General features: G+C 38.8%; 5 protein-coding genes and 2 long non-coding RNA genes across 15 annotated transcripts in view; 3 read left to right on the top strand and 4 right to left on the bottom strand.

Moving 5' to 3' along the window:
* HS2ST1 (heparan sulfate 2-O-sulfotransferase 1) overlaps nt 1–40,703 on the bottom strand; it is an 82,595-nt gene extending 41,892 nt beyond the window's left edge. Inside the window, exon 1 of one of the 2 annotated variants that reach the window (XM_062613104.1) lies at nt 40,326–40,703. In XM_062613104.1, coding sequence (XP_062469088.1) covers nt 40,326–40,449 — 124 coding nt within the window. In that variant the 5' untranslated portion in view covers nt 40,450–40,703. Of the gene's footprint in view, nt 1–40,013; nt 40,265–40,325 lie in introns of those variants that run through there. The other variant, XM_062613103.1, reaches the window with a different exon arrangement.
* Nucleotides 40,704–40,999: 296 nt separating this feature from the next.
* On the top strand, nt 41,000–63,772 carry SELENOF (selenoprotein F). Its single transcript, XM_062613100.1, has 5 exons — nt 41,000–41,157; nt 43,240–43,407; nt 55,484–55,547; nt 61,106–61,155; nt 63,550–63,772. The coding sequence occupies exons 1-5, from the start codon at nt 41,089–41,091 to the stop codon at nt 63,679–63,681; spliced, it is 483 nt and encodes a 160-aa protein (XP_062469084.1). The 5' UTR covers nt 41,000–41,088; the 3' UTR covers nt 63,682–63,772.
* A 13,113-nt stretch (nt 63,773–76,885) lies between these two features.
* On the bottom strand, nt 76,886–99,518 carry SH3GLB1 (SH3 domain containing GRB2 like, endophilin B1). Of its 4 annotated transcripts, none has more exons than XM_062613096.1 (11): nt 99,318–99,518; nt 94,778–94,919; nt 92,655–92,783; nt 90,814–90,947; nt 90,343–90,435; nt 88,214–88,300; nt 86,778–86,801; nt 84,133–84,222; nt 83,500–83,600; nt 78,035–78,266; nt 76,886–77,361 (listed from the first exon to the last, which is right to left on the bottom strand). In XM_062613096.1, exons 1-11 carry the CDS (start codon nt 99,387–99,389, stop codon nt 77,254–77,256), a joined length of 1,212 nt encoding a protein of 403 aa, XP_062469080.1. In that variant the 5' UTR covers nt 99,390–99,518; the 3' UTR covers nt 76,886–77,253. The 4 variants fall into 4 exon arrangements, with proteins under 4 accessions (XP_062469080.1, XP_062469081.1, XP_062469082.1 ...); XM_062613097.1 differs by having other exon boundaries at nt 88,262–88,300; nt 99,318–99,516; XM_062613098.1 differs by lacking the exons at nt 86,778–86,801; nt 88,214–88,300 and having other exon boundaries at nt 99,318–99,512.
* Nucleotides 99,519–101,369: 1,851 nt separating this feature from the next.
* Nucleotides 101,370–129,534, top strand: LOC134160780 (uncharacterized). 5 transcript variants are annotated; one of them, XR_009963678.1, is made up of 3 exons: nt 101,370–102,742; nt 104,023–104,156; nt 109,903–110,068. It is a non-coding gene; the product is annotated as an uncharacterized LOC134160780 (long non-coding RNA). The 5 variants fall into 5 exon arrangements; XR_009963679.1 differs by lacking the exon at nt 109,903–110,068 and adding an exon at nt 109,477–109,657; XR_009963680.1 differs by lacking the exon at nt 109,903–110,068 and adding an exon at nt 104,541–104,685.
* CLCA4 (chloride channel accessory 4) lies at nt 106,434–125,019 on the bottom strand. Its single transcript, XM_062613094.1, has 14 exons — nt 124,676–125,019; nt 122,741–122,881; nt 122,365–122,515; nt 121,807–121,915; nt 120,925–121,096; nt 118,975–119,202; nt 117,683–117,907; nt 116,141–116,318; nt 114,346–114,452; nt 113,010–113,234; nt 112,605–112,872; nt 110,884–111,048; nt 109,580–109,804; nt 106,434–107,203 (listed from the first exon to the last, which is right to left on the bottom strand). The coding sequence occupies exons 1-14, from the start codon at nt 124,832–124,834 to the stop codon at nt 106,779–106,781; spliced, it is 2,778 nt and encodes a 925-aa protein (XP_062469078.1). The 5' UTR covers nt 124,835–125,019; the 3' UTR covers nt 106,434–106,778.
* LOC134160781 (uncharacterized) lies at nt 127,658–132,371 on the bottom strand. The gene is made up of 4 exons (XR_009963681.1): nt 132,292–132,371; nt 129,271–129,379; nt 128,013–128,182; nt 127,658–127,739 (listed from the first exon to the last, which is right to left on the bottom strand). It is a non-coding gene; the product is annotated as an uncharacterized LOC134160781 (long non-coding RNA).
* Nucleotides 132,372–132,830: 459 nt separating this feature from the next.
* On the top strand, nt 132,831–143,826 carry ODF2L (outer dense fiber of sperm tails 2 like). Its single transcript, XM_062613101.1, has 11 exons — nt 132,831–132,941; nt 133,856–134,014; nt 134,236–134,298; nt 134,545–134,616; nt 134,731–134,847; nt 137,801–137,986; nt 139,292–139,401; nt 139,710–139,845; nt 140,406–140,516; nt 142,328–142,432; nt 143,572–143,826. The coding sequence occupies exons 1-11, from the start codon at nt 132,837–132,839 to the stop codon at nt 143,809–143,811; spliced, it is 1,404 nt and encodes a 467-aa protein (XP_062469085.1). The 5' UTR covers nt 132,831–132,836; the 3' UTR covers nt 143,812–143,826.
* The last annotated feature ends 353 nt before the right edge of the window (nt 143,827–144,179 follow it).

Here is a 144,179-nt window from a genome sequence, read left to right as displayed (position 1 = left end):
TTTCCTAAAATTCCAGGTGTCAGTGCAATACACGTCAGCTCCTTTGGACTCTGAATTGTGGTACACAAGAGCTCAGATAGATACAACAAAGGCCTGGAAGTACCATTCCATACCAGGTATGAGGAGGAGCCACGTGTCGGCTCCTCCTCAGCCCTACCTCTCATCTTACCTGTTACTACACACCTCTCTCTCCACCGATGCCTTAAGCCAGTATGTTAAGCCATAAACAAGAGACATAACTTTCAGTGAAAACACAACAAAGAGCTGAAGCAAACTGAGGACAGATGTACTTTTTCAACAGCTGCATTGAAACACAGTGTAATTCATCTACCAGGACCAAAGAACAATTTCCAGTTCAACCCTCTTCTGATTTTTGCCTCATCTGGGAAGCCACGCTCAGGGTGAAGAGGAAGTTCTGAGAGAAAAGCTATTTTGTCAGAACTGCCTGGCACTACGGAAAGGTCACAGCCATTTGGACTAAAACCAAAAGGTTTGGGATTGCAAAAGCCAAATCACTATATGCTTTGCATAAAGGTGATCAAGAGAAAATTTGAAGTTTTCTCAGCAAATCCAGGGACTCTAACCAAACAATTCACAAGAGTAAAGTCCCCATATATAGATTGATATTAGCAAGAGAAAGTAAATAACCATTATTTTGCTATTACCAGTATTAGTTCCACTTTTTCTTGCTGTTGTCCTACAGCTGTACACACAGGCATGCTATTTTCCAAGTTATGTGTGCTTACTGCAGAGTAAAAGGTGCAGCCCAAAGCTCTATGATAACAGATGATTTATCTCAGTGAGATGCTGACAGAAAACAGCGGTTTCTACCTGTGAGAATCAAGATCAGGAACAGAATTGCTCCATACACTCTGCATTAAATTTTTATGACAACTAAACACTGGGACACAGCTGGACTACTACATTCACTGATACCTGGTTCTAGTCATATTGGAACTCCAGTGAAATTTCAAAATCGGACCAGAAGAAACATTATGGCCACAATTAGTGCTAACAGATGAAAGATGCTGTCACAGAAGCACTGACAACCTAAGTTTGTGCTTCAAATGACGTTCTAAACACCATTCAGGAATCCAGCAGATTCTTTTTGTACTATTGATCATTTCCCTTATAATCCCATTCTTACAATAAGCCTAAAAGTACCCATGTTCCTATGGTCTTGCTCTGTTTGCCACTGAAAAATGATAAAAAGCCCATTTTAACTGTTTCTGAAAGAGGAGAAGTATATATATAGAGGTGAATAGTATGCTTTGCTCTTTTTCAAATAAACAACAGTACTGAAGAAAGCAAAGTAGCAAAGTGGGGGTTTTGGCTGGTTTTCTAATTGGGGGTTTGGGCTTTTTTGTTTGGTTGGTTTGGTTTTGGATTTTTTCATTTCTTTTTCCCTATATTCTCATCCTTTGTGTTTTCCATCTTTCCTTTTTTACTTCCCTGTGCACTGCCACATCATCTTCTGGCCAAAGGATTTCCTTCTCGCAATAGGAGCCGACACACATTTCACTTACTTGAAAATCTCCCTCCAGCAGAAGCTTCTTTTCCCCTGATATGGTTTAGTGGTGGCCTTGACAGTCCTGGGGTAATGGTTGGACTTGATGATCTGAAAGGTCTTTTCCAAGTTAGTTGATTCTGTGATTCTATGATTCTGATTACATGCTAAAAGCTAACTTTTTGGTTGTCAATGTAAGGAAACAATGACATACATGACACTCTACGAATAAGAAGATAAAAGAAAAACCCCACAAACACAAACACACACATACCCTAAAGAAACCCCAGAACCTCACAGTCAATCCACATTGCCTGGAACTGCCACTTTCCTTTTTAATTAAAGTATCACAAATTATTTTCTTATCCTTCATCGTTGTTAAATAAAACCCACTATTACCAGGAACAGAAGAAGCAAACAAATGAGAACAGGCGATGCTTTGTCTAAAAGTAACTACTTCTGTTTCTCTTAACTTTAAGCTGATTAGATTTCTACTTTAATATTGGAGAAAGGAAAAAAAAAGATGAAAAAGACTGCTTCCTTTGGGCTCTGAAACAATATCTTTGAAGATGTTTATAAGCACTTGTTACTTCTCTGGTTCCAAAGATGAAGTGGTACCAAACTACCAGAAAAGAATTATCACTCCATGAACAGCTAAAAATGGAAAGTGATCATCTAAATTAAAAAGGTTGAGAAAGATGAGGGAAAGTTCAGATAGGATTTATATCTTGAGAGCAAGCAATAGGAATGAGTTATAAAATATAGATCTATAAAACATCTTAAAAGAACATTTAATATAGAACTTGTAGAAGGGAGAGTTCAGATCAGTTTTCACTGTGACAGCAATTTGTAGTTTAAACTATTTGTTAAATTTGTTAGAGACATGCATACACTAAAAATTAAATTTAAGTCTTGCCCTTTTCCAAATGCTAAGAAAAAGTGCTTGATTAACATTATGTAAATGTATTCCTCTTTCCATCATGACCAAGCAGAAAATGTTCATTAAGATGCAAACACAATATGCTGAGAAAGTGTCAGCCCACTTCTTTTGAAAGTTATTCATTAGGATAGGCAGTCACTACATTAACACAGATTTCTATGACAATAAATACACATAGATCTGAAGCTTAGTCTGGGCTGGAACAATGGGAACACTCGCATTTCCAGATCAACTTTTAATATACTGCTACATAGTTTCACGACTGGTGATGGTCTGATTTCCATCTTGTGACACAGCATCTGAGACAGAATTTGTTGGCTCTTCCCCAGGACTGCTGTTACTTTAATCAAAAAATTGTATGTATTTTGAGAAAAACTGCTGCATAGTTACCATTTTTATACAATAAACACTAAAACTACTACTGCTACAGTTTGTTTTAGTCTGATGGTACTCCAGCTACAGTTCGTTTTAGCCTGATGCTTACAATGCATTGGAAAGTAGAAATTAAAAACAGTGATTAAGCTCATAAAGATGAAATAGACAATGTGCTTTTTCACAGATTTAAATGAACATGAGAAGAAGATACTAAATGCCAGTCATGGAACTGGCAAAGCAACAGCAAAATTAATACAGCTCCTGACTTGAAATTTTCTCTTGTAAAAATCTTCACAAGTGTGATCAGAGAAGCCATTTACCATGTCAAAGCATTCTACACATATGTTTTTAAAAGCAGCTCCACAAGGATGGCACTATGTTTTCGTACTTGGCCAAGCTTCATGTCGACTCAATGTACAGAAGTGATTCTTTCCATGCTCCTTTCTCCGGCTATCCACCCAGATTTCACAGCCAGGAGAGTAGTTAGAAGGAACGTACCTGGCAAGAACTTCACTCCTTGCAAACTAATTCCCATCTGAGTTTCTGATAGCTCACAGTGCTTGATTGCACAACCCTGTTCTTAAAAACATCTCTCCAAATCTACAGTGGTTGTTTTTCCCTCCCCACTTCAGAGTGCCACAAATGGCCGGAATGTTGCAGCAGGGCTGCTCTTTCCTCCCTGGAATCTGCTCTTGTTTCTTCTCTTTCACTTCTGCTGAGAGGGAAAAAACTCACCACAGTGTAATTACCAAATTTAGAAATGAGTGCGACTATTTACTAAATGAATATTGGCCTCAAAGCTTAAATTCTTAGCAAGGAGAGTGTTTCTAATGTTGAATAGGGACTGTTTCATAGAAGTAGTGAGAAAGAATAACACAGCTGATGCCAAGAAAATTTAATTGCATTTATCTACAGCTGTTTGATTCCAAGCTGATATACTCCTAAAATGAAAGATCTTTGGTATAAAAGATTTTTAAAAGTAGAGAGAAAATAATAAAGGAAATATTTCTTAGAAGAACCTAACTAGTATAATACAATGGTCCTTATCTTGATCACTGTGGCTAGAGCATTTTAGTGCAGGGTGGTGGTTTCTTTTATCTTAAGAGTTTCTGGAAGGACCACAGTGGACACATCTGCCATGAAAAATGCATGCCCCCAGAATTTATGGATTTAATTTCTCACAACTCCTTTGAGATTGGAAGATGTACCTTTCCATTTTATAAACGAGGAGGGATAGCACAAAGAAGCCATTTGTGCATGCATACGCACACCCCTTGGAATGGAAAGCTTGACTGCAATAGCCCTGGGCTCAGACCTTAACCATGGTATCAGTTTGACTTGTCACAATTCCCTGTATCCCTGACCGTCCAATATTAGCACCTGATATTTCAAGAAGGGTGTCCTGAAATCTTATTCATGTCTCTGAAGAAAAACTTCTGCTGCACACCAGAATGCACACTGTTATTTTCTACTTCTTCACCTGAATGTTTCGTCAAATAGCTTTATTAGATTTATTAGATTTATTACCTGCAGCATCACCTAACGGCCTATTTTGCTGCTAATGCAGCTCTCTAATATGCATAAAATAACCTGTTTGGACACTTGACACTGAAGTAGCTGGATTAAAATGGCATATTATGCTAGGTTTGAATCTTGCATACTGCAGAGTCAAGACAGCAGAGGCTGACACTCAGTGCAGATAATTCAGTTACATTATTGCATGAAGTGCAGTATCTTATCAGAATCAGTTAAGTCACTGGTGTCCTTTGAGGATGCCAACAGACATGACACAACTATCAGAAACAAAAGCTTACTTTTCCCTACTCATTTCTCTGGTGCCCTTCAAATTACACAGAATTATATACTTGAGAAAAAAACCCAACAAGTGAGCAAGTGTTCAGTCCCTGAAGTGTCAGGTCTGACAAGCAGTGACACCTTCTAAATTAATTACAGTTTTAGAGAATTATGCTTAGTTAAACTTTACTAATGAGGCCCCTTGAGAGAAAAAGGATATCTGGCTTTCTATAAAGTTTATTAGCATGGGACCAAGTTGCTAGTACCTGTATAAAGAGACAGAATGATTGCTGTGTACTTGCTAGTGAAGGGTTGGGGGGAGGGGGGGGGGGGAACCACAAAAGTGATGAAATCAGTGTCTCTATCAAGTACATGGTTCATTCAACGAAATTTATCATTTTAGTTATCAGACTTATCTTACCTAAACATCTTGAAGTTTTCCCTGAGAATAAGGCCCAAGAGATCAGTGATACAGTAGTACATTGATTGCAATTAGGTGTTTATCCATCGATTATTTGAGTATTTGTCCTTGCATTTTAGTTCCACCAACAGTTTCCATGTGGACAGAGTAACAGACTAAATAAAATATACTGTTGAGACTGTGTGGCAGATTCATTCAAGATATGTGTTCCCCTTTCCCCCAGACATAAATAGTAATTGTGTAATGATTTTTTGAACAGATTAATAGTTAGGGAGTATATGACCATTAGAAATGAGTATTTAGGAAAATGTCGTATTTCTCTGTGATGGTAAATTTGAACACAACATTTATTTAGCTTGTTAGAAAAAGGGAGCTTCATTTCCCTAAAATAAGTCCTTGTGAAGTAAAAGTCACGCCAAAATTGAGGAGAATGTCAGCAGCACTAGCCTCAAAAATAGATGCAGTGGTACATAAGATCCCGGCTATATTCCCCAGCTTGTTTTGTGGATGAAAGCTAGTTTTGCAGAGGTAGGTTTGCTGGCCTTTGTAAGCACCCCACTTGTTAGACTGAGCTCATTACTTTTTTGGTTTTCCACTTTGATACTCAAATGTTCAAAATGATCTTAAAACTACCTCAATCATTTCTTCATGCTTTTGGGGATGAAAACAATTCTTTGCATCTTGCAGTTTTCACAACTGGTATCTGTCCTTTCTAGCACATATATATTTTGATTCTTTTTCTTGGAGGTAAACTCATATTCTAACCATTAAGCATTGCATTCATTAAAAACAAGCAAACTTACATTCACCATTCACAGAATTAATAACTGAATTAAGAGCTTTAATAAAAGTTTTAGAACATCCCTAATACTGAGCAGAGTTTATCATCAATCAGTAGGTTTCACTTGCTGGCTAGAACAAGAAACCATCAATCCATAATCAATTCAACAAATTATACAACATGAAGTAATCAGAGTTTTAGTATATGAAATCATAGAAGCTTAAGGTTCTGGAAATACATGCTCTCTCTCAAACTATATATTTTATCATTCAAGATATTCTAGTGATAGAACTCCCACTTCGCCTGATCCCAGCTTCCACATGTGCTTCAATGCCTGAAGAGCTGTATAAATCATATAGCATCCTTGAACAATTCCTGCTTTAACAACTTGATAATCTAAATCACTGTTTTGAAACTACATGCCCCCAAAGTGGATTTTTTTTCTCCTAATATGCTAATATTTAGAGGAATGTAGAAACTTATGACAGGTTTCCCTATTTTCAGGTTTTTCTACAATCCTGATAAGAAACATTTACAAGTAGGGATCAACAGTGCCACATAGACCTAATCAATGTGATCAAGAACTATAATTTACCTACCTGAGAACTGCCGTCTCTACCTGGCAGTCTGCACATAATTATCCATTTGCTGTTTAGAACAAACACAGCCTTACTGTAATGGATGCCATCAATCAGCACACAGCCTCTCTCTATGGAAAACAGCCCCAGTTGGATTCTAAATATTATAGAGACATTATTTACATTAATATTTTTATTAAGGACTTAATGGTATTTATAATGCACTATACAACAAACCAGTACAACTAATATAGTTGGAATTACCACTATAAACTGTACTGAATTTTTCTGGCAGCAAAAAGAAGTTGAGCTGGTAAAGTCAGTATAAAGACCAGGCCTCAATTCATCACATGAGAAAATATTGTTATGACTAGTTTGCTGTACATTTTAAAGTAACAGAAGATACCCTAAAGGAAACAGGAAGCATTTTACTGCAACCCTATTGATGCACTGAAAGGCCTGTCAATGTAGTTCAGAATGTCATTAAAATCTATAGCAAAACAAAAGGTCTCTCCTCTCCGTTTGTGCAAGAAAAATAGCCACCTAATTTAACTTTATAATTCAAAACTCTCATAAGGATTGAAGTATTACTCCATACCAAATATGATCTGAGTGTTCTTATTCATCTCTTCTTCCCTCACGTGAATGGAAACAAGGGTAAATATTTGCATTTATATTCTACAATGCATTTTAAGAAGAACTTTAATTTGTTGCGCTTGTCTTGAGCAAATCAGTTGTGAATGTGTCAGTAGGAAAAGCTGACTTTCTAACTCTTCAATTGAAAGGAAATGTAGAATTTACATAAATCACAGAAAACCATGAGAGAAAGCTGCAATAGAAGTCAGGGGTAATAGGCTACTCATCTATCTGAAAGAAATATCCAGAGTATCTGTTTCATAAATATGTTCAAACCCAAGCACTTCGTCACTGACCAAGCAGCTCCCTACATGGGATTTCCTGTTCACCACTGCAATAAAACAGGAGTTACAGCCAGAAATTGGAGTTGTTTCTCTCTTCCTTATTTTCAATTATGTTATTTGTTTGTTTGTCTGGCTTTTTTTAAGAGATAATTTCAGTGATTTCTTTAAAGAGTTGTTTTGTTTCCATTGTATCCTATTGGTTTTTACCAAGAGATGTATCAGAGGTGTTCTCGCATGTCCTGGTTTTGGCTGGAATAGAGTTAATTTTCTTCTTAGTAGTGCTGTACTTCGGATTTAGTACGAGAGAAATACTGGTAACACACTGATGTTCTAGTTATTGCTTACACTAAGTCACGGACTTTTCAGTCTCTCATGCTCTGCCAGTAAGGAGGGGCACAAGAAGCTGGGAGGGAGTACAGGCAGGAGAGGTGACCCAACCTAGCCAAAGGAATATCCCATACTATAGACCATCATGCCCAGTACAGAAACTGGGAGCTGCTGACTGCTGCTTGGGTCAGGTTGGTACAGTACATTTCTTGGTTGTTGTGGGGTTTTGTCTGGTTGGTTGGTTGGGGTCTTTTGGAGGGAAAAGGGAAAGTTTGCTTATTTTTGGTTTATTCCTCTCTCTATATTTCATATTGTTATTATTATTTTACTTTATTTCCATTATAAAACTGTTATTTCCCCAACCCACAGGTTTTATCTATTTCCCTGTTGTCCTCCCCATCCCACCAGGGGTGCAAGGTGACTGAGTGATGGACTGTGTGATAATTCAGTTGCCAGTTGGGCTTAAACGCCAACACTGCGTTGCAAGATGGGATGGGGGACTGGTTAGAAAACACCTTCCCTGGAGAGCAAGGGAATGGGTTTGTATGTATGATATTAAGAACAATAGTAATGTGATACCTAAAAGAAATGCAGACAAATAAGTAAAAAAATCTAGCAAGGGAGGTAAAGTGCCCTGAGGTTAGGGACATTTTAATTACTTTTATATTAAAGATTAAGATTAAAACAAAAACATTGGTCCACAAATGTAGACATTAGTTGCATTAGTCTATGTCAAGAATTTTTTCCTTCTTGTAACCAAATGTTGAGGCCATTCTTTGCTGTCATTGCACTAAATCAGATGAAAAGAGTAACATCTGATTGCAAGCACAGAGGAAAACCTGAGTTAAGTAAAGTATGTATTAGAACATCGTTGGGATCACTAGCACCAGTAATGAATAACAAAATACATTTACTATCCAGATAAGCATACAGCACTCAGCAGCATCCTTTTACAGGTCAATGGGTTTTCTATAAAGCTAGTGCTGAGAAATATTTCTCAAGTACCTTCTCAAATACGCTTGTCTAAGTCTGTATGTCCAACTGCACGAGTAAGCTCTCAGGCCATAAATAAAGCAGCCTATTTGGCATGCTATTTATTTATTTCCTCCGACACTGCTTATACTGTTGCATTTCCTTTTAAAGTGCTATATTTGTAAAGGTGTTTCAGGTTATGTATGTTAGGAAGTATTATAGAAAAAATCAACAGTTAACCTGGCTGTTTTCTTCTTTCATGGCAGCCACAGTATTCTTAGGCCTTATGAAGTTTCAAAGCCTGAAAAAAAACTGATGTTTGGTTTGAGGGGTGCAATATAAAGACTGCATAAAGAATCCACAAGTATCAGAAGCTGCAAATTCCAGATACAATCCCTATACTCTTCCATTTTTACTGCTGTAACCAGAAATCTTATTTATTAGCAAGTGCAGAATGTCAAATATTTTCAGAAGCTCAAAAATAGTCCTATTCTAATCATAAGTAACTGCAAGAGACACTACCAGTTGCATGATGCAAAACACAAGAACTGAGGAAAATCTGTTCAAGCTAGGAAAATGTCAAATGGAAAGAGCAAGCAAGGAGGCTAAAAAAATTACTAATCCACATAGACAGCTCAGATCAATGTAGAAGCAGTAAGGCTCTCATGAAAACCAGAACGGTCTTAATTGAGCAGAATGTCCATATATATATATGATATATATGATCCATATATCAATATATGCCCCATAAAGTCATTTTTTGGGTATATGAAATGTCAGATAATCAAATACTAACCAGTTCCAAGAGTAAACTTGTAAATAATGCAAAATACAGAGCATACTAGGTTAGCAAGCCCAACTGCAAGCAGTTTCACTTGGAAATGCTGATTAGAGTAGAATGTCAGGCATAAAGAAAATGTGTGCTGTAGTAATCAAGCATAAAGATGACAAAGATGGATGCCTGCAGTTTTGTTCAAATCCTCAAAGAAAAGCTGCAATCACTTGGCCAGCTGGAGACAAATATATTTTCCTGGCTACCCAGGCTATCCAAAGAACAAGCAGTAAATCTCTTGCAACTCAGACTGCAGTTCACCTTCACAACTGAAGGCCTTATGCCTTCAAATCAAATTGCATTTACAAATCCAGCTAATTTCTAAATCCACTGCACCTTCTGCTCAAAAGCAATCATTGTCTTAAGGAAAACTAAACTGCATGTCAGCTAGCTTTCTGGCTCCCTCTCTTGTTTTGATACTGGAAAAACAAAGACTGCTCAACAAATAGGTGGAGAAGAAAGTATTATCAGAACATCTCTACTGACTTCCCAAGGAACAGTTATCATGGAAGATGCAGATGTCTGTGATAATGCAGAGAAAATGTATGAAACCATTCCATAAATGATGAAACAGAGACTATGGAATAACGTACATCTAATGCTGAAGTGAAAACAAGTAGAACAATTGAGACTCTCTGCTGAGTCTTGAGCTGCAATCTTCCACCTTTTATGATGTCTTCATCCCAGTGGCTTCCAACCTGCCAACTTAAGACAAAGGAAAACTAGAAATAAGTATCAATTCTTGTTACTTCTCTGTCCCCATTACCTACCATTCTTCACTCTTCATCAAAGCTCCTATACAATGGGATAAAACATACTTTCAACCATGCTTTCATTAACAGCTTAATTGTACACAGTGGCAAGAAGGAATCTAATCTTACAGAGCACAAATACTTAAACTAAGTTATTTCAGAGTATAGTTTTTCATCTTCTTCTTGCTACCCCTACCGTGATACCAACTTTGTAACTTCCTGTTCCAATGTCTGGCAGCAATACCTCAGAAGCTAGCTTCTCTCTATGTCAAAGTGCCTATTTCCAGAGAAATAAGAAAGACACACAGAAAAAGAACCCCCACCAATATTCAGATATTTAAGCAATATCCACATTCTCCACTGCCCTTTCTGTCTTTATGCCTCCCAGCTCCACTTTTGCTATATGACAAACCAAGTCTCTGATTTAGTTTACCACTGTAGCCCACAATGATTATACAGAATTTGGAACAAGCAGCAAGAGGAGGAGGAGTGGGGTATGTCTAAGTCAGCATTGCTGCCAGAAATAATGCATGTCAAAGTACATCCCTAAGACATCTAGAACATTGAGGAATGAATAAATAATGTCTGGATTCTAGCCTGCCTTTCAGAAAAGCAACATTCTACTGAAAGTCTCTTTGCCCTTAGTGTAGTATCGAATACAGCTTATGGGATCCCTGAAAACATAATATAAGGACAGTTCAGATATCTTAAAAGAGCTAAGATAAACAATAAACCACAACAAGCCAAAACGCCACAATATTTCCAGCAAAATCCTCTACATTTCAGTGTAATGTGACTCAGCTTTCAGGAACAAGCCTTACCAAAAACTAACAACTGTTTCATGACATAGGTGGCAAACATTTTGATGGAAAAGTAAGCGAATTTAAGTTGTGTATTGCAAGATATTTGTGGCATTAGCTCCTAAAATTAGAAATTCTAAACCAGTAGTGTATAGTTAAAGCAATTTTTGCAAGCTACACTTACTTATCCTAATAGGAAAAAAAGCTCTGCTCAATGTTCCAGAAAGGGAGGAGAGCACAGTTAGACAGCACATTCACCAACAATATGCCCCAGGAGTTTAATTCTTGGCCCTCTGCTTGTAAGTGAGATTAAATATCTAATCCTGTACTGGTTGAAGATACTGCTAATAGCTCAGTTTTCCAGTTCAACAAGACAATCAAGCACGAGTGAGTATTTCCACTCACTCTGATAGGACTAGTCACATTTAAAATTGTTATCAGAAATCTTAGGCTTCCGGGGCTTTCTTCCTCATTTATTTAGGGGGCACTTTTTTTTCCTCATTCTTGTATGATGGAGATATTCACATACCCTGTGCATCAAAGAAGGTTCACAGTAACACCAAAAATGTTTTAAGACATCTCTGTGAATAGACTGTATGATAAACAATCTGCTTGTAAAATCAGTATCATTTTGTCCATCACTACCAAAGCAGAGACTGATGTTTGATGCGTTTGTTCAAAACCAACAAACCCATCAATTTGCTGTCATAAATACTGCTTATGTAAAGAGCAAGGGCAAACTTCAGAAGCCTAAAGCTCAGAAGTGCTATGCCTTTGCCTATTAAACATGTAGGTCAGCAACTACTGACTCACTTAAATCAAAACTGTTCTAGACTTGAGAAATCATGTAACTTAACTCCTACCTACTGAAGGAAATCAAGTTATATCTGCACAAATCTAGTACCCAAGCACTTATTTCCTGAGGAATTTCTTGGAGCTGTTTTCCTCAGATCATAGACTGATGTTGACCTAAAACCCCTGTACCTTCCAATTCTTGACTGCTGGCCTCTACCACTTCCTTTCCTCTGGAAAAATCCTGTTTAAGAATAATGTTAGCCTTTACCATCTGTTTAAACTACCAGCCTAAAGCAGACAAGAAAGTATGCATATAATCCTTTTTTTTCCTCAGCAAAACATTGAGGGCAGCAATCTCAGGCTGGGAAGCAGCAGTCTCATCTGGAAGCACAGCTGGATCCAGAGAAAGACCTTTGCCCAGGCTTGAGGCATCTTCTCCATTAGCTACAAAAGCATCCAAGACTGGTTTTATAGCACAAAAAGTCCTGGCTGGGAGTATCAAAGTTTGTCAAAGTGCATGAAGAGAAGCAATGCATGTCCTTGCTTAAAGACTGCATCTTTTCACTACTCATCCATTCCTCCTGAGCACCACTATTGATCATGAGTGTTTAGCCACTACCTTTCCCAGGGAAGAGCTCACATTCATTCCCCTTTTTCTAAATCAGAGATATAAAGCTACAACTGCTTTGCGATTTACTACATATTCCAGAAGCCTTTTTATTTTACTTTCAGTGGTAGAGCTTCTCAGTGATACCTACAGACATATACAAAGCCCTGGACTCTTACCCTGTGTGAAAACCCTGAAAATTTAAAAGAGCAGTACAATTTAAAGTAAGTAGCATCTGGTTAATTTATATGCATAAAGCCCTAGGAGGACCACACACCTATATACACCTCCTATCGCTTCCTCTCCTCCACCTCCACATCATTACACACCACTGAAATAGAAAAAAACACTTTTAACAGCAGGGTTTTAGCTCTTCTGACTTGTTGCCCACTTCATAACATCTACCCATTTCAGTAACTGCAACAAGAATATATGGTCTATCTTATGCAAACGCACCATGAACTCCTAAATATATATATATATGTGTGTATGAAACATTACAGTCATGCTGCTTACCACTGAGTCATGACATAAAGTTAAGAAAATTACAAGCTTTAAACTAGACTTACAAAACCTACCTGACAATACTCCCAATATTTAAGCTGTTTTCTTGTATTTACTCTGTATTAAATAGGAAATTGTTTCTTCTTTCACACTCTAAAAGTAATTTCCAGAGCTCAAGCTCCCTTTCTTTAGTCACCTTTTTAGCTTACAAAGACTAGCTACATCCCTAGCTACTGCAAGGGAATGTTTGCTACAAATGTTGAATAATGAAACTAATACTAATGGAAAAAAGTTCTAAACTAAGAAATTGTTTTCCATATTATTCTGGTTTAACTATGAACTATACAGAATCTAGACACTTAAACCATGAGAAATATATCTGACCTCCATGAAAACACCTGCGCAATCCAAAATGGTCATTAAGGAAATACCTCCTGAACTCGATTAAGTTAAAAAGATATTTCTTACTATTTGTAAAGTAAAAAAGCCACCCAAAACTAACTGAACAAGCCACAGTAAGCAAAAAACTCTTTCATATTCACCTGAGCTCCTATTTACTAAATTGCATCGAGGGAGAAAATATAATCACAGTGAATTGATTATGCAATTATGATATGATTATGTTGCATTTTCCCTCTCAGTACAATTTGGTAAATGTATGTTTATGCAAATGTTAAGCAATATTCCACAGGTGATGCAGGTTTTTAATATCTTTAGTGGAAGTATCACCAAAGAAATAGGAGTCATGAGTGAAGACAGGCTGAGCAAGTTGGAGCTGTTCAGCCTGGAGAAGCTGCATGGAGACCTCAGAGCAGCTTCCAGTGCCTGAAGGGGGCTACAAAATGCTGGGGAGGAACTCTTCATCAGGGCCTGTAGCGACAGGACAAGGGGTGATGGGTTCACACTGAAACAGGGGAAGTTCAGGTTAGATCTAAGGCAGAAGCTCTTCCCTGTGAGGGTGCTGAGGCGCTGGCACAGGGTGCCCAGAGAAGCTGTGGCTGCCCCATCCCTGGCAGTGTTGAAGGCCAGGTTGGACACAGGGACTTGGAACAACCTGCTCTAGTGAAAGGTGTCCCTGCCCATGGCAGGGGTTGGAACTGGATGAACTTCAAGGTCCTTTCCAACCCAAACTACTCTAGGATCCTATCATTACATCTAAGTCATGTTTGTTTTAACTTATGTGTTCAGTATATATTTTAAAAAGACGAAATTCACAAGTCTGCTGAAAACTTGTGTGTGCGTTTGTGGTTTTCTTTTTGTTTTTTTTCTTGTTTTGATTTACTTTTTTACTAATAATACACAAAATTGGTCTATCAAGTCTGCAGTCAGACTTAAATGCCTATTGTCCTCATCTCTTTCCTTCTAAAAGCACGTATTTGTAACATCCTAAAACAGAAATCAGAGAGATCTATGACACAAAATCACTCACCATGGAACTGTATGAAACATATTCCTTTCAAAGATCTGAAAAGCACACTTCACATTATCAACCTCTATTCTTAAAAGAAAGGGGAAAATAACCTGGCAGTGATTTTTCAGGGTAACTGGTTTGCGCTATCTCCCTTTCTGAATACCATTAGTAAATATTTGCTCTTTGCTCACAAATCTTTCTTTACTGTACTAATTAAAACCGCTTTCTGGACCAGTTGGGGAACACTTAAACACTGTTCAGCTGAACTGTGACCATTTTCACACCCTTCTCCGGTTTCACCCTTGGACAATCCTTATTTGAACTGACACAACATAATAGGAGAGCTATGAAGCATTAACTTCTTTATAAAGATCAAGTCACAGCACAGTGTGTTCTTAAGTGATCCTAAGGTAACACATAGAGCAATTAGTTACAATGGTTTAACTAGGAGTCTCAGGCTTTGCCCAGAAAGTTGGAAGTTTCATTCAATGTCCTCCAGTAGGATATAAGCTCACATGGGCTAAGGGTACACAGCCAAGTTAGTGCATTATTTACATGGTGATCACCATTAAAAAATAACCCACAAAGCATAAAGTTGACCTTGATCGACGCAGACCATTATTAGAAACCTCACAACTTGTCACTGCACTAAATATTTCATTATTCAAGTTTAGCTAGAGGAAGCCCCGTGCTAATCTTGCCAAGATCAAATTTCTATTAAAAACCAGCATTAGCCCATAAAGGTATTACAAGATATTTCAAAGCATCTGTTCCACACAGACTTCCAGATTCCACAATACAACTGGCAAATTTATACCAGTTATACCAGACAACAATGAAGCAGTTCACATGTCTGTACTAAGAATTCCATTTAGCAAAAAACAAAGATTACATCCATATATTTTTTCCACCAGCTTGCCTCAACACACTGCATTCACTTGTTTAAGTCTGTGTTTTAGTAGTTTATTTTTCAATGATTCATCTAACCTTGATTTGCTTTCCAAGTGATGAATCACACTATCGCCAGATTTCTGCTCAGGACTGAAGCTTGATGGACTTCATTGGAAGAACTCTTGTAAATATAAAGTCCTACACCACAAAAAAAAAAAAAGTTTCTGTTCCTAGTAGTAAACTACCAAACATTGTGATCCCACTGTACAATGTGCTCGTCAGCAGAACTATGACAATACCAGCAACGTGCTGTGTAAATATCAGTTCTAAATAAAGTTTTAAGTTGCTACTACTCAGCTAACCAACAAATCTGCGTGTATTATAGTTCAAAACTACAGAAGGGGAAGTTTTTGTACTCATCTTTCAGTTTATAATGCGTAAGGCAAGTTTGGAATGCAGACATCATGCACTTTTAAACCACTAATGAGTAAAAATACAGCTTGATTTTAAATATTTTGGCCAGACTTCACTAATGCTGATTAGAAAGATACAGATTCTGAATTGTAAAATGATTCCTCCTGTGTTTAGTAACACCCTAAATGAGGATGTGAGAGGTTTAAGAGCCATTCTCATTTACATTCTTCTGCAGGCAAAACTCGCTCTTTAGGAAATGCCTGAAAGCAAATGTAATTGAATACTGGGCTTGTTAAACAGTTGTATTTCCATAATTAAAAACCAAAACAAAATAACAGGAACCTATAGAAGCCTTAACGGTACAAACAGCAGGGGATACATGAAGAAAACCTGATACGCCAAAGAAGCAGTTTGTTAAGAAAGACCTCAGTAAAGGGAAAATGCTGCATGTACAGAAATTCGGGGATAGAAGGTTCAACCCAATACAGGGACTGAAGCCCATCTACACTTTGAGTACCCAAATATAATGTAACAGTCTGTCAATGGCAATTACTTCTCCCTCATCAACGCTTCTCACTTGTGAATTAGGCTGGGTAAGACAGGATTTGTCTCTTGCTAATCAATGTTTAACCACTTTAACAGAGACACTTGAATTCTGTGTTTAAAGATTACTTTCAAGGGAAGTTTATCAATTATATATACCTGCTAAAACAAAAGATCAGAAGCTATTCCCAAAAGACTTCTGATCTACAAAATGAAGCTTGGGAAATCAGTCACGAATGGCCCATTTTGAAATGTGGCAAAATGAGTTTTTGACATTAAATGAAAACAAAGAACAGAAAGAAGTTACACTCTTCTGTATGAGTATCTGCAGAATTGTGACAGATGAAGGAGCCTGCTGTGTTGCTCAGGAAATCTGCAACTTCGCTGTGATGTTGTCTCACACACTTCATAGAAAAAGTGGAATATCACCTGGACTTGGAAGTAAAGAAAAACAGAAAGGAAAGGTCATATATGCCAGTGTACTGGTTCTGAAAAGAGCACTGAGGAGTTTTGGTTCAGTGACATCCCTGTTCAGTCTGTGTGATACATCTGTAACACTCAAGGAACTAGAAGAAAAACATCTCATTTGGGTGGCACTTTTTCCACAAATGCCATCTACAAACTCAACTTCCAAACCTGATGCATGAGCCAAGACTTCAAGGGCAGAAGTTAAAGCGTGCTGAGGTTTTTCAAGTAGTAACACAAAAATTAACAGTAAAACCATTGGTCAATAAACACAGCTCCGTTTCTAGGTATGTCCCCCAAAATCCATGTCACTTAACAAGCGAACTTAAAACTTTGATTGCAATCTGTATTTGCAATATGTTCAATCAAGAAGGGGCCCTTTGTAACACAAAGGAGAATGGGAGGACCCAGCATCATCCGTAAACCCTTTCCAAATGCAGAAAGCAGGAGAATCTGTTGCTGGACATTTGCCAATACTTAAATGATTTTTCCGTTACTTATTAACAGACCTTTATTCATGGATTCATATTGTATTTGGAAACTTCTGACCAGTGACTCTAGTCAGACATTTCACATGCCCATACCCTGACTGTGAAGCTTTTCTCTACCCTCACCCCAATCCCGTCAAATAAGCAGTTATTGGTAAAATCTGAGCTGAGCAGCCAATCCAAAGCACAATGAGCACGTACTGTGCTGTTTCTTCAGCCAAGAGACTCTGCTTCTGGTCTAGCTCAGAGGTCACGTCAAGCCTTGAGGACTATCAATGTAAAAGGGACCATGAGCTGGCACAAAGCCCCTTCTACCATTTCTGCCAAGGAGCACTACTTCTGGCAGATGGGAAGGTCAGGCCCATGAGGCAGACTCACTTAAACCAAGACAGCAAAACCCATCTGGGAATATGAATCAGAGCTCTTTTATGAAGGAGGGGCACCGGATTTCTAAACACTTAGCTTCCATTTACTGTGCTAACACTGACTGCCAACCATCACCAGCTCACTTCTCACAGGGATTTATAATATCACATTTAGAAAGGCTAACTCCTATCACCAGGGGATTACATTTTCTTGAATTAGTATTCCAGAAATACGATGATTAACTCGATTATTGCCACTGAGATACGTTAATATAGAGGAGCCAGAGCAGAAAAAATGGAACGATTTATTATTATACAGGCTGTCCCAGTAGAAAAGGTTTGAATTCTTCAAATCAATGTCAACCAGTTACAGTAAGGGGGTTATTGAAAGGTCAACTGCATTTTTAAGAGTTCTCATGAATTAAAGTGGTTTGCTTTTAACTGGGAAAGAAACTGTTATTATTTATTATTTCACCACTTTTTAAGTAATAGTGCATTTGTTCACTAGAATTTAAACATCTACATTACCCATTTTATCATTTTAAACTAAAGATGTTTAGATGAAATTGAAGACTAGGCAAAAAAATTACTTGAAATACTTGCTTCAGTTAAGTAAAACAAAGCTTCTCTGCTGGGTAGCCTGGATGAAGGAAAATGACTTGCAAACAGATTTGGTTAATCCACCCTTGATTTATCTCTATGTCTGGATACCCAAAAAAGGGTAAATAGTAACTAATCTCATAAAATTTCTGTTCCAGTATCAATCTAAGGTCCGAATTAAATTCAAGTTAAGCACAATAAATACAGCAATGCAATCCTACAGTTACACAAGACTGGCAATACTTCGGGTATTGATTCATTCACTTCACTATCTTGACTAACTGTGGGTGGCCAAGATTCAATTTTCCTATTTTGTGAAGACATGAACAATTAGCATCAGATGGAAGAGAAACTAAATTTCCACCTGACATGACTGAAATACAGCGGGACTGTGGCAGAAAAGTCTAATAGCCTGATTTTTCCTCTAATCTAGATCAGAAAGTCTCCGCACAGAAAGAATCTAGTTACAGGTATTCATATAAACAATTCAGATTAGCAAAAAATGCAGACCAGAGCCTTCATCATCATTCCCCACCCTGAAAATTAAAGATAGAATTGCTCCTATCATCTATTTCAAACTCCTCTTGGCCAAGGTGGTATTACTTCTTAGTTTGCTATTGCCATCTGCAACATGTCAGACATATCAATAAGATATCATAAAAACACTCTACTCCCACCAGTGTGCTTTGTAGGCAGTAGCTGGGAACAAGTGACACTCTAAGTTACAAGTGGATACAAACATAAATAGCACCTCCCTGGAGATCTATATGTGGACCCTAAAGCATCCTAGGAATCAGGTTCCCAGACTCTGAACTTTAGCTGTGCATGGCTGCTGTCTTTATGAAAGGAACTCTTTGGCTCAGATACAGTTGTCATGGAAACAGCAACTTTGATTTTTAGATCTTTAGTATACGTGATATTTCAGCCATATGTTGCATGCATTTAAGTTCTCTACATGTTTGTCCTCTTTAAAATGAAGGGAAGTAAGAGAAACTGAATGATTCCAGCAGTAAGGTAAATGCACACAAGGTACTTCTCAACATGGAGAACACGCTTGCAATCCAGAATAATCACAAATTTAAGCTACTATGAGCATACTTGATCAGTGTTTTTTTCCTCTGTCCCAAACAGGTCCATTTGTGACAAGATTGCACTTGAAAAATGAAGTCTCTATTTTTCCAATAAAGCTATGAGATGGGCTTAATCCTGCACCTTAACACAGCAAACTGCTTGTTGCACAGTACTCCTGCAGTAACAGTGTCCGAGAGAGGTTCCAATACCAGTCACACAAGAGGTGCTGCTGGGGAGAAAAGCTCTCCAATATCCTGATTGGTCTGCCTGTATCCCCAAAGTGGGACCAGAACAGTGCTTTACAGCACCTTAGGAGGCACAGTAATAAGTCTGATGGCATGCGGCTGCTACAGTAAACATCATACACACATATGCTCCTCTACAAAAATACCCCCAATATCCAGTACATCAAAGATTGAGGTATAGTCTTGATTTCAAAAACACAAAACCCAAAGATAGCAAAATATTGCTTAGCTTTTAAAAACAGTTAAATAAAGCAATGCAACTGTTCACACACTTGTCATTACAACCATGATTGCCTGTGTTTTCATATTTTCAGCTTTAAAAAAATGAACAGAACTATTATAGCTGCTCTATTCTTTCATTATCCAAAAAATCTGGTTAAGCAACCAGAGAGACAAAGATTGCTCACTCTTCTATCACTCAGGGTGCTCAACGCAGAGTCCCAATCTCAGCCTGAGCAAAGAGCACAAGTGCAGCTAACTCGTAACTTGCTACATGAAACACAAATCCCACTCTCTCAATATGTATATCTGAACTTTAAAGGGATGCCCTTGTTTTATTTTCCACATTTTCATTAATGAGGCTCAGATCTAATTAAAACTATATAAATAAACCAGACCCAAAGGACTCTGGTCTTTTGAACTCAAATGCTATTAGGAAGCATTCAGCATATTCCGAAACGAAGGCTTTTTCACTCTGGATTCTTCCTCCCCACTCCTGGGGATAAGCAAGCAAATGGATCAATCGATGGCGAAGGAAAAGACAAGACAGCAGTTACTTTGCCATGGGAACTACTCTTAAAACTAAAAATAAATCACTTTCTGCTATTTAAATACAAATGCAGTGTAAAGCAGCTGCTACAATGAAGGACTTGTTCTCAATGTAGAACTACTACCACAAGGGTTTCCAACCTTTGATGTGTGACAATATCGGCTACGGAACAGAAATACAAGCTACAATATCAGCTACAGAACAGAAATACAAGCTATAATACCAGCTATGGAACAGAAATACAAGCTACCTCCAGCTCAAGCGCATCACAAACAGAAATGAGAACACTGAGGCAGGAAAGTTAACTGTTGCCCTCCTCTCAAGGAGAAGAAATTACATTTCCAATATTTAAGGTAGTCAAACAGCAGAAGTACCACTTGTCAATTATGAAATCCAAAAAGCCTAACTACTTTCTCAAGGAAAAACTGGGGAAACCGTTTTTCTTAAGGAAATACAATCAAAAAACCACCTGAGAGATAAAAGGGTGAGCTTCTTTCTCTTTCACTGTGCTATTACAAGTAATAAAGAAATGTTATCTTAAGATCTGTTATTTATTCCACCAACACACTACTCACCGTTATCCATCACTCACCCTTAAACGTGCCCTATCATGTTTCATCCTGCTGTAACACTGAAAATTACGCAGTGTTTCAAACAAACACTCAACTCGCACACATTTAAACACTGTCCAAATGCTACTCAGACCTTTAAAATTAAGATCTGGTTGTCTGGTTTGCTTTCTTCTATAAAGAAATCCTATTGCATCCTTAAGTGTCATGTGGCCAAAACTGAAACCAGCTCAGAAATAAAAGATGCACACTGGCACAAATACGCATACAAGCTCAACTATCATGGTATTGGACTGGAACTAGAAACCCCACATTAAAAATATTCACAGTATTTGATAGATGGTGATGATAGGTTTTTCCTGCCATTCAAATAAATCAGTAAATACTGCAAGGATCAACTCTTTAAAGCTGTTGGGGAAGTTCTAGCTACACTTTCACCTCCATCCTATAAAAGCTCTCTATTTTGATTTACAAAGTAAGTCACTAGTATCTAGCAAATAAATGGAAACTGACTTTATTGGTGGTTTTAGTTTGGAGATAATACAATAAATTCTCTGCTTTCCATTTCACAGAATGCTACTGTTATCTGAAATCTATCTACTATTTCAATTCAGTAAAAATTGAGGGATGTCAGAGCATGGTCTCTGGTTAACACAACCAGCCACTTCTACCATAATCTGCAGCTTTGGAATGCTGCCATTCAACCACACGCACAAACAGCATCCTCAGATAGGCCAGGAGGACAGAAGAGAGGAAAAACAAGAGTGCATGGCAGGGAGGAGGCTGTGACCGAAACACTGCAGAGTATTTCTGTCCACATTTTAAAGTGCTTGGTGGAAAGCTAGAGAGGGTGCAGAAGTGCCATAAAAATGACTCAAGGATCAGAAAGCTACCTTAGAATAACAGGCTTAGGGAATTCAGTGTGGTTAGTTTTTAAGAGATTGAAAAGTGAGATGACTACAGGATGCAAGTACCTTCACAGGGAAAAGTACTGCAGGGTGGTGGGGAGCGAATATAGAGAACATTATAGCAAGATCCAGTAGCTGTAACCTGATACCAACAATGTCCAAATTTTAAGAAATTAAGGCCTTATTTCAAAGTAGTGAAAGGTTCCAAAGGTTATTCATAAATGAGCAAAGAAAATGCTCCATTTCTTGATGATAGTTTCAAAGCAAGATTAGATCCCCTCCCGGAAGAAATTTTGCCATGTACCACTTGACATTTAAGTGACTAGTGACAAACAAAGGAAAGGAGTCTTCAATTGCCTTCTGGAGAGGCAACAGCTACAAATCTACACAATACTGAAGAACTGTCAGGCAAGCCCTTGCAGGAAAAGGATAAAATAGGAGGCATTAAGGGACACATGACATTTAAGGAAAGTGGCCTGGTGCATACATTACCTAACAGGCTTGACTGTTTTAAGACCAAAGCTCCAATGTCCTGTTTCTGATAAAGGCCAGTGGATGTCTGGAGAAGACGTAAAACCAGGTCAAGCACACGATCGTATCTACCTGATATATTTACCATTGTTCACCTACTTCCAAGTTAGCAGAATAACGAATTTTCAGATCAGTGATTTTTCCACCCCTAGTTTCTCTGAGCATTTCAATAATCACAATATGCTGTGCCATTGTGTTCTACAGTTTAACAGCTTGTTTCAGTATTTTTGAAGCTATCAACCAATAGTTTACTTTTGATCATTTCCTACACTTCCACAATAAGCATTCCTTGCTCACTATTTCTATGCTACTCATGATTTTACAGACTTCTACCTTTCATTTCCTAACATGTTTTCCCAAGTCAGATGAGCCTTAGTCTACTTATTCTTTCCCTATATGGGAGATGCTTTGTTTCTTTCATTATCGTCACCGTTCATATATCTTTTCCAACTCTGCTATAATCTTTTCCAAGATGAAGGGCAAGAAAAGGCAACACAGCAGAACTGCTGTATTCAATGGAAAAAAGAATCCTCATGTGGTTCTTGACTTGTTCTTAACAGCTTTCAGCACCATCCATCTATTTCTGACCACTGTTGAGAACTGATCTGAACTTTTCATAGAGTTAACATCTGTAACTCCAAGAACTCATCTGCATTAAGGGCAGATGATTCAGAATCTGTAAACGTGGGATTGTTCTTCTCCAAATACATTTAGATACAACAAAGCTGAGTTTCACCTGCCATCACCCAGTCAGCTGGTATGGAGAGATTTTTCCCCTGAAAAGCCCACTGTTATCAAACTGTGCACCACAGCCCCTAAAACACAAAAGCACGTACCACAAGCTCAAACCATTAATTAATGTGCAGTAAAAAATACAAGTAACAATTCTCATCATAATCCTCAAAAGACTGAGATTTTTTTTCAGCTAATTGAGAGCACAGAAAGGCTTTAGAAAACATTGCAAACCTCTTTCAGCTACTATTCAGCCCTCTAAAGCATTAGACAGAGCAAGAATCAGATGGAAAGGAGGAGATACCTGCAGAGGTCACACCATGTGGTTGTTTTTTAAAAGCCCACACAGGCCCCATCACTCCAGGACTTAAACTGCGCTATTCCAAAACACATTAAAGCAGTTTCCAAGCAATAAAGCTTTTATTTATTTATTTTAAAAACAGACTTGTTCAGCATTTAAGTTTATATGTACATATGCATACACACTTAAATAAAATGCAAGAGAACCCCCTAGGTGCTACTGCATCCATGCGACCATATTAGAAGCTTAAGAAATCTAATTGCAGGAGGACACCACAGATTAATCAATTTTACTATTGATACCAGCCTTACCATGTGGCTTTATTAAAGACTGGCAAGGCAATCAGTTTTTTTTACTGTTGAAACTTTAGCTTCAAAACCTTTTACTATTTAATATGCAACGCAAGATCATACAGTTCCAGACAGTGTCAAGGTAACACTCTCCTCCTTCAGTTAAAATGCTGTGAAACCATACAATAACAGTTTCTCGTGTGATGAACATGAGAACAGCCCAACGGCAATAGGGAAGGGGAGGAATATCAAATTCACTGTCTAGCTCCTATTTCATTTCAGTAACTCTGTGTGCCTAACATGCCTTTATAATTTCTGTGCAACAATACATCTGCTTAGTGTTTTATGTTCTCTTGGTAACACCACTTTCTGCAAGAGTTTATATTACACAAGAGTGCATCATCCTGAATTCATTTTGTTCCCAACCAGTAGTGACATTATTAACCGTTTTCCTGTGCACTGAAGAAGAACAAACACTTTGGATATTTAAAGTTTTCAAAACTTCAGACTGTATGTTTTATAATGGGCTTGTTTGTTTCAGTTGAGGCCCATTTTCCTGGCATAAATTTCACTACAGTAGGACTTAAAAACATGGTTCATGCAGACATGTCTACAGTTAAAATTATCTGTTGATTTAATGTTAAATTTATATTGCATGGTTTCCAAAATAGAAAAATCTGTTCAGAGACTGTAAATTGAACAGGCTCGGTTTCAGTTACTTCGACCTGCTGGGTTTACTTCCCCAAATCCAAGATTGCATATTGACATCATTCAGTTGTCTATCCTCACCCTGCAGATTGTTATGTCTAAAAATACAGTAACGCTGTTATTGCTTATACACTGCCATAAGCTTAAGATATTATTTGTTACTCTCAAACTTACGTAATTCCTCTTTCTTTCCACTGAGAGATTACAAACATATTCCCATGTTCTAAAGCAACAGGCTTATGACAGTGGAGGTAAGAGACCATGTGAGGCTGGAAAGCACCAAAATTCTACACTGCTCTTCTGACCTTCTGTACTTCCTTTGTTTCAAGAACCAGACATCAAAAAACACCACCACAAGCCTTCATGTATGTTTGCTTATGAATTTTCACCTCTTTTTTTTTTTTTTTTCCAGACAGAAGAAAAACCTCTCTCATTAATGGTAAGTCCTATACTTCTTTAAACTTAGCACATTATTAGAGTAACAGCAAGGCCTTGCATCAACAGCTAACATAGCAGTCAAGGGGAATAATTCATATGCAGCAGCCTTTAAATTCTTCATCTGGCAAAGGGGGTCAGAGAGAAGGAATTGTCTTGTCCTTTGTTCCCACGGAGAATGTAAGTTTTCTCGTATTTATCACTGAAAACCTAAATTTACACATTAGCTGGCCTGCAATAAACGGAGCACCAGGCCAAAAAGAGCAAACAGAAATTGGTATTCATGCAGGGGTTACTCAACACCTCTTTTCTCCCACGGCTTTATTCTGGAGCAAGCTGGTGGTATGCTTCCATCAAGCATGACTAAGAAATCACATCTGCAGAGGTCTGCTATCCATTCATACAGATGTCAGTGAACTATTCCATTTGCAGTACCTCATAAGGGAGTTTTAGAGAAGTCCCTCTCTGGCTGTTCCACAAATTCCAGTAACAGAAATACTGCAGCAAGTGTTCCACTGAAACAGTAGGGCCATATATTGTCATTAGAGGAGAACTGCTAAAATATGATCAAGTTCAGTTCTGTGGTTTCAGATCAATATAGCAAGTCTTCAAGGAAGGAATAAGATTCCTTGAAAGACTACATTTCATCTTTGCAGACAAGAGGAAAAAAATAGGGAAAAAAAAAAGAAATCAATACCTAAGACGTTGTTTTCCAGAATGTTATGAAACATTATACTCTTACAAGCAATTTTACATGTCTTTTTTGTTACCAGCATCATTTACAGTATGCTGTTCTCCTTAGCTGATTTTAACTTACTGCTGAGTAAGTGGTATTCAAGCTGCTCACAGGAAGAAACCATGGAAATGTCAAAGCATGTTAAATTCTTGAAATAGCCAGTGAGTTCCCAAGACTGACAGACTCCTGCTTGTTTAAGGAACAGAATCATAAGCATAATACATTTGTTCATATATATATAAAACACAGGAAAGTCTTCAAGAGCATGATTTTATTGTGAGGTACTGCACAGAAATTATACTACCCCTGAAACCATCATCAATCTTCTAAACATACACTCTCTCCTCTGAAACATTAATTTAATGAGCTTAATTCCAATTAATCTAAAAAGTCACTAACCTTATAAAACTTTTATTTCAATGCCTACTGAACATAGTTCATGAACAGACTGATGCTTAAATCTCATCATAAATGCAGCACTTCAGAAACACGTAAGTAAGGTGTGGGGCAGAAGAAATATGCTTAGAGAAGCCAACCTCGTATCTTCAAAAGAGACCAACGTAGCCTGAGTAAATGCACTGGCTCATTCAAACCTAATTCACGCAGCTTTAAACAGGATAAGAGAGACTAAGCAGTTCCTATTGATATCCTTGTGTCACCTGACAGAGATTTTCTACCCATAGCAGTATTTCTCCAATTGTATGGAGAAATACCCAGTTTAAACATGAATATAAAAACAAGCAGTGGCTTTTTGTATATATACAAGTTTGTAATGTCACATACCTGCAATATACCTTTGAAGGACATGGATCAAACAGACAGGCTGTATAATTCCTGTACTAGGTGCTCCCTATGGATTTTTTTTAAATTACTTTCCATTTGACACATGCAGACTTTGTCATTTATTTCCCCCCTCATATAAACCTATCAGCTATATCTTTGGGACTCCACAGACAGAGGGAGCAGAGGCAGAAGTGTTATGAATGTTTCCATGCTTGATGGCCTATAATGGCCCACACCATTAGTACTAAGCTTCTCTCATCCCACTATCTCTTGTATTGATATGAATCATCACAAGACTCTACAGCCCAAACCTTCCCACTGTTTCAACTACAGACTCTTTAGCAGAAAAATTACTTTGCCCAGCAGACTCTGTTTTATTTGATTGTTACTCCATGTTACAAGGCTGCACTTTATAGTCTGTAAAAGTTGTTCTGTTCAGTCAGTGGTTCACAAATTAACCCATAAAATGGCAAACTTGCCATAAGAAACAGTCTTCATTCTAACATCGTAGCCAAGGCTCACAGAGCATAAAAGGGAGAATTTCCATAAACCTTGCGAACAAGGAAAGCCACATGCATTTTGTTGACCCAGTGGTTCTTAGAGCACTCAAGGCAAAAGTTCTGAAATTTTCATTAGAAAATACCCCTCCAGAAGCTGGCATTAATAAATGTTCTTCTTGGATGTTCACTTCAAAAAAAAACCCAACAAAACAGCACCACTGCCACCCCCACCCCCCACCCCCCCTCCCAAAACACCACCAATCCCAATAGGCACTTCTACACCAAAACAAAGATTAGCTCTTTAACAACCAGCTGTGAAAGACAGTGTAACTGCATAGTTTTATTCCAACTATTCTAAAACAAAAAATCCCAGTCACAAGACTGCCACCAGAACCGTTAATGCGTGTGTGCATCCACCAAAACAAATTCTCAAGTACAAGTTGCACTGAAATTTTCTGGTCAAAACAATCCCTGTATTAAAGAAAATAAATCTAAAGTACTCTAAATTCACCTGAAATAAGCCTGCAGTTAAAACAAACACACAAACAACCTCAAAATCAAACCTAGAATGCTAAGCATTTACTTAAGGCTACACATAATTGTGTCTGATCCTTAGTTTAGAAACACAACTACTTGGTGATGCCTATGGAAGTTACAACCACAGAGTTATTACTAAGTACTAAAGTGCAGTTGAGGAAGTTTGCTTTAGATCACACTATCTCTTAGGTAAATAAAGGAATCAAAGCCTAAGTAATTTTTACATTTATAAGATCAGTACTGCTGTCAAGGCAGCAGAGTACAATGAAACAATAGCAATAACGTGTGATTATTGCAGTAAGCTCAGTCATAGTTTGGAAAGGTGCCAACTGTTCCTTGTTTTCTAAAGAACTTGCTGGAGAAAAACAGCCACCATTATCCAAGAATACTTTCGACAACTAATCCCTATGTTGTTTGACATAAGCTAACAGTTCTTGAATGAGACATCTCCTAAAAACTCTGCAATTGGAAATAACGAAAGTTCCATAATTTCCATGGAATGCTGGGATATTTTTAGCTAATTTTGACTTTGCACTTAGATCAAACAGGAAGCAGCGATAAAGTGAGGGAAATAATTATCCTTCAATCCTTAAGTTCTTTCCGTCTACAAACTGCTTCCAAGGATTCTTGCTCTGAAACCAAACCAAATACTCCAAACCTGTAAGAGGGTCTTCCTGGGACAAAACCAAGACACATATACAAACCACTCATATACATATTATGTCCCCATTCTCCATCTTGCACAGCATGCAGTAGCTTAAAGTCTTGTCACCATAAAATGTCATATATTAAATACCAGAGGAAAATTATGAAGGGTGCCACTAAATTACACAAGACAACATTTCAGTCAGGTTCAAAATCAGTGCATTTCCAATCCTTAAATATCACAGGGGTTTTAGATCCTCAAATTCTTTGTAACAAAGGTTCTGAACAACTGAAAAAGAACAGTCTCTCTGTACCATTTTATGAGTGTGCTTGGTTAAGGCTTATCAGTTGGTGAAGCTCTAAACTACCTGCTAGTTCTGCCTGATACATATGTTGTGAGGACTAGACATTTTTCTATAGAGAAGTCAAATATTGCCATTTTATGTCACTATTTAATTGTGGAACCTGATACAGCAAATGTTGAAGGATTAATAGAATTTGCAGAAAGTTTATAGATACGCGATTCCATCAAGGGTAGAAAACTCATCCAAATAAATTCCTGGATTTTCTTATAGGCTTCTCCTGCACACTAGTTATCTCTAGAGTGCCATCTCATGTTTACATTTACATTCACATACTTAATATATATTAAGTAAAAGAGATACAAGAACAGTCATTGCATTTCACATTCCTGCTGCTATATGAACACTGGACAGATTTTGTTGCTTGTGTCATGTTGTCAGACATTTAGGGTTTTTTTTCAGACTTAAAAAGCCCATTATGTAAGCGCTATTTTTATTTACATATTGGTTTAAGATGACATAAGAATGAGAAGAAGCAAATCCAAAAAAGTACCCTGTTTTCCAATATGAATTCTTGAAAACTGGTGTTTCAATCTCAGTTTAACATTTAAAACCTTTTCTGCTCATCTCCAACAAAAATATGGAAATTTTATAGCACCAGTTTAAGAAATTTAAGTTTATTACACCCCATTGCTTATCACAAAACAATACGTGCTTTTAACTGCATCCTTGACACAAGTTTTCACCAGTCAGAGTGTATGCATTTAAAACTCCCAAATCATCACCATTAATGCTCCTGGAAAATATAAAAATGGTTATGCAGTTTCTAAGGACTTTTTTCTATGGCTTAGAACAATTAAAAAAATAAAGAAAATACTTCTTTCAGTATCTTCATTCCTCCTTCACATGTTTTTTTTTTTCTTTAAACTTGGTATGTGAATAATTTAGCATCTATTTCTCTTTCCTAATTCTCGTATTAAGACTGCCTTGTCATCTGCACTGTAAGTAGGCACAATCACACATAAGTAGGCACATAAAGATCACCAGAAACAATGCTCTGGGTTGCTCAGTGGCCACAGACGTTTAGAAAACTGCTCCCACAAACACGTTAGCAAGACCATGTTTTACAGAGTATGGTTTGGAAAGCAGAGACAGGAAAACCAAAAGAGGATACATTTAAATGTTTTGCTCTTTGATTTACCCTTTCTTTCTGCTAAACCATCACCTCAGCTTTACGTCAGTCTTTCACATCAGAAAGGAGAGGATGGTATAACTGCATTACAGAGGACAAAAATAAAGCAAGAGGAACAGAAGCAAGTACCTTTTCAGACTCTTAGACAAGAGTGAAGCAAGCCTTGAAAATAAGAGTATTCCCCAATACTCTCTGCCTTTCTGCTGGGATCAGAGACTGTGGATAGCTCACATGTGAAAGTCATACTGATCTTCACATACACATCCTTTCTACTCCTCATTTCCCCTCTTCAAAAGTTCATCTTTAATAGTCTCCTCTAAGCTTGACCACGCGTTTACAAGATAAATTTGCCTTTAGGCCAAATGCATTTAATATGTCTCATGAATAACTAAGAAGCCAGACAAATATCCTTGACCAATTTTTTCTGGGTTAGTTGAAGGGGTGGCTGCCCTTTTCTGTCCAGAAACAAACATATGCCACCTCTACAGCTCAAAGCCCAAAACATTAAACTAAACTGAAATTAAGAGTGCTTTAACTTTATGCTCCATGCTCTGATCTCTGCTGGCAGAGGAGCATTTTATGCTCCCACTGGTAACCTTGACAGCTCATCCATTGGGTCTTGTGTCTTCTCTAGCCCTCTTATGCACCTCCATGACTGACAGCAATTTTACTTCATTAACCTCTCCAAAATCTCTCCTCAAATTTCAAAACTTTGGAATAAGCACTGCTCCAACTGAATTCCGTGGAAAATTTTTTACATAACCCTAACTGCTTTGGCCATTGAATACTTTCAAAGATAAAATTCAAGTCTGTACCAGACATGACAGGTTATGAACACTGCTGTGTTTAAATGTAAGGTTAGACAGGTATTTCTGGTCACTCAGTCTTTGCTTTTGGCTCATAAACCATGCTTGTGAGGCACTTCAACGACTAAAGTACTACTAGCCTATTAGAAAGTAAGGCATTCTGGTACTCCTCATAGCAGAAAATGCCTAGACACTACATACACATTGAACAGACTATAAACCTTAACCTACAAGCATAAATGAAGGAGTATGATAGAATTTTTCTTGTGGGTTCTTTGGTTGGTTGGTTTTGGGGTTTTTTACAGCTTGATCAAGCAAGAACACGAAGTACACTCCAGATGAAGATAACTTTAAACCTTAAACAGGTCATGCTAGAACACAGAAGCTACTACAGATTTTGTCTTCACTCAAACCAACAGCAGCTGCACAAGAAGCCTGTTAAGATTAACAACTTAGAGAGCAAAGGGAAGGAAGTCCAGAACTACTTAAAAAACATAAAATTCCTTTTAATAGAAGTAGGAAGACAGTACAAATATAGAACATGCCGATTCTTACTGAATTATCATACTCCTAGAGGTCATTTTGTAGACAAAAACGTTCTCCAAAAAGCAAATACATATCTACTCTTGAAATGCTACCTTTGTAAGTAAAATGCATTCCAGAAACATACTCAGTCCAATCCCACTTTATGTACTTTGAAATCATCAAATTGGACAGCAAGATCTAATTGCTTCATCATGAGACAGCAAGCTATTTATTAGGTACTTATCTTCAAAAGCATGCCTTATTGGCAGCATCACCAAAGTTAATACAAAGGAGTTAATTTGCCTAAAAACCTATTAAAATACACTAAATTATTCTCAGATAAGCAGGAGGGCTTTGTAAGCTTCTTTTGTTTGGCTGATTTTTATTTTTTCAATAAATAAAAAGGGGCAAATTATAAGGCATCATAAAGACATTCAGTATTCCCAAAGGCAGTAACTTGTTTAAGGGAAAGCATTTAAGTGCTATGGTCATCTCAGCACATCGGATAATGTATCAATAATAGTATACAAGTATAGGTATTTTGCCAGGAAAACATCTTTTCTCACTTGTAAGAGCACACACTGCTGAAGGCTTAATGACAAATGAGACAATGAAAAATGTTGGCGCCAAAGCTGTCAGCAGGAGTGCAGCTGAAATAAGACTCTACCAATGAACCACTTCATTCTGCACCACCATACAAAAAAACCTGACATTATGACTTTGTTTCAAAAGCCATGGATGCTCTTACAGGCTGTGTTGCATACCATGTACAAAGCCACATCTTCAGAAAGTGATCATAAATTTGTGACTGAGTTTTTGTCAAGAGACAAGGTGGACTGCTTTTGTCCTTCAGCATGGGAATAAAACCTTGTAAGATCCTAGTGTTCCCACAGACAATGGAAGGATATCAGCTTTTGCAAAAATCATTCCCCATTTTCTGAAGGAATCAAAAAGTTCAAATTAGATCCTCCAAGAAGTTATTTTCTCCGCAGTATACATCTGTCATTCAAATGCTAAGGAAGTCAAAATCTTAAGACTGCTTTGTTTTGTTCTGGAGACACTTTTTGGTCTCTTTTATGTGTCAGAATAAGATTCTATCACTTTCACATCCTACTTTTTGATTTCATTCCCTTTTACTCTAAATATGTAAATCCTTCTCAGAATTACAGAAAACCTTTGCTCAGAATGAATGATCAAAATCAACTCCAAGATAACACAATCAAGTGCTGATTAATGTTTTGTATATTAAAACCCATGGCAAATGCCATATTTTGCAAAAAGAGACTTCTACTACTGCAAAACTGTCTTCAAAACCCCTCAATGTAAAGATTCAATGTAAAGAAATGCAAGTATTCCAAATACAGCTATGCAATTTATGCAACTGCTCTGAATATGCTCAACAACAATATATCCAGAACGGAAGGTATTGGAAATACTGAAAATGGAAAGATATGCAGCGGAAAAAATCAGGAGAGAAGAAAATGAAGGTGGATTTCCCTCTCCACTTTGCAGTAAGTGAGAGGAACAAGCATGATCTCTCTTCAGTTGCTCTCATATCTCCAAGTTCCTTCATGTTCACAACAGCCTTTTTGCACCTTTTTCCAAGTGAAGTGAAATGCAATGCTACTGCCTTTCGATCTGTCGTCCAAGAAAGATCAGTCCTATACTACAACATTGGAACACACAGCAAATTAGTGTAATAAATACATATATAAGGTTTATATTTATTACAATATACATTATAAATTTATATACTGCTCACTCTCCCTATGTATTTTTAGATATATGTATATATATTAAAAAAAAAAAAAAGGAAGACTAAAATAAGATCTTTGGAGAGAAGAAGTAAATGGGGAAGAGATGCATTTTAATTTATGGAACCTAGATCCCATCCCCACACTCTTTACAGTTTTACAGCAATTATGCACAAGGTTTGCATAAACACTTCAAAATCATCAAAAGCTGTTTTATCAAAACAGCACTTAAGTTTTACATATGTTTCAACACAAATTAGTATTCAGAATTAAACAGCAAGTTGATTAAAAAAGTATAAGGATGTCAGCTGTCATTTTAAACTAACTGGATAGAGAAAGACAGCGGACGTAAAGGAAGGCAGAAAAAGACTGGGCCAAAGTGATAGCTTCTTTTCAAATACTTTTTGTAATTTAATTATCTTATTAAGCCTTTCACTGCCTTAGACTCTCCTTGCTGCTCATGATGAATTTTATCACTAACAGAAAGCTTGAATTATAATTATTATAGCAGTAATGCTATTGGAAACATGATGTCACGAAGATACTGCAAAGTAAATACAATAATAGTACACTGAATACTAGAGACAATAAAAAGACATGCAGATGTAGCTGGACTTCCTATAGACATACTTGCAAACAATATGTTTAAAGTAAAAACGGGCTGTTAATTTATAGCCATAAAAGCTAAACTACAGCAATGAATTAATTACTTGGGAACATACAGACACTCAATATGAATCCCGATCCTGACGCTCAAGGGCACATCCTGCAGTTAACACTGATGTCCAGAAAGTCAGCATATTCGTGACACAAAACCTTACATATATGTGCAACATGAATGCATCCACAAGTACTGAGAATTTCTACCTTTAGTGAAGGGCCTGGGCATAGCAACTGTAACCAGCACTAGCAGTAATTTTAATACAGGCAATTACTGATAGGAATGCCAAATGGAGGGACTTTAGCTCTCCAAAACTTAAAAGATCAAGTAGAGAGCAGTTGGGGGATGAATAGAAAACCACTGTCCCAATTCCAGTAAGTAAAGAGGTTGGCTTTTCTCTTCTAAGCAAATAAAGACTTCTCTGAATACTGCCTTTTTACAGATGCTACTGAGCTTTGAACACAACTTCATGGGACCACAAGTTTTTAGGGGAGTGGGCAGATCCAACAGAACTGATGGGTTTGAGCATCACACAAAGCTAAGGTTTGACTAAGATACTGGCTGCCCCCTGTCTATATAGCAAGTAGTACAGATTTCAGTTAAGAGTCTGTACATACTTATGAAAGACTGCAGCCAGCTGGCCAAATTTCAGATGCCTCTCTCAACACTGGACTTCTTTCACTTAGTCTTTCATAGGACCATAGAATTGTTAGGGTTGGAAAGGACCTTAAGATCATCTAGCCCCAACCCCCCTGCCATCTTTCATTTATGGTTGAAAAAACAATGCAAATACACATAATAGTTCAGCAATTTTTCTATAGCATGGCACTTTCACCATGCTTGCTAGGCTACTATTTCAGATATATAAACAGATAAACAGCACCACATTTCAAGCAAAGCACTTACCACTATCTTAATACTGCTTTGACAACGTTTAAATACACTTGAGGCAAGTGACAAAAACTACAGATTGCACACAGTTACATAAAAAGGCTGTCTTTTGACCCAATTAAGTGATAATACATAGAGGACTCCATATGTAGAAGCCATCTATTTCCTAAAGAGGAGCAAGAATTTGAGGGAAGGCATTTGTTATTAGAAGACAAGTCTGGCCAGAATAAGGCTAACAGTGACTCATGGTTGGCAGTCAGTAGATACGGAAATCACTTCATGAACCGTTCAAATGTCCCTAACTTTAATAGCCTGGGGCAACACAAAGCTGTGCAAAAAAAACCCAGAACCCAGCTGCAAACCTGTCAGTTTTCTGAAATGAGGAAGGTAAAAAATCCTATGATATATTTCACTTCAGATGTACATGATAAACTGGAAAGCAATGGTTTAACCTGTCATACTAACTCAAAAGTTTAAGTAGTTTAGGAAGGGCTGTTTGGGGTTTGGTTTAGTGTTTTTTTAATATACATATATTTTATATGTATTTATATACATACATGTACATGTATAAAATGCACAACCAGTCAATTTTAATTTAGTGGAGTATTTGGGGTCTCTAGTTTTGTTAGGTTTTACTTTCACCATGCCTAGAAGTAGAAAAGAGACAAGAAAAACAAAGGGAACATTGGCATGGCATTGTGCCATCATGTCACTGGTTTAGTTGCTTTATCACAGTAAATAAAGGCATTAAAAGTAGCTTTTTCTGATTCCCAGAAGTGCTACCACTTTTTGTTTTACAGTGCCAAGCACATTACGTTATTTCAATAATGAAATGCCCGGCAGATTTCAGTAATCTCCATTCCTTTATAGAAAAACAATGACATGGAAGAACAGGACCTAGAACACCTTTAAACACTTTCTCCTGAGGTTCTCAGACTTGAATTAATTCCCTGCCTCACAACCACCATTACCAAATTTGAAATGTTGCATTAATTCACAAAGAAGAACAAGGCATTGCATTTCTTTGGCTGTCCAACAAGCCTTTTCTATCCTAAACAGCTGATTGTAACTGTGGCTTTTTTCCAGGATATCCTTGAAGGATGGTATCTTAAGTCTTTGTTACAGCCTAAATCTCTGCGTTAAAAACAAACACATATATATATGTACTGGCCCAAGCCTGACCTTTTGCTATGGAGAATCTAGACAGATGCAGTGCCTTACCTGGCAATTACCTCATCCACTGCTGCCCATGGCTGCAGGCACTGGAGACCTACACTTTATCTGATTTCTCAACTCTATTTCATCTCTCAGAAGTGCCTCGAAACATTTCTAACAAAAACCAGACCCTTGCCAGGTAACTGTTAAGAACAGCATCTGTGACTAGAAACAAAGGCACAGCTCTCACCACATCACTCATTCCCAACCCTATTTCACTAAAAGCATGAGACCCGCAAACTAGGTACAACACCACTAATATTACTTCTGTGTAGCCTTCCAGAAGAGAAAAGAAAGTCTAACAAGTTGTGCCTTTTAATTCCACTGTTAGAAACCAATGTTGGAGTGCCAGCGGAAAGGAGTGAGATCGAGCCTCAGAGCCCATTAGCAAGTCTGAACTGCTTGGTATGTTCTTGGGAACATACAGTTTTGTATTAGTCAAAATTCCAACATTAGCAATTTCATGGAAAATGCAACAGCAGCAGCCGCAACACTTATTCCAAAAACAGTTATAAATACAAAAATCAACATAATAAATACACAAGATAAAACTCATGCACTTCCTCTATGTCACACTTTTCAATGGGAAGTACAAGTGTAGTATGGAAGTCATTTCAAATATATTCTGAAAGTGTCTGGCATGACTGGGGCATGGTGAAGGGGAATGGGAAGGGGGAACTAAATGAAAAAGTATGATAGAACCAACATGGCAAAGTGGAAGAACATTTAACTGGCTGGAGATATACTGAGGAAGCAGCATTAAAGCTCATTTCAGGAAAGTCAGTACACAAGAAAACAGCTTCTGAAAGAATGCCTCAGGCTACTTAGTGGAAAATAATAACTACTGGGCAACAGAGCTAATTTTAAAAGAAATGCTAGTATATTATTTGCATAGCTGTGTGCAGAGGGAACTGCAACGATCACACACTAATCTTTATACATGAAGTTCCAGTATAAACAATATACGCAGGAACCATGCATGTCATATTACAGGGACAATTTAAGAAGTTTTCTGAGGGGTTTGCCAAACACATGCAACTGGCAGGAGATTTTTATTCCTTTTCTAAATGAAAGAAACATAAGATGCCTATTATTTCAACATTTCAAAACAGTACAAACTCTTGTATTTCTAGAAAGCATAAGATTTAATCACTGGAAAATTGAATCATTTAACTTTAAAGGAACAGTGGTTTGTTAGGTACCTGCACAGTGCTTACGAGAATACTACCCCAGCAAGGGCCACACGTGCTAGGAAACCACCTAAAAAAAAAAATGCAGGATTCAAGGTGCCGAATTAACACCATGAGCTGTAAGTTTATCACTTAGCAGAAGAAATGCTCCCATAGTACAGCTAACCAGTGTTTCTGAAGCAATCATCTGAAACAGTAATAAAGTTGTTCAATCCTTGCTCTCCCAGTTATAGTATATTACATTATTCAGACATGGACTATTTTCAAAATCCAATATGTAAGTATCACTAAAAAGCTAGAAAGTAGCAGTATTGCTTCACTTCCACCCCACCAAAGAGCAATCCTTCCCCATCTACTAACCTCACCTTCTCTGATCAGTCCTGCAGACTCTTCCTTGAATGAGTCAGGCTTCCCCCATCTCTCCATTCAAATTTTAAGTCTCTAGCACTTGCTGTTGTAGAATCAAATCAATTTAACATCAAAGCTAGAACACATGCAAACTTCCCTCTTCTCTTCCTTCTCCCCACCAACAAAATTGTGGGGAGGGAAGAGAAGGATGGATTACTTCCAGCTGGATCAGCGTTTTCAGCCAGCGCACCACTAATGGCAATGCAGGAGATGGCATGGTACAAGTTTAATGCTAGACCCGTTCAAACCAGAGGCAGAGATGGTCAGTTTAAAACAGAAGCAGAGCTGCACCTACTAGGCTTCCAAAAACCAAAGGGGATGGTCAAACATTATATTCCAGGAATATAATGTGTTCTAGGAATGACAGTGCAAACCTCAACATTGGCCTCTCACATGCAATATTCTCTATTAGGGTTGTGCATTCCTAGAGGTAACAAGCAAGTACAGTAGGCTTAAATAAAAACATCAAAGTTTTCACTGGAAGCTAGGGACAGCTTAGCCTAGACAGAATGCCAACTTAGCTGCCCTTAAATGCAAACTTGAAAATAATATGAAAGATTAATAGCTGTATGTACAAATATCACAAAAAAGTGCTTGGAACTGGGTTCCAATTAGGCTCTGCTTGTGATCTCACCACTCAAACTATCTGTAAAGAGCTTAAGAAGTCCAAAAGTAGAGAAGAAGTTACAATGAATTTATATTTTTTTTAATTAGGAAGTTATCTTTCATATGATGGAGACACTCAAAGGTTTACAAATACCTGTTAAAATTATATTAGGATCATAATAATCTCATCACCAAGAAAAAAAGCAGCATCACTATTTGTGATGGTCATTTGCTTCTGTCTCTTGTACCTCTCCACTTAAAAAAAAAGATAAAAGGTTTGCCAGGATGACTGAGTTTTACTTAGAAAAAGTCTCTGAGGAACAAAGAGGTTACCATTCTTTCTTTCACTCAGAAACATGATCCGATTTCATGTTAAGGCAACAAATTTCAAGATGCTGAAACTAAAATTAACCCCATCCAATAGTATCAGAAGTTGTTCATATGTTCAATAAGAGATTGAATAAACCCCTTTCTATCAGAAAGTAGGGTTGAATATTATGAGAACTGCTGATAAGACTGCAGAATTATTTATTATCAAATCTGAAGACATTCAGCATTCCTAGTCAGTGCCTAATTCTTACAATTACTTTCCAAGATGACAGTTTATCATGGGATATATATCAGTGCAAACACATAGTATAGTTCAAAACCCAGTACCCAAACAATATGCAATGTGTCTAACTGAAACACAACTGAATGACCAAAAGAACTACTGTGTTGTTATCAAATCACAGTATCACTGCCTCTTCACACACACAGTCATCCCCCTTCCCCATTCTTCTGGGAGGCAAGGAGAAAGATTGGAATTCAACTGCATCAGGCCAACTAATTACTTTGATTCAGACAATAACATTCCCCAAATTACGCCTCAGCAGAAATGTCACCAACCATTGATAGTAAAAAAATTTCCCATGATGATTTTTCTGTCATAAAATATAGACCAAACACATAAAAAGGGAGGCATTCAGACAGCAAGAAGCTTTTTAACAATGCATACTTTCACATTTCAAAAACAGAACCCGAGTTCAAATCTTGCAGAAAGCCCTTTTTCCTCTCCTTACATGGGTTTTAGAGAATCACTGGTAAGTTGCCCACTAAGCAAATCTTTTAATAAACTTTACAGTAGTTTTCCCTTGTCCTTAACAAATAAAATCAGCAGAACACAGTAATTAGATTCTCGTCCCAAAGCAGTATGAGCTGTGTATTTTAATCCTCTAAATATGTAAGGTAATCATGCCCAGTGCATATATATTAAGGAGGAAGAGGAAGTTTTACCAGCAAAATCCTTTATTTTCACAGGCATTACGTTAATCTTTTCATGCCAGGAGGCAGATTTCCCTAAGGTAACGCTGTCAGCAACAGAGGCACTGAAGCCACAGGTACCAACCAGTTTAAAACAGATGGGTACAAAATTCCACTGAACCCTGAGCGCTATGTTAACATCTGCTTGAATTATCTTCCAATTTCACTCATTTTCTTCTTCAAATTTTTGTTTATAGTTATTGAGACCCAAAAATTATGACTTGATTATAAGCAATACAAACTTTCAGTTGAAGAATACACAGAGTGAGAGCATTCCATAACTCACGCAGTCAACCACTGCTATTTGCAGGGTCCTAATCTCTAATATCCGGTTCAGAGACAGCAAACTGGAAAAGAAATGCTGAGAAGTAAAATCATACAGCTCAACTTAAGTTAGGCTGACATGGCTGTTAGAAGCTCACAGTTAAAACTTCCCATGTCACTCAAAGACAGCTTCCAGTTTTAACACCAGTAGAAACACAATATGTGCACTCTCCTTCCCACAAACTTGAAGTGTTCATAGTCTAAATATCTTAGTAAAGTCAAATAATATGAGAAAACTGATCAAGAACACTTGTAAACCAGCTTCTGCACTTGCATACATCAGAAGTCTCAGTGCTCTGTTTTTACAACCCTAGGCACCACAGGTTAGGTTCAGAATGGCATTTTTTCACACCCCTGAGACCCTTTATTAAGTAAAATCAAATCTATACAAGTTGTGGCCTTATGTATACCAGACAAAGTAGTAAGGTGTAGTAACATCTTACCAGGCAGATGTTACTCTAAAAAAGGCCTTCTTACGGCAGGAAAAGCCACAGAAATCTAACACAAGAGTTTTCAAGTCCATCGTTATTCTGTTTAACTACAGCTCAGTGACTTTCAGCTCTGTTCCCGAGCTGAAAGTCAAAACACTGCACTACACCAGCTACCAAGAAGGAGAAAAATGACTGCTACTGCTGAACCCAGGACACAGTTAAGAGATCACTAACTACACTCAGTACACAGCATCTCACATTCAAACTGAGTAAAACAAATTACCCATTTGCCATTAAGAACTGCCTTTTTTTTTTCCACTTTACCCGGTGCGTTCTTGTCGAATGCCGGGTGTTAGTGAAACGTTTGGAGCAGAAATTAAATGTGAAGAAGATGCTAATTCGCTGCAGCAAAGCTAGACTCACTATGGGCACCACTACTGCTGCTCTTCCCTCTTCCCAGACGCCTGTCAGAGGGCACTCGCAGGCCAGCCGCTGCTCCTGATCGCTTTGAGCACCCCAGGTCTTTCAGGAAAACCCGTTTAGACACACTACAGAAATATTTACCTTCCCTGCACCGACCTCTCCCAGATCCCATGATCTCGCAAAACATACACACAAACGAACTGAAAGGCCAAGGCTGCCGCGGGCAGCCCCTTCTGCAGAATCCCCAGAGCGTATCGATCAGTTCTTTTATCATTCCGGGCGTGCAGGCAGCACAAGGAGGCACACGGGAGAAGTGGCCAGGACCGGTGGCCGGCGGCACACCGCAGGGGGTGAGAGCCATGAGAGGATGAAGAGGGGTATGAGCAGGATGAGCCGCCCTCCGCGCTCCCCCGCGCCCTGCCCCGGCCCCCAGCCCGCCGCTCGCTCACCCACCCAGCTTGCCGCGGGACTCCTCCAGCTTCTGGATCTGGTTCTCCAGGAACAGCACGGCCACCCCGAACACCAGCACCGCCAGAAGCTGCAACTTGGGCGGCAGCATAATCCTGAGCAGCCCCATGAGCAGCAGCAGCAGCCGCCGCCGCCGCCGCAGCGCCGCCCGACCGGGATCACTACATAACGCGGGGCCCGGCCGCGGAGGCCGGCGGGAGCCGCTACCACAGGGACGGCGCGAGAGAGGGGAGGCGAAGGGAGCGCGGCTGAGGGGAGGAAGGGGGCCAGCCACCGCCTTCACATCGCCCCGCAGGCAGGCAGACAGACACAGACAAACGACTGAAGGACCGACCGACCGCCTGCCTGCCCGGTCCCCGCGCCCGTCGCCACTAGCGACCCTCCCCCGCCTGCGTGCGCTGCTCGGCAACCGAAAGCCCCACCACACACTCGCCACCGCCGCTTCCCGCCGCCGGGACCCAAAGGCACAACACTATTGGGAAAGGGTTTGATTTAGGGGTGTTTCTGCAATGTCTGACTAAGGCTGGGGCACGGCATCGCCTCTAGGCTCGCTGTGAAGTGCTGTTCTGACCAGACTAAATCAGTTCTGCTCTAAGCTTTCCACCGGTGTTCTGGTTTAGCTGCTTCTGCATGTGGTGCCAGGCGCAGGCTGCGCTCTCCCGTATCAGGCAGCGTGTCGGGCATCCCCAAGGGGTGAGGTCCTTCTGCGGCCTCCCGGCGACGCTGGCAGGAGCGATTTGGCACCAAGATGGCGGCGGCCGGGGAGAAAACGGCCTTGGGGTGGTGCTGGTTCTGGCTGCTGGTGGGGCTGCAGGCGGTGAGAGGCCGTTCCGCTCTATTCGTGCGTTCGGGGCCTGAGTGCGCCTGTGGCTTCCAGACAGAGACAGGGTGTAACAAGGGGGTGGCGCAGGAGTGAGACATGTAGCGGAAGGCGGAGGCAGCGGGCCTTGCCCTGCCTTGCCCATCCCATCCTTGAGGCATCGTTTTGTGTTTCGTCTGCCTTCTGCCTCTGTGGCCGCTCCTTGTGTTCTGTTTAGCAGCGGTTGTGCTCCGCTGCTGCTTCTTCCCTTCTGCTCTCGCTGCTTAGCACTCCTCCAGACCGCGAAAGCCCCATTTTGAAGCCTGAACCCTCGCTTCGGCCCCGGTTTACTCTGTTAGCTTGGGAAACGGCGAGAGGTGTGGGTGCTGCAGCTACTCGCAGCATAAATCTACAGGCTCCCTTGCCCGTTTTTGCTGGGATTTGTGTGTTGGTATAAATACCAGGAACTGGTTTTCCTTAGCAATAAAGATAATGTTTGGAAAGTGAAAGTAGGTGGGGTTTGGTTTCTACCTGAAGATTGTTCTGTGCAGGCTGTCCCTTGATGTTTCCCTGACAGATCAGCTCTCTTTTAGGGCACCCGATGCCCTTAAAGTTCTGAATCACCTCAGCTCCAGAGATATGAGGTTATACAAGACACCGGTGAACAAGAATTAAGGTGCAGCTTTGGCAGTGTTTGGCATCCTCATTAGATTTTTCTGTACTACTGTGGTGGTGTTAAATTCCTTATGGCCAGTATCCCTCAGAAAGGCTAAATAACAGATTATTTCAGTAAGATAGGGTCCCATTTTTGTTTATAGAAACAAAGAATTCTATACTTACAGAATTATAGAAATTACTTTAGCAGTGTCCTGTAGGAAGAAGAAAAAGAGCATTTTCTGTATATTCTCTGCTCGTGCTTTAACTGAGGCTCCTGATATTTTTTTATGTTAATTCCTAATCTATTATTTTTCCTATGTCACATCAGATGTTTTTCCTTTGGCAGTGTGTTGGCTGCTTCAGGGGAGGAAATGGGGCTTGTCTCTATCTTACTCGAGTACGCTGTAAAGATTAAATGATAGGTGAATGTGAAGAGAAGTCTGATTTGCTGAAGGACAAACTTAGTTTTTCTTCTGTGTTTTTTTCTGTTTGCTCCAGCACAGCTCTTCTGTTGGTCTGGTAACATCCCATCCTGTTTGCTTGTATTGTCTTACTCTTTTCTGAGCACAGATTTGCCTGCTGATTGTTTTGTTACCAGTTTAGATGTGGGTTTTGTTCAAGGTTTTTCAACCAGACTGAGAAGCATCTCAGGGTAAACTGTCTCCTTTCCCCCCTTTCTTAATTTCCACTCTCGCATCTCCCAACTCCACCCAAGCATACATATGGAAGGAAAGGGTTTAAGCTAAATCGTTTTGTAGGGGAATGGGAAAACAAAACCCAAATAGCACTTAAGTGCTGGGATAATTGGTAAAACTGTTTTTGCTGCTCAGAAAAGGAACCAGTGTTTTACATGTAATTGAGTTACCTATTTTAATGTATTACTGGTAAATCAGAATTGGAGGGTTTTATCTACACTTCCATTTTTAGTACACAATTTTCCTGTAACATTAATGCAGACATGAAATTAAAATCTTACTTGGATGCCTTGTTGAGCAGTTTGTTCCATTTCAAGACTCCCTATTTGTGCTTTTTCTACTTATTTTCCAAGTGTGTTTTTGGTGATATGAAATTTGCTCTAATTGCTTTGGAAGAGCAGACTTTAGAGATCTGTAGCCATGTGCATTTCAGCTGTTTCATTATATTTGGGTTTTTCTTAATTTGGAGCTAGCAGTAGGAAAACAATACAGTTGTCAGAAGTGTATGTAAATGAATTCTGGCAGGTTTGATACCTTGAAATATACGTATAATGGGTTTCTAGATTTCACTATTAGGTAAAGGCCATTCTTCAAAGTAAGTTGTTTTGCACTTATGAGCAGGCCATTAGGTGGTGTTGTAGAAGAGTCACAGAAGAACTTTGTTCTTCCTAGTTATTGAAGCATTTTAAACCTTCCTTTTCTAAACAACTAATTTAATACTAAGGTATAACATTGTATTGATTTTCAGATAAGCGCCTATGGAGCACAGTTGTCATCAGAAGCTTGCAGAGAGCTGGGCTTCTCCAGTAACTTGCTCTGCAGTTCTTGCAGCCTTCTTGGACAGTTCAGTCTGAATCGGTTGGATCCATTCTGCAGGCAGTGCTGCCAAGAAGAAGCTCAGTTGGAAACTAGAAAGGTAGGTTTTGGAACAAATCCTTTGTGGAATAATTTAACACATTTTGTTATGTCTATGAAGCTTTTCATTTTAAAAATATATGACAATCTGGATTATAATCTCAAGAGGAGTCTAGATTTGCAAACTTGCCATACTGCTCTGAAATAATGTCACTGTATGAGTAGGAAAGTCTTTGGTTCTGTGACAGCCCCTCTCTAGTGTGAAGTGGCTCATGGGAGCTATGTCCAGCTTCTTTAGATTGGAAGATATATGGGATTTGAAGAGGGAAAAAAAAAAAAAAAAAGACCATAGACTGGTGTTCTTGATCACGGCTATTGCTTGGTCATTGGCCCTAGTGTAATGGCCAGGATAATTCAGTGCCAAGGAACAAAGCTGTATGTCATCTTCTGAAGTGACACAAGAATGACAGAAGCAGGAGTGCTCAACTCCATTCTGCAGTGGTGAGAACAGCTAGAAATACTGGGAATGATCTTGCTCCAAGCCCATGCTGTGTTTCAGTCAGTCGGGCTAATGCAAAACCTTTCCCTTATCTGTAGTAAATAAATATATATCCGGATTAAGGTAGATCAAGAAGTTTTACAGAACTCTTGAAAAGAATACATGCTTTCAAATGTGTTGTAATTTAAGATTATTCCAAAATACATTGAAGACCAGTCAATTATCAGGAAAGTAGAGATTTCAGGAAGAAGAGATGCTGAAATTTGTAATGGCTAAGAGGTAGTTAAATAATTGACAACATGAAATGAATGAGGAAATCTAACAGGTTTCTCCCATCAATTAATTCAACATAATATTTAATAAAGTCTGCTTATAATTTTGAACATAATCACTGATTAGTGTTAGATGAAATAAATATCAAGAAGCAAGTGTTTGAGGCTTGCAGAGAATAAATAATCAGTGCATTAATATTAAGAGACTGTTAAGGTAAGAGGCAAGACTGTAAACTGCGCTGTTTCATATATTGACAAAAGAATGCTTGCAGTAATATTTCAGTACAGTCTTTATGGGATTTGGTATCTATGACTTTTCCTTTGCTAGATATATGAATCTTGGAAAGGAAAGTTGGTCTCTGGAAAATGATCCAGTATATATGTATGTATGTACATATGTATACATATGCATGCATGCAAAAGCTGAAAAGTTTCAGAATAAAATCTGATGAAATGTAATAAAAGGGAATTAAAAACCAGGGAAGGGTCTCCAGCTGTGCTGTGGCTGTGCACCACAACTTATGACAGTTCTGGTGGCAGCAGCAAGGCTTCTTGTCCTCTTGTGAGGAGTGGATGCTTTTATTTGTTCGGGTGATATTCTTACAGTTTTACGTCAGTGTGCATAAGATGTAGCACAAGACTTTGTGGAGCAGGATAATTTCTGTTGTCATTTGTTGGGAAAATAAACTAGAGGAGTTGTATTGCATTTCTGTCACGTAACCTGAGGGGAAAATCTTTTTCAATTTATCAGTAATTCACTCAAGGGTATAACTCAGTTTGTGTTGTAAACATTACATTCATGAAAGTTGGATCAAACAACAAAATCTAAATCAAAAGATACTGACACTGATGATCCTCAATCAGAACAAGGTTTCATTGTGTGAGTAATCACACTTTTTGTGTAAGACTATTCAAATGCCATTTTGTAGCATATTTTTAGTCTCAGAACTTTTCTGTTTTAGTCATGCTGAATGCAGTAGAACAAATAGTATAGGGCTGGATGGGGTCTCAAGATTGTTTGATAAATCCCTTCATAATGAACCAGAATTTGTTGTATATTCATAGGAACCACGAGATTATATAAGTTTTGGGGGTTTTAGTCTCTTTGTGTTGGCCTACCCAGTTTCATTATCTGCTTGTGCTTTTCAGTAAATATAAGTAATCTGCTGCTATAGCACAGTTCCATGTGCATCTTGATCATTACTTATCTGCTCTTATTTCTGTGACATTTTTGAAGACATTTAATACAAATGATACTTGAGATTAGAAGCCAGCATGTTAAGTATCAGCTTGAGTGCTAGGAGTGATTGTGGTACTGTTTTCATGCATTTTCACATCTTGGTTTGAATGTCAGCTTTCCATACTGTGTGTGTGAGTAGAAATAGTGGACTGTTCTAACGTGATGGTTATACGGTTGAGTACTAAATTATAGCATCATTTCTAGTTTTCTTTTGAATGCTGCTTCAGAAGGGATTTGCTGATTGGGGTTGGTTTTGGTTATTTGAACTTGTACTGAGTAAGTGCCCTTGAAGACTATGGAGTAGAAAACTGGTGTTGGGAGAAATGACCACAAATATTATCTTACCAGACTGTATTCAGAATCCTCACATTTGGGATTGACTTGTGTTTTAACATTGTGCTGGTTGCAGGCTATCTGCAGTTGAGTTTAAGATTTTACTCTTGCATAAAAATTACCAATATAATTTATAGTAGCTTCTTGCTAAAGTAGTATTCTCATGCTATACATGCAGAATAGAAAAACTGAATGCCGTTTTTTGCTATTTTTTTCCCTTTCCTTAGGTTTGTTTTTTTTTTTCAGGTTGCCATTGAAATCTTATTGCTAATGAAAATGTGATAGTTGAGAATGAATGGATGTTAAACATCTTTAAAGTTGGTTGTTAGGGGTTAGGCTTTTCCTCAAGCCTTCTTGCTTGAGGAATTTTTTTAGTCTTCCTTTTAAAACCTGTATTTAGTTGTAAGATGTCTGACTTGCAGATCATAAACCTTAGATGTTGCTGAGATCCAGAGCAGTGGTGCTATGGGTTTTGCTAATGCTGTAACTACATGCTGGAACATCCTCAAAGTACAGGGATCTTTTTTCTGTCTTTCTGAACCATGATTCCAGTGGACCTAGCTTGTTTCTTATGTGCATAGGTATTTGTTCCCATCACGTGACACAGCATGTTGGTAGTCTGTGCTACAGGCAGACTTGCTAACTATTAGAATTCCAGGACAGTCTTCAGGATTGTAAATTAATTCTCATTGTATGTGGAAAGTGTTAGAAATAGAAAAAGCCAGAGTTAGTTTATAGCATGACTTGCTATAAGCTATGAGTTTGAAATGAGAATTTAAAATATCATTTCTACTTTTCACAGATGAACTGTGAAATACGCCCAGCCCTAAAAATACCTTGTGCCATAGCATCAGTGCAACCTCAAATGAGATGTTTACAGATTTCAACTGTTTCACACCCTTGACAGATGTCTGTTAATCCTCATCTTGTTATCGGTCCAGTGTTCTGTGAATTGATATTGTGGAAAATAGCTGTGAGGTGCTCTTGTTACCCAGGATTTGTCTTGCTCTGAACTTCTGCTGACGCCAGGCCAGTGAACATTTCAATTGCTTCAGAATTGTAGTGTGGGCAAAATGGAAGAATAAGTTTGGTTACTTGCTCCTCCTCTAGAGATTTTTGTATTCACTTTCAGACTCATTCGGAAGCTGGCTTAAACAGTATTGCTTCAGACAGCTGCAAGTTTTAAGCCTCAGTCTGTCAGATGCAGAGTACTGCTGGTGTGTAAAATGTAGAAGGATGAAATGGAGGTGAAGCTAACTGTGCATGAAATTGTAGTAGCAGGAGAGATTGTCCATATTTTGCAGTATCTGAAAATAGCTGCACTCCATCTGCAGCTTCACTTATGCTGCGTGATCATTTCAGACACTGCTATAAGCATATTCCATTAATTGTATATTGTAATCTTAGATGTATCGCAACAATATATGTGTGTCAAAATGCAAACTGATTTTAAGAATGAACTCTGTGGTGAAATTTGCGAAACATTAAATGGCACAGTTGCAGTGTGCAGGATTGCTACAACCCTTAAAGGTCATCAGTATTTCTAAACGGAGCTTTGAAATACCTTTTGCTCACTAAGATGTGTTAAACCTCAGCATTTTAAATTTCTGTTGTCAACTATTTGTCATGCTCTAATGTTGGGGTCTTTGGTGAACTAGATAGTGGGACATTAGATGTAAGCAAGAGATGGCCAGGGAATTTGAGCCATAAAAATGGATGATTTAGATGACACATTGTCACGGGTAACATCATATGTGTCTGTCGTACACTATTTCTAAATGGCTTTGTTTTATAGTAGAGTCATAAACTAACATGATGATACAGAAGTCTCTATGCATACTTTTAAAGTTCCATAGAGGTGGGCAGTAACTGCTGCACTGGACAAATTTAAGCAAGAACATTTAAGGTCCTGAAATTTTTAGCTACTTTCCTGTGCACACACTCAGGGTTGTCAAAAACTGGAAGCTGTCAAAGCATGGTTTAATAATGTATTGGAATACCTGGGCTCTGCACTGCTCAGATAATGAGAACTTCAGGATTATCTTTCAGCAAACTTGTACTAGATGTGATAATATAAATAACTGGAATAGTTCAGAAACCTGAAATGGATTCTTGTACTGCAAGAGGAGAGGCTTCCAACTTAATGTTCTTCCTGCAGCAGTAAATATAAAAGCTTCCTTTCATTTCAGTATGAAAGTATTGTGAAATACTCACTTGAAATAAATGTGGGCAGCTTCAACTTTGGTTATCACTGCTTTACATTCAGATCCCAATTCTACATCTTACCCAAACCTATAATGATTGTCAGTATTTGGTTGCTGTTTGAAAGTTAATGCAAGTCTATGGACATAACCCCATTAGCAGAATGGATGAGATATAGAAAACAGTGGTATTTAGTGACCTTTAAGTATTATGCTTTCTCAACATTGAAAAATGCTGAAAACTGAGAACAAACTGGCAAGAAAATCCTAAGAATGCATCCTAAAATGCTTTGGAAAATGGGGGAAAAAGTCAAAGCACAGCAGAAGAGCTTCTCCTACAGTTTTACTATGGATTTCCACTGTTGGGTAAGCATGCCTTCATTAATAGACATGTGGCAGCTGGGCATTGGTTGCAGACTTATTCCCTAGTTGTTACATTGGAACTGGTGCTGTACTTAACCAGGTACTTTGCCTTATCTGCAGGAAGATCAGACCCTGTTTTCACTGCATCAGCCTAAGATCCTTTTCCTTGCAAGTCGTCAATATTTGAAATTGTGGGAACTCACTTCAGGACATGAACGATGCAGCCTGTTTCTACACTGCAAAACCATAGACCTTCTAGTCTGTTGAAAATGAAGCCTGAGCTCTGACCCTTTCTTCCACACCAGCTACCTGTTTCTGCATAGTATCACACAACTTACCTGAGGGTTTTGTGGATGAAAAATACAGAGGTGACGGACAACACACAAAAGAGAATTATACCTACCTAGCCCATGTAAAAGTAGCTGCTAATGTTCAGCTTGGCCTGTTCTGAAGATGACTCAAATTCACTGAAAGGTAAAAAATATACCTATACAAATGCAGTTTTCTGTAGAGTACCTTATTTGTTACTCACAGCAAAACAGTCACTCAGGCATAAAACATTACAGGGTTGGAGATGAGCATGTATGCAGAAACTGTTCTTCAGAACAAGCTTTAATCCTAATGGATAATACTTACCTTCTCTATGATGTAGTTTTACCATAACTTTAAAGCAGTAATTTGTGTGGAATTAGTGTTAGACCCCTCCTGGAAATGAACTGAATATTTAGTTTAGTATTACTAATAAACGTGTCACTGCAATTATGCCTGTGTGCTACTTTTAATAATGAAATATGGCAAGCTCTCTTAAAACCCTACACAACTTTTCAGTGTACTCTTAGGAACTGCAAGGAGGAATAAGGTGACATTCTTGTTCAGGCTTTTTAAAACTCTAAATAGTTTACAAAACTCACAACAGTTCCTGCAACCAGAATAACTTGAAATGCTTTTTATGCTTTAGGCTGCTCTTGTGTGACCCAATTTAGTTTCATTTTTCAGTTGTGGGTTTTTTTTTTATCTTTCCATTTCACTAATTAAAGTGCTACACTCAGAAATTCCTGTTGGCTGCTTGCTTGTTCTGCCAGAGGCTCTTCATATGAATAGAGCCAATGAAGCAGTCTCATATCTTGTTTTTTAATTCGAAGGATAAAAATAGCTGACTGTTTAGAATTCATTGACATCTCAGTAGTGTAACGTCAGTGTAAGTCATACCAAGACTTGAATAAATTAATTAGAATTATTGTAGCTATTTCTCAAAAAAAACCCAAACCATCTTTTTCTGCCTTTTGATGTGTTCTATAAAATCCTTTGTCTGCTCTGTAAAAATCAAATTGTGCTTTTGCCCAGCTGTACTCCCTATTTCTGACGTGCTACATAAAGTGGTTCATGCTCGTTGTTTTTACCAAGTGTGACTTTTAAAAATAGCATAATTCAAAGCATATTTTAAGAATCAGAACTCTCTAAGACTAATATGTCAAATGATCACATTTCAAGTTTGCTTTTAACTAAAAAGTGTCTGATAATATTCACAGTAGAATAATGTTATGGGGACTACTGAGTATAAATATATAAATATTAATATAAAAATGTGCTAAAGTGCATTTCCTTCTCAAGAACTTTATCAGGTACGCTCTTTCCCTTCCTTCTTACATGCTGTTATCAGCAATTAAACAATGTTGACAAACAGTAGTCTTGGATAAGGAAGGTGCAGCTTGCTAGTCACTGCTTAAGACAGAGATTTACCATCTTTTGTTTGGATCAGATTCACCAGTGGTTCATCTCTGTCAGATAAACTTCAGATAAAATACATTATCTGCCCTATAGTAGGGCAAGCCTTACTTATGGAAGACCTCTTTCTAGTCTTATCTGTGAAAAAGAAAAGGCTAGGGAAATCATAAATATGAATTTGCTAAATGTGAGTTAAAGGTGTTGATGTGCATCTGTGCTGGGGAGTGGAATAGGTTTAGCTGTTTAAGTCTGACCTCCTTCATTTGGATAAAACACTGGCATTTGACTCTACACTTGTTGAAACAACTTCCAAAAGTATAAAGTCTCCACATTACTTAAATATCCAAGGTCAAACAAATAGTTGATGACTTCTGTTCTTACCATTTTCTTCTTTAATTAAAGAACATACTCTTGAGAATAAGAGGATACTCAGGGCTTCTACATGTAGAGGTAAGTAGATGGCTAGGTAGCAATTAACTTGGACAGTATATTCCAAAATGGGAACTTACATTGCCTGTACTTTTTAGCTTACATAATTCTGTTTCACTAAGTCCAAGTGAGAGCCCTTTTTCTGCCACCCTTCTCTCTTCTGCTCTGTCCTCCACTTCCACTCAAACTGGGCATTCACAGCACCTAATCCCTGCTGCAACTGCAAAGATTTGAAGTTGGTTGCTCAGCTTCTGCATTTTCTCTCTTGCCCTTGTGCCAGGTCTCTTGCTCACATGAGCCTACACCAAATGATTTCGGACAGCAAAGTTAACAAAAAACAGTTTGCCAGGAGGGGAAGTTGCTGGATTTAAAGAGCAAAGATGTTTATATAATACTGCAAGGAGGAAATAATGTTTGAGATAAAAAATAAAACACTTAGATGGGTGACACATTTTCTGTATGCTGAAGATTGTACATAACCTAGTTGTGCACTACTATGACATACAGAATAAAGAAGTTGAATCTCCTCCTCAAACATCTGAGGATCTCAAAGGATACAGATTCCACAGCCTTTCTTAGTAAATTATTTCAGTTTTTAGACACCCTTATTGTAACCCCCCCCCCCCCCCCCCCCATATTCAGTTGGAATTTTCTTCCCTGCAAACAAATGAGAGCTCTGATTCTGCTTCAGCTTTGTTCACAGGAATTTGCCTGTAATACATAGCACTAACCACAGGAATAGCAGTAATTCACATAACTGTTTTTTGACTGTTTGACTCTCTGTTTCCAAACTCAAATAGAGTTCCGCATCTCCCCTCACAGGATAATGAGCTGTGAATGGGAGTAGGTTCTTTGTTGCTGAATTTACTGATGACATCAGTTGTGAATGGTATGTATGTGTGCAGCAATGATTTACTGGCTTTCCACATGACAGAGCAGTAATTCATAATGTTCCTGGCAGTGAGGCTTTCTGACTGTTCTGTGTTAACCCACAGATTCTTGCTCATTTTCTGTTTCCAGGGAAGGGGAAGACCAGAGTGATTCTGAAGACTTGTAACTAACTGTCCATACAAACACCCTGCATTCTCTCCTTGCATTTTTCTCTGTGTGTATTCCTTTATTGTAACTAATCCAGCTTTCTATTAAAGTAACAAACAAACTGATAGTCATAGGAGCTTAGAAAAGAGCAGAAGAGATTTGCACCAAAATCCCTTTACCTTGTGACTTCATTTCTCAGAAGAACAAATACCAGTTATTAACTTGTTTTGCTTCGTGGTTGGGTAGAACACATTAAAAATGAGATTGCATGACTTTCAAGCAAGGGATCAGGCACCCTATTTGAAAACAATACCAGTTTGCACATACCAAGGTACTTTGGCTGAGAAGAATAATATCATCTGTATTTTTCCTGACTTTCCTTTGAAGTAAAATAACAGCATGAGTTGATAGGGGATGAGGAGACCTCTTTGGGAGATCTGCTTATATAGGAGTATGAAATCAAAATTGTGATGAATTTCATAAAACCAAATATCGTTTGCATTGGGAAGAGATTAGTTGTTGGTAAATATTTAGTGGAGGATTGTCCTGTACCTGAGGCAACAGTCAATTCCAGTTTTATCAACAGTCATAAATTGCTTTGTACGGCACGATCTCAGAGCCTAACTTTAGTTTTTAAATGGTTTGATAGTAGGAGAGGAAAATATGCAGTATCGGAGAGAATCCAGATACTACAAGATAGCTATTTACCATTGCATGGCTTTACCTTAACAGCCTCTTCCATTGCATGTTTTAAGACATGATGGTGCTAGAATTTCACTCAGCTAATTGCAAACAGGGGTACAAATCCAGTTTGAATGACACTTTGTAACCTGTGCAGGGTCTGGCTTAGTATTTAAAAGAAAACGGTATGCAAAGTATAGGTGCTGTAGATGTAAAATGAGGCAGAATTCATTGTATTTTACAAAACCTTTTTGGTCATCTCGACCTAACATCATTTTATTATGATCAAGGAACAATCTCTGCTCAGGACCATTTTTTTTCAGTTGAGTTTGATCTGAATTCCTGTTTGGTTGTAGAAACTACCAGTTACATAGCAGGAACATAATCTTCCTTCTGGAGTTTTCACCATGAGTAACTGTGATAACAATACTGTGTCTGTTTAGAAATGAACTTTGTCTTGCATAAATTACTTCCATTCCTTTCCTAATAACAGGTTAAATACTTTTGTTCACCTAAGTTCAGGTTCATTGTTTTCAATTGCTGGAACAATTATTTTTACACTACACATCTTTATCTAACACTGCTCTTAGGTAAATGGTGGTTTATTCTGTTATCATTACCACTTCATCACTAAAGCAGCCATGACTGATAGTACGGTTTTCCTCCTCTCAGTTGTGAAGAGCCATCTTCATTACATCAGTGTGAACTCCTACAGAGATGTTCAGGTGCTTACAATAAGCTTTGGATTGAATTCGTTAACTTGAGTTGATGCTTTGTAAAAGAGGAGGGATTTTGTCACCACAGCCTTAGAAAACATACCATTAGAATGTTATAAACAAAGCTAAGTTATTTTTATAGATGTAGACATGAATCAGCCTGCCCATCATAATAGCGCTTGTTTGGCATGTTAGAGTGGACCCTAGTAATAGTTTAGAGTCTTTATTTCATTGCTTGTAGTACTAAACTGTCTTCCATCAGCACTACAACAAGTGAAGCATTATCTTAAAATGAACTTCAGAGTTAAGCATTCTGTAATGAACTGACCAGACATGTCTGTGTGCCTCCACACTGAGTGATACATGTCACCCTTAGGAACACTTGAAACACAGTAAATGCCTTCATAAGGAACTTCAGAGGACATCTGCTCTGGACATGATGAGATGGTAGTAGCACTACATATTAACAAGTCTGCTTTTGTTGTGGCCTAACTGATGCAAATAAACCTGTGTTTCTTGCAAAAGACACCTTTGTTTAGAGTTATAAATGAAGCCAATTGATTTTTCAGGGGTTTTGGGGTTGTTTTTTTTCTTGTCTGGCCGAGAGCAGCTGTTTGTGCCAGCATGAATCTGAACTTCTTTGTACCAACGCAGTTGGGCTTCAATTATGGCAGAGTCATAAGCTCAAAATACAGACATCAAGAAATGAGCTGTTTTCTTTGATAAACTTCACTTCTATTCAGATACTGGCTGGGAGTTACAAACTGGACATAGTTTGTAATTACAAGATGTCTTACCATGTTTTAGATTACCAGAGTGATCTTGTTCCATAGAAATCCTTGTTTGAAAGGAAGAAATAAACTATAAAGAATTATTTGCAGTAATGAGAATTGAAACAAATGCTTGTTTTACCCCATCCTAGATTGGGGTGTACTTAGTTCTTTAGTTGTTGAATTCCTTATACTAACTGGATGGAAAAATGCAGGTAACTGTCAGTATCAGAGAACCAGTATAAATGTTCAGTGTGTGAGCTATTATCTAAATCTATCCCAGATTGCTGATATAATCGTTGATGAATGTTTGTTAAAGAATAATGAATAGAGACAAGGTAATTGAAATTTGTACTATCCCTATTCCACATTTCCCCTATCTCTGTCATTTTTCTCATGTTTTAATTCCAGAGGCATTTTAATTATGCAAGCAAGTATCTGAGCTGCTTATTAGTGCCTTTTTTAATTAAAATCTTGCTTTGGGTGGTGTAAAAAAGCTTTAAAAGAAATGCTGTATTCTTGATCTTTTGCATATTGTTTTATCATAGCAGTCCTGGGGTTGAACAGTGCAATCCTATTTTTAACTTAAATCTGCTATTTAGCTGAAAATGTAAATGCAATGAAGCAAATTGCTGAGATGCTGTTCTGGACAGGCAATGCAGCGCAGTTCAATGGTTTTTGTCCTGTTTCCTGTGGAAGCAATGATTTCTGATGAGTTCATGTCAGGAAATAAGTTATTTCTCAAATAACTGCAAATTACTGGTGGTTTTTTATGTTCCAATTCATAGTATTTAAGCAAATAATGAGTTGTACTGGTATTCAGAAGATTTGTATTCTGAAGTGAAGGGGTATTCCTGGCTGCCCATAATGCCCACATAGAGTTAATTTGTCTTTGAGATTGCTGTGGTATTGTCTGTGGTTTGCTTTCATGACTCACCTCTCCTGTTTCATGAGAGTTAGTATGCATTAAATTTCACAGCAAGAGCTTTTTCATTACATATATTCACAGTTCATATTTTAAGTGAAACGTGAATTTACTTCATTGCAGTCAGGTTGTATTTTTTCTATGTCCCAGCTTGTACGTTTTTTACGCAAACACTGACAATGAAAGCAGAGGTCTTCAGTACTTATAGAAGGTAATGAATTGAATTAGAAATTTTTACCTGAAGCTTCTTCTGTCAGCTACACTACAAACGGTGTGTTTTCAGGGTTAGAAGGACATGACTTGGTACACAGTATTGACAACTAGGTGTAAGATTCCGATGCCTAACTTCACAGTATCTTGCACAGCTGACAGAAGTGACTGACGTTTATGTGCAAGCATCAAAGTTAGCCCAGCTAAGGCCTAGTAATGTGATCTCTTTCTGCAATCACAGTTAACTACAATAAAATACTAATAGTTAGCCCAAATGAGAAGCCTAAAGTCACTGCCTTATCTTTACTATAAACAGTATTTCACTGTCCAAGGTAGGTTTAAAACGGAGACTGAAGTTTCACTTATTGAGATTTTCTTAGCATCTTTGGGGAGGAAAAAATAGTTTTCCTATTACTAGTCCATAATTCCCATTGTAACATCTCTGATTGCATTATTTTTTAATGAAGGTTTGTTTCCAGCAACTGCATATCTCAAATGATATTCTTTTTCCTGGTTTTACGTATTTAACACAACAAAACAAAATTACCACATATCTTGAATGAACAGTCGCTTGTTGCATAAGTCAGAGACAATTCAATTTAGGATCCTGCTTGTTACCATCAACACAATAGTGTATTGTCTCCTCAAAGAAAAACAATTCAACAGATAAAACATATCAGAAGTAATTTAGATTATTTTTTTCTGTCCTTAACAGCTGCTTGTTTTTTATTACAGCTTTATGCAGGAGCTGTCCTAGAGGTATGTGGATGAAAACTGGGAAGGTTCCCTCAAGTCCAGGGTAAGTAAAGCCACTAATGTTCTTTCAAATGTGAAATACTGTCACAGCTGAATGACAAAATGTGCTTTTAAGTACTACTACAAGTAGTCATAAATTTCATATATCCTATCAGGAAAGTTGCATTACCTGAGACTCATGGAACTGGTCTCAAGTAATTGATAGATGAAATCATATTGTGCACTATGGAATTACTTTCTTTTCACAGCTCCTGCAGTATAATTGTTTTGTCAGTGGATAATGACAGTCAATTAAAGTGAATGGAAGACAGTAGTGAAAGGAAAATCAGAACCATCAGTGTGTGGTGGGAGGAAGCTGCAGGGAAAAAAACATCTGTGAGAAGTTTAAAATGCAATTTTCTTATAAATGGAGGAAGAGCTTAGATGATAGCAGTGCTTTGGCTTCTTTAATGAAGATCCTAATGCTGTACTTTGGCCATAGAGAAGAAAGACTAACCTAGCTTAAGACATAAAATCGCACAAACAGCATTATCTCCATCTACCACAGCCAGTATTAATACCTCCTTGCTTGAAGGCCAGCTGACAAACAAGTAAAAGAAGGACTTTAAGGCAGATTACAACTTAGGGAAGTTCACAGATCATAGAATGGTTTGGGTTGGAAAGGACCTTAAGATCATCTAGTTCCAACGCCCCTGCCACTAGGCCCTCTCCTGCCACCTCTACCCACACACAGTTTAGTTAATTGACTGGAAGGCCAGGGCAAAGCTTTTTTTTCTTCCCCAGTTCAAGGGCGTGAGGAGATTAACTTTGCTAGCACAGGAGTCCACATGATAGTCAGTAATGCCTCAATAACACTGTTGTTTTATTTGAGTTCATTTTGGGTGCAAAATGGTCTAGTTTGTCGTATCATTTTTTATGTACAAATTGTGACATTCTGCACAGATTTATTTTTCTAGTAATTTTTCTTTTTTTTTACTTTCCAGCTGTTTGTGTCTAATAATTCAGGGCCAAATTAAACAAATTACTCTTTTATTTCCTTGAGTTAGGCAAAGTAATACTGTTTGCTTTCTGCTCACTGAAAGTAACTCAGAACAACTATGTATAGATAATCTTAGATGTACTTTACTTTTCCTTTTCTGTATTGCTATTGGATCACTGCAGTTACTTTATATACATGTAGTCTTGCTTATTTGTGAGTTCTAAAAATCAGTTGTTTATGCTGCATTGAGTTGCACAAAGTACCGTGCTACTATTTGATCAGTTGTCTTTTGAAAGCTTGTAATAACTCACGTGCTTTCTATTGCTAATTCCATGTGTGAAACACTTCAGTGCATCACAAGAAGACTCTCAGTATAGATCTCTCAATATAGATCATCCTTTACGCCAGTTTTGAAACATTCCTCCTTACTCCTGACTTACTCCTTTCTGCTGTTGCTCTTGAAACACTAACAATTCTTTGCCCTGATCACATAATGGGTGATTTTAGTGTAATGCTGAGGGACAGTCACCTTCATCAGACAAGTACCACACTGCTTTTCACTGCATAATCAGCATTTTAAATGAGACTCACCTATAATATGAAGCTGTGTATCATTCACAGCATCAAGAGGTTAGAAGAAGCTAAAGGGTTCTGTTTACTCAAAAAATAGCATAAACTGGAGAAGGGTATGTCCAGTGTAAAAAGGATGAATCCCTATGGGCATACACAGACCTTGTGTTACAGCAATGGAATAAATCTAAACTAAAAGCGCAGATTTTTAAACACCAGAAAGATCAGAAGTTTGATTAAGTGGACTTTTCCATTACTAGCAGATGCTTAATCACATTAGATTCTTATTCGAAGACATGCTGTAGCTTACCAGGAGGAAAAATTGGGCAGTAAATATTTATTGTGGACCTTGTGCTGAAGATGTGACTAGTTCAGACTTGTGCTTTTCTGCTGTTAAAATCTGAAACTGATAAAATAGAGACAGGGTTTTGTTAATCTCCTCCAGGCCTTTCTGATTTGAGGCCATTATAATCCTTCTGATGCATGTAGAGATGGACAAGCTTAAGAATACTTATCTGCGCATAGTCATATGAAAACTAATGTGAGATTTTACTGCCATTGTATATTGGCTCTCGGGTATTAAGAGATTAATTTTTTCTTAACATAGCTTTGTATATTTTCAGTTACAGATCAAGCAGGAGATCTTTGCTTCTGAAACAGTAATCTAAATAATGTGAATAGTCCTGAGTGTAGGTATCCCTGGTGGTCTGGATCATGCCCTTAATCTATAACAGTAGGTAGTCAGCTCTGTTTACAAAGAAGTTAGTCCTAGCATATAGGTCTGCATCTCTGCATGGAGAGATGTGGTATTGTGTCCATTTGGGGTCAGGAAGTTTTCTTCCTGGTGTATCCTACTGTGCCTCAGAGAGAACAGTGCAGTGTGTGCACGTGCACAGGCTTGCCCTGTGTTTGGGCCCAAGTGATGCTTACATTCCTTAGTCATTTGCACTAAGGACTCCAGGCTTTAATTACAACAAACTTGCTTTCACAGACTTTCCCAAAACAGAGATGTCATATATATATATCAAATCAAAGGGACATTATAAGAATAGCAGTGAGTTTCTCCATTCTGCTCTGTTCAAGGGCAGAGGATGCTCTTGGGTCTTCAAAAGCACTGTTTGGTACTACCTTTCTTTGCAAAACAGTTTCGGTGCTGGTCAGGCTTTATAATACTCACGTACACCTGATCCTTTTCTCTGACCTTTTAGTTGCATTTGATTGCATGGCAATCAAGTGTACTCTATACGCTCACCTCAGGATGGCCTTCAAACAGAAGGCATATGCTTTGGTATTGCACACGCTATGTAAGAGCACAGGGGGAAGTGATTTCTTTAACATCATGTGAAAGGACAGTTGCAGAGCTGGCAGTAGAACAGCTCTGACTTCTAGTCTGTTTAATTCACTGGAACACAGTGGCACGGCACCAAGCTCAGACTTCATCTTACAGAAGTCAAAGTGGAAAATGCCTTCCCCGCTTGCCCATGAGCTAGATAAATGCTATGAGTAACCCAGGAGTTAGAGAAATGCTTGTTTCTCTGCTGTGTGTAATTCCTACAGCTTCTACAGGGAGAGGAAAATGAGGAGATAGCTCAGATTTTAGCATTCAACGTCAAACTATTCAATAATGGGTACAGAAGGGAAACCGTTGGGGCAGTGCTGAAGGTGAAGCATGTGCACCCCATCCCGTGATAAGCAACCAGCCACATGTCCCAAAATGCACACTGTAGCTACATCTGACTTCCTAACCCCATTGGTTTCATTCAACTTAGGACGTGATTTTTCTGCAAAGGAGAAAAAAACCCATAGTGTTTAATGGGCTAATCTGTACTTTTAAAGCATGTCAGCATGTTAGTTTCTCACTTCAGTTGCCAAAGGTCAGGATATACAAATGAAGTTATTTGTACAGTGAGAGTTTCTCTTTGTTGCATTGCAAATTCAGGTGACTAATGCAGAAAGTGGCTATGATCATCATTAGAAATAAATATGCCATTAACAGAGATGGATTTTATTCCAGCTGTCTAAAACTGCAGGGAAAATGTTGTGTAATGCTTCAGCTTTCGGAAAATTTGGATGTCTGACATTGATGTAAGTGTGTAATAGCTACTTTTAAAGTGACAAAATACAATACTGCTGCCTTCCACCTCATTCTGTCGCCATTTCATGTGAGCTTGTTCAAGTCCAACGCTGAAGCCAGAGAACAGCCACGCACATCCACATGAGCCTTCATCTGTCACTCAAGTAACAAATCCTCACATCACTTACAAGCTTTAACTAGAGGTAATCCCCAAAGGCTTTAATACAGTTAAAGTCCACAGTTCAGATTTGCCTCTGAAACTTTATCCATTTCACTATGCTCTCTTGCCATTTAAGTTCTGCAATTCCAGTTAGCCACTGTACTGACTACTTCTTAGAACCTCCTTTTCATACAGAGCCCTAGAGGCTGAGTGCAGCTTTAGATTGAAATTGAAAAGGAGAATGTGGAAAAATTCCCCATGAAACAGTTCAATGTGCTGTGGACTTTAAAAAAAAATAAGGAATATCTGCCATTTTTGTGCACTTTTCCACTGTTGGTGACAGCTGAGACAGCTAACAGGTCACAAGGACATGGGAAACACGGAAAATTATGTCTCTGAGTCTGAACTGAATTGCATCATGTGAGCAAGAACTGGTTATTTAGTGCTGTTTGAAATTGTTAGCCAAATACAGCTTACAGGATGACATTAATATATAGATCTGTAGAAGGAATGGAAACAGGCCCTATTTTCTTCAGGGGTCAGGTATATCTGGTAGCTCATGGGCCACTGGTATTTTTTGACTGGTTTATACTGTGTAGTGGTTGGTGCAGCCAGCAGAGGATATGATTTTAATCTGTCTTGGGACCACAGTGGGAGAGAGGAGAAAATAAATGCCACTCGGTATACATATAATGAGAAAGTGTTAGGTAACTCTACAATGATATAAAGATAGGTATAAAAGTGCCAGGGGACAGCCTGACCATTACTGAGGAAAGCACTACACGTTGTGAGACAGTATGAAACATTAGTCCTGAGTTATTCTCATCTCCATGCACACCAGCTGGATACACTGCAGTTTGTGAAAGTCATTGTTGTCTAACCTTGAATAAGCAGTTTTAACATGCAGGTGGCACCTCTGGAAGAGTCCGTCTGTACTGACAAGGATCCCCAGTCTGCTTAATGTCAGTACAGATACTAAAGGTAGCCTTTAGTATAACCTGAATGTAAAAAAGGAGGAATGAAGGCTATAATTTTCTACACAAATTATAAATACTTGTGGAATTCAGACATTCATCAGGCTAAAATGTCTGGAAGTAGGGGATTATGCTTACACTTTGTCCTGGAATAATTCATATCATCTAAGTTAACACTAAAACAAGGCCTGGGTTGTGCTGTGAAGGATTATTCAGCAGCAGCCCACCTCAGACCTTAACTCTCCATGTAGCTACATGACAGAGTCCATCTTAAAGCTGATTGCCTTTAGGGGAGAGGCAAGAGGAGATAGCAGCTTCTTGTTTTCTTGCTGTTTTCAACATGTAACCTCAGAGATCTCTGCAGGATAAGACTGTCTTGTTCCCAAGAATGACACCTCTACCCCCAGTTCCCTCTGTGCTCCTTTCACCTGCAGTGCTGCAGCTTGTGTGAGCATACTGATGGGATGCATGTCATATTCAGCATCCCTCACAAAGCTTCTCTTCAGCCTGATTTTGGTCACTCTAACAAACACTTTTCATCACATTTGCATATCACAGTAGCATACAGGTCAGTCTGCTGGAGCCTGGCAGTGGTACCTGCAGGTAAACTGTTTTACACAGTTGCATTAGCAAATTGTTTGGAATATTAGCAAAACCAGGGCATGCCTTAGGTGTGATAGGCTGAATATTATTTTGTGAGGATTTTAAGAATTTTAACATTAAAGTATCTTCTAAAACATCGTTCCAAAAGAAATGATTCAGGGAATACTGCCTTGAATGTAATTCTACTTTATGCAAGTGGAGAAGAGCTTGATCATCTTTCTTTCTTTTCTTCCAACCATAGCTTTTGTCAGGAGTGACAAGCCAAAACTCTTCAGGGGACTGCAAATCAAGGTGAGTAGTAACCCAGCTTTTTCATTTAGGTTGTTAGGAAGAATTAAGCTTGATGGAGACAGTCCTGCTGTGGATTGTTCCTTATTTAATGATCAAGCAATCCCTTAGCAGAGGACATACATGGGCATTGCCAGTATAAATCTTTACAAGTTCCTGCTGCTGATACTAACCGGTTTATTGTTTAGTAACTGCTTGGTACCAATCTGTGGTGATGTTGTTTGTTTCTTTTTAATCCAAGGGAAAAAAATTGGTACCTATTGGCAAAAGAATGTGAGGAGCACCTGCATTCTGTCCTTACTCTCTGGATATTTTGGATTTATTCAAGCTTATTCTGCCATAGTTTCCTTTCTTCCTGTTCTGTTTTCCCCTCATTTTCTGGTGGAGCTGGAGCTGCCGTTTCCATACATTGAGTGATTCTTAGATTCCTCTCCTCCCTCTCAGAATTTCGTTGCTGTGTTCGTATGATGCTGTTTTTCTTTATAGTCTTCAAACATCCAGCTTTATAGAAATGCATATGCTGAATGGTGTTTATTATAACCTGCATATATGCAAAGCTGCATAAGTTGCACTGCCTTAAGCTGAAACAAGCCTTTGGTTTCAAGATCTGGTGTAAAACTTCACATTCCTCTTAAAATCCTGTATGAACTTCCTGCATACTTCACACATACACAGCTTGATTCTCACCTCTTGAGCTCCCATCTCCATTCACCAGATGGCACCATCTGGAATCACTTCATAGCTGTGCATGGCTGCAATAAGAGATTTGTCTTCTGAGCAGCAGATTCCATCTCAAACAGATTTCCTCTGTCTCATGCATTCATGTCTCTGTGTCCTCCAGTTTCTTTCTCTCCTTCTGCATGTCTGACTGTTTCACTTTTATTTTAAGCTTTGTAGCTGTATTGAACACCAAAGCAGTCTCGAGTGCAGTTGGTATAGAGCACTGCCAGAAAAAAAATGAGTGCAAATGGATCTGTGTTTATTGTACAAGACTTTTGGAAAATGGATTAGAGATGCCACCAGCTTGGTCAAGTAAGATCAACTAGGTTCTAGGTTAGCTCAGCAGGGAAAGGTACAATACTCCGGGGGAACATTTTCCATAAACTTAAATGGTTAGAGCCTTCTGATACTGTGAAGTTTTTATTTGCATCACAGAATTTGTGACTTAGTGAGTCTTCAGAAGCATTAAAGTAGTATGTTCCCAGCAAAACCTTGTAAGCACAGATACAACGCAGCAGGAAAGAATGGGATTACATTAGAAACTGATAGAAGTAACTTAGAGCTGTGAAAGTGACCAGAAATTTCTAAAAAGCTAAAAAGGCCACTGATTATATGAGAAAAATAATTCAGGTGCTTGATTCAGAAATCCAGCTTCAGTAACTTAAACCAGCCGAAGTAGAAAACCATCTTTCAAAGCTAGGTTTATGGCATTGGCCCCCTGCATGTGCATTAGGTTGTGCAGTGGGCCAAGGACAAGAAGTAGATGTTGCTCAAACATACACACGCACACAACCTTGACATCTTCTCACCCCTTCGTTTGACTTATTCCTCCACTTTCCTCTCTCTGACATTAAACGCAAGTGAAAAGTCTAAACTGAAGCTGTTTTCTGCCTGTTTTACATAAGGCAAATAACTGTTCTGGATCTCAGACACTTACTGCCCTTTGTGTGTTTTAATTGCTTGTGAAGTGAGGCCTCTTTGTCTCTTACGGTTCCTTCTTTTCTCCCACCCTCTTTTCTTGGGACTAGGCAAGAAAGCCATAGCTGCAAACACTGGCCAACTGCTGCTAGTGGAGTGTACAGACTTCAGCATCTTTCCATCTTTAAAGCCTCTGTCTGGTGTCTCCCCTTCTACTGGTTTTTCCTTTGCATATACACATGCACACCAGCTCTAGCTTTGACCATCTACCTTCTCCTTTGAATCTGCACAGTAGGTGAAAAAATACTGGAGGAGAGAAGGAGAAAACAAGCTAAAAGGCTCATCTCCTAAGCTTAATTTCTTAATTTGATCCTTGCAGATCTGTTTTGCTCCAGAAAAGTAGAATCCATTGTTGTTAAACCCTAGAAAGGAAATGCATAAAATCAGAACAAAAGAGGGGGCACTGGAATACTTGTATTTTTTGTCAGGAGCAACCAAGCTTGTCTGTTTGGGTTTATTGAAGAAGTCTAAGCTTTAAAAAGCCAAAGCTGAGGTTGATTTCTTAGCACAAAGTGTATTGCCAACGTTTACCCAGAATACTCTGATGTAATTTAGTGCTCTGTTCTTAAGTGTTCATGATGTCACTCTTTGGACTTGTTACTATTCTTGCTTTGAGCTATTTTTACTTAATTTAAATCAGTCTGGGGGAGGAGCGTTAATCCAGCCCAAGGTAACTGACTCTCATTTCTTCCCTTGGAGTATGTGCGTGGTTCTGACCCTGTACTGAAGCTGCTCGATGACAGTGGGAACATTGCAGAAGAACTGAGCATCCTCAAGTGGAATACAGATAGCGTGGAAGAATTTCTAAGTGAAAAATTAGAGCGTCTATAAATCACTGCTTTTAGTCCCCTTCCCTTTTCCTGCCTTGTCATGGTAATCATCTCAGATGAAATGTGCTACCACTGGAAACACATTCCAGCTTTATATTGAGCTGTGCTAAACATCTTGTAATTAAGAGAGGAGGCTTCAGCACCCATCTGACAAGTTGACAAACATAATAGCTTGTCTTCATGTATTTCAGCTCTTAATGCATTTATCATGAGCAAAATGCTTTGTTTCAAAGTTAATTATGCAATAACCAGTTTGTTATAATTGGACCTATTCTTCCAAATGCTTTTAAAACTGAAGAGCCTCAAATAACTGAAATGATTACCATGCTTTTTGTCAGCTGCTGTTTGTAAGAAAGTCAGAACCAAATGCCATGTACTATCTTCCAAAGAAACTTGACTGCTAATCCCCTTTTCTTCTTTGAACTGTCCTCTCTCTAGAAGCACTGTTTACAGTGAGTATCTAGTTCAGAGGGTTTGTAGCTTATGGAGGAACTCATGCTCTCGTACTGTGAAACACTTAGTAAGTACACTTTAGTGAAGACTACATAGAAAACCTCCGAGGTGTATGGAAGTCTGATGTCAGGTGTGCTTTACATGAAGTGTTTTGCTTCAGAAAACATGAGGTGTAAGTCTTAAATACCTTTACTTCTAACTTCTACTAATCTATTGGAAGTCTGTTTATCAAATGAATTTATAAACTGTCCTTTTAAAATGTGTATTTTTCTTTCTCAGTTGAAATTTAGGTGAACATGGAATATAAACAGTTCTATACAGCAGTGAGTCAAATCCATTATGACTTGTCTGGTTTTTATCTGTATAGGGTGAATAAATATGATAAGCAAGAATGTGGGGTTTGTTTTGTGAAATCGAATTATCAGATGAGTCTTCCCTTTAACTACTTCATGCATCCCAGTTTTGGGCTGGATGTGTGTTACACTATGACCTCTGAATTTGTGCTCAGTTTTTCTCTTCATGTATAATTTTACACCTCAGAAATGTTCTCTACAATTTGCAGATTTTATTCCCAACTTTTGAGAAGAAATCATCAGCTTCACTGCAGAACAGTAAAGTTGGGAATGGGACCACACTCAGTTATCAGAAGTAATACACTAAGGTGATTCTTTAGGCATAGCCTTTAGAGCTGTTACTCCTGAAATACTCTTATAAACTCTTAGAAGGTGCATACAGCTCACAGGATGTTGTCCTCCTCATTACTCTGTGCCTTTCACTCTAACACATGCTGCACCTCTCCCTCATGACTCAGTGTGGGACAGCTACCACAGTGGTCACCACTGTCTGAAGAGAAATACGAACAGTACGCAAGATGCACAAATCTTCACAGCCTGTGCTAAGTTATCAGACAAACATGGATTTGTTCTCAGGACATGTGAAATATTGGTCAGTAGATGAGCTACAACCAAAACAAGTGACACAAAATACAACCCAGTATTTTGGTTGTAAAAATACGCTGCCATCCACTGGTCTTTTAATATACTGACTCTGTCCCATACTTTTCATTGCTGTGTTTGCCCACAGGGGATTTCAGTCTCTGTGTTGATGATTTATCATGCTGCTTTAGCAGAATATTTTAACCTCATCCTTCTCTCCAGCCTCAGGTCTTCATTACCACCCAATGGAGATTGTTTGCTTCATTTGATATTTACCAGGTGTTTTTCTCTCCTTCTCTCCATTTCCTTCCCCCTCCTCATTAACGTGATGGTCAGTGGGTTTCTGACCTTTAACCTCCCTTTTCTTTCTGTGTCTTCCCACTTCCCTACGCAAACCTGCTCTTCCAACACCAGGTTGTTCACTCCTCTCTTGCTTGTCTTCCTGTGAAGCATGGACTTGCTCTTGTACCAGGAGCTAACCATCCCATAGTAAAGGAGGATGACAAGCCAAATAACTTTTCCTCCAGCACAACTGGGGTTAATGACTGCAGTCCCAATACTGTTTCCACAGCCTCCTACCTTTCCCAGTACTGGTTCTCACTTTCCACAAGGAGAGTGGGAATGCCAGGCTCCTGATTTGCCAATTCCTATTCCACATACTCATCTTGGCTTGTAAGACAAATAGTTATTCCCTTATTTTAAAAGGTACATCCCTGTATTTCCATATTATATATGTCAGTTGACTGATCTTCCACAACTCTGTGTCTGAGCTGCTAAGCCCAGAACCTACTTGGTCTGTGAGCCTGTATGAAAAGCTAAGTTCACACTGCCCTTGCATTGTTCTTTCTTATTCTATCCCTTAGATAACACTGGGGTTCTTGGCTCTGTAGACATGTGCTAGGAACATTTAACATCCTGGCAAACATGAGCTGGGCTTTGTGCTAAAAGAGGCAGTTGGGAAATAATTTCTTTTAGAAATTCCCAAGTCTCTATTTATCAGCCTGTTTTTTTCCCTCCCGTCTGCAGCTGTGAAAATTCATGGAGCTCAAAAGGTTATTTTGGCTTGTGGCAATTAACGACACAAAATACAAGGTTTAAAGCTCCCATTTCAAAAGGAAGTGATTCATTTTTACTTATAGCCACGATAAGCACCCAGTACTTGACGAAAGGCATTCACTCAGATTTATGTAAGAATTATTTAGTCTTATATAATGCTCTTGTTGTGCCAAATCTTGTGAGAGTTAATGGAAGGAAGAATAAAAGCAGCAAGCATGCATGGCTGATTTGAAACATCAAGTGTCCATCTATCCTCCTGTCATTTTAGAAGGGAAAAAAGGCCACTCAGCTGGTAGGAGAGAAGATCAATGCTTTAAAAAAAAGAACAAACAGTGTTGTACATTCCATTTTGTACATAGATATGTAGATGAATTTGAAACACAGTATACAGCCCACTTGGAAGGGTTTCCAGGGTACCTGCTTAGTCACAGATTCCGCCAGTGCGAACCAGAGCAAAACTACTGTAGCAGGCAAAAAGCTGTCTCAGAGCTAAGGGAAACCTTCAGGTAGACATTAAAATCATGGAAAGAAAGTATTCAACTCTGTCTTTGTTTTATTGTCTCATCACATAGAAGAAGAACAGACTGCCAGCTTAATGAAGAATGCACACACAAAAAGCATGGGTTCAGAAACCTGGGCTCCTACTGAGAAATGTAACTTTTCTCTTTGACCCTGAGCTTTCAGCCAGGGAGATGAGACCCTGTGCCTCCACCCCAAAATAATTGAAATCAAAACCACTGGCCTAGCATGGAAGCTGGATTCTTAGAGCTGCATTAGACCTTCTCTTACATCCCACCCAGGCAAATGGGCTCAAATCTGACAAGTTTCAAGAGTGCATTGCAAGGAACAGAATTCCCTGGTTCTTGCAGCATGTAAGGAATGTTAGAAAAAGCACAAAATTGTCTTTGCAAAGGGTGCTTTGGCCACACAAAGTAAATGGACTCAGAAATTTGTGAAGTGTGCTAAAGAAGGGTCCATCAAACTAAAAAACATCGTGTATCTGAAGCATCTTCTGGATTTGTGTGGGTTTCCTTAAGTTGGTCATTGTTAAGGCCCAGTGCAGTTAGCGTGAAACAAATCTGCTGTCATGTCTAAGTAGAGCCCAAGGGGCAAGATAGCAAAGGAGACAACACACAGCCCCCTGCTACCTTGTGTTACTGGAGCCTGGGGCTCAGAACAGTAGCTTCCCTCCCAGCTACACCCCTAAAGAAAGTCTGAGCAGAGGGGAGATGGAGAACATTCAGTTCTTTTTCCTTATCACTTGTCATAAAGGATGGAGAAGAGGAAACACATCCTGAAATTGCCTACCTAGTGAGCTCAGACAGGAGACAAACCACAGCAGCAGAGTATTCCTGCTTTTAATGATTTAAGTAGGAACCATGGCACCAGGTGAACACAGACTGTCCCAGAGTGCTTGACTGTTGTTTAAAGCACACTCCCATTGTGAACCAAAACCTAATGCAGACAATCTTACTGTCCCTTCCCATCTCCACAGTCTAAGTCTCCCTTCCTCCCAGCACAGCACCTGATCCCTACTGATACACATGTAAGGATGGACATCATTGTCACCATTGTTCACAGTCCTACTCTGTGGTTTTACAAAGTGTATTTAGCACATTTGTCACACTGATACTTGCAGAATTGACAGGATGACAAACTGCAGTAATTGCCACCTAGACGGAACCAGCATTTGGCAGCATTGTCACAGAGTGGGCTACGGTGACACACTCATCTCCACTTTTCGTCCCAAATGGTTATCGCTTCAAAGCATTTAATTCCATCCAGAAAAGACCTTACAAATACATATAATCAATGTACAAACCATCCCACTCAAACAGGCACATTTACAAGGTTTGCTGGACTCAAGACTCCTAAGTATGCTATACTTTGCAAGTACACAGAACACATACATCACCATTTCTTGAAACCAGAGCAAATAAAGGTTGGATTCAAAACACATAAGACTGCATTAGCTGAGGGCAGTTCAGTGGAGCACAGAAACTAATGCCGCTGGCTCTGGTACTCTAGAGTCAGAGAAGCAGTGGCTTACAGAGGGTGCTGGGGCAGAAAGCATCTGGAAATGTCCAGTCTAGGAAGAGCTACCATCCCTGCAAGCCTCACATACACAGTGATCCAAGTCTCAAGGAGAATTAAACTACCCCAGTATTCATCTGGAACCAAAAATGTAAATAGCTCTCCAGTCAAACTCTGTAGTGCTTTAGAGACATTAAGCTACCAGTCTACTTCATCACACCCATCTGTGAACTGCCATTCACCCAGACTCCCCTCATCTCTAATCTTAACCAGTTTCCTTATTTACTCCATCAGCCATTCCATTGCTAATTTAGCTGAACACTATTTAGCTTTAGGCATAGCTTTACATTAAAAATGTTACAACAAATTCTGCAGATCACAGTTTAACACAATTATCAAAAAAGCTTTATGTTCCTCCCTTGTTACCACAGATTTCTCCGAACTTCTCAGTTTATACACCAAATACTACATGTATTAGATAATGACCCCAGCTGGGATTGCAACTGGAACCACAGGGTTTTCCACTGCACACTGAGAACCCCAGGTCTGGGTTTTCTAATCATAGCTTTACCCATCTCTTACCTTCTTACCCACCAATGGCAGAGTTTGAGCCTGTCTGTGAAGCTGGAGGGAGGAATAATCTGCACTTCCAAGAAGCCATCTCCTGTGACACAAACGCTGCAGAGGGACTTCAGACTCTAGTGGTACAGCAACAGAGCAGGTCTGGGGGAGGCAGGACTCACCTTTTGATTCATAGCTAGTGAAACCAGCTGTGTGAGCCCAGTCAGGTGCAGCTTGGCAACACTTCAGGGTACTCATGGTGACTTGCAGTTCTTCACCTGATGCACTAGAGCATTATTTATGCTTTTAAACAACAAGCTGTTCAAGAGCCAAAGCCACAGAACAAAATGAAGGTTTGGGAAAATCAGAAAGTAATGTCAGGGTCTCCTTTCAGGACAAGTGACAAGGAATTCCATCTGAAGTGGTTTTCCCTTTTGCTTTAACACAAAATCTGAGCTTAGCCCTGGAGAGATCATCTCTGAGCCAGCCTTTACAGGAGGATACAACTATGGCGTAAGCCCTGAGGAAGTAGTAGGCTCAATCACCATACCACTAATGCAACATGGATGAATCATTCCTCATTCCTGTGCTGCAAGTTTCTCCCAGGTAAGCAGAGACAAAGACACTCACCTTTGTAAGGAAGTTTGTGATCAGCAATATAGAGGCATTACACTGAAAATGATGAATAGTTTCTCTGCAAGGGGAACAGGATTAGAAACCTAGAAACTCTCCTAGATGCTTCATATTCTCAATGGAGAAACACCAATGCTATTTCCACTGGATGGCATGTAAAGGTTGCTGTGAAAAACACAAAATTAAGCCTCAGTGCATTGGCCTTTCCCTTTTCCAAAGATGCATAGAACATAACTCCCCAAAATCTTCAAAAAGGGGATTTCAGCTCTTCAAATACTTCTAACATACCAAAAAAAACCCTATGTGTAAGACTCCTTCTGTGTATCAACATCACTGTTGAGTACCTAGAACTAAAAGCAATTTAACTCAGAGAAGTAAAAATGGAAGATTATTTCTGGTTTCAAATGTTTCTCCTTTCGAAGAATCAATTTCCTCACTCATTATTCCAATCCCAGCACTTCTGCTGCTGCCTAAAACTGCATAAAGGCATTTTAAAGCTTTTAATTCATTTTGCAATTCTAAATAGCTTCCCTTAATCACTCATGTCAAACACCTATTCCACATTCCTGGAGAATTTATAAAACAATTCTGTGCTGTCAGGAGGAAAAAAATCCTTAGCATTCAGATCATTAACTGCATGCAAACCCCCCCATGCTAATGTGCTTCCTATCACTCACTGCTGGCAGGAAGCTTTTTATAAGAAGGTGTAACATTCATACATGGTGCATTTTCTTGCCATTCCCTCAGCTAAGGTACAGAATTCCATTAAACTACCTGATTTGTTTGGAAGGGTTTCTCACTGCCAGATGCTACGCTGAATGCTCCCTGTCACTGAACAATGGTAAGGGCAGTAGCACAGAAGACAACTGAGGTTGTGTCTGTCAGCCTGACTGATGCCTTTGCGTTTTCACCCAAGTTTGCATGGCTAAGTGAAACTAACAAGTTTGCGATGTACGGCCTTGTACTTCCATTAACAGCTGTGTGATTAATTGGTTACGGCCCATTATATTAGAACATACACGGGCAGGAATTCTACTTAAAAAGGAAATGAATCAGGATTGGGCTGCAGGCAAAGTTTATAAAGGATTTTCAGCAACTGATAAATTCATAGAGTGAATGAAATGAAGCAAACGACTAAAACAGTTTTTCAAGTAGGTCCAAGACATGGGGATTCAGCTCCGGTCTCACACAACTCAGTAGACATTGACACTAAATAAATATATACATTGGGCAGTCCATTGAAAATGAGCCAGCCTAGTTCTGCAGTCCTTGTCTAGACAGCACTTGTAACCACAGAGCCAGAAAGGCAGCAACTTAACTTCCCATCGCCTCATACAGATACAAACACCATCTGCTAACTCTCACAAGGAGGTTTTGTTAAATGAGACTCCAGGACTAGTTTATTGATAACCATATCCCCATCCCTGAAGTATTTACTTCAGACGAGACCTGACCATCCAAAAGACCAGCTTTGAATAAGGGAAACCACAAACGTATGTATTATCTATCATCAACTACTGATTAGAAGTTTAAACATTAAATCCTTTTGCTCGAAGTTTAATGTGCAGTTGCATGGCTAGGTGGAGACATGCCACAATCCATGAGAGATGGATTAACAATGTCACAGAGCTTCACTACCTTCCACTGACAATTTCAGTCTCCATTTTGGGGAAAACTGAAAGTCTGTTTCCCTTTATGCTCAAGTATTTTGTGCTGAATACAAATGGGAACACTTTTGCCTGTTCTAGGTGGAAGCATAAAAATTACTAATGGGAATCCTGATAAGTTTGAGTCATAGAAGTAATAATGATGTCTTTTCAATGGAGTACATTTGTTTCATAAGCCTTTCATGTTTGTGGGTTGCCATGAGTGCCTTTCTGTGTACAACATTGAAATGGCAAATTCTTGGGGGTTCTGAAATGAAAACCAAAGGAAGATGCAGTCTTGTTGCTGTTTCCATACAACTCCACATCACTGCAGCACCTTTCTTAAACCCCAGAGGAATGATCTATTTCACAAGATCAGGTTTCTAAGCCCTCCCAGCTTTCAAGGTAGGATGAAGCACAGTTTAGCTATTCCAATCAATTCTGATGGTATTATGTGACACCAGTACCAAAATTCTTTACAGTGAGCAATACCTCTGATTCTGAAACTCCAGACAAGGTGTTTGTACAGTAGACATAGCCAGCATAAGTGCTAGCAAGTTCTATTTGTTCTCATGCTTTCTGAATTGCAATATATTCTTGGTATGTTCTACCATTCAGAAAGCCTATGCAAGCTCCTTGTAAAATCTGCAGTACCCACATCTTTACTCTACAAAATACAGTTGGGGCCAATCCTGCCCAATTTGCTTTCCTAAGTCATCATATATAAAACCCTGGCTATAATGCTACATGCGTGAGTCTTCTCATGCAGTCTTACTATCAATAAGCTACCAGGCCAGTTCAGCCCTCACCAAGCAGACAGCAGTTTAAGTCCTAACTATAGTTTTCCTCTAAACCTATAGATTTCTATGAATAGAGGAGACTACATCCTGCCCTAGAGGAACTTCTCTGTACTATATGCTGTGAATTTATCATTCACATATCTTGCTGACTGGTGCATGTGTCCCCTTGTTCCTCATTGCTCTGTAGAAAACCCACAACAGGCTGTACACAGGCTTTCTTCCAATTACTGCAGTCTTTAGGAATTAGCAATTCCTGCCTTCAGAAGGAAGCTGCTTATTTACTTCTAAATACTTGAGTTTGTTCTGGGGGGGAGAACAGTTTTCGGAAAGCCTTGGTGGCCAGTTTCATAGCAACAGTCACACCTGGGAGTAAGCTAAGAAAGGAAGACAAAGTTAAATATAAATTCAAAGCACCTCTGTATTCAGCACCTCCAGTTATAAACAAAAAACAGGAGAATTATTCCAAGACAGATGAGAGAGCATGGCCAGGGAGATTCCTAGAAACTGAGACCTTGGGCACCACTAATCTGATTCTGTTCAATATATCATCTCTTAAGTCTACCATCTAGGGATTACTGGCATTATGCTGCAAAGATTTTGCACAAAGGAGACTTCTTGTCATATTAAACCTTCAATTCTAGCATAGACATCTTATTATTTAAAGGTATAATGTCTTCTGAAGAAAGAGCAAAACTATTATGAAGCAGCCCATATCCCCAGCGGATTCTGCCCGTGTTTGAAAGGAAACATTATAATGTCTGTGTTGTTGCCAAGCCTAAAAGCCAGATGGACAGACTGCTGACCACAGAAACTCCTTGCTGGAGCCAAGCAATCATGACCATAATGAGTACTGCATACATTGTACTTATGATGCTTATTTTGTGGCATGACAGTGAGACCATCGCAAAAAGCATTGTCATGGGATATTAAAATGACAATTGATGCTGAAAGTGCCTCTATGGATTCACCAGTGTAACTATTAAGGATGAGCAGAAAGCATTTGTCAAGCTCGCAGATAAACTTTAATGAAGCTGCTTGGTAAAAAGCATTCTTTTAAGAGGAGACTGGAAAGGCCAGATGTAATATATGAAAAGCCACATTCTATACAAATGCACTGAAACTGCATACATTATATCAAGATTTTAGTATTGCTAATTTTTTGAACCACTGGAGAGGCAAATTAACTAATATTCCATGTATTATCACACCTAGGCTCCAGGAACACACCTCAGGTCACTCTTGCACAATCTTCCATAAAGAACTGAGTTGAGATCTACAAGGCCATTATTGAGTGCTGACAATCAAACATTCAAGAATTAACTGATTTCTATTTAATTTCTTTTAACCTATTTATGCCTTTTAATTAATTCTCAGAGTAATCTCTAAATGTATTACTGATAACAGAACCAAAACAGTTTTAATGCTGCCTCTTCCTTGGGCCAGATTTGAAAGTAGAACTATCATGCATTTTTCTTCTACTAAGAACCACCACAGCTAATTGCAATTAGGAAGCTGCATCCTGTGGCCAAGTTAGGGTCCTACATCCAAAAAACTCAAGCCGCAACTACCATATGTTAAGTATTTAATCTGAATTACTCTTATGTATTCTACCAATGGTTTGGTCCAGAATGCACCTATGCTTTCTCAGTGGTTACTTACTGTAAGCCATATGCTAAGCATATACATCAACTCCAATTACTTGCATGGTTTTGTCAAAATACCTTTAGGTTTCACGTTTGAGCATTTTCATTTTTGCTTCTCTTCCCCCAAAACATCACAACCATCTTTTGGAAATATCTGTTGCACATGGAATTGCTGGTCATTGCATAAGCAGTTTGTAAGTAATTCTCTCAAGTTCTGTTGTAGCAGAGCACTTAAAGTCATTAAACTTAGTGCTTTAGTCTACTGCTACAGTAGTCCTAAGACGTGAAAAATACTATCTGCATTGTGACAAGAAAGATGCTCTCCTTACAGTGTTCCTTAAAGGTACAGGATATCCTCACAACCAGAATATATGGGTTTAGCTCTACCCTTTCTCCCAACTTCCATAATGTTCAATAAATTGCACATTATAGAGGCACCTCTGACACTAAGAATTAATGTGGCACCATACTAATTCACATACTGTGCATGAGATCCAGAGATGCTAGCTCCAATCCCAGAGGCAGTAAAGCTGCAATAACATTGTTGTTTGTGGGCTAATTATGCTTGCCTTTCAGAAGGCTAATTAGTTTCAGCAGAGCCCTATGCTAAATTTGGTAATTTTGCATAGTCTTGTACTTCATGGATATATTTCTTTCCTTCCTCCACCTTCCCACACACATTTGCCTGCATTAAGACACTATACACTGATGGTTTTACCTGTAGCCAAAATTTCCATATGGTAGAGAATTCTGCTCCAAGATACAACACTACTCTAGAAAGAAACAGAATTAATAACACAATTATAAAAGTCTCATGGATTACAAAAGGTCCAAACAAGGAGTTATTTTTCAAGCTTAGTCTGACTAAGAAATCATTAAAAACAGCAATTATGGTAGGAAATATTTCAAGCTAGTATTTAGTTTTCCAAAAGCATTAATTTACACTAATGATGCCATATATTACCATATCTTGCCACAAAACCTGCTAATCATTGATTAGTTACATAGTATATATGGGAGGGTTATTCTGGTTTAAAATCTCAAAAAATCTTAGTATTAATTAGAAAAATTAAGTAAAATGCCAGTAAATATAGAGAAAAAAAGGTACAGATTTAACAGCAATGGAAATATTTATCCTCTCATGCAAACATTTTCAGGTATCAATTGAGAATTCACTTATCTTGTGAAATCAGTTATTAAATATAAGGTAATGCATATTCTATGCTTTTTCCCATGTTTGAGATCTGATTTCTCAAATGTCTGGAACTTTCATATGGGGTTCTTCTGGCCTGCTTTATGTTTTTTTCCTTTATTTCAACTAATAAAGCTTACGCTAAGAAAAGAGGGAATTAACCAAAGAAATGAGAGCCCCCAAGCCAACTTCAATTACTTTCATTGAGAAACCAAAACCAAAGAAGTCCAGTCAATTTTTGTTTGAAAATTCCCCACAAAATGACACTTACTGAGGTTGAGTGTTGGGACTACCTGCAATAAACTTCTGTTTGATTTAACACTAGAATTAAATGAGCACTTTTCTCCCAGCTTCTTTTCTCAATGATACAGAGAACCTCAGGATAGATAGATGAGTTTAAGAAAACAGTAAGAACTTTATTTACTTCAGATGAAAACTACTTTTTGTTTGAAATTAAACAGAAACAGGGAGGACTGAGAATATGGATTTTCAGTTTTGTTAGACTTAAAGATCAAGCGCAATTTCTCTTGCACATAGCTTAAGCTGCTGCCAGATATTGCCGTCACATAACTGTACCACTTATACTGCACTGAACTCCCAACATCTTTTCAAATACTGCCATACAATATCTTCTATAGGAAGTAAATAGTCCAATATAGCAAGGAATCAACTAAATTTTGAGTTGTTTTATATATGTATTCTTGAATACTCCACAAATTCAGTCAAATGAATAATACTGATCTGAATTCAAACGCAGTTGATGGCAGTTCATATTAGAGAGGACTGGAGAAAACCACCACTGCAGTTAAAGTTCTTTTTTCCTTCTGAACTGTAGGGCTTTATCTTCCTATTAATTTTATTCAATGTATCATGAATTATTAATGGTTATTTCTAATTCATCAGTAATTATTAGGATTGTTTCCTCTAATCTTTGCATTTAACAGACCAAATAAAACTAGGATTTTCTCTGTAGTTACCCCAAGAAGGTTCCAATTGATGAACCAACTCAATGTATTTGTTTTCATGTAACCTCTGCACTCTAAAAAAAGGTATTTCTGGAAGTGCAATTCAAAAATCAAAACCATCACTTTCTAGTTAAAGCACCACATCGCCAAAATGAATGCAATTTTATCCATCCCACTGAAATGGGCTGGATATCTAGTATTGCCAAGTTTCATAGAGGCATAGAATGGTTTGGGTTGGAAGGGACCTGAAAGATCATCTAGTTCCAACTAGATGGCAGGGACACCTCACACTAGACCACTCCCACATCACTTCATGTTTGCAATGACAGAGCTAAAAATTCTTTAAAGACTTATCATAGCAAGGCTGATGATCAGAAGGAGTTAGCTAAGCACCTGGTACCAGTGTTCCCCAAGAGCTAAGTGGACCACTGTCACTGTTGGGTCTTCTGCAAGGAAAATAATTTCCTTCCCAATTGAAAGGATTTCCCTCTGCAAGTCAAATCAACTAATTAAATATAGTGGAACTTAAAATGATTCCCCTTAATCCATCCTTTTAATCTTTTTACCGCCTCGAAAATCTGCTGCTTCTGAAACATTGAAGCATGCAACGTTTAGGGAAAAGTTATGTTATTTGCAAATGATACTAGCTCTGTCAGAGCCATTTTTAGGTTTAAAACAGTTTTTTCCTCCCCATGCATTTAAAGGAGGTCCTCTTGCAAAACCAAAAGAGTGTAAGGCAACTTCAATCCAATGAGAACATGACAATAAACTGTTGCGTAAAAATTGTGCATGCAGATTTTCATTAAAATAGATAAACTGAACAAATGTATGCTCATCTATAGAACTACTTGGACATAGAGAAACAGTGCATATTTGGGTAGCAAAATGCAGTGCTTAATTTAACTTAAAGGCTGATTTGCAATTGAAAGAGTATTTATAATTACTAATCAAAATTAATTACCCTCCTTTCTGGAAAGCAACTGAAAAGAAAAAAATACAAGGCAAGATGAAAAACAAGTCAGAACATATGTCATTAGCTTGTGTCAATCGACCTAGGTGCAGTTTCAAGTCTTGACATACTAGCAATTTCTCTTAAATGTTCATAGAGAAAACAACCTTTTTATTCTTCAAAGGTGATTAAATGCAGAAGTTACTCAGCAGATAACCATATATGCCTCAGCACACTGTAACTCCACAAGTATTGGGAACAGAACCATATGGACTTATTTTAAGGTTTGTGTTTCACGTTTAGTTTTGGTTATTCAAATAATGTGCATTACACCTGCATCAGTTCACAATAAGTTTATTTTATGTGAAGAAAAGCTTTGCCATTAATGAAAAATTTCAGTAGAAAACAGTACCTCCTGCTTTCAATCTAGATTACTCAAAAGTATGAGCTTGTATTAGTGAAAACTTCAGTAGAAACAAATCTGTAGGAAACATGTTCTTGGCACATGAAGTAAAAGCTTTAAACACATTAAGTTTCAATAGAGTATTTACCATGCAACCATGCTGGCAGAAAAGCCAGTTTCTAATGGCTGGTATTTGTCCCTCAAGACAATAATATGGAAGACACTTAAAACCTGCTTACATAATGTTAATTGTATATAAATATGGTGTTGCCATAATTGACAGTCTTTATTCAGGCCAACCATTTAGTTTAGCAGTTCTAAATAAGTAATAGGCACTTTGCCTTTCTGATTTCCCCTTTCACCCATCAGCCAGTCTGAATCCATGCCAGGGATACTGTACACTGTTATCACCTAAAAAACAGAAACACATGATTATAACCTTTCCTTGCCTGGAAGAAGAATTACAGTCTGCCCTCATGCGATGTCCAAGGTCTTAGAATTGAGATTAACCAAGTCAAATAGAGCATTTAAAATGAATATCCATGAAACATAACCTAGTATTTATAAAAGCTATTTCACTGGTCAATGGAAAAATAACATGTTCTAAAGTCCCTTTTTTTCCCCTCAATGAAATTCTATTCATTACTCATTCTTTTCTATTATTTTTTTATCTATAAAACTTGTCTATCACCATCAATTTTAACAGGCAATCTAAAAGAAGGTTTGTTGGATCTTCAAGTGCATGACAGCAAGACAGATGCTGTTCACATGTTTATCTTAACAGAAAATCTTAGGACACAGCTTCTAAGTAACTGCCTAAATGAGAAAAAAAAGTCAAATAGAAATATTTTAATAATGCACATTTAAAACCCAAAGAAGTCTGAAAACTTTTTTTGTGGTTGTCTAGTAAATGTTCTTGCACGCTAAGCTGGTGTAACATGATAACTCCAAGTATAAAGTATTAGAATATACAGGTACAGGACAATGCTATAAGAGTACTATTGAAGTTTAATTAAAAATCAGTTACACAGATTTCTTGATGTAGTACATCTTAACTGGCTGAAGGTACATAGAAAATTCTTACCTCATCTGCAAGTAGTGATAATTCACTGCTGTTTGCAGCATCATAATCGTAGAGAACTCTAGCTTTCCTGCTGCCACTTGATGACTTCAGTTCACTGATGCCTGAAGTAACTATTGAATTGCTTACTGAAGGCAATGAAGCAGAGGCTGAGGCCAAGACTGAGGGAGCAGAAACACTCTGCACAGGAGTTGAGGAAGACTGATTATTATTAGAGAGGAAAGTAGATGGAAAGCTGTGGGAGAAAATGAAACAAAGACTTCTGAGTAAATCAGTTCTACATGGGGAGTTGTACCTGCCTCCTTGCCTGAATCAGCATTCTTGCATTTATCAACTACAGAATAAACACCAGTAGACAGCAGTAATAGAAAAGCACTGATAACCTATATAAGTAAGGTATAACCCAAATAAAGATTCTTTTCCCTAACCTGTAGTACAAATCAAACCAACATACTTAAAAAGAAATACTGCTACCTTAAAAAAAAAAAAAAAAAGACTTGGTAAGTGCTTCAAATAAAACAAAAGCAAAGCCAAGAAAGCACTGTTGGTCAGACCCAATTCAGGCTGTAGTTTAATAAACATTTCTTTTGACAGCTCTGCCAGTAAAAGCAGCCTCCACCTCCTCCTGCTCATTCCTCAATTATGTAGCTACACAAAAGAGTGCTGGTGAACCAGGACAGGGAAATATACTGCAGATTAAAAACACAGCCTCCCTCTGAAAGAATTAACACACACACACACCCCCAACTATTTCTGTAACCTAGATCAGTTTGTTGATTCAGCTAACTGCATGCTGTAAAACAAAACTATTTGTTATGCTAAGGATCAACTTATATCAACTTCAGCCCCTCCTTTCTAGTTCACACTACTGCTTGTTTAGCAACAGCTTTAGTGCTTGCCAGACCCTTCTGTGAGGCCAATTCAACTCATTAACCTGCCTGGAGAAAGAAAAAGATAAAAAGGAAAGTGTATAATCTTCTACAAAGTTAATGAGCTGAATAAAAGACCCAACACCGATGAAAGCCAGAGCCAATACAAGGGAAAGGACAGAATAACAGGGCTGAGATGTGGAAGGAGTAGAAAGGAGAGCAAAGCAGCAAGTGGAGAAATAAACCCATGTACTAGTACAGGTTAGGGGTTGACCTGCTGGAATGTAGCTCTGCAGAGCAGGATCTGGGGGTCCTGGTGGACAACAGATTGTCAGTGAGCCAGACATGTGCCCTTGTGGCCAAGAGCAGCAATGGTATCCTGGGGTGCATTGCCAGCAGGCAGAGGAAGGTTGTCCTCTCTCCCCAGGCCTGGTGAGGCCTCACCTGCAATACTGTGTCCAGTTCTAGGCTCCCCAGTACAAGAGATACATGGAACTACTGGAATAAGTCCAGCAAAGGGCTACCAGAATGATTAAGGGTCCGAAACACCTCTCATGCAAGGAAAGGCTGAGGGAGCTGGTCTGTTCCACCCAGAGAAGCAAAGGCTCTGGCAATCTGATCAATGTGTATAAGTATCTGGAGAGATGGTGTCAAGAGAATGGGGCCAGACTCATCTCAGTAGTACCAGGCAGTAGGACAAGAGGCTATAGGCATAAACTAAAACACAGGAAGTTCCTGTTTTCCGGATATTCAAGACCTGTCTGGACACAACCCTGAGTAATGTGCCTTGGGTAACCCTGCTTAAGGAGGAGGTTGGACTAGATGCCCCCCAGTGGTGCCTTTCAGGGTCAACCATTCTGTGATTCTGTGGGACAGGGGGAATGGAACAGCATGGGGGGCAATGATGAGCTGTGATACTGTCTCACATCACTGCCCTCTGTTCTTGAATGCAGTTCTGTGGCAGACTAAGCTTCCTTATCTAGCAGCTGATGTAGTCATTCCTCAGCCCTTTGCAACCTTTGTCCCAAACCTCATCTGATTCTACCTTAAAAGCAGGTCAATGAAGGTATTGAAAAGTGGTAGAGCTGATGCAGTGTAAGAGGCTCAGTAACCAGGAGTTGCACAGAGTCAGGAAGAGGTGGAACTGCAGCTGCATTTCCTTCCATTCTTCTGACCAGTCTATGCATCAACTAGTCACTCAATTCCCCCATAACTTTCCTCATCAGTCCTCCTACATAGATACATTTTCATTAACATCTGAGATGCAAACACATCATTGCTTGACCCCCCCCCCCCAGTGGCAGTGTAAATTTAACACATGAAGTATAGGTTTTAAAATATACTTCTCCTTTGTGCAAATGTTCATTCTCTGTCATTTGAGTCAGATCCAGCAATCTATTGCTTTTGAGTTGATTCAACAACCTGATCTAACAAAGTCATTAAGAAGATTACTAACTTTCCCTCAGAACAGCTTGTTTAACACATTCACCATTGTATCCGATTCGGGGAAAACAGCAGGAACATACTGCAAAGGACAGGATTACCCTTTTACAGTTAGACTGAATTGCATATAAAAACAAGTAGACTTTCAGAAGACTGTTGTGAGTGAACACGATTCAATACTGCCCAAAGGAGGGAGTCCCCACTTCCCCTCTGGTTTACCTTGACCACATTTGATCATCAAGAACTGGTTCAACTCATGGAGAAGAGACTGCAACCCCACTGATTTTTTTGTTTTCATTTGCCACATTAGATTGTCAAACCAATTCACCATGTTCCCAGAGCAAATCAAATGATCACAACAAAGGGAAGAAAAGCTAGACCCCCCAGTTTTGTAGGAATAACTGAGCTGTGCCTCATGATGTATTTATTACTTGGTTAGCTGGCATTCAAATAGAGGGATTTGAAATGACAATCAGTTATTCCTCAATGTTGTTAAGTTACTGCTTAATACACTGCTAAACCTGTTCTCTGTTAACACAGTGATTACATGTAAATCATTCTCAGTTCAAAGGGTCACTGATTTGTACAGCTAGGAAAAAAGAAAGCCAGAGCTTTATAACCACTGTCAATCAGCGAAGCATTAAGTCTCACTTTTACGAAACCAGATGCAGGCATGTTACTGGAAAGCTTCAGCTATACAAAGGTTGTCTGGGAGAACACTTTAGTAACAGAAGTTTCACAGTGTAGAGTAGGGGACTAGTGATGGGTAATTTGAAAGACACAATGATGCCAAGGCTTAGGCTTGGCTGTTAGGAAAGCTGAGAAAATTCAGAGCAAAAGCAGGTATCAGCAGGGAAACAGCTGGAGTACCAGAATATTTTAAATAGATTTGTTTAGTTCATTCTGAGGAACTAAAAAAAAAGAAGAGAGATTGCTTTTAACCAGGGAGTTTCGATTCCTTAAGCAGTCCCACAGGAGGGGAATGCAGAAGGGGGATAAGCAGTTGGCACTGCCTTGAAGAGAAACATCCATAAACCCATGTCTATTTATGTAAAGAGGACTGAGCACAAGTTTTGCCTCCACCTTCTCTACAGCTAACTCTTGAGAGAGTACATCAGGAAAGTCAGTACTCAGCTTTGGAACTTGAATACTTTCAGTGTGAACCAGGTTATGGTTTATGCCATAGATTCTGATCCAGGTAAAACACAACATACGCATCTACTCTTGAGACCCAGGTTTCTGTTTCAAGTAACAAACTGGATCACTTGAAGGCTGAACACCTTTGGTCCGCCAGCAGCTTCAAAACAAAAAGAAGTCACTCACAGCTCTTGGCTTTCACATGAGAATATGGCACAACGTCATTCTTAGATGTGCAAAAAGAACACGTGTAACTCAGCACTATAGATGCCTTACTAACCAACACAGCATTGGCAAATACAACCAAAATCTAGCTGAGCTGGCAAAGACTATTTGGCACTGCATCTGCTTACACGTAGCATAGGAAAACACTACGCATATCCTGCTCATCTGTTTATTTAATGCAAGTGCTATGCACCCGATGGCTATAAACTGAGGAGTCTTCCAAAGCAAGGAGCACAACTTGAGACCTTGTCCCAGTGCTCTCTGTTATAGTTCAGTGGGACTTCCTTGCACAAGGAAGGAAAGACACACCCAAGATTTAATACCATGACTGTTTTAATAGGCAGAGAAAATTCATGTGGGTGTTGGAAGCACTGAAGATTCTGCAAAGTTTCCATACTTTTGGTTGTCTAGCAGTCCTAGCAGTCTTATCAAAAATACTCATCAGATCACAGCCACGTAAAGAAACATCCTTCTGTTCTCCTGAAGGCAGTACTTTCTTCAAATACACTCTTTTACACCTGGTAGCAGTTTACACAAATTTTAAACAAGAACAGCTATTCTGGACATGCTGTACAACCTAAAGCAAGAGATTTTAAAGAGAAATACATTCTTCCTTAGGCTAAGGGTATTATGCTTAAAGCTTTCAGCTTAGTAAACAGATATGGATAAGAGTACAGACTTTAGAAACATCCTCTCAAAATAGCTGTGTAAATATACCTCACTTAACTTCTAAGAGGTGCTTGCCCTTAATCCAGTAAAGTTCTTTTCAAGCTTTCAGTAAATGCATTTATGAGTTACCAAATTTTATGATTGAATACTGTTTTTAATGGAATATAACTTTAAAGATGTAGAGCTTTTTTTAAGCAAACCAGTTTTAAAGACTTTAAAGTACCCATTCAAACAAACTGAGGGAAGGAAATCAAATGCCACAGGAAGCTGCAAGTCAGGAAAAGGACAAGACTCAAGAACACTTTTGTTTTTGCTTCCTTATCATGAAAAACATAAATAGAGATACTTTATAGAAACAGTTATTCAGAACAGGCACTTCCAAGTACAGACAGTCCTTCAATGCACATGCTCACCCTACATAATATGGTCTGGTATAACCCTAAGAAAGGCTGATTTGTGAAAAACAATTAGAAATGTGAAACTTCACGAGAAGTATTTATGCAGATATCTTTACATCACCAGGAGCACAAACTAACATCAAATAGCTTTTTCTCTTACTTTAAAATGCTAAACCCTTGAAACAGTAGAACTAGACAAACTTGCTCATTCCATTGTAAGCACTTTGGATTACCGATTATAGATATTGTGGGCTACACTCCTACCTAGATACAATATCTATACTGGCAATTCTCGTAACAGTGGAGAACGCAGTTCCACTGAAAATCAGGTAGTGCCCTGCAGCGAATTAAGAGGTAAAAGGAATTTACAGAGAGTACAAAAACTTACCCACGCTGCACAGCATAAAGCAGAAGACAAATGAATGATTATACGGATAATTCCAGGAATTTCTTTTTATGCTGTTAAGTGAGGTTACCATGGGCTCACCTTCCTCAATCAGGAAATGCACAAAATCTCAGCAAATTAACCCTCAAAAGGCATGAGTGCTGTGTGTAGGCTTAGGGATGCAGTTTGCACTGGGGTAATTACATATTAAATACCCGAGAATATATTTCCTTTCAGTCCAGCATGCCTCTGCGTTCACCACCCTTATATCAGTTTCCTACTATTCATAAGCACTTAGGAAAAAGATGTGGTTTTTCTCTGAAGTCTTTACAGTATTACTACCTTCCAAGTTGTTTCTGGAGATCCAACATATATTGGTAACATTGTGCATAATAGGTCATCTGAGCTTCAACAAAATCATTCAGACAGCGAAGATGATGTGCCTGTAATACAGCAATAAAAAAAATCAAGTTTTTAGTCTGTAGAAGTACTATGCTGCATTAGAATGACTGGTCTCCTAGTCACGTGCTAACACCAACATTATCACATAGGGATTTATGCCCCATAGGCAGAGTGCCTGAATTTACCAGGTAACTGGGATAAAATGACACAAAAATTAATATCTGAGCACAAAAAAATAGGTGCTGTACAAGCATCATGCCAGTTACCCATTTTGTTTCCACAACAGAGTAAATATTTTAGGATGCTTTGGCAGTTTCAACATTCAGTTAATTTGATGAACAGGAAGTTGAGTTTAAGGAACAAAAATGAAAGCTCCTGTCTTTTCAAGGTTAACAAAAGACTGATTCAGTAGCTATTAGACTAGAACTCAAAAACCAAAACAAACAAAATTTTGATGCTTTACCACAATGAAGTGAAACTTCATAGCCCAAAGTTCCCAAATAGCTTAATGGAGCTATTTTTAGGAAGTGCCCCGATTTTGACTTTGCTCTTCTATCTCTTCTGTGTACTCACATGTGTGCTGCTAATTCCTTCCAGCAGAAGCCTGGTAATCTCCGCTTGACGATCAAATTCACTCTGAGTAATCCGCACTTCCTGTTCAGACTAAAAGCAAGGATGAACATTAGGTATTTGTACAATGCACTCTTTTATATCTTCTGACTAAAACAGTTCCATTTTATTCAGAGCTACTTATACAAATGCATTCATCGCAAGTTAGGTGTTCAAAACGTGCTTTTTGTTGCAGATTTAGGTAAAAAGAATAACTGCATTTTGGGCTCAGAAATGTTGAGGCCCTGTATACCAAGGAAACAGCTTTATCATCAGCACCTACCTTATGAAGTCAGTGTATGCAAAAGGCAGGAGTTTTTCTGCCTGCAGTATTACCCCACCTCTCCCAGTTACAAACCAAGTGTTTATTGGCATAACAGTGTCTGCAACAGGGCTCTGACCAAGCAATTTAGGGTAAACCTCACATTGCCTTTGTCTTGTAACCAAGCAGCAATCAGCTGTAACATAATTCTTTGAGGGCAAGTTTTAACAGGATAGTTCGTAAATTACTGTCTTATACAGGCCACCAAGCTGCTACAACTATTTCTGGAGATTGTAGTTGAGGCATCTTTAAATAAATCCAAACTATAGCAAATGTTCTAACTTTAATTAGAGTAAACTTTCTATTAAAAAATTACTTGCTTTAAGTTTCGTATTTAAATAACTCAAATTTATTCCTTGTTGCATTTCATTCTCGGCAATTTTTAACTACCTTAACACTGTTATAGCAGTTTTAAAGGACTTGAATCTCACACAAGCAGAAATTACTTTGGGGTATTTGGGGTAGGGAGAGAAAGGAAAAGGACACTACTCAAACCCCACAAATACATAAAAAATGTGTTGTAAGATTTAAGATTTACTGTTCCAAGACAGAATACCCTCAGCCTGGAATCTGTATTCCCTTGCCTCAGTGCTTGCATGCACTTAGTACCTTGTTTCTAAAAACCAACCCAAAGGCAAGAATTTACATTAAGTTCAAGATGCAGCAATTACTGTTCTCAGCAAAACAGAGTAAGGAAATCTATTTTCAGGAAAACTCATGAGGTGATACCAACAGAACATTGGTTTCAAAAGGTTTTTGTGTGTTTGCAAACATTCTGTTCTTGCATTCCACTAATGCTGATCCATATGAAGAGTCACACAGAAAGATGTTAACCACAGCAGTGAGCACAGGACAATGCAGTTACCCAAGAAATGCTTTTCATCTGAGGTCACAGCAGCTGGGAAGGCTTTCACAATTAAACAGTGAGGAAGCAGCTGTGTATTTCTTAAAACTGATAGCAGTGCATGTATCACCTTACAAACCAATTAGGTTTTCAAAGTCTGTTGTCTCTGAAAAACAAATAGTTTTATTCATTGTCTGATAGCATCAAGATTAGTTTGTTACAGCAGTACTGCTCCCCTGCTGTCTTTTTCCACAACAGTACCAAGTACTCCAGCAGACACATTCACTTAAATAGTAAAATAGTTCTCAAACTTTAGGATCAAAGGTGACCTAACTCTCCTCTTACAGTTCCAGTCTCTAAACTCACACACCCTACACTTACACCCCATGTTTGCACCGTAACTCACAGAAAATTGGAGTAGAAAAAGCCTTCACTTAGTTTATCCCACAACCCCCAAGGTGTCAGCCAAAGCTCCACATTCCAGCTTCAGAGAGCAAGTCCCTAATGCCTCCCACAGCTGCCTACCTAGGTACCCTCTTTAAAAACCGTACTTCAAAGGCCCTGCCCTACAACTACCATTACTTTGTATTGCTACCCTTTGTTTTTATTTCCCATCCTCTACAGAAATTCCCTAAGAAATCTTTTCTTAACTGTTAGCACAGCTTCCCAAAGCATGTTCCCAGCATTGCTTTGTCAGAGCCAGCGCACCCGAGAACAGCCCTTCTTGTAGCACTGGAGAAGCTATCGCCAATGCTCCGTTAGCTCCACTGAGTGTGTCCCTGTGCAAAGCATGGCATGACAAGAGAGAAGGCTTCAGATCCTATCCCCAGTCTAATGCTGTATTTATGAACCAGTCTTCAGCCCAGGGGCAATTTTCACTTGCTTAAGCACAGCATTCTCTAGTGACACTGGGGAGAAAGGTAGAGAACAAAAAAAAACACAAAAAAACCACAAAAAAACAAAAACGAACTCAAAACCACCAAACTCCAAAACAGAGTTTTCCAAGCTTCATGCATGCACTGCAACACTTTAATTACTACTTCATGTTGTGGGAAGTTGAACATCTGTGGTTTTGATGACAATTTAGATTAGACCCTAGCCTTTCTGAAAACGTTCAAATAAGCTCATTCTGAAGAGGTCATTTTTAACAGGATGGCATACCAGTGCATTTGGAAGGAAGTCTTGTAGCTCTTTTTCTTTTGTATCTTAGTACCATATGATTCTCATGCAACAAGAGAGAGTTGACCAGAAACAGCTTACTATGAAACAAGCCTGGATGTTTGAAACACCACTGGAGTTTGAAAGGACCTAGAGGAAACCAGTGTATTCTGATGTAATGCATAAGGCTGCCAACATTAGACTGAATCAACAATATCCTCTATTACATTAGACCCGCACAAGTTATGGTTTCAGAATTCTGCAACTTCTAAATTGTTTACTTACTTTCGTCACTTCCTCAGCCCATATCTAGTCAGCATTAGGGGGGGAAGGAGGAGAATAAAAACACAAACTTAGACATTGGTGGTGCTTCAATACAGGATGCAACTATATTTTGGGTCTTAACCACTTTCATGCCCTTAGAACTTCACAGCAATTTAAGGAGGCATAAGCCAGTTGCCCAAAGCACTTCATATACAATGAAACTACAAAGAGTATGGATAACACTACATCTGTGAAGTATGTTAGATACTGAAGAGTGTACGTATGACTTGTAGAACTTATATATTAAAGGGATCTATTTAAAACAAGACATTACAACACAAGACATTACTTAGAAAATGAGGTGGATCATACAAACTGCATTACATTATGGAGGAATTTAAGTTACCTTAATGTATTAAAACATTGCAACACTGCGGAAAGCTATTCTCATTTAAACATCATGTTAAGTAAAGAATGAAAGAGATGAATGATTTCTCTTGCTAATTTCATTACTGGCTTCCTATTGCACAAAGATTTTTATTAAAACCTAAATTCAATTAAAAATGCTACAGAAGTATCTCGAACTGAGTATTACAGTAATGGCGAGTAGTACAGCAAAAATCACAGAATGGCAGAAAATTTACTCTAGAAGTTAATTACTTCAACTTGCTGTTCCAATTCCCTCTTGCAATGCAGCTCTCCTTTAACCTTCATTTTCTGCAGTTGTAAGAAGATGACACAATTGGGACTTTAGTAGGAAGAAATGTGTATAAAGATTGCAAAATCAAGTTATAACAAACAAGTTTATTTGCTCTTTTATCTACTTACAACTGAGAAACCTGGAACACTAATTAGATGAAACCCACTATACTGTGCACATCCAAGACCCAAACCAAGTCAGGTTGAACAGCACAGTCTATGTTGTACATGATTAATTAACACCTTTCCCAATTCCACAATTATGGCGTTAAACCAGCTAAGCTAATGAGTCCCTGCAACACATTTAGGATATACTGTACTTTAAGTTAAGCCATTAATTTATGTGACATTTTCAGATTGCAATTTGTAAAACATTACTTGAAGGGAATAATTTCTACTTATTTCTGGCACCTTCACATAATTCACTCTTACTCATATTAAGACAAAACCAGGAAAGTGAAGTAATTCCTGTCCCTTCAATGGGTGAAATTAATTTAAGTGATTAAAAAAATGAATTCCTTTGCATCCTAAGTTTACATTCATAAACTCATGAAAATTAGAATATACTACTGTATACTTCAAATTACCAGAAATATTCTGATAAAACCAACATCTAATGCTGTACTGACATAAGTGCACTTAGTACACTATACCAATTCAGTTTGGAACAGAAAACATCTGAAACAAGACCAAAATGAGTTGGGTAGCAAGAGGAAACATTTGATAGGAAAATGAATGAACACAGGAGGCCAACAAACCTTTAGCCATTTTACATGCAGCAAGTTGAGCACGTAAGAGACATTTACCATAATGTTATTCTCTTCAGGCTGAGAGGTGTTTAGTTGCTTAAGTGCATAGATAAAAGACAAAAGCAAGTTAAAACACTGAATATAGCAGGAGAACAGATTACTGACACAAAGCACTGCAAGTTTAAGCTAAGCAAGATTGTGAACTGAATATAGATAAAACTGTTCAGATTTCTATTTTAAATACTGATCTAAGCTACTTCAGCTGTACAGTAAGCACGTGAGATTGTAATTTCATCAAATATTAAGTAACCTTATAACAGGGAGAAAAATAATCATATGTAGATGAAATTTATCACTTTATCCTGTAAAAGAAAGTTTTAAGACATAAAAGTTTGCATCATAACTCAATACGCTTTGCTACCCTATCAGTTCAGCACAGACTGTCAGATATCTTCCTTCATAAGTGAGCGAGCCAGCAGAAGATGAAACATTTGCATCACCACTATGTCCAAGTTAGTTCTCATCTCTATATTGCAGAGAGTGATGAGATGCAATTTTTTCACTTCTCTGGAAATTCTACAATCCAGTACTTCTTAAACATGCACACTTCTGTTAAAATGTAAATAAAATTGAAGTACATGTAAGAAGCCTGGAATTTCATGCTCTACCAGCACTAATTCATTTGTGCATAAACATATGAATTATTTGCTACGTGAATACTTAAGACTGCTCAAGCAGTAGCAGCAACTGGCAACAGTTCTGTCCAAGCACCAAGCTCTGGATGATTACTCTTGTTATGGAATAAAAAAACTCAAGTATAGAGCCTTTCTTTTAATACCAAGCCCAAGGGGAACTATTTCCCTGTGGTCTTTCTATTGCTTTAGATAGTAAGGCATATACCTGCTACCAGATGACAAAAGGAAGTTAATAATGAAAATACCTTTTTCTTTTTTAAACTTCATTGTGAACAAAGCCAAGCAAAGGAGTAAGTTCACTGTCCACTCTTTCCCTATACATTGCTTCCAAATCCCACTGCTAGCAGACCAGAACCCTGCCCTGCTCTCCATTGCTAATCTTACAAATTAAGAAAGCTTAACAAGTAGAGAACTTTTTTTTGCATAAAATTTACATAACCTAAGGGGAAACGCACGCATGGACCTAACCACAGACAATTTAAACACAAAAGGACAGTGTATCTGACAAGGAAGATTACAACACGGGTAGAGATCATGTTTTCCTCTTTAGAAGGATCACTATTCCAAGGTAGGAGGTGCTTTATCTACAAAGCTGAGGTGAGTCTTGCAAGATCTTTCAGGACAGTGGTCCACTTGGAGAAGCCAACAAGATCTGACACCCCTGCTTCTGTCTCTTATACACTGTCCCTGTGTATGTAAATTATCCATACTTCTTCAGCATCTGTGTGCATTAACCCTTATGGGAAAAAATGCTTCACCATCAATCATTAACTGCTATACTTTTAGGAACACAGTCAAAAGATAGCTCTGAAAATACTGTAAGCTGAAGTTGCATACATTCAGTTATCTATTCCCTCATTTGGAGGCATTTTAAGAGTTTAAAAAGCAAGAGCTTTTAAGTCTATAGTAATTTTAATGTCCTTGAACAAGCATTTTGTGAGGTAATAAGAATAGTTACGAGATACGAGGCCGAGTCTTGCACTGTGTGGTGGTGTGAAATAGTAAACAATATAGAAGGAGTAAATTACAAATACTTTTGATATAGAGAAGTATAGATAGGTTCATCAGTTGGAACCAATTATACATATGCTTGAACACTTCTGGAGATTCAAATGCCAAAACCTGAACTCTGTATGATTTGTATTTACAACCATCTTGGCTGACTGTAGCAAGTGGCAGTAGAGGCTCATGTAGTATAGAGCAAGGCAAGAATATTTACTTGTAACAAGTTCAACTTGGTGAAATATCCACAAATAGAAGACTAACACCTTAATCAGTAATTCACTTTCATTTCCTTGTGTTCTACTGAGGCATTTCTTACCAAGCACCCAGAAAAATAGCAGGGGTAAGAAGACAGGGCTGGAAACATAACCAAGCAGTCAACTTTATAAATATATATCAATAACTTAAAAAAAAAAAACCAAACACACAAACTCTACTTACTGCAGCTCGAGCTTCTGCAACTTTTGCCTTCTTCAATCTGGTTTTTGCTGCATCCAAATCTAGTCTTTTATTTTGTAATAGTTTTCGTTCTTTCTGAAATAAGTGAAGTTATTTTGTGAAAACTGGTACACATACTCAGAAGCAAAAGCCTTTCTACTTGGAAGTCTTTTTAATGATCACATACAAAACCTTTTTCAGCTGAAGCAGCAGAATCGGATCCTAGTTATTCTCACATTTTATACTGAAGATACATACATTTAATAGAACAATAGTTACAAAAAGCAAGTTTTCAAAATTATTTGGATTTTACATGATCAAAAGGGAGGCAAACACACCAAGGGCATTCATTCTACCTGAGTTTTTCTACATTAGTTCAAGGAAAGCAATAATGCCCTATTGTCGTCTACTTCATTTTGAAGATCTACAGTTAAAATTGGTGTGAAATGCTGAAGAATGGACAATTTAACTTACAGTAATAGTTTTGTAATCTCCTTCAATAAAGTTTCTTAGGGGAGTGAGAAAATTTATAGCAGAAGTTTGAATGAGTTCTCTGTCTGCTGTCCCAATTCGCTTTTGTGTTTCTCCACATTTAATGAGTGCATTTCCTGCAGATTAAAAACGAAAGCTAAGTTTCAGAGTGAGTCAGGCAGGTGGTGAACAAAAACAAAACAGGTTTCTACAGGCAGGAAGGTTTAGGAAAGCAGTTTAAAAGATAATCCAATGCCATCACAAAGGCTCTCAAAAGAAATCTGAATAAGCTACAAGAAAAAATGAAACTAACCAAACCCAAACAAAAATCCCACATGCACCAAAATAAACAGCCCCCCCAACCAAACAAACCCATGCACTAAACCAAATCATTTTTATTAGTAACAATCACAGGTCAAACCAAAATTTCAGTGAGAACAGATGCAGCTCTGTAGAAGTGCCACTAACTATGGCAAACTCCATTGTGAGCACTTATTTAAGAAGTAGGTATCACACCTAACTATTTTAAGACAACTTCCTCCCCTTACACTGCATTTTTGTTTTAACTCAAGAGTAGTTGGTAGAAAAGAAAAGCTCACTTAGCTACTGGAAAAAAAAAAAAGTGCCTTTTGCTATACCCATCTACTCCATTCCCATCTACTTGAACTTCTAAGCATGCATTTGTGGTCAACCGAACAATACTTAAAGACACTTGGTTGCGAGCTAGGTATTGAATCTGAAGTTAGTGTATCAAGAATACAGTTACTATGTTTCAACAGGCAAATACAACTTAGTTAGAAAAGAGGCTAACTTCTCAGAGAACTAACATGTTTTGCGACACCACATGAAAGCTCACAGTGTATCTTTATGCTGATAGTTTGTTATTTGCCTGAATCCTAAAAATTCTGCAAGTTAAGGGGCAGTGTGCCTGAAAGTACAGTTCTATTTGATGTTAAAAAAGCAAGACTTGTGGCTGGGGATCAGAAGGAAGGCCACAGATAGCAGCATAAACCATTGGGAAGTAAGAGAAACACACCCTGCTATTATTGATTTTGTATCCATTACATCTTCTATAAACTATTTTAATATTTTTAAGTGCCCTTTCCTTGTTTTGAAAAGGAACACCATTGTTTCCAGATATAAAGAAGTCGCTCTTCCCAGAATCAAAGTTTTCCCTCCTATCAGACCTTAACTGCAGACTGTACTATAGACACCTATGCATTTCAGATGGTTAAATTATCTGCAAAATCTCTTAGCAGCAACTTTAAGAGTTGTAGAGAACACTAGAATTAAGAATTCTAATTAATGCCAGTGAAAAAATATTAGCTATAACACCCCCAACCCTCCTGTCATGGGTATATAAATTTGCTGGAGAAGAAAGAAAAGTTAGATTATGTTCTACACTCTCACCTTTAGCAAAATATTGTATATTATGAAAAGCAGGAATGCTGTAAAGTTCAAAGACTTCTTACTGAAGTTAATTTCACATAACATTTTGACTCTACACCACAAGTAAAACGCATAAATGTTGTCAGATGTGTTCCTCCAATGAGGAAAATAAATTTCAGAATGATTTGATCTGGTAATAAAATTATCCATCCACAAAGATGGTTATCATTCCAACAGCAGACTCTGCTTCTAGATTTGGATAGAAGCCTCACCATGGATCCCCTAATTCTCAAAGATATACAGCAAGTCACCTCAAACTGACACAAAAAATCATTGAACTGTTACCTAGAGGAAGACAAGAAATAGCATTTTATATCATAAAGAGAAACTAGATCTGTGGATTTTTCCTCCCTTCATTTCTGCAACACAAGACATACTAGTTTGCTTCTACCTACCATAGGCTGTTCCTGGACCAAATTCATTCCCAGCATCAATCATATACTGGCCTAGTAATTCTGGATTGTTCATGCGACTTGGTGCTTTGCGGTCCAGCTTCTCATACACAAATTCTTCTATTCTGGCATCTAAAAAAGTTTATTTGAAACAATTACTGTCATTCAAAACACAAGTTTGAAACTGCATCTTTATGAAGGTTTTCAAATTATGTCCAGAAGTCTTCACTGTAAAAGCATGATAGAACAACTCTCCTTAACAGAACCAGTCTTTTACAGATATATATATATAATCATTAATCTCCATCTATCACAATATTAAGACACAACACGTTGCTTTGATGAAAAAGTCTTACAGACAAGAACAGGGACACTTAATTAGAATAGCTAACTCCTCAGATAAAACACCCCTTTTCTCTGACCAATTGTTTTGACTTCATAACTCACTCAATTTATTTATGCAGTCAGTATGAACTAATTTCAGCCTGCAATAGTATAGACAACCACAAAGACAATGAACAAACCTGCCAATTTGATGCAAGCGAAAATAATACTATTAATTAGACAACTTTCATCAGCATTGGATTAAACAACTAGTCTGTCATGAAGGTCACAAAAATTAACCTGACACAGACAAACACAGGTACCACTGCATCCCCTGGCACTGAAGGTAAAAGAAAAATGATCCAGATTCAGTGGGTTTTCTTTATCCATAATATTTATTTTTTTCACTAAATGAAAAAAGAACTGAGAAGTACTATAAAATTATTGGACTATTACATGGGTCTGACCTAAAGGGTCAATTAAAAATGTGACCAAAAGTAATTTTTCCTCCCCCTGACAGGATCACTCCGTTAACAACAACCAAAAGAAGCTCTCTACAGCATGTGATAGTCCTCTCAAACAGGCTGCCAAACAGCTGAAGTTACATTTACAGACGAAGACCGGTGCTTAACACTGAGTATTTTTAGCTATCAGAAAACTGACTGGTCAGCATAACTGAGACACTATCATATATTAGCCTTCTACTGAATCTGCCTCACACAGTCCTAGCAGCCCTCAGTGACTCAGTATTTCTCAATTACAAGTTTCTGAAAAAGATATTACAAATACTGAATTAATAAGACAACCATTTTCTTTGGCCTAGACAGAAATAAAAATTTGAGATGCGATATTCTGTAAGTTCTATTGCATCCTTCACATAGGATTAGTTCTTTTGGGGTTTACATTTGTTTTTTAAATACTGCTTTTACAGAACTAAAGGATGCAGGCTTCAAAAATCACACTCCAAAGATCAGCATTATAAAGAATTTCTCTGACATTAGAGAAGTGCTATCAGTGTATGATATACCTATACTAATAAACCCTCAGTTTGTCACTAGAAGGAGAACTCTACACAACTCTAGTACAACTGCCATGAATGGCACAGATAACCATAGGATGTAAATCTGAAAATGGTATCTTCAACAGTACCACCCTTAGCAACAATTTCAGAAAGAACTATTTAACACACCAGAAAATTACTCTACCCATGGTTTTTCTGTGGTTTTGCATTAAGAGATTCACTACAGATGAAAGCAAATTTAAAACTTTATTGATATAACATACTTAAGCAATACAATCTAATCATTCTTTAGTAAAGAAATTGTTAAAGATAAGCTTTTCAGTTCATCTTGTCCACTTCAAGCTGAATTGTATTATGCTAACGGTTTAAAGTAATCAAACAGTAATTAAATTTCTTAAGCCAATGCATCTGCCCCGTGAAGGATTTTAGAGTTCTTGCAGGTACCTAAGATTTCTGGAATTAGAGTTGGAAATTCAATTAAATAGAAAACAACCCAGAAACCAATCAGCCTGAAGGTGACCAGAGTAGGGAACCAGCGCTGGAGTCTGAGGAACTCTGTCTAAGGCTTTTTCCATTTGAAGGGTTAAGGAAGTAGCAGTAATTAGTGCAGTGTCTCTCATGCTCAGTAGCTCTTCAAAATGTGCTTTCCCTAATCTCAGCTTTCAAATTTTAAAACTGGTGTATTTAGTCATAACTTGTGTAATACCTATTGCAGTAAATATTTACATAGGCATATCTACTCACTCACAAGTTGCAAACAAAAACCAGAAGGGCTACTTACTTGGATTTGGCTGCAATAAGACTTCTGTTTGTTTCATTATTTTTTCTGTCCAGAGTTTTGTGCATTCTGCTTTGCCGAGAAGGTTCTCCAGGTGAGCATCCAGTTCAGTCTTCTCTGCTTGACCAAGCTTTTCTTCAGTGAACTATGAATCAATCAGGTTGAAAATAGTTAGTTATAGAAATAATTTCCCAGGACAAGCTTAAGACACTAACTGTTCACTCAGTTACAGATCATGTTTTCAAAGACATAACCATTATCCAGTCATCAATAAAAACCTAAGAATAAATTGGAAAGTTGGCAAATTCAACACTCGTACTATCAGGAATAAAAGGGGCAGGAGGGTATTAATCAGACCAAAATGAGGACAGTAATTTAAAACATTATGAAGAAATCCTCTGCTTAACTTGGTAGTAAGAGCTCGCACTTGACATTTTGCCCATTTTTCATAGTGCACTCTGAAACATGAGCCAAAAGGAAAGAAACTGCAAAGGTAACAAAAGACAATTAAATTACTATATTCTGTATTTTGTAATTAAGTTTGTCCTTTCTCCCACAGTAAAATCTGAAGACACAACAGACTCTCATTGCAGCTATCTTTTAATGTGCTTAAGAAAAAGTTGTCCTGTGCACAACAAGCAGGACAAAGGTAGTGAGTTTAAACCTCAGCATGAAGATTTAAATTAGAATTAGACATTAGAGAAAGCTTTTAAAGACAAGGATTAAAATCCAAAATAAACTTCCCTGGGAAGTTGTGGATTATATATCTTTAAGGCTGGGGGTGTTCTGCTTTTTAGAATACAAGTCAGTGTTGGATGAACTGTTTAGATATAACTGATCCTGTCATGCCTTACAGAAACAGTAAGATGACCTCTGCTGTTCACTTCCAAGCTGACAATTCATTTCACTTGATATTAAATTCATGCCAAATTTTATCAATCCACAAGCAGCTTGTACTTCAGTCCCAGTTCTCTGGGCGAGGGGGAAGCCACAATTTCACATCAGGGAACCAAGCAAAACCAGAACTGAGGGTTTGGCCTGCTGCTTTCCAGAGCAGTAGCTCCTCATGACAATGATGATCTCATCACTTGACAGCCTGTTCAATGTCAGGCATTTTCAGAAGAACCTGACTTATGACTCAATCTCTAACAAGCTTGCCCTTTAAGAACATAATAGGACCAGAAGCATTTTAACTAACTTCATTCTTTACAAGTTCTTCTGTGGGCAGTAAGAAACAAGAATACACATAAACTACATTGCCTGAGTTTGTTTTAATTTCCATCACAAGTACAATAAAACCAACTTCAATAACATACTCACCTGAAGTCCAGATAAATCTTGTGGCATTTGCAGCTTTACATAAAAGCAAACTGCCTTTACAAGAAAGTTTAGTTGCAGCACTGGGAAGAAGGGAATTTATTTATGAATGTGTTACTACTAGTGTTTAAAAAACTCTTTAAAAAGATATCAGGTGCTAAAAGTTGTTCTCAAAAGCTTCATTACAATACAATATAAATGGTCTTGAAATTGTTTTTTTACTAATTACAGAGAAGAGTATTTGTACACAAAAAGGGGGCTTCCTGTTAATATTTCCATAAATCTTTTCAGCAGTGTGAAGACTGCTTAGTGAATATCGCAGTGATAGATTTCACATATCACAATGATAGATTTCTTAAAGAAAAAACTTCATTTTAGCAATCCTGAGCAGCATGTGAAATAGCAGTATGTAATAGTAAATAGAGGTATGGTTTCCAGCACCAATTTAATGCAAACAATGTTGCCACTCTTGATTTCCTATCTTGATTACCCTGAAACCTAAATTTGAACTGTTTTTTTTCTGTAGGAAAGTAGTGCTATGAATCAAGCATGTTTCTTCTGCTTAGAATTGTTCCAACATAGGCAGATATTATTTTCTACTTTGATTAGAGCTCTGAAAGTTTTCCTTTTTACTAGAAGTTCAAAATATGCCAGAGTTACTTAATGTAAGCACCTGCTGGAACAAGCTGTATCAGTAAGCCATCTAATCCACCCATCTATCTTTATTAAATTCGAAATATATATACAAGTTGCCTGACTGTGACCAGCTCATACAGAAGAAAATTGTACTGTTTTGCATACACCTGAGCTATCACAGCTGAACTGACAGTTCAAGTCTACACTGCAAAATTACTAGGAGGAGAAACTGCATTAAAATAAGCCTCTAACTTCAGGTAGAGGTCTTGAACAATAAAAGTGTTCCTGCCACCAAAGAGTAGAAGCCCAGTTCATTCCTGACTGCTACACAGACAGCTTGTCAATTACAGTCTGGCAACAGGAAGCACTCACATTCCTATTACTACACTCTATGGCATTATTTATTTCACTCCAAATACCACTAACGATAACCATTTGCTACTTTGTTCCACAAACTGCAACTATTGCAAGACTGACTCCCTCAAGCATTTTCTGCCGGCTAGAAGGAAGAGTAGACTTTGGATGAAGATGGCCAGTGAACTTCATTTTTCTGTAGATTGCTACATAGAGCATGACAGTTTGGACACAGTATAATCTTGTCCACAGAAGAAAGAAGTTTCCGGGAACATGAATATCAGGTGGTTGTGGGTAAAACAGCCCCAGTCCCCTTGTAAAATAGAAGTCTGATAAGCCTGTGAAACAGTAACAAGGCATTCACCCTCTTCTAAGTTAAAATAGAAGATTTTAAGTGGTTTTCCTACAGACCACTTTATGCTGTTGGATTGTTTTATAGGGTTTGGTGGGAGATTTCCGTTTCCAATATCCCAAAGCAACTAATGACAGAACATAGTATGTCATCCACTGAAGTCTGAACTTTAACTCAAAATACAAATCTATAGTTTTTACTGGAGGCCAGAAAATTTACATTTAGGTGATATTAAGAAAAAAATAAAAATCACAATTCTTATCCAGCAACATTATCTGTAGGCCTCACATAGTTACTTAGGAAAACAGAAGAAGCAACAGTAGCACACAGAACATGAGTTACTCAGACTACAACAACATGTCAGGGATTTGCTCCTCCCCCTCATGGCTTCATTAAACTTCTCATTTCAGGGGAAAGTGGCAGCTGGTAGAGCAAACTTATTACTTCCACATTCCCCCTGAGTTTTAGTTTAGGTTAAGCAGATAACCAATGTAGCTATGCAGATGTAAACCAACCATGCAGATAGAGCATACTGCAGTAAAACACAGTTCACCTTTAAACCATGTCAGACTGCAAAAACCTTAGATTTAAGGCAATAAGCCGATTCAAATGTAAAAAGTCAAGATAAAAGGGATGAAATCACAAGGTCCCATCACAGGATCTTACAATGAAGAGTGAACATCTTTTTCTCCTTGTCCAGCAAGAAAAGGGAAAGGGGTGGGGGCTGGAGAGATGATCTGGGAAACACGTAGACCTGGCAGAAGCCGGGAAGGTGGGGGGGGGGGGGGAGAGCTGGGGTTGAAGCATGGAAAGACCTCCATTACAAAGAGAAGCCACAACGACTGCTTTAAATTCATTTAAATTCGAACAACAATGTTTTCCGATGAGTTTGCATTTTCAGAGCTCTACTGTGCTGCTGGGTCATTGGTTCTGCCTGAATATTGAGATTTAGGGCGATACATCAGGCCGATCAGACCAGATAACAATGCTAATCACATTCCAAACCGCACAGTTTGACCCAGCGAGAGCTCGGGAGAAACCCAAGTGCATTACTACGCACCGCTTGGATGTCCCACCTCCCTACAGGAAATCTGTTCAGGTTTGACTATATAAACAAAGGGGATTACGGCTCAAGACAACAGCTAAGGAACAAAAGCCAATTACAGTGTCCTTCGCATGGAGAAAGGGAAGACTGGTGCAGAAAAAATACGCTATCAAACAAGCTTAAAAACGGCACTAAAGCTCAAACAAAACCAAAAAGCCTAAGCAGACAGATTCTTTCACGTGTCACATCGAGAGATCCAGTTTTACCAATCAGATAGCAGGATACATTTTTAGCACCAGCTTATTTCAGGCCAGACACACCTTCGGCCTCTCCACGACTAAACCCTATCCTATCTCCTCGCAGCTGATGCCTGCTCAACTCGTCCCCTTGCCTTCCCTCAGCTCAGGCGCCCTCTCCCCTCCTCGCCTGCCCTGACCTTGGGCTGCCCCAGCCTTCCCCCGAGGCCAGCGGCTTTGCAACTGGCCTGGACGAAGTCCCGCCATGCCCAGTACTAGCAAGGGACCCGCGGGGAAGGAGCTGGCTGGAGGATGAGGCACTGACAGCAGCACATCGCTGCCCAGCCAGGCCAGGGCTCTGAGCTCAACCCTCGCCAGCAGAGCCAGGCTGGGCGCTCCCTCAGAGCTGGGCCCAGCCGACACCCTGGCCCCTCCCGACCGCCGCTCCCCCGGCCCAGGGCGGAGCCGAGAGCCCCGGCCAACGCCCCACGCCGCGCTGGGCCCAGCGGCGGCCCCGCGGAGCCTCGCCCGCTTCCCCCAGCGAGGGCCGCGGCAGCGAAGCCCAGTCCCGGTAAGCCGCCCGCAGGGACGGGAGGGGCGTACCTGCACGGCGCGGCTCAGGAAGGTACCGGCATCGGCCGCCAGTTTCTTCACATTGAAGTCCATGATGTTCATCTTCGGCGGGGGACAAAGCGCTCACCCAACCCAGGCACCGGCGGCGGCGGCGGCCGCTCCGGCCCGTCCCTGTGGGGAGCCGCCGGGGGGCGGTGCCAAGCCCGGCGACGCCGTCGATTGGCCCCTGCCACGGCGTCTGTCGCAGAGCCCGGATCAGCCGGTGAAGCGCCGGGGACGCCCGACCCGCCCCGGAGTGAGGGGACGGTGGGCGGGGCTTCGTGGGTGAGGGGCCACCGCCCCTTAGGGCGGGGCGTCCGCTTTCGCGTTAGGCGGGCGCTGCCGTTGTCGGCGCGGTGCTGGGCCCGCGAACCGCCCGCCGGCCGAGGGGGAAGAGGGACGAGGGACTAGGCACTTCGTGGAGCAGGCCGCGGCCTTTACCGTACAGATCGGCTAGAAGGGCCGGCGGAAAAGGCAGAATCCCTTTATGCGGTTGGTGGTGCCCGCCGCGGCTGGAATCGTCTGACAAGTGTCCTCTGAGGGTACGAGGTCCAGCCTCCCGCCCTCGGCCCCCATTTCTTGAGTCCAGTTTTGTAAGTCAACCCTTGTCTTCATGAAGAACAGTGTTCACGGGTGAAAATGTCAGCTGGGGAAGAGTTGTTAAGTTCAGGAAAAAGGTGTTTATTAAAAGAGCTTGTTTCGATAAATGTGAGTTGAGACGCAGCTGTGATAGAGCACCAAAGCATCACAAAGGGAGTATCTGAAAATACGTTGAGTTTAGGAACTTAATACCAGCAAACGACCAGATTAGAAGAACAAAATAGTCCCTAATATTAATAATTTCCATTATTTTAACGTCTCTCATGATAATTTGCAAATGCCCAAGAAGAAAAGAATGGACCTACCTGGAGAAGAGAAGCTGCATGGAGACCTGAGAGCAACTTCCAGTGTCTGAAGGGGGCTACAAGGATGCTGGGGAGGGCCTCTTCATCACAGACTGTAGCGATAGCACAAGGGGTGACGGGTTCAAACTGAAACAGGGAAAGTGCAGGTTAGATTTAAGGCAGAAGTTCTTCCCTGTAAGGGTGCTGGGCACTGGAATGGGTTGCCCAAGAAAGCTGTGAATGCTCCATCCCTGGCAGGGTTCAAGGCCAGGCCAAGTCTTGGGTGACTTGGTTTAGTGCAAGGTGTCCCTGCCCATGGCAGGGGGTTGGAACTGGATAATCTTAAGGTCCTTTCCAACCGAAACCATTCTATGAATCTACGATTCTATGACCTTTCACCTGGCCTAGCAATTAGAGACCACATTTATAATGTGGCGTCATTGGCAACAAACTAATATATTCCCACTTTGAAAATGATCCTGGTTGTTTACCTCATAATCCAAATAATAAGTACTGTTTGGCTAAATTTGATAAAGTCAGAGGAAATCCTAGAGCATTATGACAAGAAGGGAATTCCAGTAAAAGGAAGTAACTGTAACAATCAAAGCAATATTGCTTATATGCTGGTTAGATTCCAGGAATTAAAACCAACACAAAACCAGACTCTGTAAAGTTCCCATTGTACCCTTAGTACTGATAAGGAGAGGGCCTGAAAGCTATTGTGTATACGTGTTTGCTTTGCTCAAATATGTTTCACCTTTTTTAGGTTTTATTGTCTCACTTATGTGTGGATGTAAGTGCTTATATATGAAAACTATATAGCAAGTTTCCATTGCTTAAAATGAGTTTTACTGGTATATAAAAATCTTACAAGTCCCTCTTGTAATGCTCGGTGCTATATGGTCTATAAAAGCTGATTATGATTTCTTCTGATATCAGTGTAGGACATGTGAAGAGACAGCAACATCGAAGATTTTAAATGTGGACACACAGATGCAATTAGATCACTTCATAGCTTTCATTGGTGCTAAGCATCAGCAGTTCCCATTGATGGAGTTCCAAAAAAGAGATGCCAAACAGCTGAGGCCAGCAGTACCTGACCATGAGGTAGAAGCACCGCTTCAGGTTAAGATCTGTACCCCAATAATGTCTTGGGAGAGGGGTATCATAAGAGTGGAATTGACAGCAACCAACACGGTCTAGCTCTTCCCAAGACAAAATACTGGTGGTTCTTCCCTGAAGAGCCCTGTTGCTGCCCATGACATGTGAGCCTCACCTGCAAGAGAGGGATGTGTTGCTTTCTATGTTTATATTGACTGACAGCCTTGACACTCCACTTTTTACTTCAGCAAATGGCTCGATACCTCTCCTTTCTAGCATAACCTGGATGGAAGAGGAAGAAGACTCCCATCGTTTAAGCTCCCATGGGTTAGAATATTCTTGTAGGATTTGGAATATCTACTTTTAATTGCTGCTTTCCTAAGGAGCCCTAAACAAAACAGTACTATTTCTTAGGAAAATGCCTGAAGTAGATGGTACTTCTGCCTTTAGCAGATGGGCTGTTTGGCATAAGTGGGGCATCAGATGTGTTTTTTCAGTTCCCACTTTTAACATCCTTCCTGTTTTAATGAAAGTTTAAGCAGTCAGAATGTGAGTGAGAGGGAGAAAACAACTCTTCAGGCTAATAGTTGCTACACTTATCTAAGAGGAAGATGTGTTTTAATGTATGTTTATGAATTTCATCTAAAAACCCAGTTTGGAACGTTTTTCCCTATTTAATCCTATAACATAAAAATAAATCCTGTTGTTGGATCACAACCTTCAACTACATGCTTGGGTCCCACAGTATTCCACTGCTCTTAAAACACTTCCAAGTTACTCCCTTTCTTGAAATTCTCTTTGTCCACATCCTGTAGGCCTATAACATAGTGTTCAGGGGAAACTAGATTTTGTTATTGTTGTTATTTTTGCATCCTAGAAGGAACATACATTCAGGTGTTAAGAGCTGAACCTTGAAGATTCTTGCGGTCATTTGAAGAGATTACCACATGCAGGCTCTCTGCCCTGTCTTTAGTGGAAGCTTCAATACCTGGTTCTAGCAGGAAATGACGGTTCCTTTCTACAGCTGCTGTTCAGAGCTAGAAGCATTGTCAGGGTTTTGAGTTCAGGATAAACTGATACACTTGGTTCAGGTAAAGAGAGATGTACCTAGCATGTGGGCTTAGTTACAAGCTAGATACTGACCTAGAGAGCTCTGCAGGTATATTCAAAGATCCCGTAGCTCTTTCTGATAAAATCAGCTGCAAACAGCCGAGGAGTCAGCATGTTTACTACTGCTACCTGTGCTGGAGGAGCAGTAGCTTCCTTCAGAAGTGTAGGGTAAACAGCAGGGCTGGTCATATGTAAAAGTGCTGAAGTATAAGCCATGTGAGAATCTGCAGAATTGTCTCAGGCTGAAAAAGAAATTGAAGCATGCCATGTCCTCTCATCTCTGATGATTATGAAAAAAGTTGGTGACCAGTGCACCAGCAGGTATGATGAACACCATACTTTGCCTACTGCCTGATCTGCAGCCTTGCTTATAACATGTCCAAATAGAAGAAATAACCTTTTACAGCATGATACTGTTGGATATAAACAGACCCTGGAACATCCCTGTAGAATTTACGTAAAAAGCTTCAACACTGTTACTTGGTAATTATTTGAGTGAGGGCTTTGAGGATTTCTGATTACAATTTCTTGAAGTGGGAGACAAATAAGACCAGTGGTTAGAATCACTGTAGTTTTAGCCTTTTATATCTCTCTAGATCATCATATTTGTCTACCTAAGTCTTGGTCATGTAGCTGTAAAGCTTTGCAGCGAAGTATTACATTGGAATACACTGTAAAATAGGGTAGGAAGCTTGAGATCTGTAGGTTGAACGACTAGATGCTGCAGCACAGTTGCTGTTATTAAATCTGCTAACTTTGCTTCTGTGTCAGACTTATCAGTAAAGAAATGCATCTTAAGGTTTTATTTCTTGTCATTAGACTTTTCTTGAGAAGCTTTATGATAATCAAGAGTATTGAACATATGTGGAATCTTGAGCATTTTTTAAGGTCAATTTCCAGAAACATTGTAAGCCTGGCACAATTTAGTATGGTTCAGGATGGCTTGATAGAGAGCATCCATATTTGTTGACCTTGAAATTAAAGCGCGCTTTAATTTTAAGGAATGTATGATTGCTTTAAATTATTTGAATTTTAAAACAATCCTTTGACTACCACATGCCAATATGTAGTGTATCTACTGGGAGGGCTTCCAGTATTCTTTCCTTGATGCTAACCAGTGTTGGACCACATCCTTAAAGACTTATGCTTACAAAAAAAGCTAAACAAAATTATATAAATATAAAGCTTTATAGTTTAATGAATAAAATACTTTTATAGAGAGAATAATAGCTTGTAACTTAAATGCTTCCAAGCTGACTCCCAGAACTGCTTTCTGACTGTATGAGAAAGTAGCGTTTAAACCAAAGGCTTCGGAGTAAAAGATTTAATGAAGACAAAAACAACCCCCAAAATGTCTCCATAAGTCAGTTTATATCATTGTGAAAACACATTAAAATTAGTAAACACATTTCTGTAGCATGTATAATCCCAATAATGTAGTATCTATGTTAGAATTCATATATATTTAGTTCTATAATACATTGAGTTGTATGGGTCCCATCTTGTGTCACTGTATGTCTACACTATTCCCCATTCATTATTATCTAACTGCAGCATATATTGGCATAATTTTTATGTATTTATGTAGTCTTTTAATGCAGATAAGCAGCAGAAATTGAAGACTTCTGGCAGTTTATTACCAGTCACAGCTCTTCAGAACTCCAACTAATACTTTGAAGAATAACAGCAATTCTGGAACCAGAGTTTCAAAATAAATGTGCATGAAAATCTGAAGGTAAGTTTGATTTAACCTTTATTCATGTAGTGAAAAGACATATAAAAATAAAATGAGAAGAATGTGTCACTTAAAATGAACATTATTAAATTATAACTCTATTTAATAGTCAAAGCTTGTTCTATTGAAATAGGTAAATGCGTTTGTTTGTGTGTCAGTGTATAACTTCTGTGCCAACATTAACAACTGTGAGCTTAGCTTGATAATAACCAGGCAAAGATTATAAAATCAGTAGTGCCAGCTGCCTGGCCTGTGTACAATCAGGCTTTCATGAAAAATCTGGGGCCTGGATTTGACAGAACCAGAAAACAGCTGTTCTCAAAAGCAGCTTCCGCTCAAAAACTACAGCTATCCCAGTGAGAATTAATGCTCCTTTTCACTTAGTGCACTCTTCTACTGGTCCTTACGGCAGCTGTTGCTGTGCTTCCCCTAAACACTTCAACAAGGGTTGTACTACAACTGCAGGCAGCAACTGGCAAAAGAGTCAGTTGGCAAAAGTCATGACATTTCAGGGAACTGGACTAGGTAAATCATGTTCTTTTCGTGGTCTTTGTCCTTTTAGTGTCATACTTCCTGGAGCCACAGCAGGTTAGTTTGATACCCAGGCAGGATCATAATTTGGTCCCACACCACAGCTGTCTATCTTAGAAGAAGCTGTTTATCTTCCACTTGGAAGAAGATTCTATGGAAAATTCTATAGGCTATAACTTCCCCTAGGGAAATACAAATTGAAGTTTTGGGATAAACTGCAATAACAGTTTAGTGGCTGGACGTGTATTTGCAGCTCTTCACTTCCCTGCTGATGACTGCAATAAAGTCACTTTATCACATGGTACTACATTCTCTTTACAAGTGGCATAGGAATAATCAAACTTATCTTCTCAATGGAACACCATGAGGTCTGCATAGGAGGCTGGAGGCTTAGGTTATTTTAAGAGCATTAGGAAGAACATATTGAGGAACAAAGCTTATACAGTTTTGACTTTAACTATCACATCTTTTCAGGCCAGTCTGAACTGGCATGTGGCAGTTGTGTCAGTGATTGGGACCCCAGCCCACATAGCTTTTCAGCATACATACTGTTGGTGTAAACATAATCATTGAAGTCAGTCACTCTTACCCTGTCATTTTGCTTGCCATGAAAGAGCAAATTGTGTTTTCCCCACTTTGGGGAAGTGCAGAATCCTGTGTTACTTGAACAGAGTCCTTCAGTTTTTACCATAGCACAGGCACTGTAAACTGAAGTTCCTAATTAAAATAAATCTTCATGCTCTTATAGTAAGAACTAGCCATAAGTGCTAAATTCAACCTTCAACTATTCCTATTTGATTGTACTTTTAAATATACATTTATATGAAAGTCAGAACATCCCGGACAGCAATGACTTGATCTAAACTGTTCTTTAGAGCGTTTGGGAAAACTGTAAGTTTTGTTGGAGCCCACTAGGTGTCATTGCCTACATACTATAGACTACTGCAGTCCTGCCCGCTAGGCAAGGTAGGACCGGGGGTCTTCAGAGTAATGGATGAATAATGGATGGAGATAGGCTATAGCCTATCTGTCATACTTTTAAGTGACCCTAGAAAATAGTTCCAGGAACAATGCTGCAACCCATTTATTCTGATTCTATGTATGATGTAGTTTCTACCAATTCATACACAGCAGAAATACTTTAGGGAATAAGAAGTTGCATCAGGAGCAAATGAAAGGAAATATTTCTGAATAAATGGACATTTGGTGACCTAAAATCTGTTAGAGGGAACCTATATCAGCAAATAATGCTTTGATTTCTGACTCTTCTCCAAAGGCGTCTCTCTCCTCTAAAATGCGACAGCTATTCTGGCCTTGATAGGAACTAAAATTACAATGTTGTTATTGTTTGGGGAAATGGAATTTTAGATCTGAAAAGGTATCCAGTAGTAAAGTTCATTAAGAGATGAACATAGGAACATTTTCCATGTGCTCATTTGCATTTACTCTGCAACTCTCATTCTAGAAATATTTATATACTCAACTCTTCTACACACCTATAGGTAGACATATTTCAGTATTAAAAATAAAATAATCAGCTTGGAGATACATATTTTAAAATATTTTTTGAAAAATAGACAGCCTTGAGGTACATATTTTTGTTCTCAGCTCAAAAAACCTAACTGAAATCATGTGGAATTCATTGGAAAATAGGAAGTCGTTGCACTAACTGAAGGTATTTCTGATCTCTTTACCACCTTGCCTTACTTGATTGTTATGTGGAGAATAAGAATAAGGGAAGTCTCATATTCCTTTGCCTTCTTTATTTAAGAAAAAAAGCCACATTACATTGGAAGAATATTGCAACAGAAGAGTTAAATATTTTTATCACCTAGAAACAAATGAGAGTACACGTATTATACTTTACTGTATTTCCAAGTACATGCTTTCATGTTTAACATTTAATCAGTGTACAGGTACTTGAATGTGAGATACTTTTGAACATTGACATCTATAAGCCTATCAGAACAGACAAATACATCTGCTGGAAGTCAGTGCTCTTATGTTTTTAATGTACAAATACCTCTTTCCCTACTTTGAAACTTGCGTAGCAAAAATTGCAGTAAATTCCTTCTATTTTTTCATTTTATTTTACACATGCCTTTGCATTTTTTCAATCTCCAGTCTTCCCTTCTTTTTGCTAAAAACATAGAGAGTTGAATTTATGATAGTACAGACAACTGCTACACACAGAGCTGCTACTGCCACTATTACTGCAGTGTTGGCACCGTTAGTGCTGCCTTGGTGATTTAAAGGCACAAATGTTTTTGGAGGAAGGAACCATGTGGTTTGGGCTATATTAGACACCTCTGAAATCAAGTTGGTATCATCAACAGCACATATAGCAAAGTAGATTTTGGTGCCATTTTCTGTTTTATTTTCTGGTTGAATTTCAAATGATTCTTCTCTACCAGCTTCCTTAGGTATGAGATTAGAGCAATTCACAGAAGTAGCATGATCAAAGTTATTCCTTAGGTCCAGAAGATTTTTACTGGTTTTTATTATGTAGTGATCAGCTAGGGGGAAAAAAACACATGTTAATAGCAGGCAAGTATAAATGTTTTCACATCGTTTCTTGCAGTGACAGTACAGTACTTCTAGAGCCATTTTGTACAAAAAATGTCCTAATGATTCCTGTTTTACTACTGACTATTACTCAACATTACTCCACCTAGTGAGGTGGACTGTGAACTGGCTGAAGGAGAGAAGCCAGAGAGTTGTAGTCTATGGGGCGGAGTCTAGTTGGAGGCCTGTAACTAGTGGAGTGCCTCAAGGGTCAGTACTGGGACCGGTATTATTTAATATATTCATCAATGATTTAGATGAGGGAATTGAGTGTACTATCAGCAAGTTTGCAGATGACACTAAGCTGGGAGGAGTGGCTGACACGCCAGAAGGCTGTGCTGCCATCCAGCGAGACCTGGACAGGCTGGAGAGTTGGGCAGGGAATAAATTGATGAAATATAACAAGGGAAAGTGTAGAGTCCTGCATCTGGGCAGGAACAACCCCAGGTTCCAGTATAGGTTGGGAAACGACCTGTTAGAGAGCAGTGTAGGGGAGAGGGACCTGGGGGTCCTAGTGGACGACAGGATGACCATGAGCCAACACTGTGCCCTTGTGGCCAAGAAGGCCAATGGCATCCTGGGGTGTATTAGAAGGGGGGTGGTTAGTAGGTCGAGAGAGGTTCTCCTTCCCCTCTACTCTGCCCTGGTGAGACCGCATCTGGAATATTGTGTCCAGTTCTGGGCCCCTCAGTTCAAGAAGGACAGGGAGCTGCTGGAGAGAGTCCAGCGCAGGGCAACCAAGATGATTAAGGGAGTGGAGCATCTCCCTTATGAGGAAAGACTGAGGGAGCTGGGTCTCTGTAGTTTGGAGAAGAGGAGACTGAGGGGTGACCTTATTAGTGTATATAAATATATAAAGGGGGAGTGTCACGAGGATGGAGCCAGGCTCTACTCAGTGGCAAACAATGATAGGACAAGGGGTAATGGGTACAAACTGGAACACAAGAGGTTCCACTTAAACTTGAGAAGAAACTTCTTCTCAGTGAGGGTGACGGAACACTGGAACAGGCTGCCCAGGGAGGTTGTGGAGTCTCCTTCCCTGGAGACATTCAAAACCCGCCTGGACACATTCCTGTGTAACATTATCTAGGTGTTCCTGCTCCGGCAGGGGGATTGGACTAGATGATCTTTTGAGGTCCCTTCCAATCTCTAGCATACTGTGATACTGTGTGATACTGTGAACATGGAGGATTGGCAAGTTTGCTTCTAAGCCTTACTGTCAAAAGTCTATTGTGGCTGGGTCTGGGAACTCCTTCTGAATTAAAAATTGAAATTAAATGTGCCTTAAAGATATGATTTCACCAACACTCCTAGCTTTGTGCAGATCTGTGCAAAATATAGCTGAATGAGAAACTGTGTTGTCCAAATACAAACATAAGATGAAATGGCAATTAAAATATATTTGTATATTTGTAGATAGCAGGTGTAAGCTTTGCATCTGATCTGTATTCTCTCTCAGCACAAGGTATGTAGTGAGGTGGGGTCAGTCTCTTCTCCCAAGGAACAAGGACAGGAGGAAACGGCCTCAAGCTGCACTAAGGGAGGTTTAGACTGGAGATTAGGAACAATTCATTCCCCAGAGGGTGCTCAGGCACTGGATCAGGTTGCCCAGGGCAGTGCTGGAGTCACCGTCCCTGCAAGTGTTCACACACTGTGTAGACCTGCTATCTTAAACTATAATGCAATAGTTTTAGGATAAAAAAATTTTAGACATGGAATTGCTGAATAACAATGAAAGAAGTTGAGATTTGGGGTTTTTGGGTGGTGGCTTTTTTTTCCTTGTACGGCTATTAAGAATTGTAGACAAATGTAAGGTTTTCATCTGAAACTGTAATCTGCATAACTGTAGACTATAGATTTTAACATACAGTCTCTGGCTTATGCAAGGAAATGCTTGTACATTTCATCTGGAATCAGTTTTCATTTTTCCTGTTCAGCAACCTTAAGAGGAGTATTGTGGATAGAACATTACTGCATACCTATGGTCCTTCTCCATCTTTGAAAAGAGACTAAAGGTTTGTATCTTCCATGTTGTCATTATGCACAGGCATGGACCAAGACTGCTAAAGTCTCTAGTGGTTGTACTATTTTATTTATTTGATTTGCTTATAATATTCCTTGGTTTACTTGTTGGCTGTTTAGGGTTTTTTTTAACATGAAAAACAAGGAGAACTGAAACAGGTACTATGCAACAAGGTAAGTTTCTGTTCAGTTACATTTTCAGGTAGGAAAGATGTAGCCTTCACCCCTGAGTGGTGGTTCTGAGGGTGTGTCCTTCCAAATAAAAATATCAACCTCATCTCATAGCAATGTAGCATCTCACTCACCTTTTCCATTGTCAAAATCACCTCCTGGAGCTGTCCAAGACAACACTATTGTTCTGTTTTCTATACGAGCATGAAGGTCTGTAACTTTACAGGGTGGATAAATAGGAGCAGGATCTCCTGTACTCATTACAAAAGAACCTGTTGAAATTCTGCTGAAACTTCCCAGCTGGACTTGGATTTCTTCATCAGCAAATTCAGGTCTTGGTGCAGTCATGTAAATTTTACCTGTTTAAAACATTTTTCAACTTTCATTGTGACAGAACTCTGAATTGCATTTTCTTCTCATTTTTATTGTCTCTTCTCATCCTAAACATTTTCTTTAGCTTATTCAAATATAGTGGAAAGTTAGTGAAGTAAAGACAGAAAAGAAGGTGATCTCAGGATTCTCAGCATAAAATTTAGGAAACCCCCAAACCAGACAAAGTCTGAAATGTGTAAAAATTAGAAATGATGCAACCAGTAAAGCAGGTTGCAGATGTTGGTGAGCCGACGGTGTGTCGTGGTTTAAACCCAGTCAGGTAATTCGTTCAGAGGGACGGAGAGGAGAATCGAAAAGAATGCATTGAAGAATGGGTTGAGATAAGAACAGTTTAGTAACTAAGGTATAACACAGATCACTACTGCTACCACCAATGATAATAATGATAAAGGAAATAACAAGGGAAGAGAATACATCATCTCACCACCAGCCGACCGATAACTCGCCCCCCAGGCCCAACCAAGCTCCGACCGATACCTCCTCCAACCCTGCAGTCCCCCAGCCCTTCCGGCTAACCCCCAGTTACATCCTGGGCATGACGTGCTGTGGTATGGAATACCTCTTTGGTCAGTTTGGGTCAGGTGTCCTGTCTCTGCTTCCTCCTGGCTTCCCCTCCTCCCTGGCAGAGCATGAGGCTCACAAAGTCCTTGGCTAAACCAAAACATCCTTGTTATCAGCTCTGTTCCCGAGCTCAAAGTCAAAACACTGCACTACACCAGCTACCAAGAAGGGGAAAAATGACTGCTACTGCTGAACCCAGGACACGGTGCAATAAGTTTCATCCATCTCTTTACCCATATTGCAGGCCTTAAGAGAATTTTGGTTATATAGAATGTACTTCATGAGGTTTTAGACAATTTTAATCCTGATTTTTCTAAATTTCACAATGTAAAAGTGTAAAAATATTAAATTTTAATATAATAGATGGGACATCTTTTAAGATGAAATGCCGTTTTTGTGAATCTAAATGATCTCATTTGCTAACCTTTACACACCCCTACATACAAACAGACAAAGAACTGTCTGTTTTGTAAACTCTCCTTACCATTTTCTCTGTAGCCTGAATTATACGAGGCTTGATTTCGCTTGAGGCTAAGACTGGTGGTTGCATTTCTCCCATGGGACTTCACTTTTAGGCTGTATCTTCCAGTGCCTTGTAAAGAAGTAAAGTATCTTGAATAGATTCCATCACTCTTCATCATGTCAGCACCTTGGTATAGAATTACTGGGAATTACTGACTCAAAATACCTGCTGGTAAACAAGGTTATTTTTGCTGAACATTACTATGCAGAAAACCTGGCAGTATTTTGTAATCTGTGCATCTTTAACAGGAGGAGTGCCCCCACTATGACAATATGTGTTTCATATATATTTTGTTAAAAAGAACCATTTTGCATTAACACCTTTAGGTAAACCTCTCGTTACTGTATGGAACCACCAAGTTAATACTTACTGGCCTTCTACTACATAAAGTACCTATAAATTAGAGAAGTGTCATGCTTCCCCCTTTGGCCAGGAATTTATCAAGGATTTCTTCTCTTTAAGTGAACTTCTGCAGTTGTACCTGACTGGCTGCAATAGGCAATCTACTGGTGGCATCCAAGCTCACAAAATTTGCAAGCCTGGCAGCAATGTAAAAATAACTTCACAGGTTTCAGAATATAGAAGATGTTTAAGAAACACCAGGTAGCACACTGAAGTTTTGTTATGTATATATATATATGTGAAAGCAAGGACAGAATTAGGAGGCATTGCTGGCTACTGCTGCACTTAAAAAGCTACAGCTATACAGCAGTGGTGAGAGGAGAGATGAAAAGAGATTGAAGGATGCTGAATGCTGGGAATGTCTTACTATTGTTCTAATAAAAAGTATTCTTGAAAATAATGCAATAATGTAAATGCGATAAAATAAATAATGCAATTATAAATAATGCATACATAAAAACAGATGAAGGTGCAAGGTCCTACACCTGGGTTGGGGCAATCCCAGGCACAGATACAGGTTGGGCAGAGAAGTGATTCAGAGCAGCCTGAGGAGAAGGGCTTGCAGATGTTGCAGATGAGCTGCTTCAGTGTGCGTTTGAGCCCAGAAACCCCCTGTGTGCTGGACTGCATCAACAGGAGTGTGAGCAGCAGGTCGAGGGAGGTGATCCTGCCCCTCTGCTCTGCTCTGCTCTCATGAGACCCCACTTGCAGCACTGTGTGCAGTGCTGGTGTCCTCAACATGAAAAGGACATGGAACTGTTGGAACAAGTCCAGAGGAGGTCACAAGGATGATCAGGGGCTGGAGCACTTCCTCTATGGAGACAGGCTGAGAACATTGAAGCTGTTCAGCCTGGAGAAGAGAAGCTGTGTGGAGACATCAGAGCAGCTTCCAGTGTCTGAAGGGAACTATAGTGATAGGACAAGGGGTGATGGGTTCAAACTGAAACGGGGGAAATTCAGGTTAGATCTAAGGCAGAAGCTCTTCCCTGTGAGGGTGCTGAGGCACTGGCACAGGGTGCCCAGAAAAGCTGTGGCTGCCCCTTCCCTGGCAGTGTTCAAGGCCAGGTTGGATGAGGCTTGGAGCAACCTGCTCTAGTGTGTGATGTCTCCTGCCCATGGCAGGGCGTTGAAACTGGATGAGCTTTAAGGCCTCTTCCAACCCTTACCATTCTGTGACTCTAAAGCTAACATTTAGTGAACTAAATCTGAGGGGAACTTGTAGACTTGGATTCCAAAATGCGTAACTGCTAATGTTTTTACTATTATATATGGAATCTTACCTGCACCATTATCAAGAAGTTCAAGGGTTACTGCTGTAGCATCATCCTTCTCTATAGTGGCTGTCACTGTTGCACCAAGAACAGGCCAAAACCCTTGGCTAACCTCTGCATAAACAACCACTGGATTAAATGCTGTATTTGCCCTGTTCACGTGAACTGCAGCAATCACAGGAGCAACATCATAACATGCTGGTCGAGAGGTAGCTGTTACTGATATACCTTGAGCTGCTGTGTGAACATTTTTAATATAAAACTGCCAATCACCCACCTGTAAATAAAATACAAAAGTATAAAAACTAGTGAAAAAGCTTCATGTTCCAACAGGACAATAATAAAAAAGTAATTAAAGAAAACCTGTATGCTAGTCTATAGAGAATGTCAATTCAGAAAACGTTCAGTCTTTACCTCTGCAATGCCATTTATGCGGAGTCTAGCTGTGTAGGGGTTTGAACTATCAATTGTAAAGTCTGAGCTTCCATATTCTTTTCCTTTGGGGTCCCTCAGGAAAAAAAATGGCTGAGACAGGTTCCATGCAATGCTGAAGAAAGTGTCATTTCCCACAGTTTTGTCAACAGGCACAGTAGTGTTCATCCATGCAGAATGCTGAACAACTAGCTCTTTGCTTTCAAGCTGTGGTTAGAGAAATAAAATTTGTCTTACTGCTATTTAGTAAAGAAGTATTTAACATATTTTCAGAGTGATTCTTTGTCCATTGCAAAATATAGTATCCATTCACTGCTGACTTAAAATGGATTAGTCTTGGAGGAGACAATTGAAAAGCATTTACACCTTTTGGAAACTACCATGAAAAAAGATCCCTGCTTAAGTGTTTCTAACTCAGAGTTATATAGAAAAGATGGGATGCTTTCTAGTTCTGCTGTCTCGACCTACAGGAAAATTAAGAGCTACCTGGCCAGCTATTGAATGAAGAAAACTAACAAAATCCCAGGTTCACTATATGAAATGGCTGCTTGCATAGTAACATTGATTTCAAGTGTAAAATTGTAATAAACAGAATAAGTTATAGTAAGTCCTTCATTTCTGTATCTATTTATCTGCCTATCTAAAGCATTGTGCGAGTAAGCTGTATTTCCACTGCAGTCATAAGCTTAGTTCTTTTTCCTTGTATAGGTGGGACAGAAGAGTCAATTAAAGACAGTATAACAACTCAAAATATCCCAGACCCAATTTTCTAAGCTACATCAACTGCTGCTTATAATCTAGCTATCTCTGTGAGTGGTGTACTTTGGATAAAACATAAGCCCAGATCTGTACTAAATATTAACAAAATGAGGAATGCATTGCTAAATTCTAATTATCAATTGTCCTGGATTAAAATCTAAAAGTTTATATATTAAAATTATACATATGGCTTAGGAGAGAATCTGTATTTTTAATTGTATCTTTGTTGTTTAAGTTAGACTGTTGAAATGCTCTAAAAGGTAATTTTTCAGATAGGAGTGAACTAAACATCCTGTAGGATTTCTGCTTGCTTTTCTGTCAAAGTCTCTTGGACTTTGATAATTGTGATAAATAATTTTCTTGATATTTTTGAAATCAAGAATTATAGAAGTTATAACATTATAGATCTATTTCTTTGAAGTGAAATGTGGGCGATCACTAAGAAATGGACTTGCTTTTTTTTTCTGCAATTGAGCTACTGAGCACATTCATGTCTAAATGAATTCAATTACTGATCATCTAAAAGCATAGGAGGAAACACAAGTGTTGAAATTCAAACCTGAATAGATTGTTCAGAAGTATCTCCATTTCCTGAGGTAATTGCACTGAACACTTCAATTAATTTGCTGGGAACAACTCCATCTGGAGCACAAAGCTTTAAACCTCCTGAAAGATAAGAGCAAAAGAATTAGAAATACTAATTTTGACTAAAATTGCTCAGTTTTATGTGACTTCTGGTACTGAATGTTCTACTGAGGCAGCCAATTTGTTACAAAATCAAAATCAAAATGTATCTTTTTATTAATGTGTCAATGTATGTGTCATAGTAAATTCCGGCTCGTGCAATCAATTCATTTTATCTCTCATTGGTAAAGATGCAGCATGTCATCAAGTATAATATTTTTAGACTTCTAGTGCTTTTGGAGTCACATATTATCCTTTCAGTGAAATTCTGCTCTGAAATACCTCTGTAGGAAAAACACAGTGGCATACCATGGTTTTTAACTCTTAAAATCCAGATCATCTTTATTTCCGAACATGAAGTTTAGATCTCTTTGCACGCAGTCTGAGTTCAAGCAGCCCTAGTCCACTGGAAGTTCTCATACTAGCGCAGGGCTGTTAATGAACTCATTGTGAATATGGCTTCATACGGTTCTGCTGAGGCTCGTGTCTCACCATCTGCACTTCATGCACTTGTTGCAAGTCTCTTTCAAACTAGGATCATACATGTCAGACACAAAATGAGCCATCACTGTGTTCTCAACTCACAGGTTATCCATCTCCCTACCGCCTAACGCCTCTCACCCCTGTCTGTCTTGCACACACTGACATAAGATGTGCAGGTTACATCAGGTGTATGGCTGTGTCTGGTGAGAGAACATGTAGAGTAATATGAGGTGGAGGAAGTCTTATCTGAGAGATATATTTAGTAACTTTGAAAAACTGACTTTTGTTTCTAAGCAGGAAGACCTGCTGGTTGACAACTACATGGTGAAGGACCATCTGGGTTCTTTCTGCCCCAAAAATCATTTTTAATAAATTCTCCACAAGGGGAGTTTAAACAACAAATTCTGTCTTAAAATAGAAGCCAGGACAGAATTAAAATCTGGACTCCACCATTGTCCTTGTCATGTTGATCTAATGATGTTGAAGAGTGTGTATGGGTATTTAAAGTTATTTAAATTGCTAAACCAAGTGGATTGTACTCTGAAAATGCACAGCATGTGTTCCCTCAAATAAGAATCTTTATTCACTGTATTTGTCTGGACTCAGCTTGCTTTCTATATCTACTCAAGAAGTTCTCATTCTTCCCTGTCACTTCCAGGTGCAGTAGCATGAAGCAACACCCCTATGGACAGTTTTTAAATGGTTGTTTTCAAACTAATTGTGTAGCTTCAGCTATGCTTGCTAATGACAAGGGTAGTCACTGTGCTTACAATTTCCTAGCCAGTGCACTTCAGCTGCAACAGCTGAGGAAATCATTATTCTTTGTGTACTAAAAAATGCTTATGAGTAAAAGCATATAGAAAGTTCTAGTTATTGAATATAATGCCAGAAATAAAACTCTAGACATTTCTTTTCATGTTAGAGAACAATATCATAAGAAAATCTCCTTAGTAATAGGTTGTCATGTTTTAAACCAAGACAGCTCTTAAAGGGTAACTATGTATCTAAAGAGTTCTGCTTGCTTGCATTAAAAAAAAGCTGCTCATGATAACAAAATTTCCTTAAAACTAGATTTGTTTTAATTTTTTACATTTAAATCTAAAATTACAGACTGATGGCATTGTCGTGCTTTTACATTTTCATACTTGAACATGCCAGAGAGTGAGAGTGCATTGTAGAACATTTACCAGTTAGTTCTGAAAGTTCTTCTAGTTTCTTGTCTGCCTGTGGCCCCAGTGCAATGGTGTGAATTTTAGCCCCACTTTGTTTCACCAAATTAAAGCAAGCTGCTATCCCTGGGTCCTCTCCATCCGTCAATAACACAATTTCTGAACCATATGTAGTATTCATTTTGTTTGCAATTACCTGCATCGAGAAAAGAATTCATGATATAAGCAGCAGAATGATTTTGAAATACTAGTTTATCCCAGGACACAGTTAATGTATTCATTTGGAGCTGTTAACTTCCAATATAAGACAAATTTATTCTTTAATAAGTGTTTGACATTTTATTTAATGCTAGAACTATTACAATATTAATTATTGTAATTGATAATTGCAAGCTCTAAATGCTCAGATTAGTAAGTATTCAGTTATAAATAGTGAATATTTAATATACGCTTTCCTGGGGCAGGAAACTGTCCCAAATTTAAGATGTCAAAATCATTCCACCTGTATATGCTTTGCTGGTTCGGGGACTGGATATTTAAGGGCATCACATTAAAAACTTCTGTCCCCTGTCTGGAACTACTCTATTCTCCAGTCAAAATTTCAAGAGTACAGAAGAACAGAAGGACAGACTTCTGTCTAAGGATGGACTCTGAGGTAAATGAAGGTGGAGCAGAAAGGGGTAGTCAAGGCTGTTCCATCCCTGCCTGTTTGCCGGTCATCCTTCTGATGTCCCCCTGTCCTGAGCCTCCTCCCTGCCCTGGACTCTCAGCCACCTTGGAAGTCTCATCCTTCTCTGTGCAATTTCTCTCTTTCCCTTCTTTTCTTTTTCCTACATGCTGCTTCTTATTTTCAGTTTTGCATTTGAATAAGGTGACATCTGGGACTTCAAACTGCCAGCCCAAGGAACTATAACAAACAAATAAATAATAATCATAGAATCATATAAACGGTTTGGGTTGGAAAGCACCTTAAGATCATGTAGTTCCAAACCCCTGCCATGGGCAGGGACACCTCACACTAAACCGTGTCACCCAAGACTCCATCCAACCTGGCCTTGAACACTGCCAGGGATGGAGCATTTGCTACTTCTTTTGACAACCTGTTCCAGTGCCTCGTTACCTTCATGGTAAAGACCTTCCTTATATCTAACCTGAGCTTCCCTGTTTCCCAAGCTCCCAAGCTCCTGAGATATATGTGGTTTCACAGTTTTAGGGGTTTTAGGGGTTTGATTCATGACTACTGAGCTGTGGGAATTATTCACAAATTTAGATCATTCTTGTAGTTAATTTTGGAATTTCATCTTCTTTTTCAATAGCCTTTTAAAGCATGGACTTTAAAGCACATCTGGACCGTCTTCTAGTAATACTCTTCCTAATGCCATATAATGGTAATGCCAATTTCTATACCAAATTTTCTCCTGATAGATTCAAGAATCATCTTATCTTTCTTAACTCTACCATATTCTCTCTCTTAACTCTATCAGAAGTCCATGTTCAAGTATGTTTCTCACTTCTTCCTCACTTCCCTACATCCCAAGGATATTCCACATTGTACTTTACCTTAAGTCCTTTATGTATCCCTGCACAGATATTGGTCAGTCCACTAGGAATTGTAGGCAAAAATTGCACAAGTTTTTGGCGTGTCCCATCATCGGTTATTTGTTGCAAATGAGCTCTTTCAGTTGCATCAGAGTCAAATGTGACAATTGCAACCCAGGAGCCAGTTTCAATAACATGGAGCAAGTACGTCTCTGCAGCAGTATGGAGGTTTTCCATGCGATTGTGCTGCATGTGAAAAAAACCATCCTTAGAATGCAGTCTCTTTGAAAAGCTGTGGCTATAAACAAAATGTAGGATTTATTGATGTCAGGTTGTAATTAAAAACTATCTGCCATAATGTAACTTGTGTATGCTCAGTTTGAGAAGAGAGGAGATGTAAACGATTTTCTGGTCTTGTGAAAGCACAGCAAACTGCAGCTTCCAAGAAAGATATAACCAGGCAAAGTTCATCTTCTGATGTTACAACTTCATTCCTAATCAAGGTTTTTGTCACTATTTATTGGGTTTGATAGCATGATGGCAATGGAAAAGGACAAAACCTATGATGCATGAGCAGTAGATTAGTCTAGAGACTAAGTATTTTGAAAATAGAAATAATGCTAAAGTAAAATTATGGCTATTTTAAATGCAAATATTTGAACAGATTACTAAAAAAAAAGTTATCTTTTAAAGCATTTATCATAGAGGTGTGAAGTCTATTAATAAATTATGAGACACCTGCCTTACCTACCCAGAAAATTTTGTCATCTTTCTACAGATGATCCAATTTATGCAGATTTATAAAAGTATGAGGGTATTTATGGAAATAAGCCTATATTCAGGGATGTTTACTAAACCTTGCATCCATAAACAAGCTCAGTATCTCATGCCACAAGAAGTTGTGAAAGAATAAACCTATGCAAAGTTTATGGAAAAAAAAGGGAAAAATACCCCCAGCTGTGTTAAAAAGACATAACATTACTTCAGCTTACATTCTTGATTCCGAAAAGCACTATTGTAATGAGGAAAGAACATCTAATTTATTAATGTATCATGACCTATGTATTTACTTTAAAATTTAGAATCATTCATAACAAAAGTACAATGTGAAACTCCATCTATGATATATTGCTGCTTGGAAGAAATACAAGGGCATTTTCATTCTAGGTCTGGAACAAAGGCAGGAAAGGATATAAAATTGATGTTTGATAACAAAAGAAAGACCAAGTCTGCTCTACAACTCTCAATACTTTCAAGCAATATCATGCTAGGAATTTTTGCTAAAAAATTGCTTATAAGATGCATATTCTTACCATTCTCATGCTCCCAGAAATATCCAGTACTAAACAAATTACTCTTTCTTGGGCTTGTAGTAGCCTGAATGTAGTCTCAGAGGAGGGTGCAGAAGTATTTAGAGCAGTCGAGTTGCGAAAGTCATCAGATTCCATAATTACCTCCCACGTGCTTTTGTGGTTGCATATCTTGTTCTGCATATTTGGAGCCTCACTGTTGTGAGTGTTTTGATCACAAAATTCAACCACCTAGAAAGTCAGATTGAAGCTGATAATAATTCTGATCCCAACAGTATGAGCATAAGAAAATATCTCAGAAAATACGAAGTTTGTTGTGGGGGGACAGGACAGATGGAGGTGTTCTTCTCCATTGAATGTACTCTGCCATGATGACTTTCTAGCCAGGATCTTAGAAGAGGCAAGTGAAGAAAGTGCTCCCAAAGAACTTATCTCAGATTCTACGTAAGCACCAGCATGTTGTGACATGTAGAAAGCAAGCATTTTATCTGTGAGTACTGAGATCCTTGGAGTGACTGCTTCATGGAGGTCCTACTAGATTTAAGCCTGCTAACATAGATATTGTGGCTGAACAGCATGGAGGTCAGTTCAAGTTAGCAACCTGAAAATTTAACCAACTTCTTGGGTTAAGTTGGTGTTCTTAGACTGGTTCATGTAAGTTTTCTTGAGTCAAATAACAAAATATGCAAAAGATACAAAGTCAAGACTTTGAGAGAAGCAGGAGCTAATCTTTTAGATGTCTCAGGATGTCCATGGCATAATGCTAAGGGAAGACCATGACCTATCATTTGAGTTAACCATGGAGGGCAGGTTAAGTACCACACTTCCTCCCCTTCCCCAGTAGGATGGGAGAAGAGGAAAGGAGGAATAAAAGCAAGAAACTTTATCGTCAAGATAAACCAAAAGAAAGCAAGAAAAAAGTTGTTTAATAAGTGAAGTGAAAGAAAAGAAACAAAGTAAGTGATGCAAAGGCAATCTTTTAACACCTCCCATGGGTAGACCAATGCCTAGCCAGTTCCAGAGCATATATGGCTAAGCCTCCTAAAGCCCCCTCTTTTCCATTTATTGCTGAGCATGACTCCAAATGGTATAGAATATCTCTGAGTTTAGTTTGGGTCATCTGCCTGGTTTTCTTCCCTTACAGACGACTGTGCACCCTCCAGACTACTCATTAGTAGAGGCAGAGTGAGAAAGAGAAGGCCTTGATGCTGTTCCACTAAAGCTAGAACATTAGTGTGCTATTGGTACTCTTTTGGTCAAAAATCTAAACCACAGCATCATATCATCGATTACAAAGAAAGCTATTGTATCCCAACCAAGCCCAGTACACCCACGAAGTTCTTGGAAACAGCTTGCCCAAAGAAATGAAGTTGATAGCTGGAGGAATTGTGACACCATACCACAGAAACCTAGCCTGCAAGGATACTGTCCATCCTGCTAACCCCTGTCCCAAACACTGGAGCTGACATGAGGAGGCCTGCCTGGTTATCCTGGCTGTTTTTGAGATAAGTGGGCTGCTGCTTCCCTGTTAAGGCTAGATAGACAGACCAGATTGCTCTTCAATGGAGTGTAATAGAGCTAACCAGGTAACACAGTTCAGGCACCACTTTTCATAAGGAGTGATCAAAATCTACAGTTACCTTATGGACATGGCATTTGGCAAGAATGCTTCACTTTTATGCCTGTTAACCTGATTCTCCAAACACGAAGCAAGAAGGATTCTGAGGCTGCTGTACACCTCTCCCTTATTGACAGGAAACAGCTGTCAAATAATTTCTAGTAGCTCCTTTGTCTTCCATTTTGAGCAGATTTTAATAGAATTTACAGTATCCTTCATAGTCTTTGGAATTAATTAAAGAAGCACTTGACTGATCATTCTCCCCAGCAGAAATCGCTGGTTAGACCCTAAATGTTGCTAGACTCTTAAGTCCAGAAGGGTATAGTAATACTTACAGGACGTGCGTATTGCATATACATAATAGAACATGAGATATTTTGGCGTATATCTGGAATAAATACACATCCTTTTTCATATAGCTGACCATCATATCTACAGCTTCTTGGCTTACATATATCTCCTCTGCAGTCTTGGAAAACAGGAATACCAGTCACACCAGCTGGACAGCTAAGGGAAGAGAACATAAGCAGGGCTGCTTAAGAACCCATACATATAGTCTGTAACTGGTTATTTATTTGAATTTTGACTGCCCAAAGCCAAATAGCTGTTGACACACCACTGCACTAGCCACTGCACAAGTCCATATGTAGGCTTTCTCTGTGCCCGGCAGCGTCCTCAAACTAATCTATAAATAGTTAAAATTATAAAACAGTTGTGGTCTTTTATGATCTTTCTTGTGATAATCGTAGGCTATGCAGGAAAGACATCCTTGCGGTACAAAAGATTGTATTGGTATGCCTGAGCTAGGAAAAAAGGCAAGCCTGAACTAATTCTCCACATTCATTTAGTTATTGTCCCTCTTTGTAGAAACTGTTTAAAATCACAGTGGTTTCAATAGGCAGTCGTTTTCAGTAGGCAAAAATCAGGTCAAATAGGTATGAAACAAATAGTGGCTGAAGTCTGCAGTTGCACACAGAGAAAAGATTGTCCACCCTCATCTCCTGAACCTGTTACAAAACAACACCAAAGACAGCTGTGGTTTTCTGGGCTGCTGAGCAGGCAGTAGATGTTGTTGGCTAAGCATCTTTTAATCACATGAGCAGGTCGTGGACACTCTGCAGAGTACAGACTCAACGCAGATGACAAACGTAATGAAAAGGTTGTTGAAATGTTTAAACCTGAGTAATGTAAAAGCAGAAATAGGAAAAACATACTACCTTGTTGCTTCAATAGCTGCTTTTTCAGACACATAAAAAGGCATGTCTCTACTGTATTCATCAAACACCCCCCATCGAAAGTGAGTCCATTCATGGACAAATACTCGACCTGTTGAAATAGAACAGCACATGCACATTCTAAATAAAACTGCTTAAAAGCTGCTCAATGTTTTCCTTAGACTTTTTAACAAATTGAAGTCATTCTTCTCTGAGGTAATAGAGGAAGACTGTGAAATATTTATAATTAAGGAATAACTATTTCAAGTTTTCAAAGGAATGAGCAACTTCTGGGTAAATGTTGGACTTGATGATCTTAAAGGTCTTTTCCAACCTAGTTGATTCTATGGTTCTATGGATCCAGTGTTTGAATATTTAACTTCAGACATTTTACAGGTACTTACTCCTTCTGAAAAACCTCTCAGAGGTTTTTGCATTTTAACAAGCAAATTGAAGTATCCATATTTATTATTCACTGAGGAAAATCTTGGCCTTTTTGTATGAACAGCAATAAAAGCAGTAAAGCAGGCAATTAAATTAAATGGTATTAAATAGTATTACCTTTTTCTCCATAAACATTAGTGAGATTTTCATTTAACAGGAAGTTAGGTGTGAAATGGATGTACCGTCCTTTCATCTTACATCCTTCGTACAGTAAGGTATAAGGATCATCTACATGTTTCATATAATAGTCTGCTATGATGACATCTGCCTGAAAAAGTAAGACCAAAGTTATACATGACATGGGTGTAGAGAAGAGTTGGGTTATTCTTGTTGAATAAATTCAGTACTGCAATTCTTCTTACCCTGAAAACACCCTCAACAATTGTGAGTAAGAACTACTAGAGTCAGTCCTACGTCTTGCTGTGATTTGTAATATAGCCTCATCAGTGTAGCTTTTCCTTGTTCTAACCATAAAAAATTCTCTAAATCATACCTGATCATATGATTCTGTTTTTATTCTTGAGTAGTTGGTATTTTTCTTCCATGTTTTAGGAATTATAATTTTTACAGACTTGAAGAAAAATCGATGTTTTGTCATTTCAAACAAGTAATTAGAAGCATTTTTAATCATGCTCTGGGGGATGAAAGAAAACAAAATATCAATATCAACATTAGTATTAAACATTTGACTGCACATGCAATGAGCCTTATCGAGAAACAGCAGTGCAGAAAAGTAGAAGCACACAGCACAAAACTAAGAAAGCATTACAATCTTCGCTAAGAAAAGAATAAACAAAAAAGCCGAGGACTAAGCTGTCATTCTTGGAATTTCTCAGTGGTTCTATAATCCTGTTCTTAATCACAGACTGTGATAAAACTCCCACTTTAGCCTTCATGCGAGGTAAAAACTACTGAATACAGGGATTTTAGCCTTAGATTCATACTGGCCCGACAGCACATGTGGGCAAGATTCAGCACTGCACCTGCTTTTCATTTATCTGACCAATCTCATATTTTTCCCCTCAAATTCACCATTTCTCATTTCTTCTTATTTGTATGATGGTTACTATATGTCGCCATGACTTTCCTTTCCTCTTGATCTTTCACCACTTCGCTTGGAGTAGAGGCATCAGAAAAAACTTTCTCTTTCTTTGTTTTTCTCTCCACTAACAACCAAGCGTTCAGTGGAAAAAAAACAATCAGGAAGGAGAGACCTGAAACCTGTCCCATAGGCTTTTCATCATCTAAGAAACAAGCTCAGACAGGAGGCTCTGGAATCAAATATCCATGTTACATGTATATAAAATTCATCTAAAGGAGATTTCTTGAAGAGATTCAGTTTGCTAGGACTGAGAGTGACAGTGAGTGTTAACCCATGAGAAGTTAAGCAGTAATGGGACGTGCCACATCAGCTGTCCCTGTGTGACCCCTTGCCTGCTCTTCAGATAGAACAGAGCAATTTGACTAGCTCAAGGGAACTGGAAGAATGGTGACAGAGCAAGTCTCATAAGGCCAGCTCTAATGTGAATTTGGTATGTGCTATATCTCACACTAACAGTAACCATCACTCATACACTTCTATATTAAAACACACTCTCAGTGGTTTGCTCCTTAATGAAAGTTGAGTGATCTAAACTCTACTTACTCTTAAAAACAGGGATAGCCAGTAACTGAAATCACGTCCACTTTTACTCCATGTAAACCTCCTCTTACAAGATAAAAGGAATCTGGAAATGTTAAAAATTTGATGGTATCCGTTGTACTTGATCTTACGGATGACATGGGACTGATACAGTCCAGCATTAGGACTAGTAGGCGTTAGAAATACTGCAGAACTTGGGCATTCATCAGAAGTGTCCTGTTGAGCAGGTTTGCTCTAAAATGGTTTCACTTAGTGGAAAACAGTGTCTTTGCCTTGAGAGCTGGCTAGCATTCCAGTGGAATTTATACATTGAGGCAGCTATGTGAACTGGAATAAAATTTAAGCCCAGAAATGCCACTAAAACTGAACCTTTTTTTTCTCTGTGTGTTTGCTTTTTCTCTCAGTTACAATTTTTAAAGGATCATAATAAGACGTATTATCTAATGAAAGAACACTAGTATAATCAATGGCTATTAAACAAGCATTAGTAAGACATTCTTTCAGGTAAACATAATTTGGAAAGCTACTTAATCTCACTCTGCCTCCCAAAAGAGATATTACAGCATTGTCTGAGAGAATTAGTGCTCTTAGCAGCAACAATGTATGGCAAGACAAATTGCAAATTACTATTTTTGTAACTATGCGATTGATCCATGATTAAGTCAAAGCAACATGAAAAACCTATAGACAAGAGTGAGAGCTGGACCTGATTCATGCTACTTTCCAAGGAGAAAAGTCAAGTCACAAATGCCAAGGAACAAAGCATATAAATGCAGACTTTCTTACCATTGTGTTCAGGATTATGTTGGCATCTTCTGGTACCTGGGGATTAATTGCAACAACCAGATCCTCATAGCCATTCTCATTTAGCCATACCGTAGAACCTTTTATCAGCTGCAAGAGCTGAAAAGATAGCAAAAATATCAGACTCTGAGTCACCCCCATTACTTGTCTCTGACTGGGAGATTCTTGGATAGAAAAGTGATGGCTTTATCAGTCTTCTTTATATGACTGCCTGTAACGCAAGAAGACTTTGTTATGATAAGCCAGAATAGTTCACCTCCCCCATCCGAGTATGTAGAGTCCCAAGCACAGCTTATCTTCTTGTTACAGCAGCTAGGATAGTTTGATTCTTCCCATCTGACTACATGGAGTCCCAAGCGTGTCTTATCTTGTTGTCACAGGTCATTCGCTTCCCCCCATTGCATGGCCACCAGCGTGACAGCCAGCTGTGGATCTCAGCAGTCAGACAACAGGACCTGCATTACATCAGTGAGTTTGCTAATGAGCCAAACAGCACACCTTATATGTAGGATATGTTAACCAGCACAAGTTTCACTTTCCCTTAAACTTCACTCCTGAGCAGGTCCCCACTTCGATCAATGTCAGTGTCCTGGGGCTCCCACCATGTTGACACTACACTTTCCATAAAGTCAAAGCTTTCGCTCCCTGGGGGATTCACACCTTCTCTTCACTCCTAACACTGCCTTTGTGTTGAAAAGAGGTGCAATAGTCTACAAGAAGACACTGGTGTTCTATGCAAGTACAGTTGTATCAGAAATGTTGGCTGCATTTAGTTATGTATTAATTTTAGGAAGAAATAGCTCATATTTTACTGTGAACTAAAAAAATCCAATTCAATTTTCTTATGCCTCTTCAGGTGATCTATGCTCTGCTATTTATTTTGTAAGAGAAATAATTACAAAAGCACACTTGGAATTTCCTGGGCAAAAAATCTGAACAATGCATTAATTATGTAGTGCGGAATTGAAACAATAGAAAAAAAAACAGATTAGATTAGATCAGTGAGACAGTAAAATGCCAATAAATTCTGTATTTGCGATTGAAAGTCTCGCATTTTAAATGTCGTTTGCCTTTAGATGAATAACCCGATTACTCTGTGTGGCTCTCCTATGTCTTGTCATCTTTCACTTCATATTTGAAGAAACTTGTCCAAAAGTGACTTTATATTTACTCCAATTCCTTGTTAAAGTATTTCATAGCATCACCCCAAACCCTGATTCACAATCAGTTGAGAAATGTCTATTAGATGATGATTCCCTATCAGACACTTCTTGAGATCTCTCAGCTAGGTAGTTCCTAATTTCTATAGGAGGTGCTTGGTTAATCCCACATAGCACTATATTTGGAATTGGGCTATCCCACAGTAATCAGTTCACAAATATCTTATGATAGAGTTGTATTGTTAGTTAAATTCATAATTCCATTAAAATAATAGAAATGGAATGAATGTGCTACTGATTGACACTGGTTGTATTTTCATCCTTTAATTCATTATTGATGAAATTCCTGTATAAATAATTTCCTGAGGCAGTCCATGATAAAATGACATTATCAGATTTTATGTCATCAAGATTAATAATTTTACATGGTGGATGGAAACATATCAGCTTTAGGTCCCAATAGTACTACAGATATTATGAAGGAGCCTTCTGCAGCTGTTCTGTGGAAACCTCCTCTTCTGATATGAATATAATTTTTAATAACTGAGGGTCTTGATGGGTTCATCTCGATTTTACCTAAAGCAGTAAAAGATGCAGATTAATCTTGACTATAAGCACACTCTTGTAGCATGCAGGCGACCTGAACTACACCTCATTTATATGGCTTTATATTTGAAAAATCCATTAACTTAAATGAAGTGCAATAATTTCTACTGCAATAGCTATTTCTGTAGAGTTTCAAGACTGCTAATTACTAAGAAAGCCAATATTAAACTGAAGTAACTGTTACTTGTTATAAAATAATTACAGGAGAGTTTAATTTACTAAAATGTTCACAGTTTTTAATTTAAGATGACTGATTACAGTACTTCAGTTAACAAACCTACAGTTACTCTTTTCACAGGCAAAACACAAATCCTGTCTATCTGTATTACACAGGCACTGCTCTATTATAGAGTTAGCAGTCTACTTTAAATATTCTTCTGGAGAATACTGACTTTCCAGGTTTTGAAAAACATTCAAAACTAAACAGCTCTTAGCTGGGCTGTTGTTGCTCTAATGCTACTGCTAGTATTTATAAAGGGACTTGATGTATAGAGGTGCTGGAATACGTAACTGTATTATTTTCTCTGCATTACTTCGCAATTCTGTTTTCTATACTGCCTGATATAGACATGTCATGACTGCATGGCACTGCAGTTTGCGGCACGATAGTTCTTTTAGCTTGGATGTGAACTTTCAGGCTGTATTTGCTTTTCTTAGGGAAAGCAAACAAGTATTTGGAATAGATCCCATCATTCTTAACCATATCAGAACCTAGATATAAAAATGACATAAATTAACATCAAACAGAAATTGTTGTATTTATTATGCTTTTAGATTAATTTATCTAGAAAATAAGAATAACAGGAAAATTAATCTTTGATACGGTGAGGCGCTGGAATGGGTTTCCCAAAGAAGTGGTGAATGCTCCATTCCTGGCAGTGTTCAAGCCCAGGTTGGACGGAGCCTTGGGCATTATGGTCTAGTGTGAGACGTCCCTGCCAATGGCAGGGGAGTTGGAACTGAGTGATCTTAAGATCCTTTCCAACCGTAACTATTCTATGATTCTATGATATGCAACCTGTGCAGCTCCTGGTTTTGATGGTATGTTAAAACTGTTAGAGACAACTGCAGTCTGAAGTAAGACGTCTTTTGGTACTGCGTTTTAACTCAAGGAAATGCAAATTTCTTAACGAAATCATCTGTTATTTCATTAAAAGCTAAAGAACAGAAGATTTTCAAAATCAGACCAGTTTTTAATTACTTCTTATGTGCTTCTATAGTCACATATTTGATTCTTCTGTGATTGAGTTCTGGTTATGCTTATTTCAGAATTCAGCCACCTATAATGATAAACAAATAGACAAAAATCAGAAGTAAGCAACAGAAGAGTAACAACTAAAAGCAGTGGTGAAAATAAACCTTCACTGCTGATTTAGGCACTTGAAACATCAGCTGATGGTAAACTTAATTTTACATTAATAACAGTATACATTACAGTTGATTTACTTACATAATGATTGAAATAAATGTTACATTTCAAAAAGTAGGATAAAGCAAATTTTGTAAGAGAATATTTAATTGAAGGAAATCTGGTTTTACATGTTTATACATACAGATTATAAACTTTGCATACACATTATTGATGATTCTGCAGTTTGATTTCATTCAGGAATAAATGCAAAGCCTTCCTCAAAAAGCCATGTTGGCCTATTAACAACACAATGTCCTTCAAAGCAGGATTTTTTTTTCACAGATGTAGATGCCAGGAAGATCAGAGGAACACCTGAGGATAAAACAGAATATATTTCCACTTTAAAACCCTATCTGATAACCAGAAGCACCAAACCCCAAACCTGCCCATAAGCATGAAGGATGCCCAAGTGGAGCTGGTGTGGGGTGCAGAAGCCTGCAGCCCCATGCATAGGAGGGCCAAGTGGGTACCTGCCAGGCTCCCTTCTCCCCAGCTGGCTCTGCCCCAGGAGCAGCCATCCACTGCTTCCTCAGTGATGCCCAGCTTCTTCCTGGTTTCCCAGCATGAGACGAGTCAGGGTCTTTCTGGCGGGTCTCTCTCTGCCAGAAAGTAGCTGCCAAAATCCTGAGAGCTGGGGACCACCAGTGCCCCAGTGTGGCTGACCTCTGCAAAGGCAGGGCCAGGCTTGTGCTAACCTTAGGCAAGTGAGGTCAGCCCTCCCTCCATGGAAAAGCAGGAGTTTTTAGCTATAGGGACTGCTGCTCCCACAGTGAGAATCCAGGACTGGGGAACCCATAGGCTACAGGGACTTGAGCAGAGATTTGGTAAACCTTAAGAGCATCTTCCCTGAGCAGCACCCTGAACAACCAGCTGGGGATGGGATCCCTGCTGTTACACAGGGAGAACGGCTTGATGTTGTTATGGCCTGTTACATCCACCCAGGCATCCGCTCACAGTTCCAGATGGCTACATAAAGCACTTCTAATGAACTTCCCATTTTCCTGTAGGTATTGTTTGTGTAACTGCAGCCAGCTATCCGCTCCACCCATGCACAAAAGGGTCTCTGCCTCCACTCCCTGCAAGGCAGAATTTACAGGGCTACTTGTTAATGGTCACTGATAAGAGACAGAATTTGGCCAGATAAAGAATCATGCCTTCCCAAAATCTGTCAAAAGTTGAAGTTGCATGTTTGAGTGTGCCTCTTTTTCTTGGGAAGGAATTTCTGGAAGTAAACTATATTAATACAAATTAAGCTATCTTAATCTTGCAAATACAATGTGCTCTCCACTGTTCCTACCCTTTTGCTTGGAACTCCACTTTGTAATGCATCCTCTTGCTCTTTCTTCCATCCTTAAGGTCTCTATCATGTAGCCCAAGTCTTGAACACTCTCCTGTAGTACCTGTCCCAGTTTTGGGACCTTGACAGGCTCTCTGGTCATTTTCCAGTGTAGCAAAGGGACTGTAGCAATTTAGGAACTGGAGCAAGCAGTTTTGCAGGAGATGCGCATCCTAAAGGAAGGGGAACAAACAGGGCTCAGGTTCACCGCCTGAGTTGCTCTCACAAGTCTAAATTGAGGAATGAATGCAAGTGGATTTAAGGACTGCTTCGTAAAAGAGAAATATATTAGTTTCGCCTCCTCTGAATATCTAAAGTCCTCTGCAAACAACTGTCTGAGCTGGAAGCAATTCACATGGAAATGAGGAGTAGCACCAGTGCAGTTGGATTTATGGTGAATAATTAGCACTGGGAACTCTGATCCAGGAAGGTCAATACATATAATAAGGAAAATTCTGCATCACCTTAGCTGCGGTAACTTGCATCTGGGGTAAGGTGTTTCCAGACATCCTTGGCTAAAACCTAAGAATACCAACACTGAATCATCAATCTCCATATGAAAGACACCCAGACCTGCTGCCATGTAAAATTCCTTGCTATTAGTAGGGCCTCCTTGCTACTTCTTTGTATCTTGGAACTGACTTATATTTCTTCCATGCCTTAAGTGGGTGCAGAAACACCCACTGCTGCTCTTTGAGCAGCAAAGATGATCTACTGCTCGAGCCTGTGCAAAGAGATAAGGCTCCTGGAGTGGGTGACTATGGGGAACTCCACAGCACTACAGCATCGTAACTCCAAGTGGCAGCTCACCCCAGTGTCCACTACCTCGATGAACTATAGAGTGAAGGACTTTGGTGTCTCCTTGCTTCAGAAGTGGCACGCTGCGAGATGAAGCGGAATATGCTGAGAAACAGGCCAAGCAAGCAGCAAAACCCACCATACCTATTTTACAAGAGTGTATGGGAAGAAATGTCACAGTTGCACCTCTGCGAGATATATATTTCTATGTAAGGCAGTGAGTGTCTAAGGGTTGCCAAGGGAAAGAAATTCTGGTCAGTATCATGTGCATGAAAGGATGGGGAAGGAACAGCACATAAACAGGGTCACAGCAAATCTGCTGCTTTTCTGAGACTTTTGTGCTATCAGGCTATTGCTAAAATTAAACAATGACCAAAGAAAGGCGTTGGAGTCTTGAATTTCCGACACAGAAACTGAAGGTTCCTTTAGAGCAGATACAGTCATGAGCCATGGCAAACACTCGGCAGAGCTCCTGTGGTATCTAAAGAAGCCTCTCTCCAGCACTCCTCTTTTGTTAAGGCTTGCAATCATGTCATCGTGGAACTGTGTCCTATTTCCTTTAATTATTTTCCACTCTGTGGATTATGCCACTGTCATTGTGCTTTTGAGGACTGAAACTTGTAATTTGTTCTTTGTTTATGAGATACAGACTGCAATGATAATTATCATGCAAATTAGCCTCACCAAGAGGTAGTGCTTGCTTTATTATGTAAGCAATCATCACATTTTTATATAATTGCAACACTTGTTGCTTTCTTTTTAAATTAAGGCACTCATATAGCAAGTTCTGGGAAGCTGGAATGAAGACTTGTGTCTGAGCTGACTATGAGAGGCCAAAGCCACAGCTCACAAACTGCGGTGCTAAAGCAAAGGTCTGGCCGAGGTGCTTAGTTCACTATTCATCTCTCTTATTGTGAAATAGGAACTCACTCCTCTAAACAAGATAACAAGGTTTTATTGAGGGACAAAGTCAATAAAGCAGAAGCAACAGCACTGGGCGCATGACCATAGCCAGAGGCACAAGTGATTAGCATTTGTTACAGGTTTATATACTTTCACTATTACATTAGTTACATACATATTCACAATTCCCGCATATAGGGAGGGAATATTATAACTAACTCCCGGAACTTATTATCATAAGTCCCCTCCTCTTGGCGTCTGCGCACTGCTCTGCGGTGATTGTGGGTAGGGGTCTTGAGGATGAAGTAAGCAGTCTTCCTCTTGTGAGTAGGGGTCTTCAAGATGAAGTAAGCAGTCTTCCTCACAGTGTACTTTTCACCTTTGTCACGGACGCCCCAGTAATCACAAAACTAGCTGAAACCAGCCATATCTGTAATTCTGATAACTAGCAATGATTTAAAACAGTGTGTCCTTCCTGCAAAATTTATTGCAGGATGGGCAGACAAGGAGTATCCCAAGCTAGCAGATGTTTGGGAGGCTCTGTCTCTAAACTAACTGATAAGTCGCAGGTTGGTGTGAAATAACTCATTCATGTTTAGTGCGGCCACTACATTCCACAGACTTACAACATAAACATTGTTCTCTTTCTACAACCTAAGTTAAGTTAAAAAGTACTTTACCTTTTTCAGGCACTAGCTTTCCTTATATCAAGCCACCCCCCCACCGCCCCCTTTCTTTTACCTTTACAAATTCTTTTGCTATGTGACTCCGTTTTGCTCAAGAGTTCTGGCCCTTTTTAACTTGTCTAATCTTGAGTCTTTAGCGAGCTTTCTTTCTGTTATTGTAAACTGGTACAGTTATATCCACATAACCACACCTATGATTTGCAAAAGCCAATACATTTATGTGTTTATCACACTATAGAGAGCAAAACATTAAGCACATGAAAAGCCAACATACCACTTTGTCATTTGGGTACAAATAGGTACTCACTCCAGCATGGATAATGGAGTGATTTCATCTACTAGAAAAAGAAAAGATCGAAATTTAGCCTTTGATTTTTATTACTGTGCACACATTATAGATTCACAGAACCACAGAGTAGTTTGGGTTGAAGGGAACTTAAAGCTCACCCAGCTCCACCCCCCTGCCACAGGCAGGGACACCTTCCACTAGAGCAGGTTCCTCCAAGTCCCTGTGTCCAACCTGGCTTTGAACACTGCCAGGGATGGGGCAGCCACAGCTTCTCTGGGCACCCTGTGCCAGCACCTCAGCACCCTCACAGGGAAGAGCTTCTGCCTAAGAGCTCATCTCAATCTCCCCTCCGGTAGTTTAAAGCCATTCCCCCTTGTTCTGTCCCTGCAGGCCCTCGTCAGGAACCCACCTGCCTGCGCTGCCCTGGTGTCACCAGGCCCCGAGCGGGCCCGCCCCGTGGGGACGGTGCCGCCGCCTCTTCCCGCCCGCCGAGCCGGGAGCAGGCTGCGGCAACGGCCGGTTGCCAGGCAACGGCTCATGGCGGGCAGCGGCGGTGAGGTGAGGTGAGGGGGTGCCGAGGGGCCGCGGGCAGCCGTGCGGAGGGGCGTCTGGGAGAGGGGATGGTGCCGCGGTGGTGGGCACTGGTGGTTGGCCCGGGCCCCTGCGGGGATTTGCCGCTGCGAGCTTTACTCCGTCTTTGGTGTGCATTGAGGTTTGTGTTGCTGAGGGGTTTGGTTTCCGTGCGCTGTATGTGTGAATTCAGTGCTGCTTCGGTGCTTACAGGTTATGAATACGTGTGCAAGGTCTCAGCTGCGTGATCGGTGTTAAATCTCTGATGGGTTCACCTGGTCTGGTCCGCTGTAATTGCTAGTGGGAACGACCTGGGATGCTGGTAACATTTCAGTTACTATTCTTGTTAACACATACTGTCTTGTTACACAGCGTTAACTCAGAATGTCGTCATCACTGCCATCATCCTCGTATTTACCTGTACGGAATTGTACTGCGCCTCTACGGGACTTGGATCTTCTGGGAAAGCTGCTTCTTCGTGCTGCTGAGGCAAGTTCATTCTGTTCCTGTTCAGCTTGATTTTTTCATACTGTTTCCTTTGTTAACAAGATTCAAAACGTATTTCACAACATACTTCCTAGCTACTGATGGGAAGTACACGATATTTCAAAAAGTGGACATCAAAATGGTATACTGAAAGTATGGCAGAAATAGTGTTATATTCTTTCCTGCTTACACAGACAGGCTGGGATAAATTAAAGACAAAGTTTAATCTTTCGAGATGCTATTTTCACTAGAAGTAATTAAATTCAAGAACTTAGTTTTGTTTAGATAACCAAGAAAAAGCTATAGAGACCTGTGCTGTGTTGCACAAATTGAGGTCTGCTAGGAAACGTAAGCCTCTAATAAACCAAGATACATAACCGGAGTGTAGTATTTGCCTTATGGTGACAGTTGAAAGCAGACCAGTCTACGTTCTGATTCTGTGAGGAAGTGTTTGGAGAAGGGGTGAAGGTGATGGCAGGTTCCTGGTGTATGACAAGGAAGTGGTGGGGGAATGGGATGCACTTAGGTAGTAGGCACTGACAGTTGGCTCTGGACTTGCCATGACGCGGGCAGCATCGTGTTCCTGTGCAGCTCTGCCTGGTGAGGAGCTTTTAGCCTTTCCAAACTGGGAAAAGAGAGATGCCATTGCTGCCTCCAAATCGGAAGAACTCTGCTGTGGTACATAACATTGGTGTCTGAGCAGGAGTTGGCCTCCACCTTTGCTGGAGGCAAATTGTATACCTTTGTACTATGGATTAGGTGTGTTCTGTGAGTGATCAGTTTGAGTTTTAATCCCTTCTCCTAAGTGATTCTGCTGAAGAGCTGACTTGTTTTATGTTGATATCCTCGAATCAGCAAGATCAATGTCCAAACTGTGAGTGATACTAAATGTTACATAATTATGAATGCTGTTTCAGGGAAAAATGGATGTGCCACCTAGAGAAGCAGGAAAGCTCTGCTCACTGATTCAACCGCATGAAAAGGATTATCATAGAACTACACAAGCCATCCAAGATGGAAAATATTTTACTGATCTAAGCAAAGAATCTGACAGCATAGAACAAGTAAGAAAGTATGTAAGGCATAAACATAGAACCAGTATGAGTGTGCATTTCATATGAGTCTTAAACAGTTAGTCTTATTATCTTCTTTAATAGATCTGTTGGGAAGATTTTTTTTTTGTTGTTACGTCCTATGCACTAAATTGGACAGGACATAACAAATTTGGAAGGCATTTGGTGGGCTAAATCAATTATCATCTGAAGTAATTTTTCAATGTTTCCTACTTGTCTTGCAGTTAAACAGTAAAAACATGGACACATTGATGCAGAAGTTAAATGAAATCATGTTCCAAAATACTGTAAGTAAATTAAAATTTCTGTCTCTCTTTGTTCTGTGCTGTACATCTGAAAATGGCTGCATCATGGGATCACACAGTTTGAAGTGACAGTGGCAAAGTGGGAATGTTTGTGAGGTATCATTGCAATGTGGGATCTTAGGGTCTTCCATCTTACAGCTGAAATGTTCATCAGTGTGCAGTACTGTTGCATTGCTGTGTTCAGACATTCAAATATTTTTTTTGCGTTTGTTTTTTTTTCCAATGAAGATTCTCAGGAGAAAAACACTTGAAAGGGAGAAACAGGTTAAAGACCTTACATCCAGGCTTCAGCTCAAAAAAGTGAGTGATCAGTTGTGTTGGAATCCATGTTTTCTCCCATGTAATATGTAATAAATAGCATCATATGACATATTTCCGTAGACTAATAGTTCTCTGTTTATTTCTCCTTCTTAGGCCAATGTACAAAAGGGAGACCATTTCTCAAGATCAGCAAAGACAATACAACTTCACCTGCAACATCAGATTCAAAGAAAAGAAGCGGAAAATGATGAATTAAAAGAGAAAATACAGGTTAACATAGTTTTTACTTTGTGCTTCGGTTTATTTGAAACAACTAGCAAAGCCTTACTGTGGTCTAAGTTTGATTCAGATGTGAGAGTTGAATCTTAAAGTACCACTTGAAATCAAACTCTTGGTAAAAGAAAAATCCCAAACAGTAAAAATCATCAGCATTTATATTTTGCACAATCTGCCCGACCCCACTGTTTTGATTGCAAGGTTTGTTGTTTGTTTTCTTTTTTCCTTCTTTCCTTAACTTGTGCATACTAGCAGTTCTGAATAGAAGTTGAGCACACAGAAGCATTTGCACTCACCTGACTGTGCTATCTAGAAGATAGATACCGATCCAGAGGCAGTCTCCATACAGTCAGTAGAAAGAGATATGCAAGTCTTCAGGATGAGTGGCTGTTATACGATAAGGGCCATGAATCACCACCTATTTATTGACTGTGAAAGAGTCAATAAACCTCTTAATACTGACTGAAAGAGAAACACTTAAGACTAATGCCTAACCTCACTTTAAGGTAGCTGGAATCCCATTTCCTATTCTATGAAACAAGAGGTAAATTTGGGCATTTGCTTCAGTTACTGACTAGAACAAGGCAAGGAAGAGGTGATGTGTCAGAGGCTGGAGCATACATACCCTCAAATTTCAGTATTTGAAACTTGTCAAGAACACAGGCATGAATGAGAAAACACCGGCTAAAAAAGAATGTATTTCTAACTTCTAAACTTTTTTTTAGTAGCATATATCCCCTATTAATTCTATAATTTGTTAAGGAATCTATAGCAACTCAGTTTCCAAAAAAGTCATGTATGTCTATGTCTATATTAAAACCTCCTTTTCTCCTAAATAAAAATCGCTTACTTGTCCTACTTAGTACAACTACAGAATTCCAACAGCATTTTCATTTAAGTAACTTGATATATAACTGTATTTTCATTCAATCTTGATTTACAATCTTGATTCACGAGTTTTGTTTGTTTGCTCTTCAAAATGCGCTGAAGTTAGTTGATGGCTTCAAGCCTGTTGATGATTTTGTTAATGATCTGGACAAAAGTTTGCGAAAGCTTAGCAATACCCTTATGAAATCAATCCTTCATGTAAATTCACCTCAGCCACTGAATAACGCCCAGAGCGCTTATTGTTAGTGTGATTGTGACCTCCTGTGGTTATAACAAGCGATAACAGCTGTGTGCTTAAACCAAGAGTTGGAAGAGACCTTACATAGACTCTGATTTTCTATTTGCTCTATTTACTGAAGGTGTTCTTCTGCTGCCCTGGCCAAATCATGTCTTTGTTCATCAAATGCCTTATAAGCATCTATATATGAGAAGTGCTTCCTGCCTATTTGTTTTTTTTTATCATTTTTTGAAGCAGTACGGTACCTGAGACCCTCTTTTACGTGGAAAACCACATACTTTTTTCATTAATTGTGGAAAAGTTTTGGGGCCATTAGCAGGACCTATATAACAAATACCCTGTCATATGCATAATATGTGTATTTTATATCAACTGGCAAATAGTAGCTCGAATATAAGGCTGGCACATTAACATAGTAGGTAAATGGCATGTCATTCTGGTCCTTTTTCATGTAGAACATAATTAAGTGTCAGACCTAGACTCAAAGGAAGGAAACAGATGCATTAATCATTCTTACAATTAGGATATTTATCAGTGACTTGAGAAATTAATTTATGCTACTAGCCTACTTACATTGCTGTAGTTTGGCAGATGAATAATAAGTGGTAAGACTGGAACTTGCCCTTGTCTTTATGAGGGTAGTTGTCTACTGGTAGCTTGGTCATATTTTTGATAAGCTGTACTTACCACCTTTGGAAGAATCAAATCTGAGATTCTCCTTGAAGCAGAGTCCAGTATTGCTTTTATTGTATGTCATTGTGCAATGTTTTAATGTCTTGTGATTTTTTTCCCATTCATATTTAAATAACAAATGATACATACATGAGAAATATAAAAGTCATGAAGTTAGAGATGTTAATTATCTTAATTATCTTCCTGGACTGGATGGGGTTAATTCATTGCCTTCATCAGAGTAATGTAAAAATCTAGTTAGTCAGAAATACTAACAGTAGTAGAAAAGATAATATAATGACAGTCGTAGAACTCAGCTCTCATCTCAATTGCATTGTACACATTTCATAATATGATTAAATGCATTAAAAATATATTTCATGCAAATGTATCTTATTTCCTGAGTGTTGCAAGATCAAGCACTCCAGAAATTATAAGTTGTCCTTACAATGTGTGATTTAATGCTGTGGGTTAAGCTTTATCACAGCCTCTTTTAATTATCTTTAAACAATTGTCTGCTGTGCACAAGGCAGTGCTTAATCTTCACTATCCATTGAACACAAAATGCAGCTTTCCATAAAACACTGTTTCTCTTTCCATAAAAAATAGTTTCTCTTCTAAAAATTCTGTTTCATTATTACAGTGGGGCCATTATATGCATGGGAAAAAGTCAGAGATCTTGTAAGAAGATAGTGTTTTGTCATCTAATAACAGACCATATCATAATGTGTGTATTCAAGAAAGACCACAGCCTTTCCTAGCTTCTTGACTTAAAAAAGCCCAAATCCAATATCTTAACTTTCATATGTAAATTTCATATGCAGTTATACTGATCTCCAGCCCTAGTTATGTGCGTGCTCACCAGATTCAGAGCACATACTGCTACCACATCGGTGAATATCACATCCCTGATATTCTTGGTCATCTTTGTCCTGAGTTTCCCAATAGGTATTTTCTCTTGCTTAACTCCTGTATCTATCTTGACTAGCTCCTTGTATCAACCATAAGTTTTGAGGTACAAAGATATTATGGGAATCGATTATAAATTACCGATTATAAATGTAATCGGTATTTCTGATGCCTGTTATGTCACAAAATGATCTGTAAGGCATAGAAATTTAAAAGATTTGATGTTTAATTATTCTGCAGACTCTACAGAAGAAAATAACAGCGTGGAAACTTCATTTTGGTGAATACAAGCATCAGATGTTAGCCTTAAAGGAAACAAGTGAGCAAAAGAAGAGTGCTCTGAAAAAAGCAGTCAGATGCCAGAAACAAAGAGCTCGGCACTTCGAAGCAGCTGTGGAAAAACTAACTTCCAAAATAAAAGAACGTGTGAGTGACTATGCTGTGAGCAATTGGGAGACTTTCTCCTGTGGAAATGGGAAGAGTTTGTTGGTCCTGCTCTGTTTGTATCTCTTTTTTTCCTCCTTGGTTAAGGAAAAGGTTGCTGTAAGTGACATGCAAGCTGTTACTACATTTTTTTTTTTGGTTAAAATTCAGTGAATGTCTTAATCCATGAAGTTATACACTCCAAACCGTAGTACATAAGAGAAGTCTGATCAGACTTCAAAGGTCAGTTGCATCTTTCCTGATCTTCCTGTTAGACCTTTATGAATATACACTGACTTAACTCAGAAGTACAGTTTACTGAGAATCCATGATTGGGGTTTGAAGTCTTTGTTTTCTTTATCAGTGTAAGACATCTCATGTCATACTTATACTTCACTTTATGTTTCTAAGCTGCTTGCTCCGAACCTTTTCAAATTCCAAGCGAAAACTTCTTTCATCCAGATTATTCCTTAGATTCCTGCACTGCATATCCCCACAGTGTGTCATTGTTCAAAAAGGCCAGGTGGATCAGAACTGTGCTGAGATCTTTATTGCCTTATTTAGGCTTCCTAGGAAGAGTATATTTTCATGCCTTCAGATGCATTGCCCTAATTTTGGATATGTCATTATTAAAGGTACATTTTTCCAGTTATTATGTCAGGAGATGATTAAAAATAGGGTGGTTTTTTGTTGTTTTCTTTGATCTTTGTGAGAAGACAGTGGTGGATCCTTACCTACACTTAGCAGTACAGAGAGATGACAGCTAACTCCTGGACTTTTGATGTTTTGTAGTCACACTGTTGCTTTCGTTCCCCATTGACCTGGTGTACTTTCAGGATTGCATATGCTGGTTAATTATTCATACTCCTTTGAGGGACTTTACCTAACTTTGCATTTCTTACTCAGCAGTTATTTTTTATCCTTAAACTGTTTTGGCAGGATTTTGGTTTTGCATAGATTTCTGTAATTTCCATGCAGTAGAGATGTAGTGGAGACAAATACTTTTGTTGTAAGAAAAAGTTTTAATCTTAAAATTTGAAATAAAGATGTTGTATTCTACAGCTAATACACAGTGCCAGTGTGATTTTGCCTTGAAAGTAAGTCTCTACTTAGACTTCACTTGTTTAAAATGTGAGTAGTTTTGTTCATTCTCTCTTGAGACAAAATTGACATTGCTTTGTGCCAGGGAGATGCAATAAAGCCATCTTATATTAAATTACTCTTGTGTTTAGAAAAATGGGTAGAACAAGATGGCATTTTTCAGTGGCATTCTTCTGTTTTGTAATCTGTAATTCTTGTATTATGTAGGAAGTCAAACTGTCTGAGATACTGTCAGCTTCCAGTGTCTGGAAGAAGCAGCATGATAGAGTGGTTGAAGGAAATACAAGGTTAGAAATTCAAACAGAAGATCTTAAGAAGTAAGTTAAACTGTTGATCTATTCTTTTTTTTCTGTAGTCACACAGTTGATATTTAGTAGTGCAGCACTCAGTGTTGACAGTGTAAACATGCTTCTGTAGTCACATTCCTAAATTCTGAGCAGAATTTAGAAGTTGCAAACTGCAACAAATTCAAGATTTTTGGCCTCCTCTGCTGTATTTCACAACTTTTTTAAAAACATTTTATGATAAGAACACCAAAGGAGTATGTTAAGGTACAATTTAATATGCACAGTGAGAGTTTTGGAAGCACTGTGTATTTTACATGAGTTCTTGCCTATCTAACAAGGCAGATCACAAGGCTTTTGGAAGACCTGAAAAGAAAGGAGGAATGGAGAAGAAACCCAGATGAGGAGATTCTTGGAAAGCTAAATGCTGTTGATTCTGAAAATGAAAAGATTTACCTCGAAAATGAAAAATTAAAGGTGAGACCATTATAAACCATTGTTGAGTGGCTTTGCATTTCTGATACATTAATGAAGTAATCACAGTAATTTCATTTAGGCCTTCTGTATAGAGATCCCAAACCTGTAGAATAAATTTTGCTATCCAATTTTTACAGGAAGTGAAAATGAGACACAGAAAATTTATCAGTGAAAGTCTATGGCAGAGCTAGGAACAGGGTTGTCTATTCATCTATCTGCTTAACCAGGATGCCATTTATTTCACTGTCAGTAGCTACACAATTGCTTAGCTAGAAGTTGTTATTTTATGTTTGTAAAACTTCCTTTCAGATTAAAGAACTAAGTTTAGCTCAGTTATTAATTTCAACTTTTTTACAGGTTCTTTGTTTTATTTATCCTCCAAAGTAAATGTTCTCATGAGCTGACAAACCAGCTGCGGGTTCTCATTTTTGTTTGACAGGATAAAGAACTGTGTCAACCTTTTAAATGCCTGTAGGTCACTTGCTAGTGGTATCATATGGTAGACTGTGTTCTTTTAATAGCACTCTTAGAAATCTTGTATTTTCCATGTTTTTATCAAGGCTTCCCTTGCCACATTGGAAAGCAATAGTGTTTCTGTTGAAAATGAGCTGCAAAATCTTCAAAAAAAGGCAAAAGTGCAGGAAAACCTTGTTGAACAATATAAAAATCAGGTGAGTAGCATATTTGAAATGTTCATATATGGCTTTTAAATTCTAAGCAGTTTTGAGAAAATGATAAAGGTTTTGTTTATAGTAAACAAGAACTGTTGTTATGGTGACTGTAATACTGTTGTAACATTTGGGATGAGAGAAGAGAGTACCATTACAAACCATATCCAAACAGTCTTCACACTGCTGCTGGTACACTTAATCGTAAGTAAGTGTATTGTGTGAAGCCCAGCTGAAGCTCATGGAAGCCAACAGAGCCAATTACATAGTGGCTTAGTAAAGATTTGCTTCCTAAAAAATATGTTTGCAACCCAGTAAACTATATTTAAAAAGCAGAATTTGAGTCTGGTGGCTTTAATGGACAAATCCAATGATATTTTACCTCTCCTTGGTTAAAGAGTAGGACTTTGGGGTGTTGATTGACAAGAAGCTCAACATGAGCCAGCAGTATGCACTTGCAGCCCAGGAAGCCAACCATGTTCTGGGGTACATCAGAAGGAGTGTGATCAGCAGGTCAAGGGAGTAATCCTGCCCCTCTGCTCTGCTCTGATCTCATGAGACCCTACCTGGAGTACTGAGTTCAGCTTTGGTGCCCCCAGCCCAAGAAGGATATAGAGCTGTTGGAGCGAGTCTTGAGGAGGGCTTTGAAGATGTTCCAAGGGCTGCAGCACCTCTCCTATAGAGACAGGCCGAGAGAGTTGGAGTTATTCAGACTGGAGAAGAAGAAGCTTCAGGGAGACCTTGTAGAGCAGCCTTCCAGTACCTAAAGGGACTGACAAGAAAGCTGGAGAGGGACTTCTGACAAGTAGTGACAGGACAAGGGGGAATGGCTTTAAATGACAGAACGTAGACTTAGATTAGATCTTAGGCAGAAATTCTTCCCTGTGAGGGTGCTGAGGTGCTGGCACAGGGTGCCCAGAGAAGCTGTGGCTGCCCCATCCCTGGCAGTGTTCAAGGCCAAGTTGGATGGGGCTTGGAGCAACTTGCTCCAGTGCAAGGTGTCCCTGCCTGTGGAAGATGGTTGGACTGGATGAGCTTTAAGGTCCCTTCCAACCCAAACCAGTCTGGGATTCTTTGGTATCTTTTTTTCCACATTTCTAAGAACCTCAAGCCAGCATTCAAGTATTGTTATAAGCAGTTTTATTTATACAGGTAGTTCCACACTGAAAATACCAGCAAAACAAAAAAAAATATCAGACTTAAAATGGGCTTTTTGTATTTGCTTTTAATCACAGAGAAGACATTTTAGAACTTTGATTCTAAGTTGTATATATTTCTGCACTAGTATAGGCCCCATTTCACTGAGTCTTCTCTTATCTCTTGTAAAAATTATTGAAAGACATGATACAAAACCTAAGTAAAATTAGTGTGTCTTGTCTGTAGAGTGCATCACCACGATTAAAATTGTTGCCAACTTTAAGATGGGAAATGTAGTTCCAGGAAACAGTCAGCCTTAAGCAGTGAGTGGAATGAAATTCCCCAGCTTGTAGCTGTGGTGACTTCAGATGGGAACTGCTGGTGGTACTTATTATCTGAAGGGTGAGTCATGCTGTCTGCTTCTGTAGCACAAGTGTAGCTCATTCTCCATAGTTGAATATGAAATGTTGAGATCAGAGTGTTCTTTACCCAGTTACCTTTTTATATGTGCTGTGGTGAGTAGGAAAATGAAAATAAATAACTCATATTATGACAGATACTGAGGTTCTGTTTAGAAATCAAAGGTTTTCCTTTATGCTTCATACTAATGATTCTGTATTTTCTGTATTTAAAAGAAACACCTTGCAAATGCATGTGAAAATTATATGTTGTCCTAGGTACAAGAATTACAAACAGCAGTAGAAGAATTGAAATCCAGATATGCAACAGCCTTAAATGAAAACAAAAGAATAATAGAAGACAAAAGCTTGGAAGTAGATCAGGTAAGTTTCGGAGTAATAAAACATGTTTCCAAACATGCTCTAGGGCATTGATCTTTCCTACACTTTTGTGTAGGATCCACTCAGAAGTCACAGGGTACTGGCTCTTTTTCCATGTATAAAACTGTTTTTAAATTCACTAGATGTTTTATAGCCTCATGTGAGCTGGTGTGTTTTGGTTACCACACAATTGCAGAAAGGTGAGAAATGGTTCCTAGAGTAATGATGAAGGAGTTGGGCTGCTGTTGTGGAATTTCAGGATCTTTTTATCACTTTTAAAAATGGGATTTTGTTGATGCTTTTAAAACTATGTCTCTCAACAGTACACCTGTGAAAGTTGCATCCAGAAGCAAACCTACCATAAGACTGCTTTGTCTGTTTTAACTAGCAGTTAAAACAGTGCATCCATACAGAGATGAGTTTTAAGTGTTTCAGCAGATGGAGTTGAATAATCGAACAGAGTTAGCACATTCTTAAACATCAGAAAACAATGCAAAACTGGTAGGAAAATCATTTTGCTCAGTTCCCCATGGCTCATCAAAACACATATTCTTTTAAGCTATAAAACTGTGGTAAGGATAGGTTTTGCATTGCCTGCAGTGTTCTGTTTTAGAGAACGGAATTAATCCTCACAGAGGGCATCTTAGATATACATTTTATTTCATACTAACTTTATTTTTCCATATTTGAGTTGCAGAATGGAGAAAAATACTTTCTGAACCCCAAAATAGTACTTGCATGGAATTTTATGTGGCTTCAGGTGGCATTAGGTGTTGCCCTCTTTTCCAGTAGTTGTATGATTAGAAGTTTTCCTGTCAGCTGTTTAATGTGGCTGTATGCCATCTCCCAAAATATATTGCCATAAAGACAAAAAGTTCGGGTATTGCATGATGAACTGCTACCACTTGCATCATTTTGTATATATTCATTATGAATGTTACTGGTTCATTAATGAAATACAGTCAGAGATGGAAATTTCTCCAGTGCTGAACTTCTAACTTTGTCAGTATTCTATAAAATCATTGATATTATGCAACTTGTGTAGAATTTTAGATTTATTACTTATGGAAAGTTATTAAGTATTACAACAATTAATTTATGGTTTTACATTCACATTTTTCTCCTCTGATGCTACTATGCAGGTGAGGGACAACGTGGAGCCTGAGTTAAAGGAGTTAGAACATGGGTTTGAGTTGCTGAAAGCACCTGAGGAAAAACAGCAATCCTCTCAGAAAAAACTTGTATCCTGGGAAAGGATCCATGCACAGAAATGCAAAACCCTTAGGGAGCTGCAGGTTCAGGTGCTTAGAATATGCTTATTTTTAAAGATAAATGAGAAAATTATGTGGAAGAAAGTCTCTGGGCCATTTTTTTCTTATTAGCATGTGTGACCATCATGTAGTTTCCTTCCTTATTTGCTTCATAGATCAGGAGTTTCTTCTGTAGAAATAGCATAATGCAAATAAAACTATTGCCAACAGTATTTATGTGAATTCAGTATTAGACAAGACTGGTTACTTGTAAATTCTGTATCTTTTCAGTGCATATATTCTTGATCCTTTTGAACACTTACGGCCTGAGATGTGTTGCAGAATTCTTCCCTAAAAATAAATGTGCAAGCCTAGTTAATGTTTGTATCTGGCGCAATAATTTAATTCCACGGTCATTTTGTTTTTAATGACTAATTTATAAGCCAGACAATATTTGCTCAGACAAATAGTCATAAATTATATTGCTGATGATGGATAAC

Source organism: Pezoporus occidentalis, unplaced genomic scaffold (assembly GCF_034315485.1).
Source record: "Pezoporus occidentalis ecotype Australia unplaced genomic scaffold, CSIRO_AGI_Poc_V1 ctg164, whole genome shotgun sequence".
In the NCBI taxonomy this organism is placed as follows: domain Eukaryota; kingdom Metazoa; phylum Chordata; class Aves; order Psittaciformes; family Psittacidae; genus Pezoporus; species Pezoporus occidentalis.
This window is presented reverse-complemented; position numbering and strand designations above follow the sequence as displayed.

Bases quoted from the DNA above. Each gene is read 5' to 3' on its own strand.
- CLCA4 (XM_062613094.1), bottom strand. From the start codon at position 124,834: ATGGGGGTGACTCAGAGTCTGATATTTTTGCTATCTTTTCAGCTCTTG. The intron at 117,908-118,974 runs GTAAGAATATGC...TTTCACATGCAG, and splicing joins TTTCTGGGAGCATGAGAATG to CACAATCGCATGGAAAACCT. The intron at 114,453-116,140 runs GTAAATGTTCTA...CTTATCTTTCAG, and splicing joins AGAACTTTCAGAACTAACTG to GAGGTTTAAAGCTTTGTGCT.
- ODF2L (XM_062613101.1), top strand. From the start codon at position 132,837: ATGTCGTCATCACTGCCATCATCCTCGTATTTACCTGTACGGAATTGT. The intron at 137,987-139,291 runs GTGAGTGACTAT...TGTATTATGTAG, and splicing joins CTTCCAAAATAAAAGAACGT to GAAGTCAAACTGTCTGAGAT. The intron at 142,433-143,571 runs GTAAGTTTCGGA...GCTACTATGCAG, and splicing joins AAAGCTTGGAAGTAGATCAG to GTGAGGGACAACGTGGAGCC.
- SH3GLB1 (XM_062613096.1), bottom strand. From the start codon at position 99,389: ATGAACATCATGGACTTCAATGTGAAGAAACTGGCGGCCGATGCCGGT. The intron at 92,784-94,777 runs GTAAGTAGCCCT...AAACTTTTTTAG, and splicing joins CTTATTGCAGCCAAATCCAA to ATGCCAGAATAGAAGAATTT. The intron at 90,436-90,813 runs GTAAGTTAAATT...CACTTATTTCAG, and splicing joins GAGATTACAAAACTATTACT to AAAGAACGAAAACTATTACA.